The sequence below is a fragment of the Cucurbita pepo genome, chromosome 18 (assembly GCF_057944985.1).
Source record: "Cucurbita pepo subsp. pepo isolate OVF chromosome 18, ASM5794498v1, whole genome shotgun sequence".
NCBI lineage: Eukaryota > Viridiplantae > Streptophyta > Magnoliopsida > Cucurbitales > Cucurbitaceae > Cucurbita > Cucurbita pepo.
The window spans coordinates 6389470-6533648 of record NC_141815.1 but is presented as its reverse complement, the minus strand read 5'-3'; the positions used below and the strand labels follow the sequence as shown (position 1 = coordinate 6533648).

The 144179-nt window shown below is 37.7% G+C and overlaps 8 protein-coding genes, 2 long non-coding RNA genes and 1 pseudogene across 24 annotated transcripts in view; 7 read left to right on the top strand and 4 right to left on the bottom strand.

Moving 5' to 3' along the window:
* LOC147787315 (uncharacterized) overlaps positions 1 to 3554 on the top strand; it is a 6581-nt gene extending 3027 nt beyond the window's left edge. The window contains exons 4-6 of one of the 4 annotated variants that reach the window (XM_087119400.1): positions 1395 to 1479; positions 1726 to 1807; positions 3243 to 3554. In XM_087119400.1, coding sequence (XP_086975526.1) covers positions 1395 to 1479; positions 1726 to 1807; positions 3243 to 3334 — 259 coding nt within the window. In that variant the 3' untranslated portion in view covers positions 3335 to 3554. Of the gene's footprint in view, positions 1 to 1394; positions 1480 to 1711; positions 2504 to 3242 lie in introns of those variants that run through there. The other 3 variants (XM_087119398.1, XM_087119399.1, XM_087119401.1) reach the window with 3 other exon arrangements.
* A 588-nt stretch (positions 3555 to 4142) lies between these two features.
* LOC111780489 (LOW protein: ammonium transporter 1-like protein) lies at positions 4143 to 10122 on the top strand. 3 transcript variants are annotated; one of them, XM_023660909.2, is made up of 10 exons: positions 4143 to 4400; positions 4508 to 4567; positions 4693 to 4740; positions 6130 to 6262; positions 6347 to 6423; positions 6750 to 6845; positions 7458 to 7528; positions 7623 to 7713; positions 7788 to 7894; positions 9415 to 10122. In XM_023660909.2, exons 1-10 carry the CDS (start codon positions 4188 to 4190, stop codon positions 9500 to 9502), a joined length of 984 nt encoding a protein of 327 aa, XP_023516677.2. In that variant the 5' UTR covers positions 4143 to 4187; the 3' UTR covers positions 9503 to 10122. The 3 variants fall into 3 exon arrangements, with proteins under 3 accessions (XP_023516677.2, XP_086975892.1, XP_086975891.1); XM_087119766.1 differs by lacking the exon at positions 7788 to 7894; XM_087119765.1 differs by lacking the exon at positions 9415 to 10122 and having other exon boundaries at positions 4144 to 4400; positions 7788 to 8050.
* Positions 10123 to 19502: 9380 nt separating this feature from the next.
* LOC147787314 (uncharacterized) lies at positions 19503 to 20750 on the top strand (annotated as a pseudogene).
* Positions 20751 to 26233: 5483 nt separating this feature from the next.
* Positions 26234 to 31135, top strand: LOC111779897 (bifunctional TH2 protein, mitochondrial). The gene is made up of 6 exons (XM_023660088.2): positions 26234 to 26662; positions 27591 to 27699; positions 28340 to 28630; positions 28729 to 29143; positions 29242 to 29505; positions 30484 to 31135. Exons 1-6 carry the CDS (start codon positions 26331 to 26333, stop codon positions 30903 to 30905), a joined length of 1833 nt encoding a protein of 610 aa, XP_023515856.2. The 5' UTR covers positions 26234 to 26330; the 3' UTR covers positions 30906 to 31135.
* An 8802-nt stretch (positions 31136 to 39937) lies between these two features.
* On the bottom strand, positions 39938 to 50569 carry LOC111779893 (putative UDP-N-acetylglucosamine--peptide N-acetylglucosaminyltransferase SEC). 2 transcript variants are annotated; one of them, XM_023660084.2, is made up of 28 exons: positions 50177 to 50569; positions 49482 to 49627; positions 49233 to 49331; positions 49098 to 49148; positions 48442 to 48558; positions 47747 to 47803; positions 46844 to 46963; positions 46639 to 46701; positions 46437 to 46515; positions 45991 to 46100; positions 45822 to 45875; positions 45669 to 45736; positions 45468 to 45570; positions 45075 to 45277; positions 44412 to 44508; positions 43697 to 43768; positions 43503 to 43579; positions 43313 to 43429; positions 43155 to 43239; positions 42914 to 43081; positions 42385 to 42495; positions 42219 to 42305; positions 42000 to 42127; positions 41842 to 41924; positions 41608 to 41713; positions 41367 to 41513; positions 40700 to 40820; positions 39938 to 40604 (listed from the first exon to the last, which is right to left on the bottom strand). In XM_023660084.2, the coding sequence occupies exons 1-28, from the start codon at positions 50307 to 50309 to the stop codon at positions 40491 to 40493; spliced, it is 2916 nt and encodes a 971-aa protein (XP_023515852.2). In that variant the 5' UTR covers positions 50310 to 50569; the 3' UTR covers positions 39938 to 40490. The 2 variants fall into 2 exon arrangements, with proteins under 2 accessions (XP_023515852.2, XP_086975656.1); XM_087119530.1 differs by lacking the exons at positions 47747 to 47803; positions 48442 to 48558; positions 49098 to 49148; ... (1 more) ...; positions 49482 to 49627; positions 50177 to 50569 and adding an exon at positions 47029 to 47047.
* A 2865-nt stretch (positions 50570 to 53434) lies between these two features.
* PIR121 (transcription activator) lies at positions 53435 to 91926 on the bottom strand. 4 transcript variants are annotated; one of them, XM_087119573.1, is made up of 31 exons: positions 91684 to 91926; positions 91426 to 91498; positions 81404 to 81468; positions 79526 to 79603; positions 77770 to 77889; positions 77626 to 77696; positions 77415 to 77507; positions 75955 to 76024; positions 75179 to 75243; positions 74789 to 74984; positions 74532 to 74690; positions 74145 to 74231; positions 72549 to 72761; positions 70357 to 70568; positions 67733 to 67877; positions 67007 to 67175; positions 66687 to 66763; positions 63719 to 63889; positions 62709 to 62785; positions 62528 to 62630; positions 62053 to 62172; positions 61813 to 61956; positions 60911 to 61060; positions 60562 to 60705; positions 59970 to 60057; positions 59469 to 59596; positions 58111 to 58315; positions 56577 to 56749; positions 55506 to 55712; positions 54357 to 54588; positions 53435 to 53771 (listed from the first exon to the last, which is right to left on the bottom strand). In XM_087119573.1, the coding sequence occupies exons 1-30, from the start codon at positions 91735 to 91737 to the stop codon at positions 54388 to 54390; spliced, it is 3858 nt and encodes a 1285-aa protein (XP_086975699.1). In that variant the 5' UTR covers positions 91738 to 91926; the 3' UTR covers positions 53435 to 53771; positions 54357 to 54387. The 4 variants fall into 4 exon arrangements, with proteins under 4 accessions (XP_086975699.1, XP_086975698.1, XP_086975700.1 ...); XM_087119572.1 differs by lacking the exon at positions 53435 to 53771 and having other exon boundaries at positions 54040 to 54588; XM_087119574.1 differs by lacking the exons at positions 53435 to 53771; positions 77770 to 77889; positions 79526 to 79603; ... (1 more) ...; positions 91426 to 91498; positions 91684 to 91926 and having other exon boundaries at positions 54040 to 54588; positions 77609 to 77628.
* Positions 91927 to 111762: 19836 nt separating this feature from the next.
* LOC111783906 (uncharacterized) lies at positions 111763 to 113147 on the top strand. 2 transcript variants are annotated; one of them, XR_015413815.1, is made up of 3 exons: positions 111763 to 111795; positions 111906 to 112716; positions 112923 to 113147. It is a non-coding gene; the product is annotated as an uncharacterized LOC111783906 (long non-coding RNA). The 2 variants fall into 2 exon arrangements; XR_015413814.1 differs by lacking the exon at positions 111763 to 111795 and having other exon boundaries at positions 111802 to 112716.
* A 7909-nt stretch (positions 113148 to 121056) lies between these two features.
* Positions 121057 to 124529, bottom strand: LOC111779908 (putative serine/threonine-protein kinase PBL25). The gene is made up of 5 exons (XM_087119568.1): positions 123930 to 124529; positions 123441 to 123622; positions 123036 to 123225; positions 122373 to 122764; positions 121057 to 121997 (listed from the first exon to the last, which is right to left on the bottom strand). The coding sequence occupies exons 1-5, from the start codon at positions 124048 to 124050 to the stop codon at positions 121263 to 121265; spliced, it is 1620 nt and encodes a 539-aa protein (XP_086975694.1). The 5' UTR covers positions 124051 to 124529; the 3' UTR covers positions 121057 to 121262.
* On the top strand, positions 121232 to 126421 carry LOC111779909 (uncharacterized). 5 transcript variants are annotated; one of them, XR_015413686.1, is made up of 7 exons: positions 121232 to 121371; positions 121466 to 121516; positions 121655 to 122104; positions 122411 to 122684; positions 122811 to 122883; positions 124921 to 124996; positions 125864 to 126421. It is a non-coding gene; the product is annotated as an uncharacterized LOC111779909 (long non-coding RNA). The 5 variants fall into 5 exon arrangements; XR_002812759.2 differs by having other exon boundaries at positions 124889 to 124996; XR_002812760.2 differs by having other exon boundaries at positions 121466 to 121567; positions 124889 to 124996.
* A 5905-nt stretch (positions 126422 to 132326) lies between these two features.
* LOC111779903 (germin-like protein subfamily 1 member 7) lies at positions 132327 to 133935 on the bottom strand. The gene is made up of 2 exons (XM_023660099.2): positions 133809 to 133935; positions 132327 to 132915 (listed from the first exon to the last, which is right to left on the bottom strand). The coding sequence occupies exons 1-2, from the start codon at positions 133924 to 133926 to the stop codon at positions 132362 to 132364; spliced, it is 672 nt and encodes a 223-aa protein (XP_023515867.2). The 5' UTR covers positions 133927 to 133935; the 3' UTR covers positions 132327 to 132361.
* A 7835-nt stretch (positions 133936 to 141770) lies between these two features.
* Positions 141771 to 143452, top strand: LOC111779904 (germin-like protein subfamily 1 member 17). Its single transcript, XM_023660100.2, has 2 exons — positions 141771 to 141926; positions 142820 to 143452. Exons 1-2 carry the CDS (start codon positions 141800 to 141802, stop codon positions 143356 to 143358), a joined length of 666 nt encoding a protein of 221 aa, XP_023515868.1. The 5' UTR covers positions 141771 to 141799; the 3' UTR covers positions 143359 to 143452.
* Positions 143453 to 144179: the final 727 nt, after the last annotated feature.

Genomic DNA, 144179 nt, shown 5'->3' with positions numbered 1-144179 from the left:
TTAAACCATGTTCCAATTTTTTTTATTTTTTTATTTTGCATTTTCTTGACAACTTATACTCTTATCTTATTAATTTATATTGCATGGAAATCAAATAATTAAGTTCCATGTAAATTCGGTCAAAATTTATGTTGATGGAAACATTGTTTTAGCAAGCCTGGAAAATATGCACCTGTTGTGTACCTTGGCTACGTAAAGCACCTCAAGCACTTAACATTGTTGAGCATGAGCTTCTTGCGTACGATTTGTTTAATAAATTAGGAATAAATTAAGTTAAGAAAAACCTACACAAGAACATTGTTAATTTCCTTCATTTGTTCATTTGACCTCTCTTGAAGCCTAGGTGCATGTCCCATGTCTGTGGGTTGGACGTGTGTTTGGAGCATTTCCAAGACATGGCTGTGTCCAACATTGACCCTTTGTAAAAAAAAAAAAAGGTTTCCCTGCTTCCTAGGGAACAACCATTCACATATATTGAGATAAATCTTCTGCGAGCTGGAAGTAATAAATGGGTTGTGTTATAGTCATTTGTTTTAGAAGAATCTTTTTTCTTTCTTTCTTTCTTTTTTGGTATTAGTGAGGGATACCTTGCGTACATTTCAACTACTTTCATGAGATAGCTGCTTAACCCTTCCACATTTTATTATCAAGGGAACTCGTAGGACCTATCCTTTCTAAACTCTTTATCATATAATTTAGCTCTGATTGACCATTAGGCCAACTCAGAGTGGTTCGAACATCACTCCTCTTGAGCACAAGGAGACCTAAGATTTCATTTGGATAAATCAATATCCTATCTCGTGGAATTTACTAGAAGTCTTTTGTGAGATCTTCCGTCACAAATAGGTCGGGATTGTTTTGTATTGCCATGGGCTCTCTTCATCTGAATATCAATACTAGTAAGGAGATACCTTACATATTCTTTCACTTTTTCTCAACCAAAGTTTTGTAATTCATTAAAGAAAAAAAAAAAAAAAAAAGGAAAGTGGGGTGTGCCAACTGTCAAAGTGTTTGGCTTCAATTTCTGTGTGCTTGTTACAACCAATGCCAATTCCCACTAGAATTTGGGAAGACGTCCCTTTGAGTTTTTATTGAAGGCTTGCTAAATCAGACGTGTACGACTTGAACATGGTGGGGGTGGAAAGCTCATTTAGGTATGCCCATTTCATTCCGATGTGACATTCTTTTACCTTCTTAATTTTTATGGAAATTGTTTCATAATATATAATGATGGAAGTGGCAAACAAGGAATGTTTTTGTTTTTCATCTTGTTATAATGGTGTAATTAAATAATTGAGAGACTTCTATTTGAAATGTCTTTTAATCTATTCTGTTTGGGAAATATTTTACACTGGAAGATCATTCATGCTTTCTGTCTTAAATCATGTCCGTAGGCAACAAGACGTTCGAGCAACGGAGATTGATAAAGTAGATATGCATTTATCATTTCGTCCTGGTGACATTGTCAAAGCTCTTGTTGTATCCTTTCTGTCTGAATTTTAGATATGATCATTCATACTTTCATTATTTTTCCCACTCAATCTTCCTATAGGAAACAAGAATTGGCAAGAGCGAAGCGTTGTTTTCTGGATGGGGACAATTTTATTTCATCTTTTTGGTGTTGGATTTAGTTCATTGCTCGCACTAATGAAATTTTCTTGGAGGTTTTGATTCTGAGTGTATTTCTTACCTCAAATTTCCTTGACAAAAGGTTCTTTCCAAAAGCTTTCTCTTGGAGATGCAAGGGCCTATCATCTATCAACTGCAAAAAACGAACTCGGCGTTGTCTCTGCCGAAAGTACAGCAGGTATAAACAGTATGGTACTTTCATAATCGTTGTTCCTATCTTGTCGTCTTGATCATGAAAGAGCTTGAGCCATAGATGTCCAACTGGTATTTTAGTACTTTGAATGTTCTGTTATTACTTGATTAGGAATGAATATAGATCTCCATAAGCATGCCTCTTTTTCTTGTTCTTACTCACCCAAAATACGAAATTGTATTGATACTTGGTATAAAAAAAAACATCGAGTGAAAAAAAAAAAAAAAAAAAATCGAAATGGATAAAGAAATAGTAGGTTCCTTCGTTTCTATGGTTACTTCTTATGCGGTAAGGTCCTCGCTATACATCGGAGCTCCTTTTATTTCATCAATGTTATTGTTAACTTGTACAATTCACCATCTTTGGCTCTATGATATGAACCACGACCAAGAAATTTTCATACCTCAAGGTCCAATTACAAGGACGAGAGCCAAGAAGCTACAACAAACCTTATACAGTTATATTCAAGCTATAATGAGCTCATCAAAGGAAATTCTAGAAGACGTTGGAGACCTCCCTTATATGTTATGCAAAGTTGAGTTTCAAGACAGAGATGAATTAAATGCACTTTAAGTTGCATTTAATGAACTCCGCTGAATTTATCAAATAGTCCAAGGATGACTAATAAGCACATTTTATTATTTGCATTATTTAATTATAGTTTAACTATTTGTTGTCATATTTAAGCTAGTTTTAAATATAGGAGTTAAGGTTATATGGTAACCCACATAGGTTACTATATTCCACCATTAACTAGCCATTTTAATATGGAGGTTATGAGTATTTCTCATTTACTAACCCATTTAATTTTGGAGTTACCTATCACATAGGTTAAGGTTTGTAAAGGCTAAAGCCTTCTTTTCTTTGATTAGACATTAGATTTTGGAATTAAGAATAGAATTTCTATTTTAGCTTTGTTGAGAGCTAAACTTTCTTTGCAAATTCTTGTGTTTAGAACTTGCATGTAGAGTCATTCAAGTGGTATTGATCAAACCTCTTGTGGAGTGATTCGAATCACGAGTTTAGAAACGAGTTTTCTTTACTCTTAATCTTGATCATCAAGGTAATCCGTTCCATACTTTCCCTTGGGTTGATTTCCATATCACTCTACCCATGAATTAGCTAGTAATCAGTCTTTCACAATGAAATCTACCTATACAGTAATGGTATTTAATTATGAAGATTAGTTGGGTAGCTGACCCTCTTAATCCGTTCTTGGAAGAATAAGCCATAATCCTTCTTATTCAAAATGCCAATTCTTGTGTACTTGGTTCATGATTTTAAGGGCTTGATGTAGCTAATGTTTTGAAAGGCGCCATCTGTGAAGCCCACAAAAGGCTATTGCGTTTTATTGTGCTTGAGCTTTGAAAAAACACTGGTTGTATGTAACTCTTCTATTATGGATTGAATGTTATTTTAGGTGCAGTGATGGTTCCCATAAGTTGGACAGAAATGCAGTGTCCATTAACAGCCCAAATTCAGCAAAGAAAAGTTGCCAAAGTTGGAGGATGATGTCTAGGGACAAACCTATTCCTTTTTCTTGTAGTTTTTCATTTATAATGTCGGGTATCAAATATGGAAAATCCGCACGCTTCATTATGGTAATTGTATAGTTCAGGTGGGGTCCTTCATTTTGAGACGGGGATGAGAGGGAAATGATTATTATTAATTGTTACATAGAGATGTCCAAAAGATTGACATGACAAAGATAAGGAAGTCTTCTCTGTCTTCATCTCTGTCACCTATTTCATTTCTTATCTCCATGAAATTTCTATTTATTTTTACAGGCATTGGAGCGTGAATTCTCTAGAGAATTTGTGAAAATTGAGCTCGGCAAGTGAACATTATATTATTTTTTAAATGGTCATTTTAAAGAAGCTTTTTAATGTATGATTTTCATTTTTCAATATAAACTATTAATTGACGGGATTTATTCATATTATTAGAAATTAGAGATGAACCACATTTGTAATAAATTATTATTTGTTGATAAAAGAATATATAAAATTAATCTATGTCTAAATTATAATAGTAATTTATTTATTTTTATTATAATTTGTAAAACATTTATTTATTTACTTTTAAATGTTTAATTAAGATTTAACATTCAAATATATGTATATATATATATTTGAAAATTATATTTCAAATAGTTTTAAATTATTTTAAGATTGGTTGGAAAGTAAATAATAAAAAAATAATTATGAAATTAAATAAATATATTTATATTATATTTTAAGCTAATTTAAAAAAAAAAAAAAAAAAAAAAAAAAAAAAAAAAAAAAAAAAAAACAGGCTTCTTCTTAAAGTGCCAAAAATTCCAGTGGCTGACACTGAACACACCAGATTCTCTTACTCACCTCCAATGGCTTCTCTTCACCTTCTTCAACCTCTCACTTTTCTCTCTTCCCATTCTGCCCCTCTCTTTTCCCAATATTCGCATCCGATCCGCTTCAAACCCTCCTTTGCCCAAAAGCCCCTTTCACCAAAACCCCTCACTCTTCCCTTTGCTCTCGCCGAATCCGACTCCGCCAAGTCCTTAGAACCCGACCCCCAAGTTCTCCTTCAAGAACTGGCCGTAAGTATGGGCTTCATCTCAACTTTTCCCCCTCGATTTCGTTAAGTTCATATCCAATTTTCTGTTAGGGTTTTGATTGTTTGTGGCTGTTTTAATTTTATGTACAGGACAGTTTTGATCTCTCGCGAGATTACTTCGAAAAACTTCCCCGTGATCTTCGTCTTGATGTAAGAGGAAGTTGTAGATTCGATGTGTTTTGTTTTGTTGTTGTGTCATTCTGTAGCTCTGTTCTTCATGTTCTTCGGTTTTTGGGATTGAGATTAATACCGATAACGTTGCTTTGTATGTGAAGCTCAATGATGCTGCGTTTGATCTCTCTAATGGACCCGTTATTGATGAGGTACCGTTTCTGTTCTTCTGGCTTGTATCTTTGCTTGTTTAGGCGTGTTCATATCCATTTTGGTTTCGTTATCGGATTAGAAAATGATGCTTATTAGTGATTTCTTTTACCTTGTGTTTGGAATGACTTCTGGAAGGTTAACAGTGCTTTTAGTTGCACTTTTTGAAAGAAATGCCTTCATTTCAAAGCACTTTTTCAAAAGTTATCCAAAATACACTCAAGAGAGTTAGCTTTCAAAAGTGTAACAGGCCGAGTCCATCGCTAGTAGATATTGTCCTATTTGGGTTTTCCCTTCTGGGTTTTCCCTCAAGGTTTTACAACGCGTCGGTTAGGGAGAGGTTTCTACACCCTTAGAAAGAATGTTTCGTTCTCTTTTCCAACTGAGGTGGAATCTCCCAGAAAGGCTTGCGTATAGTTCATTTTACTAACTATCGTAGAAAATGTAACAAAAAAAATGGTCAACGTAAGGACAGTTCAACTGGTAAAGACAAATGTATTACTGACTATCGTAGAAGTCGAGTGTTTGAAACCCCATATCTATATTGTTGTTGAACCCAAAAAGAATGTGACAATGAAATTATCGAGAAGAAACAAGAAAATTAGAAAAAAATTGTTAGGGGAGGATGCTATCATAAGTTGGCATTTGTTGAAAAGTGTTGGGAGAGAAGTCTCACATTGGTTAACTAAGGGGTTGATCATGGGTGTAAGGAATACATTTCTATTGGTATGAGGTTTTTTGGGAAAACCAAAAGCAAAGCCACGAGAGCTTATGCTCAAAGTGGACAATACCATACCATTGTGGAGAGTCGTGATTTCTAACATGTTAACAGAGTCATGCCCTTAACTTAACCATGTCAATAGAATCCTCAAATGTCAAACAAAGAAGTTGTGAGAGTCTCAACGGTGTAGTAAAAAATGACTCAAGTGTCAAACAAAAGGTGTACTTTGTTCGAGAGCTCCAAAGGAGTCGAGCCTCAATTAAGGGGATACTATTCGAAGGTCCATAAGCCTCAAGGGAGGCTCTATGGTGTACTTTGTCCGAGAGGATTGTTGGGAGATGAGTCCCACATCAGCTAATTAAAGGGTTGATCATGAGTTTATAAGTAAAGAATACATTTCCATTGGTACGAGGCCTTTTGGGAAAACCAAAAGCAAAGCCATGAGAGCTTATGCTCAAAGTGGACAATATCATACCATTGTGGATGTCATGGTTCCTAACCGCACCCTCTCTGCTACACATGCTTTTTTTCTTATTGTATCTCATCTTTCTTATTGTAAAACCGTCATAATAGGATGAACGCATTGATTTTCGACTCTCAACTTGAAATAAATGTGGATTCTCTGCTATAAATTTGTGATGTACTGAGAATGTTAGAATCTCTGCTTCAGTGTGGTCAAGAAATGGGTGAAATATTGCTAAATCTCTCTCGAGCATGGGAAGTAGCTGACACCTCCACTTCACATACTTTAGTAAGCAAGCTCCCCTCGTTGGTGCAATCTTTGACTGAAAATTACAAGTCAGGCAAGAACAGGACTCAAGGAAATTGATACTCAAGTATTTTGTGAAGAAATAAATGTGACCTTTGTTTGGTCTCTCTCTATTTAGGACTTGGCAAGCGTTTGATATCTGCTGGAAGAAGGTTCCAATCAATGGGACAGTACGGTCAGGGCGAACTACAGAAGGTACCTCGTAAACCCGAAATTACTTTTTCATGATCAAAGCTTTTGTGTTTATCAATCATATTGTATGAATTTTTCGAGTTAATGTGCCAAAAGATTTGAGGTTGCTTAGAAATTCTGTTCACTATCTATGGTTTCCTATTCTCTACATAATTGGAAAGTTAATGACGTTATGTATTCCTTCTCGAGGTCGAGGAAATATCAACGTGTTAGGTTCTACCCTGTAATTTTGTTCATAGGAAAATGGAAAATCGAACTATAAATCTCGTCGGTACAAAATGTTATCATTCAAGTTTTTTTAAGTTTCTTGGAAGTTTTCACAATTGTAGATTGCCAAAGCAATGAACACAACTGGAAAGCTTCTGTCTGCATCATCTGCTCCGAAAGTAGCCGAACAGCCGAAGAACGAAACCAGAATGTTTAAGGTAGGTTTGAACTTTATATTCGATGCAACGTATAAATTACAGATAAACCATTATTTTGCAGATTTGAACCATCTTGAACAAGTTCAAGTAATTGTACTAGCCCAAGCTTACCGCTAGTAAATATTGTCCTCTTTGAGCTTTCCCTTTCGGGCTTTCTCTCAAGGTTTTTAAAACGCGTCTATTAGGGAGAGGTTTCCACAGTTAAAGAATGTTCCGTTCTCCTTCCCAACTGACATGGGATCTTACAATCCACTCCCTTTTGGGGCCCAGGGTCCTTGCTGTCACTATTCCCTTCTCCAATCGATGTGTGGCCCCTAATCCACCCTCGACAGGGCCTAGCGTCCTTGCTAGCACACCGCCTCATGTCCACCCCCTTTCGGGGCTCAGCTTCCTTGCTGATATATTGCCCGGTGTCTGGCTCTGATACCATTTGTAATAGCCCAAGCCCACCGCTAGCAGATACTGTTCTCTTTGGGCTTTTCTTTCGGGCTTTTCCTCAAGGTTTTTTAGAACGCGTCTACTATGAAGAGGTTTTCGCACCCTTATAAAGAACGTTTCGTTCTCCTCCTCAACTGATGTGGGATCTCACAGTAATGTTGTTCCACTCTTCAGTTCGGAGAGCTTCAAGTTGAACTGACTGCCGATAAGGCGAACATCGGTGCAGCAATTGGTGTCGTATTTGGGTAATCACCACTCGTTTTAACTCGATTCTTCAATTATTTCTTCATTTATCAGATGACAAGCATATCCCTTTCATGTCTTGAATGTTAAACGCAGAGTAATTTCATGGCAACTGGGTCAGGGCGTTCAGAGCATTCCTGAGAGTTCTCTGCAGTATGCAAATGACAATGCTTTACTTCTAGCCAAGGTACTAGAACCTTATGATTATTTTGATTCTTAAGTTCAATGCTTAATGGTAATTTGATGATTTATATATCCTAGTCGTTGAGAGGTGCTCTACTGGCGGTTTCGTACTCGTCGACGGTTTTGTCTGCTTTTACTGCTGTGGGATTAGTCTTACTTGCTAGACAACTTAAATCAAAGGAAGAGTAAGCTTGTCTTCTTTGTTTGTGAACTCTGTAAATGTGTTGTTTTCTGTCAAAGAACTAAGCTCCTTGCTGGGGCTTTTACTGAAAATGATATGAATCTATGTACATGACAATAATCCTGCTCGGTTATAGAATAAGAGTGGCTGATATTCTCTTTGTTTTTTCTTTTTTCTTTTTAGTTTTGAATGAGAAACATGGGAATAGCCTTCTAGAGCCAAAAGCTGAACAAAACAACCCAAGGAACAAAGTGATAAGACATCGTTGAACACTCTCGAGTACGCCTCCTTCCAAATAAGCGACGGGATAGCTCTTGCAAGATTCATCGGAAACACTCTTTAAGTTTGCCTTTAGAAAACCACCCTGAAAAGATTTTAAAACGTGTCTGCTAAGAAGAGGTTTTCACACTCTTATAAAGAATGTTTCGTTCTTCTCCTCAATCGATGTGGGATCTCACAATTCACCCCTTTGGAGTCCAATGTCTTCGTTGGCACTCATTCCCTTCTTGAATCGATGTGTGACCCCCCACCCCCCTTTAGGGCCCAGCCACCGCCTCGTGTCCACCTCCCTTCTGGGCTTAGTCTCCTCACTGGCACATCGCCCGATGTCTAGCGTTGATACCATTTGTAATGGCCCAAGCCCCACTACTAACAGATATTGTCTTCTTTGGACTTTCCCTCAAGGTTTTTGAAACGCGTGTGCTAGGAAGAGGTTTCCACACCCGTATAAAGAATATTTCGTTCCCCTCTCCAACTGATGTGAGATCTCTTAATTCACCCCCCTTCAGGGCCCAGCATCCTCGCTGACACTCGTTCCCCTCTCTAATCGATGTGGGATCTCGCAATCCACCTCCTTTCAGAGCCTAGCGTTCTCGTTAGCACTCGTTTCTCTATCCAATCGAATCCACCTCCCTTTAGGGCCCCATGTTCTTACTGGCACACTGTCTGGTGTTTGGGTCTGATACCAAACTTTGTTTCAAAACAATTGAGAATATTGTTTCAAAACAATTGAGAATATGTATGGTTAGATATCTCCGTACAGTTGAGAAGTTGAAGAGAATCTCCTTTCCATTTTGTTCGCACATACACATCCTATTCTCTCTGTTCTTGTAACTTTTGTCCTTTTTTTTTTTATATATATATATATATACAATAAAGGAAATAACATTCCAAAATCTATAAAGGGACTTCATACATTTTATGTTGTTTAGCTATTCAACTTCTCTCGCTATTGGTTCATAAGTAAAGTAGTACTAAACCAGCTGATAGCATATTTGAAATGACTTTCTCAACACTTAAAATACTCCGTAAGTTATCGAAGCAGACTATCCATAGCTGTCATTTACTTAATACGTTTAGAGTATAGATCATTTACTTAATAAGTTTAGAGTATAGACGACGTTGAATGAAGATGATATTTCTAGGACTAATTAGATGCAACTATGAAAGTTGAAAATGATGATTCATGTAGCAATTGTGGATGAATTTGTTAATGGATATTGACTAAGTGTTTTTTTGTGGAAGGATTTGGAACAACAATTTGATTAGCCAATCAAATTGGTTCATCTATCCTAAGTGGGATCATATTGGAGCATTTCACTTTCAAAAATAAAGTTCCATGAACGTTGTAGTCACGGTCATGCTTGTTCAAAGCATGTTGTCTCTAGCCGCATGTCGGATGTTTCGGTCATGCTTGTCTAGGACGTGCTGTCCATGATCGGATATGCATTCCAAACCCTCTTTTACTTGCTTTCATGTTAAATAAGTGTTTAATATTTCTTGTTGTGTCAATACGGAGTTGTTGTGTCAAAATGTACTAGTTGTCACCCATCAAGGCTAAAATGCTCCAAAATGTATTAGTTGTCAAATCTTTCTACTTGGTTATATGCTATCAAAGTTGTTGTTGCTACTTGTTTTTTAGCTTATAACATTACTTTCTTTAAAATTGTTTTCAATGTATTTCCTCGCTCATATTTTTCAAAATATTTCTGTCAAACTAGGCCCGAGGCTCGAGTACACACCAATATTGTCTACAAAGTCTGAATTTCACACAACTAACTTGTTCGCTGTGTTAGAACAAGTGTTGCACAATCACTGTCCTGACAAGAGTGTGATTGTGACAGGTGTGACTGTATATACGTTGCAATAAAGAGACTTTTTCCTTTTCCAAAAGAGACCGAAAAATACTTCAAAATTTATATATAAAGCAATAAAATTAATAATAATAATAAATACTGTGCAGTCATTTTCTAATTTCATCTCTTTTTTTATTATTATTAATTCAATTTACGAAAAAAAAAAAAAAACTAGAAAATATTAAAATGGGGCCAATCGACCGTCAATCTTATAATAATTGATACTTTTATCTGCTAAATTATGTTTAAATTGATGAGTAAAAATTAATAAGGGTGTTCGTTAATTGAGGTGAGACATTTTTTATACTTGATCCAATAGTTCGGGTTGTAAATTTTTAAATACAAACAATTGTTATTAAATAATAAATTCAACCTCTACTTTTAAATATTTATTTAAATTTTGCAACTCAATTTTAATGTATATTTTGAAAAAATAAAGATAAAAGTTATTTTTAAGAATTGTCAAAAATAAATAAATAAATATATGCATTTGTATCATAAGAAAAAAATATATATTTTAATATTAATAATAAAGTCGAGCTGGTTTGATTCGATAACATCTAATTAATCTATAAATTTTTATTTATTTAACAAATAATAGATAAAAAAGAATATAATTAATTTTTATAATTTTAAGATAAGAAAAAAGAATGTAATTTATTTTGAAAGTAATCAAAATTTAAATAATTAGAAAAATAAAAAAAAAAATTCTAAATTATGCAAAATATATATATATATATATATATATATATATATATATATATATATATATATATATAATTTTTTTTTATTAAGTTTGGAAATTAAAGTTTTAGATTATCTTCGAACCATTCCATTTATCTGCACTCCACAAGGGGTTGACCCATATTGCCTTGGCTCGGTCTAGGAAGGTCTACCCTTAAGAGCACATAACCTAGCCCATGTCAGACTTTTCTTGGATTGTATGGTGTCACGGTCATGATTGTCTAAAGTGTTTTGTCTGTTGCATGTCAAACTCTTCATGTTATAATGCTTTTATCGCTTTTATGATGTATAGTTTTCGTTTTGTATTTTCTAGGAGTATGATGTTTCAAAAAATTCAGGTCTATGCTTGATAGACTGAAAATACCTCAAAATGTACTATAAGAGTATGCGACTAGTCGTCAATTATTCATACATGGTGTTATATGCTATCTAAATCGTTGTTTTTCTTGCTCGTTAGTGTATAACATTGCTTTCAACATTGTCTTCTACCTTGCTTTCAAACTCTCTTTTTCAAATATTTATGCCCTCATTTTATAAAACCGTCTTCTTAAAATAAGATCAGATGCTTGGATATATGTCGTTCGACCAGAAACGACACGAATTCGAGTTGGTTGACTCACTGCATAGTGACACTGAGCCTTGACACATGATATCTCATTCACCAGGACAAGGAGAAGAAAAAGAAAAAAAGAGCCACAAAAAAGGATTAAAATAAATTTCTATTTTATAGGAAAGAAAAATTTTTATTTTTAGAAATTTAATTAAGTAGCTTCATTATAAAGAATATTTGTGTATATGTTTCTTTAAAAGTTATTTCACATACAAAATATTTGAAAAATAATTTTAAATATAGAATATTGTTTAAAAAGAACCTATAAATCATTAATTAACATTAATTAACTTAAATGATTGATTAACATTAATTATGTGATAGTCATTCAACTATAGAATGATAATTAGGGTCACGGTTATGCTTGTCCAAGGCATGTTGCCCATGGCCGCATGCTCATGACACGCCGAAACCCTTGTCTTATACTACTTTATTGCTTTCTTTTACTACTTTCATGTTGTATTATTTCTTTCTTGTTTTCTTTAAGAGTATGACGTTTCGGGGATGTCATGGCTACACCTGGGAGATATGAAATGCCTCAAAATGTACTACAGGGGATATGACTAGTTGTCAACTTCTCCCTATCCGATAGTTATATGCAGTAAGTCGTTGTTGTTTCCTTTTGCTTACATTCTCATAGAACACCGATTTCAATTTCTCTCTTGCTTTCAAAACTCATTTTCCAAAATCTCTCTCCCCTGCTTTCTAAAATCTTCTTTTGAAATTGAGACCTGAAGTTTGTATTCATGTTGCCCGGCCGCAGGCAACGTAACTCGAAGTAGGCTTAACCAACTCAGTGCTGAGAGTGGGTGCCGCACAATCGCCAAATCCGTTGCCTAGAAACTGTTAAAGACAGTCATACTAGACCTTTTCTCTAGGGTTGATGTTGTCACGACCCAATTTTCGAGGCTTCGAGCTCGGACCGTGATCCAAAAGATGAAATAAAACAAACAAAAAGAAAATAAAATAAAAAGAGAGTAAAATAAAAATATGAAAATCTAATAAAATTAAAATAGAAAAAAGCTGAGTGTAATTTTTTTAAATATTTCAAAAAAGGATTTAAATTTACAAAAAAAAGAAATACAATCCAAATATAAAAGGAATTTGCAAAAGACTCTAAAAGACCAAAGAGGACTAACGCTCCGGAACGACCCCCTCTGTGACCGCACAGCTCTCGAACGCTCCTCCTCCTCGACCGGCACCTGACAAAAAAAATAGAAATGAATGAGTATAAAAATTATACTCAGTAAGCCACCTACTTGTAGGCTCTCTTCGCATCCTAATTTAACAGGTTCCCATGGTTTCCTAATTCGGTCTTAGGACATCTGGTTCTAATCTTAGTCCCTTGGAGCTTGCCCCTTGGGTTTCACCGGTTCATCGTCCTTTCATTAGACGCCTAGAGGTTACTTACGCCAAGCTAATACGGTCGGCATCTCTCTATGAGGTGCTACCTCTACATGGCTATCTGGGACTACTTGGTATCTAGCCTAGGGGTGTGATGGATACCCCTACGCCCATATAGTTCCCCTATGGGGGGTGCGACCCAACCCGTTCCCATGCAGCTAATGGGCTGTACGACGTGGGGACACATTTCCCATGCGAAATGGCTAAGAGTAGTAAGGACTGATCAAGGACCCTTGGTCCTCCCACGAAGCTATAGATACCGTTCTCACACTAGCAATCTATGAACACTCCTGAGGTACCTTGTTACCGTGGTAAACTGCTAAGTTCCTAGGGGAAAGTTAGGTCTGGCTAGAGCGACATATCACTCCTAACAATAATCCCCTAAGCTTATCATAGAAATGGGCCCTAGCAATTAACAGAGTGTGCATGCAACCGTCTTCTAACATCATAATATATAATTCATGCAAACTAGGCATACTGGCTCAACGGTGCGATGACCTCCATCAAGCACCCAGAGCACGACGTTCGCGCTCAATGGGGCGAATTCATCCATCAAGCACTCGGAATGCGGAATACACAATTCCAACATAAATTAAATGCATGCATACATACAGCGGAAGCTTAAAGCATACAAGCAACACTTAGATAATTCACCCAATACACTCATAGCAATCAATCTGGCTAATATTTTACCTGGAGAACTAATCTGAAACAAAATTACTAGCATGCATGCAATCCAAGCGAATCCTACAAGTATTTCTTCCTAAATACCGAGTGGTGACTTACCTGGTTGACACGTGCCTTTTTGTTAGCGTTTCTTTGCCCATGAGGTGTCCAAAAATACTGATTTCTCTAGATTAGGTCCCTATTCACGTAAAAACAGTATTAAAACTGGAACCGGGACAAAAATCGGGCAAACAGAGAGCAAACAGGCCAAAACGGTCGTTTCACGCGCGCTCACGCGCCGGCAGTGCGCTGGCCACGCGTGGGGAAGTGCATTAGTCACAGGCCGCACGCGCGCCTACCACGCGCGGCAGCTTCTGCGCAGTCGCGAGTCGGTCGGTTCGGCTCGGCTCGCGTTTGCGGTTCGGTTCGGGCTTTGCAGGCAACACGTGTCATTACCTCATTGGAGCTGCATTGCTCGAGCCGACAGTCGGCGCGTGTCCAGCGCCTGTCACGCCACCCTCCGCCGCTCGCCGGCCGACTTTTTTTTTTTTTTTTTTTTTATGATCTCTGTCCTCTGCAATCCGTAACACAGTGTCCCCAGATTTTCATATCTTTTGATTCGTAGTTTGGATCGATATGATTTCTTCGGTAAAGTTCTAGATCGTGTTACGGGCTATGTCTTAGTATTTTTGTCGTAATTTTTTTTTTGCTTGACTACCGGATGAGTTAAGAGCATCGGAAGTTCGCTCACCGTTCTTGAACGATTCTCGGGTTTCTGCCTTCGGATCGAGGTTTCAGCCAAACTTCTTCAAAGATCCTGTAGAGAGTTGTTCCTAAATGAATATATCAAGATTTCAGATCTTGATTCACAAAGGAAAACCGTACATTTGAGAAAATGTTCAAGATCTTACCTCGCGGGTTTTACTGATATCTTGATGGAAAATGGGACTCCGGCCACCCACATTATCTTTTCCCTTCCAAGAAAGGCTCCTTGCATCATGATCTTGACTGCAGTAGACTCCGAAGGTAGTTTTTGGTGAGTCTTCCGGCCGTTCATTCTTCCTCCTCTCTCTAGGTTCTCTCTAACCCCTTACTCTCACTATTTTTCTTTTGCAGGACTCTTGATAGGATTTCATTTGGACCCCTTCAGTGGTTGAAGGGGCAAACTTACCTATTTGCCCCCTCTCGACTTTTCCTATTTTTTTCTTTTTCTATTTCTCTTTCTTCGGGTATTACAGATGTCCACGGTCATACTAGACCTTTTCTCTAGGGTTGATGTCCACTTCTCGTAGAACCACTAAATTAAGTAGTTGGTGGTTGTTTTTCCTATTTTTAGAGGTGACTAATTTTATGCGTTCTAACGTTGTTAGTTTGTAAGGCTATAAAAGCCAACCAAGTTGATCTATTAGTCAATGCAATTGATTTCAAAGCTTTAGTTTGTGTGTTTACAACATTTGTAATCTGAGTCACATCACAAGGCCGGATTGTGAGAAGAAGAAACTGCAGTTTTTTTCTTTAAAAAGTGAGCTGAAAGAGATTCAAAATATGGCAGCTGAAATCAATTTCGTTCAACCGGCAATTCCTAAGTTTGATGGCCATTATGATCATTGGTCTATGCTTATGGAAAAAATTTCGTTCAAAGGAATATTGGTCTTTGGCGGAGACCGGAATCCCTGCTGCAGCAGAAGGAGTAGAGATTACCGAAGCACAACAAAAAATAATTGCAGACCAGAAGCTGAAAATATGGCAGCTGAAATCAATTTCGTTCAACCGGCAATTCCTAAGTTTGATGGCCATTATGATCATTGGTCTATGCTTATGGAAAAAATTTCGTTCAAAGGAATATTGGTCTTTGGCGGAGACCGGAATCCCTGCTGCAGCAGAAGGAGTAGAGATTACCGAAGCACAACAAAAAATAATTGCAGACCAGAAGCTGAAAGACTTGAAGGTCAAGAATTATTTGTTCCAAGCTATTGATTGAACTATTATGGAAACGATCCTTAATAGAGATACTGCAAAAAAAATTTGGGACTCTATGGAGCAGAAGTACCAGGGTTCCACAAGAGTCAAAAGAGCTCAACTCCAAGCTCTTAGGAAAGAGTTTGAAGTCCTACAGATGAAAGAAGGTGAGAGTGTTGATACATAGTTTGCTCGAACTCTCACCATTGCAAACAAAATGAAAATTCATGGCGAACACATGAAACAAGTGGTGATATTGAAAAAATCTTGAGATCAATGACCTCAAGATTTGACTATGTTATATGTTCGATTGAAGAGTCTAATAACTTAGACACTTTAACAATCGATGAATTGCAAAGCAGCTTACTAGTACATGAGCAAAGACTCAATGGATGTGTAAGTGATGAACAAGCACTAAAGGTGACATATGATACCAGATTCGGTGGAAGAGGAGTTGGTCGAGCTCGTAAAGTTTTTCGAGGAAGAGGTAGAGGAAGAGGAAGAGGTAGACATCATTCAACAAAACTACTGTTGAATGTTATAAGTGTCATCAGTTAGGACACTTTAGATATGAGTGTCCTCAATGGGAAAAGGAAGCAAATTATGCTAAGCTTGAGGATGAAGAAGAAATCTTGTTGATGTCATATGTGGAGCTCAATCAATCAAGGAGGGATGATGTTTGGTTCCTTGATTCGGGGTGTAACAATCATATGTGTGCAAATAAGGAATGGTTCTTAGATTTTGACGAGGAATTCCGACAATCTGTGAAGCTTGGAAATAATTTCAAGATGGCGGTGTTGGGAAAAGGTAACATTAGATTGCAAGTTGCTGGAGTCACTCAGGTAATCACTGATGTTTTCTATATACCTGAGTTGAAAAACAATCTCCTAAGTCTTGGACAATTGCAAGAAAGAGGTGTATCTATTTTGATACAACATGTAGAATGCAAAATCTATCATCCCAAGAAAGGGCTTATTATGCAAACAACAATATCTACAAATAGGATGTTCATATTACTTGCAAGAATCATGTCACAAACCACCACTTGCTTCCAAACAATTATAGAAGACAACACTCATCTTTGGCACTGTAGATATGGACACCTAGGCTTCAAAGGTTTGAGAACATTGTAACATAAGCAAATGGTGAGAGGGTTACCCCAATTGAAAGCATCGTCTAAAATGTGCACTGATTGCATGGTGGGAAAGCAACATAGGGATGCATTTCCAAAGAGAAGTTTATGGAGAGCAACACAAAGACTGCAACTCGTACATGCAGACATTTGTGGACCCATCAAACCTCTTTCCAACAGTAAAAAGAGGTATTTTATAAGTTTTATTGATGATTACAGCTGCAAGGTGTGAAAATATTTTCTTGCTGAAAAGTCTGAAACCTTCAAGAATTTCAAAAATCTGGTTGAGAAAGAGACTGAAGATTTTATTCGTTGTCTATGCACAGACAGGGGTAGAGAGTTCACCTATCATGAGTTCAACAATTTTTGCAAAACTAATGGTATCAGTAGACAACTTACTGTAGCCTACACTCCCCAACAAAATGGTGTAGCTGAGCGCAAGAACAGAACAATTATGAACATGGTTAGAAGTATATTATCAGAGAAGCAAATTCCAAAGAATTTCTGGCCAGAAGCAGTAAACTGGACAATGCACGTGCTCAATAGAAGTCCTACAGTGGCAGTGAAAGATATAACTCCTGAGGAGGCTTGGAGTGGCGTAAAACCTAATGTTGATTATTTTCGAGTTTTTGGATGCATTGGGCATGTTCATGTATCAGACGATAAGAGAAAGAAGTTAGATGATAAAAGTTTCCAGTGTGTGCTTCTAGGGATGAGTGAAGAGTCTAAACCAAATAGACACTATGATCCAGTGTCCAAGAAGATAGTGGTAAGCAGAGATGTGATTTTTGAAGAAAATAAATGCTGTAATTGAGGGGAAAGTAATGAAGAAGCTAGACTTGATACCCTCGAATGGGAAGATAGTAATATAGAAGGAAGCAAACATGACCAAAGTGAGGAAGAATCTGAAGAGGAGACGATAGCAGAAGAAGAAGGGGAAGTTAGTATATCTTCTAGTGAATCATTTGAATAAAATTCCTCAACATCTAAAGAAAGCACTCCCGAAGTGAGGAACAGAAGAGCACCATTATGGATGGAAGATTATGTGAGCGGGAGAGAATTTTCTAAAGAAGCTGAGCATAACAATTTAGTTCTATTAACTTCAACTACAGATCCGACTACTTTTGAAGAAGCTGTTCAAAGTTCAAAATGGAGAGCTGCAATGGACTTGGAGATAGAAGCCATCGAACGAAATGAGACTTGGGAGTTGACAGATTTGCCTAAAGGAATGAAGAAGATTGGAGTAAAGTGGGTTTTCAAAACCAAACTCAACGAAAATGGTGAAGTTGACAAGTATAAGACTAGGTTGGTTGCAAAAGGTTATGCACAACAACATGGTATAGACTATACCGAGGTGTTTGCACCTGTGGCTAAGTGGGATACTATTCGAATGATAATTGATTTAGCGGCTCGGAATAGTTGGAATGTTATCAGCTTGACGTGAAAAGTGCTTTCTTATATGGAGAATTAAAAGAAGCCGTCTTTGTTGAGCAACCACAAGGTTATGAGAAAAAAGGTCAAGAATACAAGATATACAAATTGAAGAAGGCATTATATGGCCTTAAACAAGCCCCACGTGCATGGTACAATCGAATTGAAGCACATTTTGTTAAAAAAGGATTTGAGAGGTGCAACTGTGACCATACTTTATTCATATAAACAGGAGATGGAGGTAAAATTTTGATGGTTAGTCTATATGTTGACGATCTAATTTTTACTGGTAATGATGAGAGCATGTTTGTTAAGTTCAAGATTTCTATGAAACTTGAATTTGAAATTACTGATTTGGGAAAAATGAAATATTTTCTCGGTGTAGAGATTTTACAAAATTCTGAAGGCATTTATATTAGTGAGAGAAAGTATGTAAAAGAAGTTTTGGAGAAGTTTAGGATGGAAAAAAGTAATAGTGTGATAAACTCTATTGTTCCTGGGGTTAGACTAACAAAGGATGAAGAAGCAGCCAAGATCAATGCTACCATGTATAAACAATTGATTGGAAGCCTTATGTATCTAACTGCAACAAGGCCGGATTTAATGTATGTAGTGTCTCTAATGAGCAGATTTATGGCAAGTCCAACAAAGTTGCATTTGCAAGCTGCAAAAAGAGTGTTGAAATACTTAAAAGGTACTATAGATTTGGGAATCCTTTATCGGAAAAGGGGTAATGGAGAGTTGATAGCATATACTGACAGTGATTATGCAGGAGATATAGATGACAGGAAAAACACTTCTGGCTATGTGTTCTTACTTAGTGATGGAGCAGTGTCTTGGTCCTCTAAAACACAAGTTGTATTTACGTTGTCCACCACTGAAGCAGAATTTGTGGTAGCCGCGTCTTGTGCTTGTCAAGGGGTGTGGATGAGGAGAGTTTTGGAAAATCTTGGTCATGTTCAAGACAAGTGTATCACTATGTTATGTGATAACAGTTCCACTATTAAGCTATCCAAGAATCCAATCATGCATGGACGTAGCAAACACATTGATGTGAGGTTTCCTTTCTTGCATGATTTGACCAGAGATGGAGTTATTGAGCTGAAGCATTGTGTCACACAAGAACAAGTTGCAGATATTATGACAAAACCACTGAAGTTGGATGCATTCATAAAACTACGTGAGTCAATGGGTATGTGTGTAATACCACGAGTAAACTGAAAGCATCCCTGCAATCAGTTTAGGGGAGAAATTGTTAAAGATGGTCATACTAGACCTTTTCTCTAGGGTTGATGTCCACTTCTCTAGGAATGGTAGAACGACTAAATTAATTAGTAGGTGGTTGTTTTTCCTACGTTTAGAGTTGCTAATTTTATGCTTTCTAAAGTTGTTAGTATGTAAAAAAGCCAACCAAGTTGATCTGTTTGTCAATGCAATTGATTTCAAATCTTTAGTTTGTGTGTTTATAACAGAAACCACGATTGTGACAGTTGGTATCAGAGCCTAGTTGGCTTCAAAGTGACCGATAGACATGTCTTCGACTAAATAGTTGAACAAGTCTCATGTTGACAGATTAGTCGAAATAGAAGAATAGATGCAACACTTGCGGTAAGTCCCCGACAGTATTCGCTATCTAGATGAGTGAGTGAAAGAACTTGCTGACAAAACCCTCGCCGTTGACGCAATAAAGGATCGGCTGGATGGGGTACCCATTCAAGAAATAATGTATCGAATGGAAAACCTAGAAACAAAAACCACAAAGAATGGTGGTTTCGAGCGAGAAGACAGCTCGACATGCTCTGTTGGCCTGATTGAGGAGCGAATTGATGGCTTAGACAGCTCCCAAAAAGCGATGTTTCAGATGGTCAACGAACTATCTGAAGATGTGAAGGTCGCCCTAGATGTAGTCAGGGTAGAAATGGCGAACATAAGTGCCAGAATAAATGTTGTTGTAAGGGACATGGAGAACCAAACCCTACCCGGAGGACAACGCGACCCAACAAGGTCAAACTTCCTGAACCCAAGCCCTTCTTCGGGGCTCGCGATGCCAAGGCCTTAGAGAACTACATCTTTGACCTTGAGCAGTAATTTAAGGTGACTAACACTGAGATAGAGGAAGAAAAGATCACTGTGGCCACCATGTATCTAGCTGAAGATGCGAAATTGTGGTGGCGTTCGAAGTATGTGGACATCCAAGAAGGCCGATGCACAATAGACACTTGGGAGAGACCAAAACATGAGCTTCGGTCTCAATTTTTTCCAAAGAATGTTGAGATCATGGCCAGAAGGAAATTACCTGACCTTAAACACACAAGTAGCATTTGAGAATATGTCAAACAATTCTCGTTACTCATGTTGGACATCCGACAGATGTCTGAGCTAGATAAGATCTTCTAGTTCACAGAAGAACTAAAGCCATGGGCGAAGTCTAAACTATATGAACACGACATAGAAGACCTCTCCACAGCCTATGTTATGGCCGAACGGCTGTTCAATTTGAACAACGAACAGCCCCAAGAGACAAGGCAGAACCAGGCCTCCTCAAGCGGAGGTAATCGCAACCACACCTCTAATCCCTCCAGAATGGGAGGAGACAAACCGAGGATCGAAGGAGGAGAGACAAGACAACCCCAACAGGGGACTGATGTCGTAGGCAAGGGGCCTCACAATCAGAACCACTTCAATCGACCACCTCTCTCTTGTTTCCTATGTAATGGGAACCATAGGGTGTATGAATGTCCAAAGAGGGCGTCACTACAGGCTATTCAAGCCGCATTAGATGTAGACGCGGATGCAAAATCGGATGGGAGCCGTAAAGTTCCTATGTGCACTCCAAAAGAAGACCTGGGAACAAAAAGAGCCGATCAAAAAAGGTCTCATGTATGTGGAAGCGTGAGAGAATCACAAGTTGGCCAAGAGTACGATGGTCGATCCAGAAGCCACCCACAACTTCATGACCGAGACTGAAGCGAATTGGTTGAACATCAAATGGCATCGAGACTAGGGGAAGATAAAGGCCGTCAACTCTGTGGCCTTATTGATTCTCGGAATAGCGAGAAACACTACACTTAAGTTAGGGACATGGAGTAGCTTGGTGGACTTTGTAATCGTCAAAATGGATGACTTTGATGTGGTACTCGGGATGGAATTTCTATTGGAACATAAGGTGATCCCCATGCCATTGGCCAATTGCCTAGTCATAACAGGATCAACTCCAACTGTTGTTCAGACAAGCATCAAACAGCCCGATGGAATCAAGATGATTTTGGCGCTCCAACTTAAACATGGTCTTGCACGTAATGAACCAACGTTCATGGCCATTCCTGTGGTGGAAACTGAAGGAACGATTGAACTTGTTCCTGTAGAAATACAACATGTACTAGAAGAGTACCGCGAGGTAATTCTAGAGAGTCTACCAAAAACCTTACCACCATGTCAAGGCATAGACCATGAGATTGAACTGATACCAGGGTCGAAACCCCCGGCAAAAAACGCCTATAGAATGGCTTCACCTGAGTTAGCGGAGCTACGAAAGCAGCTGGATGAACTACTTACTGTCGGGTTCATCAGACCTATGAAAGCTCCCTGCAGAGCCCCATTGTTATTTCAGAAGAAGAAGGATTGGAGTCTGCGCCTATGCATAGACTACCGCGCCCTAAACAAAATCACTGTCAGGAATAAGTACCCTCTACCCATCATTACCGACTTGTTCGATCGACTACATGGCGTGAAGTACTTCTCGAAACTCGACCTTGGGGATACTATCAAGTTTGGATTGTCGAGGGAGATGTACCCAAAAAGACTTGTGTCACTAGATATGGGGCCTTTGAATTCCTAGTCATGCCTTTTGGACTGACTAATGCTCCTGCCACATTCTGCACATTGATGAACCAAGTATTCCACGAGTATCTCGATAAGTTCGTGGTAGTCTATTTGGATGACATAGTGGTCTATAGCTCCACCATGGAAGAGCATGAACACCACCTGTAGTTAGTTTTCGAAAAACTGAGAGAACGCCAACTATATGTGAAGAGGGAAAAATGTGCGTTCATGCAACATCAAATTAACTTCCTTGGACACGTAATAGAAGTAGGCAAGGTAGGTATGGAAGAGGAGAAAGTCAAAGCCATCAAGGAGTGGAAGACCCCCTCCTCGGTGACAGAAGTGCACTCCTTCCTTGGGTTGGCAAATTACTATCGACGATTCGTTAAAGGATTCTCGAAATGCGCAGAGCCCTTGACCGAACTACTAAAGAAGGGAAACAAGTGGAGTTAGACTTCATGGTATCAAGAAGCCTTTGATAACCTTAAGAATGCTAAGATGGAAGGGCCAGTTTTAGGGATTGCCGACATGACGAAACCCTTTGAAGTCGAGAGGGATGCCTCAGACTTCGACCTAGGGGGCATCCTACTGCAAGAGAGACACTCCATTGCATACGAGAGTCGGAAGCTAAACGAGGCAGAAAGAAGGTACGCAACATCTGAGAAAGAAATGCTGGCAGTTGTCCACTGTTTACGACCTTGGAGACAGTACCTCCTCGGAGCCAAGTTTGTAATCAAGACAGACAACAGTTCCATATGCCACTTCTTTGACCAACCCAAGTTATCGTTGAAACAAGCGGGCTGGCAAGAATGTGTGATTGAATTCGACTTCCAGTTAGAACACAAGCTAGGTAAAGCAAACCAAGCTGCAGACTCCCTAAGCCAGAAGAGCGAGCATGTGGCTCTGTGCATGTTAGCTCATCTACAAGCAAGTAAGCTGAGCGGAACGATACGAGAAAGTGTTGAGCAACACCTAGTCAAAGACTCGACCGCTCAGGCCATCATGCAGCTAACCAGAGAGGGGAAGACTCACCAGTTTTGAGTCGAAGACAATTTACTCTTCACTAAAGGAAATTGTCTTTACATCCCCCGTTCGGGGAACTTGGGGAAACTCCTACTAAAAGAATGTCACAACACACCGTGGGTAGGCCACAATGGGTGGCAGAGAGCCTATGCCCTCCTAAAAATGGGTACTATTGGCCGAACCTCCGTGACGATGCGACACAGTTTACAAAGACCTGTTTTATCTGCCAACAAAACAAGGTTAAACGAAACAAAATTGCGGGACTACTAGCACCTCTACCGGTCCCGTCCCGACCATGGGAAAGTGTTTCTCTAGATTTCATCACACACCTTCTCAAGGTAGGAGAAATGGAGTCCATCTTAGTCATCATTGACAGATTCTCCAAATATGTCACATTTATCGCAACCCGCAAGTCATGCTCGGCTGAAGTGACCACACAATTATTTTTTCGACACGTAGTCAAGTTGTGGGGCATTGCCACCAGCATTGTCAGCGATCGTGACCCAAGATTCACAGGGACCTTCTGGACTGAATTGTTCAAGCTATTAGGGTCGAGCCTAAACGTCTCTTCGAGTTATCACCCCCAAATTGATGGACAAACCGGAAGGCTCAACAGTATACTTGAGGAGTTTTTACGTCATTTCATCGATGCGCAACAAAAGAATTGGGTACAGATGTTCGATGTTGCTCAGTTTAGCTTCAATTGTCAACAAAGCTCGTCAGCAAGAAAAACCCCTTTTGAAATAGTATGTTGTAGACAACCAATCATGCCCCATGTTATTGACCACCCCTATGCTGGGAGAAGCCCTCAAGCGTACAACTTCACCAAAGAGTGGAAACAAACCTTTGAAATAGCACGAGCATACTTAGAGAAAGCCTCCAGAAGAATGAAGAAGTGGGCAGACCGCAAACGAAGAACATGAGAGTTTCAAGTTCGTGACCAAGTTATGATCAAGCTGAGATCAGAACAATTTAGATTCCGGGAGAATTGGGACCAGCGACTAGTGCGAAAATATGAGGGACCAATTGAAGTCATCGAGAAAGTCGAAAGGACTTCATATCATCTCCAACTACCTACATGGATGAGAATTTACCCTGTCATCCATGTAAGCAACCTCAAACCATACCATCCAGACGACGACGACCAGAAACGTAACCAAGTGACACGACCATTAGTGACGATGAAGGACTCGAGTAAGAAGGAAGTAGAAGAGATTTTGGTCGAGCGAACCCGTCGCATTGGCAAACCTAAGTGCAACTTACAAGAATTTTTAGTCAAGTGGAAAGGACTTCCAGAAGAAGAAATCAGCTGGGAACGTGCCGACGACCTGAAGACAGCCGCACCTCAGATTGTAGAGTTCGAAGAAATGAGACGGTTGACAGGGATGTCAACCAATTAAGTGGGGGAGGATGTCACGGTCATGCTTTTTCAAGGCATGTTGCCCATGGCCGCATGCCCGTGACACGCCGAAACCTTTGCCTTGTACTACTTTATTGCTTTCTTTTACCGCTTTCATGTTGTATTATTTCTTTCTTGTTTTATTTAAGAGTATGACGTTTCTGCGATGTCATGGCTACGCCTGGTAGACATGAAATGCCTTAAAATGTACTATAGGGGGATATGACTAGTTGTCAACTTCTCCCTACCCGATAGTTATATGCAGTAAGCCATTGTTGCCTTTTGTTTACATTCCCATATAACACCAATTTCAATTTTTCTTTCTTGCTTTCAAAACTCTTTTTCAAAAACCTCTCTCCCCAGCTTTCTAAAATCTTCTCTTAAAATTGAGACTCGAGGTTTGTATTCACGTTGCCCGACTGCAGGCAACGTAACTCGAAGTAGGCTTGACCCACTCAGTGTTGAGAGCGGGTGCTGCACTATCGTCAAATCTGCTACCTAAAAACTACTATTGTGACAATTAGCCTCCATTTTGATTAGTGATAGTCATTAGTATTAAATGATTTTAAGTATTCTTATTTATACTATATTAAATTGTCGTTTGTCTCTATGTTCAATTTTAGTTCTTGATTTTCAATAAATCTTAAATTTAGCCCATTTTATTATTTTATTATCGATATATATATATATATATATATAGATGTATATATGTATACATCGATGTTTGGCATTCTCGAGTCAAATGATGAATTTCTTACTCTCATTTTCTTTTACGAGGTAAATAGGCTTTGATTACCTCCTTCAAAAGGAAGTCGAGATGAAACAAAAGATTAATTATCCTGAACCTCGTAAACAATGGTTTCACTGTTCTTTCACAAGGTAAATAGGTGTTTTATTCTTTCTCTTCTCTTTCTCATCGAGCTACTTACTCATTCACTTCTCCAACTCGACTTCTCTTACCTCCTTCACCTATCATACACACACGAGTTCACTGTATTTAAGATTTAATCCGTCCTAAAGTACAAAGACAAAAATAGTGTTTTTTTTTTTTTTAACTTTTAGTATATAAAAATGATACTACCCTATATGAAACCATGTGCGAGATCGAGCTCTAACCTATATTAATTGGGTGTGTTTATGCTTCAACTTAGACTAAAAAATGTAAGATCAAACTAACGAAAAACGATTAATTGTCCTTGATAGCCTTGCATCGTACCCATGCCTAGGATTTGGACCAGGATCCAGAATCCAAATTTGGCACTTATAGTCTCAACATTCCCTTTGGATATGACAATATATGTCATTTTAGCATGTTTTGTTGTCACTCACATGTTTTTTTAAGAAAATTCTCAAGAGGTCACATAATATAGAATTTGTTTCAAGCAAAACATGTTTAATTTCAAAGATCTTATGATTCAGTCACCAAAAAGGAAGATGCATCAATAATAGATAGTAACTTTCAATTCTTTTAACCTTTTCTCAGCGACTCGAATTTAGATGTGGTCTCATTTCATTCATGTACCCCTTTTTTTCTGTCTACCAGCTTTCGCTTTGATTCATCCCTAAACCACATCTTACTGGAAAATGTACCGCTCGGATACCATTTGTAAAGCCCCATGTCGTGGGGATGCACGGAAATATCGGGGTTATTAAATTTGTGAATCTTGATTTTAAATCTTGACTCGGATCTTGAACATGAAGCGTTACATACACAATACGTGCACGATCGAGATTTGCCTAAAATATTGTTTGGGCCTAGGTTCGACAACTCTACCTAAATTAACAATGGTAGAAAACAAGATAGAATATGTAACAGCGCAAGCCCAAGCCCACCGCTAGCCGATATTGTCATTTTTTGTGTTTTCCGTTACGGGTTTCCTCTCAAAATTTTTAAAACGGGTAGGGACATATTTTCACACCTTATAAAGGGTATTTGGTTCGGAATTGGAAAGCCAAGAATTACGTCAAACATACCATAAAGAAAAAGTAAAATAAATAGAAAAAAAAAAAGGGAGAGAGTTGGTTGGTTCATCAACACAGGCTTCGACAGAGTCCCCCAAAAACCACCGCCGTCTTCGCTTTTTTCTTCTATATAATTATCCTCTTCCCTTTCCGATGCGCTCACTGTTTATCTCTAAAATCTCACCCAATTCTGCTTTTCTCCTCTCCAATTTTCGATTCCGAATCCCAATCGCCGCCCTCCGATCCCTCACTTTCAGCTCCTTTCATCGATCTCCGCCGCCAATGCCTCCCCGTATGGCTATGGTCTCTCATGTCGACTCCGAAGGCCCTCTCGCTCGGAGATTGTGGAATAAGTGTCGTAGAGAGTCGATATTCTCGATGTACACCCCATTCTGCGTTTGTCTCGCTTGTGGGACTCTCGATGTTGATACATTTCGCCACGTTGTCGATCAGGATGTTCATTTTCTCAAGGCGTTTGCTCAGGCGTGAGTTGATTTTTTTTTTTTTTTTCTTTTTAGTTATTTGATTGTGGGGGGAAATGGTGGTGCTGTTGTGGAATCCATGATCTTGAATCTTAATTGAATTTGGTTTATTTTGTCTGAATTTTTTTTTTTAGTTGGTTTCTTTTGAGTTATTATCTCGAGGGGAAATGGGGGTGGTCCTGGAATCAGTGATCTTGAATCTTAGATGAAATCAACAATATTGAATTTGTTCTGTTTCTGTTCTTAATTGAATTGATATTCCTTACCTTGTTTTTTCTCCTTCGGCCTCCGTGGGCAAAGATTCTTGAATGCGAGGCCTAGTTCATCAAATTCTAAATCTATTCTGGTTTTAATTCGTTTCTTTGGTGTATAACGTTTGCGTTTACTTGATCCTTGATTCATGGAAAAAGGGTGAAAATAAAATTTATTCATCCATAAACTCTTAGGTTTATTCCAATGTAGGCAACGCTTTTATCAGGTTTCAATGTTCTTCACCCAATGTCGTGGAGTCTTAAATGACTTGTTTTTCTGCTGACAGATATTGGGACATTCAATTTATAGGGCCTGACAGTGGTTGTTTGGTTGGCTTCAGAATTTGGACTTCTGTAATGTTAAGAAGAAAAGAAAATTGGGAAAACAAGGGAAAGAAACGCTTTAAGAACTTTGTCCCATTATGTTTTTGTTTTGCTCATACGGTTTCTTGAGTTTTTTTAATGCTTTTGATGTACTATTGCTTGAAAGATCGTTCGATTGAGAAAAGTAGATTCGATTTACTTTGGTGAAACGAAGAAGCATTGGATCACGATATCATTGTTGATGACCAATGTGTTTTGTATTAACTATTAAGGGTCCTGTCCTGGTTTTGAAGATGTTATTTGTCTGTGTTTTCTAGAAGTTTGGAATGGAAACATCCTTATTTATTCTAATCCAGGTATGAATTAGCTGCTGAATGTGCTGACGATGATGACGCAAAACATTCGATCAATGAGCTGAGGAAGGCAGTGATGGTAGATCTGAAAAGGCATGCTTCATTTGTTAAGGTAGAAGGGCATCATTATTTCTATTCATTAACATTCAATCAATGATGTGCTTTTCTTTGAGGAATGGTGTGATGTCCCACAATGGTTGGGGAGGAGAACAAAACACCATTTATAAGGGTGTGGAAACCTTCCCCTAGCAGATGCGTTTTAAAGCCTTGAGGGGAACCCGAAAGGGAAAGTCCAAAGAGCACAATATCTGCTAGCGGTGGATCTGGGGCATTACTAATGGTATCAGAGCCAGACACCGGACGATGTGCCAGCTTTCTCGCTATTCCCCGAAGGGGGGTAGGCACGAGGCGGTGTACCAGTAAGGACGCTGGGCCCCAAAGGGGGGTGGATTTGGGGGTGGTCCCACATCGATTGGAGGAAGGAAAGAGTGCCAGCGAGGACGCTGGGCTTCGAAGGGGGGTGGATTGTGATGTCCCACATTGTTTGGGGAGGAGAACAAAACACCATTTATATGGGTGTGGAAACCTTCCCCTAGCAGACACGTTTTAAAGCCTTGAGGGGAAGCCCGAAAGAGAAAGCCCAAAGAGGACAATATCTGCTAGTGGTGGATCTGGGGCGTTACTAAATGTTTGATCTTTTTATTGCCTTGGGAAGTTATATGACCCTATTGGCTTGGTGCATGGTCTTTAAGGAATGGGCTGCTGAAGGCGGAAAAGAGTCTCCTATCAACCCTGCTACAGTAAAATATACCGACTTTGTATTGGCAACGGCATTTGGCAAGATTGAAGGAGATAAAGGTCTTGGTAATCTTGCCACCCCGTTTGAGAGAACAAAGCTTGCTGCTTATACTCTTGGTGCCATCACACCTTGTATGAGGTTGTACGCCTATTTAGCTACCGAGTTTAAGGGAGCTCTTGGTGCTGACCATGGCAATCATCTCTACAAGACGTGGATCGAAAACTATGCATCTAAAGATTTTGAGGTTTGTAATTTTGAGTTGTGAAGTCTCTTGTTTTGATTTTAGTTTTGTTGTAAGAGATGGAGTGCTGAAATGGCTGGCCATTTTTATTTTTGATTCAGGAATCAGCTGCGAGAACTGAAGACATTCTCGAGAAACTCTCAGCAACTTTGACCGGTGAAGAGCTCGACACCATTGAGAAGCTTTATCACCAAGCTATGAAACTCCAGCAAGAATTTTACTGCTCTCAGCCTGTTTCCCAGAAAACAGTAGTTCCTTTGATTAAAGATCACAATCCTGCAACGGAACGATTGGTACTGTTTTCTGACTTTGATTTGACATGCACAGTCGTCGATTCGTCTGCCATTCTCGCAGAAATTGCAATGGTAAGAGCTCCGAAACCTGATCAGACTCAGCCTGACGACCAAATTACTCGGATGTCATCAGCTGACCTCAGAAACACATGGGGTGTTATTTCCAGGCAGTATACAGAAGAGTACGAGGAATGCATTGACAAAATCACGCCCCCTGCAACTGGTGATTACTTAAAACACAGATTTTCTTTTATCCCAGCGAATTATGTTTATGTTATGAAAAGAATTACTATCATTATTGTGAATCTTTGGATCTTGCAGAGGAATTTAAGTATGAAGATCTGTGTACAGCACTTGAGCAACTCTCTGATTTTGAGAAACGAGCGAATAATAGAGTCGTCGAGTCTGGAGTTCTTAAGGGCTTAAATTTTGAAGATATAAGACGGGCCGGTGAACGTCTTATTATTCAAGATGGCTGTTTTAATTTCTTCAGAACTGCTACTAAGAGTGAAAATTTGAATGTTGGTGTCCATATACTCTCATATTGCTGGTGCTCGGATCTCATAAGGTCATCTTTTAATTCAGGTACATTTCTTAACTTTCTTTTAACGGGATTTGGAGTTACCGATATGAATTCGGTTCAGAATGTTAGTTAGAGCTATCATATGCATAACGTTCTATGGCATCACAGTAGCTACCATAAGTTCAATGTCGCCACAATAGCTATCGTACGTTTTATGTTCTCACAATAGCTATCGTCGTTTTATGTTCTCACAATAGCTATCATACGTTTTATGTTCTCACAATAGCTATCATACGTTTTATGTTCTCACAATAGCTATCGTACGTTTTATGTCCACACACTAGCTATCGTACGTTATATGTCCTCACAGTAGCTATCGTACGTTATATGTCCTCACAGTAGCTATCGTACGTTATATGTCCTCACAGTAGCTATCGTACGTTATATGTCCTCACAGTAGCTATCGTACGTTATATGTCCTCACAGTAGCTATCGTACGTTATATGTCCTCACAGTAGCTATCGTACGTTATATGTCCTCACAGTAGCTATCGTACGTTATATGTCCTCACAGTAGCTATCGTACGTTATATGTCCTCACAGTAGCTATCGTACGTTATATGTCCTCACAGTAGCTATCGTACGTTATATGTCCTCACAGTAGCTATCGTACGTTATATGTCCTCACAGTAGCTACCGCACGTTCTATGTCCTCACAGTAGCTATCGTACGTTATATGTCCTCACAGTAGCTACCGCACGTTCTATGTCCTCACAGTAGCTACCGCACCTTCTATGTCCTCACAGTAGCTACCGCACGTTCTATGTCCTCACAGTAGCTACCGCACGTTCTATGTCCTCACAGTAGCTACCGCACGTTCTATGTCCTCACAATAGCTACCGCACGTTCTATGTCCTCACAGTAGCTACCGCAGGTTCTATGTCACTACAATAACTATCATACATTCTATGTCGTATCCTTCCAAATATTAGCAACCTCAACTGAAGTTAGCATCATGTTTTTGTTTTATCTTCGTGTCAGGTGGTTTACTAACTCAAGTGACTATACATGCCAATGAGTTTGCCTTTGAAGAAGCGGTTTCGACGGGTGATTTAGTTAGGAAAGTAGAATCTCCCATTGATAAAGTCAATTCGTTCCGGAAAATCTTGGAGAACTATGGCAATGATAGAAAGAACTTAACAGTATACGTCGGAGACTCCATCGGCGACTTGCTTTGCCTACTTGAAGCAGATGTAGGAATTGTTGTCGGGACAAGTTCCAGTCTAAGAAGACTGGCAACTCAATTTGGAGTCTCTTTTGTTCCGTTGTACCCGAGCGTGGTACGAAAACAGAAAAGTCTTACCGAAGATACAGAATGCAGTTGGAAGGGATTGTCTGGTGTCCTTTACACTGTCAATTCGTGGGCGGAAATCCATGCTTTCGTTCTTGGATGCGAGAACTAAACTTGCTTGCTTTTCGATATTTACCGAGTTGTGTCTGCATCATCGATTGTAAAGAAGATTCAAGTTGATGGCGAGTTTTATAGGGCCAACAACAACGTTTTGCTGTTGTCTGTCCTACATATTATTTATACTTTTGGTTATTGTGAAGGAAGGGTTTATATAAAACATTTGAAGCTTATACTGTGTATCCATTGATTAATACAGGTGGGTACTATTCTATATTTCTACCAGGATTGTCTTAAGAGTTTCCATTTTGCTCTCGAATTTGGATCAAGGTAGCTTTGACTGCCAAGTTGATAGATGAAGGACCGAAAGAATGAAACGTTCAAAGTCAATTGTATACCTGTCGTGTGATCCGACAAATCCTTGAATCTTATATGTATAAGCACAATAATGAATCTTATACTTATAAGCGTAATAATGAGGGGAATGATCTTGCCATAATTTATAGTTGTAGTGAGAAACTTGGTAGATAGTGTTGGATACATGCAGTCATTAATATTTAGTTTACATCTTCGTAGATTGTTGTATACATGCAGGAAGTGACTTTGTCATTTGTATTATAGTCATTTATGTTACGACCCTTTAGTGACCTGGACATACGAATCATATATGAAAGACACAACCTCAACAGATCCTTTATATGGAGATGACTCTGTCATATGTGTACATAACATGTAGGGTTTAATCATATAGCCATCAAATGTGACACATATCAGCTTAGATGATCTCGTCATGTGTGCTCATAATATGTAGGGTTTAATCATATAGCCATCAAATGCAACACATATCAGATTAGATAGTTTAATACTAAAGTTAGCTGGCGACTATCCAACAGTGTTCATATAGTATAATAATCATATTGAGGAGTCACCTCATACCTGATGATTGTTAATACCCATGTGAACCCTTGTCTTTATCTAGACACGTTCTCTATTGGCGAATAGGTAAATAGGTGATGACCCTTTAATAATCCTCACAAGCAATATCCTTATAAAGTGGCACAAATCTTCTTTTTAAGCCTTTCTTACTCTAAGTCTTTTAAGCCTTTCTTACTCTAAGTCTTTCACTAAACTTTCCACACATCTCTCTCCCTAATCAACCTAAATTTTTGTCGCAAAACTATTTTCTAGATTCTACTTAGGGTAAAGAATTTTATCTCGATGATTATTCGATGATTATTCAGAAGCCCTGTAGAAATTTAAGCCATATTTTTCATATTTTACATTTTCTCGAATGATATTAATTTCATCCCAATTAATTAGTTTTGAGTTAGAAATTAAATAACTAGAATTTTCTTAGTTTTGAGAAATCACTTCAAAATGGGTAGCCATTTTTAAGAAAAAATGTAAATTGGTATGGAATGAATTAGATTTGTACGAGACAATTAAATTTATATTCAAAATAGGTAAAACCTCGACATAAGTCATAAGTGAGAACGAATTTGAAGGACGAAAGGAATCAAATTTGGAGCTAGATAGAACTTTGGCTAAGGCCAACTAAATAAGTGACCTTACTATCGACTCGGTCGAAAGTCTTGTCTTATGTATGATGACACGTGTCCAGTGGCCCTTGCGTGTGTCATGTATGTTTGATATAATATGATGATGTTATGATGATGTGAATTGATATGATATGATGATGTGAATTGATATAATATGATGATGTTACGATGTTATGATAATGTGAATTGATATGATATGATGATGTATTATGATGAGGTTATGATGGTACGATGACGTGAATTGATACAATATGATATGTATTATGATGTTGCATTATGACATGATAACATAATATATAAAATGATAATGTGACATTATATGATAATATTTCCTATTACGATGTGCATGTATGAGATGTCATATTGATTATGATGAAAAAAATTTATGATACACAGCCCTTGTGATATTTTAAATGATGAATGTATGGAAGCTTATAGATGCATGTTACCAAGAGTAACATGTGAATGATATGTAGGGTTGTGTCACATGAATGATTTAAGATGAAAAAGCATAGAAACCTCATGCATATTGTTTGATGAGTATGGACGATGATGACGATGATCAAGCCTTACATGATATTCTAGGGTTTGTTGTACCTCTAAACGTCCAGCTACTGCCAACTAGCCCATTACGATGGGCCCAGGTGGTCTGCGAATCGCCTAGTGGACTCACACTCACACGTGTGGGTCGTGTATAAGGAAGTACTACACATTCAATTTGTCCGGACTGGAGACCACCTCTATAATGGTTTTAAATGATAGATCCCTAATCATGAATTGCATGTGTTTGCATTTCTTGACCCCAACAGTGGAGTCACTTATCGATATTTCTTAAAATACTCAAGTCATGTGCTACTTCTATATTTCAGGTAAAGACAGGACACCCTGTACGACTGACGATGACATCGCAAGTAAAGACCATGACACATGCATAGCATAGTCGCATTTAATTTCGTAAACTTTAGCAATTTTTGATACACATTTAATTCTATAGATATACGCTTATGTTGTTCTTATATATTGGCCACTCCACTTTATATACTCTTGTTTACAAAAAGATAAAAGAATTTGAGGTTGGCCACTAATTATTGTTTAATTAAAAGGAAGGCCTAGCAGTTGTTGAATCCACCATTTGCATTTGTTTCCATTTGATACTCCTTTTGCTATTGTTTATTAGGGTTGGGCTATCATTCAAGCTACAAAAGACTTGCTACCAATATAGTTTAATTTAGAATCTTATTTGAATTAAATTAATGTTTGCATCCATGAGAATCGTTCGAGTATCGTGTTTGAAAGCAAAGAAAAGATTATCCTCGAGCATCCACATGCTTAGCTTTTACTAAAGTGATGTTTGTCTCGATTTGACAAAAAAATATCCTCCCGTGATACTAATGCATAAGTGGGTCGTGCTTAGATAGATCAGGTTTAGTTGCTTTATTTTACCCTCGTGCTTGTTTAGGACGAACTGTCTATGGTTGCATGCCCATTTCAATTATTATAATTATATTATAAGTAAAAATTTGAGCTCAGTTAATCAATCATGTACCTCGTAAATTAGTAAAAACGTATGAGTACTCTATTTTTCTTCATGAGTATCATCACTCTTCAATCAGTAAAATCGACTAACTTTAGCTCAAATGTGTGTCGAGTGTCGCCCATATCCAACTTAATGAATTGATCAACCGCCACGTCTTTTGTGAGATCCCACAATCCCACATTGGTTGGGGAGGAGAATGAAACACTTTTTATAAATGCGTGGAAACCTTTCCCTACTAAACGCGTTTTAAAGCCTTGAGGTGAAGCCGAAAAGGAAACCGTAAAGAGAACAATATCTGCTAGCGGTGGGCCTGAGCCGTCACAAATGGTATCAGAGTCGGACACTGGGCGATGTGCCAGCGAGGAGGCTCTTCCTCGAAGGGGGTAGACACGAGACGGTGTGTCAATAAGGACAGCCGTCACAAATGGTATCAGAGCCAGACACCGGGTGATGTGCCAGCGAGGAGGCTCTTCCCGAAGGGGGTAGACACAAGACGGTGTATCAGTAAGGACGCTTTTAAAGCATGAAAGGGAAAGCCCAAAGCTGTTTCTCGAAGGGGGTAGACACGAGACGGTGTGTCAGTAAGGACGCTTTTAAAGCATAAAAGGGAAACCCAAAGAAGACAATATCTGCTGGTAGTGGACCTAGACTGTTACAAATGGTATTAGAGCCAAACACCAGGCGATGTGCCAGCGACGAGGCTGTACGAAGCTGTTCTCCGAAGGGGGTAGACATGAGACGGTGTATCAGTAAGGACGCTTTTAAAGCATGAAAGGAAAAGTCTAAAAAAGACCATATCTATTAGCAGTGAACCTGGAAATATTATTAAAAAAAAAAAAGAAAAAAAAAAGACAAAGGATAGTTGTATGGATAATAATGAGAAGAAAAAAAAAACACATTTGGTGGTGTCCCCAAATATATATGCTCCAAATGGAGTGAGCTGGTGGGCATATGAATATTGTAAATAAATATTATATTTTTTAAAACACTTTCTTTTCATTTTTTTTCTTCATTATTTAATTTCAATTCTTTTTTGTCGTTTAATATTTTAAAAGTTAGGTTATTTCTTGGAAGGTTCCCCACTTTCAATTCTTTAATATATGTTAAGATTCTTTTTCCTATTTCTTTTTAAATCATAATCCTATCTTCATTGGTTCTATCATTCGAGCAACAATGAACTACCTCTTCTTTCTCTATATAAATATTGCCAAGCAATGCCTTAACATTCAGCTCGTTGTCGTGTTTTCGATCGCTGTGTTTTTCTTCGGGGCTCGTGGAGGATGCAGTGGCCGGAAATGGCAATTGTTTCGGGCAGAAGGCGGCCGAGAAATGGAGGTTATGATCGGAGAAAGATGTTCGAGAATATTTTGATGAAATGAAGGAGACCTATCTTGTTTTGAAGAAACCCTATTACCAGCCATTATCGGCAAGTCAAGTTCTTGGCTCTTGTTATGCTCTTTCTCTTTCTCTTTCACGTCTTTTCATTTATGGATATTATGATAAACTGTAGGTGATAATTTGAATATATGACTCGTAATGGAGCGATATTGATATTGATATTGACTCTTTTGAATTATATGTTCGAGTTGGTGGATGTATTGAAAGAGTCGTGAGATTGAACTATTTTAGTGAATAAAATCTATCTTCGAGATGTGATAATCTCGGTCTATATATATATATATATATTTTCCGCTCTATTATGTGATTAAATCAAATAAATTTGCGTCAAGATTCTCTCCTTACCATTAACTAGACGATAGGGTTCGATTCATTGGCCTAGTCTCAATTTTCGTCTCTTTTAATCAAATGGTATCATGTATTTCCATCTCTTTCTTCCTCGAGTTATGCGTCGTCATGTATCGACAAGCTATTGCATTTGATTTTGAAATAAAATATTTTAACATTTCAACCCAACTAGTTCCAACCAAATTGTTGTTAAATAAGTTTCCTTTGTCACCTCCCCTCAAATTCGTCTATTAAAGTTTAAATTATGGTGGTAATTGACAATGAATTTAATTAGAGATATCAATTTAATTTATAGAATTGGGGCCCGTGAGGACCCGCCTTGAACGAGGTGAGGAATCTCCGTTTAAATGGATAATGGAGAAATATTTTTTTGTTTTTGTAAATTAAACAGGATGGGGATTATATTCCTCGTCTCCATCCCTGCCCTATCTCCTGCCCGCCCTGCCCCACTCACTTTATTTATATATACAAACGAACTTACTATATATCTCGGGTTCCTTCTCGTGGAAAATCTTTGCTCCTATCACTACAAAAATAAATTAAGAATTTTACGGAGATAAAAATTGAAATAAGAGACTAAAATACGGACTAGAAAGGCTTCTCCATTCCATTTCATCCAACCTGATATGTTACGGAACTCTTAGGATTCGATCTAACGATCGTATTGAAGAACAAGACTTTTAGATCTAAACTATCGAAGAACCCCAAAATAAATAAATAAATAAAAGTCAACCCAAGCGAAACGTTTGGAATGGATTATCTTATTGATCAAGATCAAGAAAACTCGTTTTTAAACTTGTGATTCGAATCCGTCCATAGAATAGTTTGATCAAGACTACTTGAATGATTCTAGCATGCAAATATAAACACAACAAATAAAAATAAATAAAACAAGTTCATGGCTTAAGAAGATATTTTAATATCCAAAATGTTCGTACTAAAGCAACAACCTGAACGATTATTTATAGTCTTGAAAATAAACGTTAAAGTAACGTGTGATCAAGTGAAAAGTTGTAACTCTTATGTCCATGAATAACATAATGACTATCATGTAGAACCTTAAAAATAAAACTCAAAAATCGTAAAATACAATGAAATCTTATAAAATACGAACATGTATGGTACAATCTTATCATTCACCATGAAATTTTTGTGGCATGATTAAGACACCTTATTTCGTAAGACGATAATATACCATTTTTGGAACCTCCACTATTCATAAACTTTTTTTTTTTACTGTTTTAATTACGTGGTGCTCGGGTACATCGATTTCATTTGATCGTTCTATTATGAACTTCAAGTATTATAAATTAGACGATCGATCAAACGTCTCATAGATACCCTATTTCGAGATGCCTTTTATTTCTATTATTTTATTTTATGGTCTTAAATAATAAAATTTTATTAAAATGAAAAAAACTAAAGCCTCAACGACATCACTAGAACAATCTCCAAAAAAAAGAGTAGCCTAATCCAACACTAGAGAATAAGCCACGTCATTGGTTGTATCTTCGAGCTAAGATTCGTGAGTTCGAACTAAATTTTTTAGGGTTTTGATCCGTGAACGTTGAGCAAGACTTCCCTCGAATTTGATTTGGGAGATACGAGTTCAATCGAAAAACAACATTTTTGGATAAAAGTCGAGCTTTCTTTTGCTCTCCATAGTGCACAAAATGACTCATTCTTGATTTCTCCGTGTATGGTGGAAAGAAATTATTAAAATTTGTGTCAATCTATTCAGGTCGATAAGATCTTAAAGTTCTGTGAAGGAACTACTTTCAACTGAATCCTAGAATGCACGAGCCAAGAATGAAACTAAACCACTGGAGCCAACTACACGTCACAATAGCAACCCTATACATACTCTTGCCCTCGAGTATGTTAACCAACTAAACTTAGGTGGTTGTTGCACAGATGTCGTATACTCAAGCCTTCATTCTCGCTTTTCAAATTTGTTACTTCCAACTTTATGGTGAATTGGATCGATAGTTTGTATTACCTTCAATTTTGGGATTGATCATTGTTAAGGTTGAACAACGGAAGTAGAAAGATCTTAAACTCTTTATTGGTGTAGTTTGAACTTCGTCCATGACTCAGCACCTCAACAATATAGAAGACCTTGTCTTCCTCTAACATATCATGAATATTTAGCAACTGCCCAAAAAAAAAAAAAAAAAAAAAAAAAAAAAAAAAAACTACTTCACATAGTCTTGAATATTCTCGATACGCTTCAATTCCTTCAATATTCTCCTTGCTAACGTGACACAGCCTTATTGCTTCATTATCTCAACATTCTCTAGGAAGAACGGTAGCAAAGTTCTTGCTTTAATATCTCCCAAATGTTAATGTTATATTGACCATCTTGAATGTCCATGTGACCTCTCCACCACAAGTTTGCATCATCAGCTAAATGCATTGTTGCTAACGTGATCGCTTTTTTTACCATTGTATTGGTGACTTGAAAGTATTGTTTGAGGTCAAAGATAAATTTCTCTGTATTGGGATTTGATTCTCCACGACTCACAAGGTGAGATTTAGCTTGCACGCTCCTCCATCTAGGCAACAAAATCTGTCGAGATATCATCACATTTAGAACGACCAATTCTGATGGCTTTGTCTTGTAAGCTCCAGTGACCATTTCATAAAGGTGAGGTTTTGAAATCCAGGTCATTGGAGACTTCATTTAGGTAAAGCATCTACTCTTCGATCTCAATCGACCAAATTGGGACGTGCTCAATTATTTTGCAGCGAAGATATTTGTCAACTCGTATTCTAGGAGTCAACAGGTTCTACTACCACCAATTGTTACAATCACATTATGTCGACATCTCAACGCAATTGTGCGACACCTCCTCTCGTCCTTGAGTTGGTCAGACAACTTGAGGTGTTGTTGACATAGATGTTATCTACTTTAGCCCTTGATCCCGCTCTTGAAAAACAGTTTTAGAAAACAAAGACTGAGAAAGTGTTGCAAAAATGTTCAGAAAACAATTTATTAAAAAAATCGTTACAAGCTAGCAATCAATAAACAATGATACATATAAATCGGGTAGGAAAAAATGACAACCAGTTCCAAAACCTTGTAAAACAAATGAGTTTTCGCATGTGTACGCATGATTTTAGCGAGGAGTCATACTCACATAAATTATAATAATAAAGTAATAAAATCTGATTATGAAATTTTATGAGATTTAAGCTTAAGAAAAGGGTAAAACCAGACAAACAACTTTTTGCAAACATCTACATTACCCTTTCTACCCTTTCTTTTTCTTCAAGATCACTGATAGGAATCGACTTGGACATATCTAATATATATAGCACGATGAAGATGAAATATATATCCTTAAGTTATTGAACCATGATTCATAATCTCGTGTGAGACAAATTAGGGTTCAGGGTCTAGGGTATGATTATACATGTCGTGCTATGTTTTTATCAAACCCTGATCCACCATGTATAATCATACATAATCATATTGATCTACTATCTTTGCCTAGAAAAATTGACCCCTGATCCACCATGTATAATCATACATAATCATATTGATCTACTATCTTTGCCTAGAAAAATTGACCATTATGCATGTTTCTATTAAACCAAGCTACTAAAATTGACCCACTATACATGTGATCGGTTTAACAATTTTGCATGTTTCTATTAAACCAAGCTACTAAAATTGACCCACTATACATGTGATCGGTTTAACAATTTTGCATGTTTCTATTAAACCAAGCTACTAAAATTGACTCACTATACATGTGATCGGTTTAACCCAGACTTTACTTATCAATATTGTCAAAAATAAGATACCTAGTGAACCTGTCTCTACAAGCTAAGAGTTTCCCGTAATAAACCAATCGACACGATTGTGAGGGGGCATGGGTACCCAATAGCTAGCAGGCACATGGGTCGCTTTTTTCTAATACTTGGCATGACCTTATGAACCTACTTACGAAGGGGCATGAGTACCCAATAGTTAGCAGGCACGTGTGTAATGACCTCACGAACCTACTTACGAAGTGGCAATAGGCCACCAGATTCGAATCAGAACGAGTCACACTTTATTGACTAGGACGACACAACCAATGGCAGAGGTCTAACAAGTTCACCTCCCATCCCACACCTTACATTATGTTCACTCAAAATACTAGCCACTTAGAATAGGAACAAAGCGCACGTCTAGGCGTGTAAGAATCTTCAAACCTCTAATCCAATTCATAAAAATCAAAACTCGTGCAAGAGAGATCCAAATCAAATCGCTTCCCCCTCATACATAATACATAAAAATGGCTCAAAAATCAGCCAATGTGGTTCTCAAAAAATAATAATAATACAGCCTCTTAACATTATCTCAGCAACAAATGCATGAGCTGTTTTGCTTCATTCCCCTGCATACCTTTTACAACATGTTAATCAACAACCATACACCAAAAATCTGAATCAAAGTCGGAACAATCTACGTGTCCATTCCCCTCGACAATGGCAGCAGATACTCAACTAGAGGCCAGTCCTGTCATATGTAGAAGACTAGAAACGTTGTGGGATACAATGTCCATATCGAGTCGGTACGCCACAACACGCTGCTGATTAGATAACATCAAAACTACCAGCGAGGCTTACAGATACAAACAATGAGTGGCGTGGAATGGCTGTTCTGCTGCAGCCAAATAACTTTATCTCAAATCATTTTATGACTTCTCTACAACATGCATTTTGATCCGCACACATTCTACATATAGTTTCTTTCCAACTTGATCTCTCTTTTGTTATATATACAATCCCGTGTCTTCTCTCTTACCTATCTATCGAACGGATACTCCAAGTTGTTTTCGGTCACCTTGAAATGTTGCGGACGCTGCCCTGAACAATGCAAGTTCCACATTTTGAAGTATGACCTCTCCAGGTTCCTCACCTATTACAACACGAGATTGATATCAAAACTGTGAGCACTTTTTATACGACATATGAACTTACGATGTTTCTTCACACGTAGACACATGAACATACCCATCGAGCTGTGTCAAATAGAGGGCAAGTCATCCTCACTGCCTTCAATTTGTTGGTAAGTGCTTGTAGTTTTGGCCGATTCAACGCCAACGATACTGCCTTCTCCTCGTATTCTTTCATACTGCATAACATTTCAAGCAAAATAAATAAGAGAACCACCTATAATTTTGCCACCACACGGATAAGTATGGCCGACAGATGGTGATCACGGGTATAAGAAAAGCAGCAGCCCATAAAAGGACAACATCATTCACACTTTGAAGTAAAATATCATTGCAAACATAGGAAATTTGCAGCATAAACTGCAAAGAACGCTATACTTCAGCATTAGTATGAAACGAACTCTGATTACAATCGCTACTGTCACATAGAGGGAAAAAATTTATAGCTAGATTTGAACCTGAAACATCACTTATAATTATAGTTCTTGATTTTTTAACAATCGAACTGTTCTGTAATCTAATTGTTCATCGTGCTAAGCATCGACACCCACATCATAATGATGGAGACTGAACATGAAAGAAGTGAATTAAAAGCAGCTGTACTTTTTTTTCTTTTCCGACTGACCCATTTTGGTGATATCGAATCTTCCCATTAGTAAGGGCATAGCTCCCAGAATTTTAATGATTTTCACAAGCACATAAACTGTACTATAATAAATAATCACCTGCTAACAATCATCTCGTCTCCCAGTCCAGTCGCAAGACAGAGCGACCCAGCAACCCTAGTGGCCATTTTTTCAAGGGGCAGAGTAATCATTGGTAAACCTGCCCATAAGATGTCGGTTCCTGTTGTATGTGCATTGCACAAAGGCCTGAACATGAACAACATAACGTTACAAACCGAACAAAATAAGTAGAATAGACTCGGAAGGGACCATCATAAAGATGGAGGAGAGAATGACTAACGTGTCCAGGAACAAATCTGCTAAAGCACTACGCCTGATATGTTCATTTTTCATGGCAACATCTGTGAAAATTATTTGCTCTGGTTGCACCCCTTGAGCGACAGCATCTGCGGGAGATCAAAACTCTCATTTACCAGTGGAAATTATATTTTTGCAGTGTCAATAGCAAGAATAATTTATCATATGGGAACAATATTATCACTGCCAAAAATTATATCAAATGAATTTCTCGTACATGCTCGAAGTCTCATTTCACCAGCAGCTGGGAATCTGAGAAGCCAAAGTACACTGTTTGGCACGCGTTTAAGAATATTACACCTGATACCAGCAAGTAAGCATCTGGTGAGATGAAAAACTGAAAAGAAAACAAGTCAAATATGGAGCCAACATTACCAGGTGTTAAAGATCTCTGGATCCATTTTGTACAACTGATTAAAGCAAGCAAAAATGAATTTCCCTTCAGGTAATCCATAATCTGAACGTTTGTGCTGGAAATTTGGATCCAACACATCCAGATTTTTCTGCATCATGCATCAAATAAGAGGTAAGAAAGATGCAAAACTAATAAATAAACCAACTCAACAGCACAAAATTACATTTTAAAATACTAACCTGCTTGTAATCATTAACAAAGTAACAATGTGGGAGATGGACGATCTTCTCAGAGTAAATATGCGCATAACGTAATGGTGAAACAAACTGAAAGCAGAAAAATGGGTTCAGAAGATTTAACAAGACCATAATAGTTAGAAAATTTTGAAACCTATACTAAGTTTACCTCATCAGTCACTAAATAATCTATGTAAGTGGCCCCTGTTGTTCCTGGAAACCCCATGTATGAAACCTGAATAGGTGCAGGCTGCATGGCAAATATTTCATTTCTAGCCCCCTGCAAAGTGAATCTCGATATTTATCATACTTCAATAATAATAATGAATAATGAACATCGAGAAGAAGAATTAACATAAACAAATATGTTAAACCAATAGCTTTGAACTTTTAAAAATTGATATTACATCTCTCAAAATCATTTGGCGAGATGCAAGTCCCCTGGAAACAAAATATACAAACAACACAGGTATAACATTTCTTTCTATTTTCTACATTTTCTTTACTTTTAGTATAATAACTAATCGACCCATCAGGAAAAAAACATTATTTGAACAAGTAAAACAATGAAAAGCAATCTTCAAGATAATTCTGGAAAACAATGTCCACAGAAAAATCATCATAAAAAGTAATAGAATCTTAAATTAACAGTGAATTGAGCTTCACTAAGCAACACATGATATAATGAAAAACTGTACCTTAGTATAACCATTCAAATTTATTAGTATTTGTATTTTGTCTTCATTGATCATTTTTGCAATCACATCAGACGTCATCGCAGAGACATCCACAAAGTGCTCAGCTTCAAATTGAATACGCTGCCTCCACTCTGAATTATCGTTTGAACTCAAAGCATAGCAAAAGACCTAAAAAGGAGGAGTCAGAAGAAAGACTGGAGAAACGGGCTTCTTAAGAATGCCAAAACTAAAATTCCCAGACCTCGACATGTTCTCTGTTGTGCATGCCAAAAACAGATCCCATAAGATGTGATAAGGGGTGATTACCGAAGTCACTGCTCAGATAGCTGCAGGTCAACAGCTTCAGTAAAATGAACATATTCTAAAGAACAAAAATTGCATCTTTAGGTAAATACATACCCAACCCTAAGCCTTTCAAATCCACCATTTTGCTTTACAGGAACTGGTGAAGGGTGGTTGAAACTAGGAATTGAAAATCGAGATGCAATTTTCAAACAGTGTGATGCGTAACTGCGGCTGCAATAACAGAGAGAAAACTTAAGAAAGTTGCATTCATTTTGAAGAGCGCATAAGAGGGAAATTACTGTACCTAATTTCAAGTGCAAGCAATGGATCAATCGGATAAGCTATTGCGTGAAAAGGTTGAACACTTGGTAGAACAGACATCTGAAACAAAGAGTAGCCAGGCACAAAATTACTACGCATAGAAATTGGATTAAATAAGTTGTAGAGGAAGGACCAAAACAAATAAATACTGTTAAGGAAGATAAAAGTCATACTAACATTAATTTGCCTCTTGATAATCCCCTCTACCTCGGCAAACATTTGATCACGGTCCTCCCAGTTGCAGACACACTGCAAAAGAAAAACATATATTCTTGTTTATAAAACTTCAATTCTTAACTAATTGGTGTTAACTTAGCACCAAGAACCAAGACTAAGTTCTCACACCAAAAACAAGGATAAAAATTACAACTGTAAAAATTGTATTTGGCCTCTATACACTGATGCAGAAAACTTGGTAAACTAGATACCATATGCTTCATAAAACACAGGCATTTTCTCCTAACACCTCTAGTGCAAAATGTTTCAAATAGGAGAAAATATTATGGAGAACACCATAGAAGCAGAAAATTTTATGATAGAAGCAACAAACTTGTAAAACTTATGGCTGCAACATTTTGTTGTCAAACAGTCTATAATTACAAATTAATTCATATAAACACCCAAGCATGTTATGTTTCAAAATGAGCTAAAAAGAGACGAATAAAATCTTCTTCAACATGCTTGTTGGATCATCCTTCATACAGTCCATGCTTCCAACAAAATATATATATATATATAGACACACACAGAGATATATATACATGTACTTATATACATATATATATACATATATATACATACATATATATACACACACAGACATTATATACAGTTCAAGCTCCTTTTGTTTAACTAAAAAACATGGTAAATATAAATGAAATCGTAACATTACCTGTAATGTATGCAAAAGGTTGCATGTTGCCTCAGGAAACTCAGGCCGAAGAACCAATGCTTGTTTATAGCTCTTGATAGCAGCCTCCACATGTCCACTGTATCCCAAAGAAATTAAATTAAATTAAAATCAACACAAATAGACAGTCACAATTTTTTTCCTCTTCCAATAGAGGCAAAATGAACAAAAACCAGTTGGCTTTACTTTTAGGTCCAAATCAACGAACTTGTAGTGTTAAACATTTGTATCCTTATTGTACAAGAGAGATTTCCCTAATGTTTAAAATAGGAGCGACCACTTCACATACAGAAAACACAGGTTGCCTGATCTGGAAACTAAAACTCCAGGAAAAGAAAGCATATGGACACCTTTTTTTATTTCAGAATCCTCCTAAGACCCATTGTGAACCAGATGGCGGTACATTCTCTTATATTGTTTCGGATCAAGGTATTAATAAGCCACCAGCTTCTTTTGTTGATTGAAAAAGGATAAGAAAAAATGAAACAGGCTTTTCATTGATGTGAAAAGCTACAAGGGTGTTTGAGGTTGCATTGGAAGATACATCCGATAACATGGTCAAATCATTTTGAAAACAAGACAAATTGCAGTGGAATTTTAAGGGCAGAGTTAAAACTTGCCTTAACAGGGAGAGAGAGGAAATACCTGTCCTTATAAGCTGAAGCTAAATTAGCATGGGCTTCAGCCATAGTAGGCCGGATATTAACAGCCCGTATGTAGTCCTGAATTGCTTCACTCACTCTACCAATTTCCTTGTAAGTGTTTCCCCTATTGACAAGGCCATCAGCTGCCAATGGATCAATACGAAGGACCTCATTGTAACAAGATATTGCATCAGCATAATTTCCCTGTAATAGATTGAGTTAACGGGTTAGAAACTGAAAGAAATTATGAGTGGCAAATCACTCTGTTCTAACAGTTCCCTCTAAGCTTTCTATTGTAACCTTATTCTTGGGACTTCTCTTACAAATGGTCCAATTTTCTTTGGTGTTCAAACCATTAAGTACAAGCAGACTAAAGCATCTCAGAAATCGTTACCTGTTGTTTATATATGATGGCGAGATTGTTAAAGGGGGCTGACAATCCAGTAGTTACTCTAAGCGTGGCCTTATAATAGGAAGCAGCAGCAGGCACCATGTTCCTGTAGGTACAAAATCAGCTCTTATCATCACTGAAAGAAGCTGTAAAATAAATAGTGACGTTTATAGAGCCTCATAAAGACAGTGATGAAACATGTACCACTCCATGTATATATTCCCAAGGTTGGTAAGAGCTTGTGGGTGGCTTGGTTGCAGAGCAAGGCATTGCTACATGCAGAAACATAATGTTAATCACTGGAAACAAAGACTTTAAACTAAACAAAGGGTAGAATGACAATAGACAAAAACATACATTGTAACATTGTATAGCCTCATCCACTCTGCCGAACTCCTTCAGAGCATTACCCTTAAAATTTGCAGAACAAAATAAAAAAAGTACATGTTCAGAGATAGTAGAAGATAATTTGAAGACGAGATAAAAACTCATGATCAGTTAAGATGATAAGTCACATGGAACCAACCAAATTGTTGTAGGCCTCCAAAAATCTAGGATCACATGTAATAGCTTGCTTGTAATGAAGTATTGCCAGATCAAGTTGACTTTGTTCATAATAAGTACATGCCAAATTGCCTGGAACGTTTAACACATGTCAACTACAGAGGCAGGAGGTCAAAATAAGACAGCTAATAACCAATGAAACATGGAGAACGTAAACAATAAAATTTGCATGTACAACTTAAGCTACCACTCTTGATCACAGTAGAAAACTCAGCCCCCGATATTTTCACATGAATAAAACACTTCAATTGAGAGAAGCCAAACTAAACCCATTGTTGAAGTATTATCTCATAGAATACCAAGACATGCCCCAATCCCACAACAAAAGTTATTAGCTCAAGAAAGATCCGTACATACACAACATAACAATCTTACTCCAAAACTACATCATTAAGCATCAACATTTACCATATGCTATTGCGTAGTTTGGTCGAATCTGAATGGAACGTTGGTAGCATACAATTGCCTCCTGAGGCATTCCCAAAGCCTGGAAAAAATCAAAAGAAACCTTTTGTTCGTTTCTCTAATACCAGGGTAGAGACACACTCCAATGCAAGGACAAATACTTGCAGCCCTTGGACCTGCTCATACAAGGCATGTGATACCTTACCTTGTAAACATTCCCCAGGTTCAAGTAGGCATCTGGAAATTGGGGTTTGAGTTTTACGGCCTCCTAAAAGATTAACAAGTACAAGAACAGTTCAGTAAGGCATATAAGAAGTGATTTAGGTAACCAAAAAAGCTTCATGCACGGGTTAATGGATACTAATCACTTACATTGTGAAATGTAGTGATTTAATTAAGAACGAGAATACCTTGTAGTATTGAAGTGCTCTGTTATAGTCACCAGATTCCATGAAAAGACCAGCAAGATTTGACCATGCAATAGCAAATGTAGGCTGTATACGTAAAGCTTCAAGGTAGCAGCTGTACGCCTGCACAAAATGTTAGTTTCCTTCACAATTTGCAGACTTGGCATGGAAGTAACAACAAGACCAACCATCATCTGTTCCCTGGCCTGAAGATAACAAATTGAGATATATATCGAACTGTGGATTTCAACACAGTTCCACCAATGAATTGTTTCAATCAGTAACTTTACTGGAGGAAGAGAGACATTAAGTATGAAAAACTAAATAATAGATGGCACTCTTCCTCCCAACAGAACAAAAACAAACGAGAAGTCATTTGATTCTTTTTGTAACATCTCTGTTCTCCTTCGTGGCCTTTTTTTTTTTTTTTTTCCATCTACTCTAAATTAAGCTTGGGGATTTCTCATCCCTAATGCCTTTAGGTTGTTAGTCTTTTGGCTCTTTTGACTATTAATACAATATCTCAATTTCTCATTAAAATTTTTTAAAAAAAGAATAAAAATAAAGAGGCCATTGTGTGAAGAAAATAAAGGCATGTGATGCTCAAATGAGTTCAGATCTCTCTCGTCATATTTTCTTCTCATCAGTAAAATTACTTTGGCTTATGGGAAATTATTTTGTTAGGTGAGTTTAAAGGGGATCTGAACTATAGATGCTCTAGTTCAAGGGCACCTTGGAGAGCGGTATACAGAGTGAAAAGTTCGTAGTTAAACGTCAATTTCAATAGCATATTGGAAATGGGTATGACTCAAGATCCTAGATTCCAACTATGCAAAGTTCAGCTACCCATCACACACACTCAGAAATTAAAGAGGAACAGTTCAGAAAATATTTGAAGGTACTTACTTCTTGAACCAGCCCTTGGGCTTTCATGAGATTCCCAAGGTTGCTATGAGCATCAACCTATTTTCCAAAGAACACAGAAGGAAAGTATCACAATCCTTGTTACTTCGAACAAGCATAATTTTGCATGACAGAACCCAAACATCACTTGATAGAGAGGAAGATAACACATTGGAAACTTAAAAAAGAAGTCCAAAAAGAGGACGGTCTACTACCCATAGAACATGCACAATCCCACATATGGAAATACCATAAAGTCAGTGCCATCTTGCTTCAGATCTTAACCGGAATCTTTGAAGAAAAATTAGTTGCCAAGGAACTAATATAACAAACGTTAGTGCATATTACGTCATTGATCCAACTTGTCACCTTGGGGTCACTTGCACTTTAGAACACTACATAAAATATGATTATTATACATTTCAACTTCCAAAATCTATCGGTAAAAAAAAATCGTAATGATTTCACTTCATGATTAAACTATCCAAACTGAACCAAGAATATTACAAGCAACACTGCAGTATGGAAGACTAACAAATACATGGGGATGAAAGGTCACAAACTTTTATTTTGAAAAATGAAAAATGAACGAACGCATGGGGAAAATGAAAAAAACACCCAAAGAAAGCCCACAACTCTAAAAAGAGCTCCGGTTAAACAAAATGGGACAAAAAGGGAGCGTAGGGGTGAGAAATTACCAGAAGAGGATTCAATGCAAGTGCCTGTCGACAACATTGTGCAGCCTCAGCAAGCCTGCCTTTCCGCATGTATGAACTAGCCAAGTTTGACCATGCATCACAAAAACTGGGTCGAAGCTGCAGCATCAGAAAGATAGGTTGAGAACCACACTTGCGCAGAGTTAAAAGGAGAATTGAGAACCACAGAGGGAAATAGTTCTAGTATAATAAGAGCCCTTAAACTCTCTACACAAACCACATAAAAAAATCATAGAAATTAGAAAGATTGGAAGAAATCTCCAAAATTATTTTTAAGCAAGCCCACCAAATAATGTTAAGGATAAACACAATAAAAGCAAGTTAGCACTTCCAGACAGAAAGAAAAACATAGATCCCAACAAGTTTTTTTAATTTATTTTTATTTAAAATGAAGAACATAGAGCCTAAAATGATATTGAGACAAAATCTTTCAAGTCTCATACAAAGACAGTCTCAAGACAACGATTTGTGCAGTTGATGAGAGTTTATCAAATAAAATGATTGCATGGTCAATCTACATCGGATACTGCTATGGGCACAAATATAAGAGAAGTAATTACAAGTTAAAATGATCATTGTTAATACCAATTAAATTAACATCACTTTCACATAAAAAGGGTTCAGAAATCTTAACAAACCTCAATGGCGAGAAGATAGTAACGAATTGCAAGATCTATATTTCCTTTTTCCTGTATTGTGCAGAAAGGCAGTAGCATCAGCACCCAATACGGATAAAGAACAGTTACAATGCCAAGCAAAATCACAAGGATTACCTTCCACGCATTAGCCATGTTTCCATAACACTCAGCAAAACGTGGCTCTATGCGGACAGCTTCTTCATTTTTTGAAATACACATATCAAAATCGTTCAACTGTAAGGAAAAAGCCAAGCATACACTTTTGTTAGACTTGGAAGCGAGCATAAGGAAAACTAAGAAAACAGGTAAATTCAAGAGAAAAATAGAAAATAAAAATTGGTATAAGACGTAGTCAATAACCAAATCAGTAGCCGCGCAAAATACCTGATAGTATATGGCACCCATCAGAAGAAGATTATCTGTGCGAAGTGAATTCCTCTCATAAACTTTAGTACAATGCTCCAGTGCCCGCTTATAGTCACCATTCTTGTACTTCTGATGCGCAAGAGCCAGATAGGTTTCTTCATCAACTACAACACAAACGTGTTATAAGAACAAGTATTTAAAAGAATGAAAGATAAAAACACTTTTTTCCATTTAATTTGAGATGTGTCAAGTAGACAAGCATAACAAAGACCCGGTGCGGGGAAGTGAAACCACATGACTTTTCGCTCTTCTCCTCGAGTTCTTGTTTTTCCTTTTCTTTGATGTTTGTTAAGATGTAATGTGTGCAAACTCTAGTTCGAAATGTATTTTAAATAACAGCAAAAAGGCACACACAGAAAATTCCTTCCAAAACACTTTTATTTAGGGAAACAAATGATGTGAACAGAATACAAAACATATGTAGATAAATTTGTCGCCCAATCTAGCGATGAAAATGATAACATACGATCTTGACATCCCCAATACATCAACGAGTTAAAGCACACAAAGAAATCCGCTCCATTAAAAACCGATTTAGAATCATCATCAACTAACCACCGCATTAACCACCTCCAAGAGCTAGGTACTTCAACTAAATAACAAAAATTTCTTCACAAATCCCCAAATCCCAATTCACAAACAAAATCACAAACCTTCATGAGAATCAGGATTCTCGAACGTAACCAGGCTAAGCGAGGGGGACTCCGTCTTCACCGCAAACGATTCGCTGCCGCGATCAGAGCCAAAAACAGCTCGAGAAACCTCGCCCTGTTGTACAGACATCATCACGGCGATCCCTTCAAAGGATCAAATCAATTGGGCACTGCCAACACCCAGATCAAAGGTCGAGGAACAAAACCCCAGAAAAGAACACAGTAACAGCAAATCAAATCGACGAACAAAAAAAAAAAAAAGAAAAAGCTCGGAAAAACCAAACCAAACCCTACGTCAGTTTGGAATTTTCGAGTACTTCTTCGATTAGAACGAGGCAGAGAAGAACAATTGCTCCCAAAAAAAGAAAAAGAAATGTTTTTTTCTGGAAGGTGAAATCAGAGAGTCATGCCGCGTAAATAGGGGGAAGAAAGAAAAAGGTCAAAATAGAGGAGAGATCTCAACCGTCAACGTGGACGGCTGAGATTGAGCCATTGTAGGTGGTAAGAAATTAGATTCGGCTGCTCCTGCTATTGACACGTGTATTGCAAAAGTGGAAGGTGTGTGAAGAAATTTTGGCATGAAATCCCATATTCTCTTCTAAAGTTCTATGGAATTTTCTCCTTTAGAATCTTCTTTTTCGAGTTATACTATGTGCACATTCTTTCTCAAAATTCGAGCTCGATCCAGATAACAACAGCTATATACCATTCACAAATTTTAAATCCCGAGCACCAGAGATGAGAACTGCAAACTGGGTTAGTTGGAGTAAGAATCTGCCCTTATGGAAACAACTTTACCAGTGATATGACTCGTCCACTGTTTACAAGAGTACAAATCAAAACCCAACGAGAACGACACGTTCCTAGTGTTAGATGAACACGACTCTCCACAATGGTATGATATTGTCTACTTTGAGCATAAGCTCTCATGGCTTTGCTTTAGGCTTCCCCGAAAGCCCTCGTACCAATGAAGATAGAATTCTTTGACTATAAACTCATGATCATTCTCTAAATTAGCCGATATGGGACTTTCATCTAACACCCAGTTCTGGTTCTGAAAATATGATAGTTTTACAGTAACAAATGTTATGAACTTCTCGGGTTTCAGATAAGGATCTGTCATTAACAAGTGTGTTTCTTGTGTCAACTTGTTATTGCCTTCTAGAATGAGGAAAGTAAAATGAAAAAGGTCGGTTGCATCTCGATCTAATGATAGGTCATTATAACTTAATTAATATTGCAAAGAACCATTATACGTTAAGACCGAATATCGCTTTAAAAAGAAATTGTGATTGCAAATATAAGCAAATCTTCGATTAGCCTATTAACTTTTTCTTCCCTAGTATTCTCTTATGACAGGAAGATTCCTTTCCATGCATATTTTAAATATGTCTAAAAGAAGAGAATGTATTTCTAATTAAGAATCATCTTTTGTATATAAATTTTAATATAAACACTTTAATTTGTAAAAACATAATTTTTGTACTTTTAATCATTTAATAACTATTTGATTTTTTTAAAAAAAAAAAAAAAAAATTCAAGCAGTATCAAATTGGACATTCAAATTTGAGCTTATGCTTATGTACCATTTTAGTTCTCATTGAACGATGACGAATCATAATTATCGGAACCTATTATAGATTAATATCCTAAAATTAAATAATAATTTTGTTGAAATCCTAAATTAGTATAAGAAAATCCAAACATACTAAGATAATTGGGCCTAAAATCTTAAATTAGCATAGTATGCTAGCGGTGGACTTGGGCCGTTACAAATGGTATTAGAGTCAAACATCGGACGATGTGCTAGCGAGAAGACTAAGCTCCGAAGGGGGTGGACACGAGGTAGTGTGCCAACAAGGACACTGGACCCCAGAAGGGGGTGGATTGTGAGATCCCACATCGATTGGTGAGAAGAACGAAACATTATTTATAAGGGTGTAGAAATCTCTCCATAGTAAATGAGTTTTAAAAACTTTTAAGGAAACTCGAAAGAAAAAACTCAAAGAAGACAACATTCACTAGCGGTGGACTTGAGCTACTGAACGAATAATGAGTCTCTTATCCAAGCTACCGGGTGAATAATGTGTCTCTTGTCAGGGCTCAAACCCATCGCAGCAGCAGCCAATGGAGCAGCTGGTGGGCGTTGTCACAGGCCACAGCAGCAGCCAATGGATTAGGTGGTGGTGTCAAAATTTACAGTTACCAACAAGAAATCACTATGATAACTTGGAATCCAACCCACATTAGACAATTTAGCCCAAACTCTCTGCCAATGGGAATTGACTTTGTTCTTACATTGAGAACCCCACCAGAATAGAGCAATTATTGTGAATGATTTGAGCATAGAAAGTTTAGATAAGAACCTCCTCAAACTAAATGTGTAACGACCCAGATCCACCGCTAGTAGATATTGTCCTCTTTGGGCTTTCCCTTTCGGGCTTCCCCTCAAGGCTTTAAAACGCGTCTGCTAGGGGAAGGTTTCCACACCCTTATAAAGGGTGATTTGTTCTGCTCCCCAACTAATGTGGGACATCACAAAATGACCATTTCAAAGTTTTTTTTTTTTTTTGGATCAATTAAAACTTTTGGCTTCCAAGCTTTATTTGATTGAAATATTTTGATTTGTAAGCAATGACGGTCTTTGACGGATTTTTTGACAATTGTATTAAAAGTTTGCAAGGATTTGAAGTTTGCTTACTAATATTTTGAATTTTTTTTCTTAAAAACTTGATAGGAGAATCGTTCATTCTTTATTCTGCTTTGAGATGAAAGACCGAACAATAATTCTGCCGAAACGTGAAATTTAACGTTACAACACATGATATTGAAAGTTATAGTCAAGATCTGATAGACTATTTTAGAAAATGTCTAAAAAATTTGTTACCAAGCTGTTTAAGCATCTTTTTTTTATATGTTGAAGAATACGAATAAACATGTGAATTAAGATCAAATAGCTCATAAAAAACATAAAAAACATAAAAAAAATACATCAAATCCATATGAGAACACTGATTTTTATACTAAATGAAGAGAGGTGAGAATCATGCCTCAAATAATGTGGCAAACAAATGGGAATTATTTGGGTTGAATTTAAAAAATAATAATAATACTAAAACAGTATAATATTGTAATAATTATTCAGTGATGTTTCAAAATTTAGATAAACTTTCAAGCATAGAAAACAAAACAGCTATTTTTTAAAATTGTTATTTATTAAAAAAGTTATTTAGAACTACAGGAAACAAAGAACACAAATGGTGCATACCTTAACAGCTCGATAGGCGCAATTTAGGGTTGGCCAACAAATTGACATCGGCCAAACTAAGAGTTTCTATTTTTTCTTTAACGAAAGCAGATCTAACAGTTTCGATAAAATCAACCTCTTGTAAAGGAGTCGCTCTACCTTGATCACCGTGGACATATCAAACAACTTGTTCTTCCTCGTGCTTTGCACATTTATATATTACAAAAGTCCTTAGTTCGCACATAACAACACAATTTTACCTCCCATATTTTCAAGCATGCAATATAGAAGAGCTTCTCCACGTTAAATTTGGATATGCTTTATGAACCTCTTGATATAAAATCCACCCTTCCAAATGGATGAAATACACAATTACAGTCACTTCGATGAACACTACAAGATCGCTAAATTCAAAATTTTCCAACGAAGTACAAATGATCATACACTTCAACTTTCCTCTTCATAATATAAACCCAAACCCAAACGTCAAAGAGATTCGAAGTAATCAACACAAAATGACTCTTTACTGTTTAACGATGATAAAAAAATAGATCATATCTGATACGTTTAAGTTAACTTGTACATACCTCTCAACTAATATTATAGGCAAATAATCTTGAGACACTAATAATGTAACTCAAGATGGATATATCATTTTTCGTTTACAAGAGGGCCATTTCAAAAAAATTGCTTTCACCAAGGCAAGTTAAGAAATATCATGTATGAAAAACAATCAACTTACAAATCCCTATAACATATAAAAAAAAAGTAAGGCTAAAGATGAAAAGGTTTAAAACATCAGAATCAGCTATGGCTCACAATCATTCTCATTGATATACAGCTACTACTATCACAAATATGAAACAATTAGCATCAATATCAAAGTAGGTAATTCTGGAGGCAGACAAAAAAATGAGTTGAAGTTTCTCTTACAGTGGAAGAAGCACAGCTGCATAGAGTGGGATTAGTTGACAGCACCTTTCTGGGGCAGTGTTTCAAAAGCAGAGACAGTGTTCTCAAATTTAACACGATGAAGAGGAGCTCCACTCTGTTTGATGGCACATGCCGTCTTGTCTTCAAGAGGACAACGTGCCTTCAGCATTGAGAATACATGGTTGTTCAATCTTCTGGCCTTCTTCATGGCTTCTATTAAGGATTCCCAGCCCTGTATATAGAAGAAGGGGTTTGTGAAGCCGGAAAATGCAACTAACTGATGAGAAAACATTGCACAGATTATGAAAATTACAATCGTCACAGTGTAACAGCAGCTGAAACACAACTTTTTGAATATGTACGTATTTTCTTGTATAGTTTTGGACCAAATTTGTATAACTTTGGGAGATTCGAATTTATGTTTAAATTTTAATAAGTTTAAGCAGGGGACCTTCTTCATTAGCTTTTAAGTGAGTTTGCATAAAATACTGTGAACAAGGTATACAGTAACAAAGTCCTGTTTGAAGTCCAAGCCCACCGCTAGCAGATATTGTCTTCTTTGGGCTTTCCCTTTCGGGTTTTCCCTCAAGGTTTTTAAAACACGTATGTTAGGGAGAGGTTTCCACACCCTTATAAAGAATACTTCGTTCTCCCCAATCAATGTGGGATCTCACAATTCATCCCCCTTCAGTGCCCAGCATCTTCGCTGGCACTCGTTCCCTTCTCCAATCGATGTGGGACTCCCAATCCATCCCCCTTTGGGGCCTAGCGTCCTTGCTAGCTCACCGCCTTGTGCCCACCCCCTTCGGAGCTCAGCCTCCTTGCTGGCACATCGCCCGGTGTCTGGCTTTGATACCATGTGTAATAGCCTAAGCCCACCGCTAGCAGATATTATCCTCTTTAGGTTGTCCCTTTCGGGCTTCTCCTCAAGGTTTTTACACTATATGTGGGTACCAAAATTAACATTGATTAGAATAATGATCTTGCTTGTTTAATATTAGCCATTTGAGATTCAAGACAAAATGACCAAAAAGTACGTAAATCTGGCTGAGTTCTCATTACTATTCAGAACCTAGAATACTAATTTTCAGACAGTAGATGCATCTTCTTGAAAAGAAATTTCTGGATGAGAATATTAAAATGTCAAACCTGCATATAATGGGAATTTTTATGAGTTTGCACAAATGTTCCATCCTCTGCCTCAGCAATATTCAGAACCTGGTACGAAAAATCAAACAGCTCAAATTGTAGCTGTTGCCCGAGCAGGTAGACTATTGTGCAACCACCCCAAGCTACAGAATCACCAAGCAGTTCATGGTTGTTTGAAGGTGATTGAGCAGACTCTTCCAGGTAGCCCTTGAATACGTAGAAATATAATATCAGCAAGAAAGACTTAATTTACTGTAAATTCACAAAGAAGATGAGTGTAAAAAGAAAACTGAGGTTTTAAGTAAGCTTAGCTTCATTTATTTCTACAAAAAAAAGGGGGGAAATATGATAATTTCAACTGATTAGCAGCTCTGACCATTGAAAATTTCTACATTAAAATCTCTCAATCGGCGTGTTAGTACCCCACATATCACAAAGAGTCCAAATACTTGGTGTATTTAGTTCGAAATTTGTTCTAGTTACAATATGAAATCTGATGAAACATACAATTCAGTTAACAAAGTTGAGGAAACCATGGATGAACTAAAGCCACAAATCACTAGTCAGGTAATTAACAACTGTCTTCATTTTAATATCATTCAGATATGGAAGACAATGGAATTAAATTCCTTCTGTAACTGTAGGGCATGAGTCAATGGAGAATTACCATTCATAGGTATATAATCTACATGAAATAAATTTCAATCTATCTACAGAAAATGAACTAAACCATACACATTTATCACTTGCGTAGCATAGATTCCATTACTAGTGACATTATTAAAGAGGCATATTACATAAAATAACGACAAAGGAATTAAAGCAATAATAGGATTTAAAACATGATCGGATCCAATTAGAGTCTAAACTTCTGTTTTGCTGCTGCACCAATAATTGATTAGCATAAATCGACCATGGATAAAAAATAACTAACAATTGAGAACACATAGACATAGGTGAAAATGATTGAAAGAAGATATCCAATGATCATGAGTTAAAACAAAGAAATTATCTATACGGCAAAAAATAGCAAAGAAACAAACAATAGATAAAAAGGGCCGTCAGACTCACTATTTGGAGTCCACTATATATCCTATAGAAATCTTTTGAAGTAGTGATGTCAACGAATCCAGTCTTGGGAGCAGCACTCCATTTGCTACAGTATTTATCCAGAGCAGCACTTGTAAAAGCAAGTGCATATTCTAGAAGGCTTCCAGTATTCAAGTTAGATCTGTACAGAAGATCTGCAAAAACAGGAAGATTCAAGATCTTTACAAGTCAGATCACTAAAACTGGAAGGAGGGGAAAGAAAGAACAGTGGAGGAAAAAGGTTGGCTGTCAAATATAACTGCTAAAATTGTTCATATTCCTCCACTTGCACAACCCACAATAGCCAAAGCCTCGATTGGACTTGCAAAACCAATCAGTTCGAAAGTGGTGGTTGCTGTGATACTCAATTGGACATGTGGTAATGCACAGAGAGGTCGACAACTATGAAAGTTCCGAATGAAACTTGATCATGACAGATGATTGACAGCTATAAAGGTTTCACTGATTGAGTTAGAGTTTGGTTTTAAGTTTTGATACCATGTTGCAACTATCTTTTGTTAGATACATATTCCTTTTATAATAGAGAAAGGTTAGAATAAAAATTTCTAGATACTAGGTAAAACTAAATCTAGCTAGATCACTAGATATTAGGTAACAATATATAAATAAATCCCTAGGGAGGTCAACTATTTACTTTATTAAAAGGAATTACAAAACACACAAATATTCTTTAAATCAAGTTCATTCTTTCAAGACCCTCATATTTATTTTTTCGAGTAAACATGAGGAGGCCAAAAAAGGAGAAGGAAAAGGAAATAGAGGAAGAGAAAAAGAAAGAAGAAGAAAGGAAAGAGAGGAATGAAGAAGAAGAAGGAAAAAAAAAAAAGATAGAGACAACAACCGTGAATGGAAAGAGGGAGAAACAATTTTTTTTTTTTAATTTTAAAAAATAAAAAAAAAATGATTTTTTTTAGTTTAAGATATTTTAAAATAAAAAAAACTTTGTCGTGTCATCTTCTGTTAGCTACAGTAACAACAAACTGGAGGCAGGGACCAAATTCTCCCAATAATTAAAAAGTTTTTAAGGGCCAAAAGCATACAAAAAACAGAAAAAAAAAAAAAAAAAGGTCTAATCCACAAGGACAATGCCTACGGGATCATTTAAAATACTTAGTAACAGACACCCAAAGGGACATATTAAGTCTAATAAGGGAACACATCTCACAAGATCTCTCAAACCCTTAAAACCTCTCTTATTTCTCTCAAGTGAAACCCATCACACAATAACAACAAGAAAGCACAACGCCAGAGGATGTTATCACGAAAGGGAGGATGGACAACCACCTCCTCCTTCCCATAATCGCTTCAAGTTATTTAACAATAGCCCAATGTCACATGCACACATGACAGAAATCTAGACTTGTATGATAAAAAGACTTAAAACTGCAAAATATTATCGGTTAGCAGAACTGGAATGATTCAGCCTTTGTGAAATAGTAGAAACTGTTAAATGAACAGCAAAATAAATTGTTAAGGGTGTGAAATAGTAGAAAACCTGCTGCTTCAGCCTGTTTTGACATGGTATAATATGACATTCCATTAGGGTTTCCAGGATTTGAAACAGCTGCACTGGTTGCCGACTTGAATAGGCTAACAATAGGGCTCTCTCCATCTTGAGAATGAAATATTTGCCCATCAACACCTGGAATTATCCCTAACCAAGGTGCTGTCTGCATGAAATGCGTGATGTCTAATTCTCTCTGTGTTTTGGGGCAAGAAGAGAAACTTTCAGTTCATTCATATTTCATAGTCATTAAGAGATTAATAACAAGATTCAAATGTTTGACAATTAAATAGAAAATTATAATCATGGGCAACAATTTAAGCCTATTCGGTCTCTTAATATTATTAGTCAATGGGCATATCCAAAAGTTGGCTTGCTTTCGTCATGAGAGTGCTAAATATCACAAACAGGCACATAACGGAACTCTAACCTACTGAAGTACAAGTTTTTAATAAAGGGAAAACATTAATAAACTCGTATGTCTAATACATTTGTATCATGTTGCCCAGTATTACATTTCATAAAATGTTATTTACAATTTAGATTTTAGATTAAATTTTTGTAGAAAATAATAAAATACAATTTTTTTCTTCATGCCACATTTATATAATTTAACAAAAGCCTAAATAATGAAAAAAATAGAAGGAACATACAAAAAGGAGAGATTGGGAAAGGTCAAAAAGGGAGAAGGAAATTTCTGGGCATGCACAAGGTATGAGGGAGAATATAATGGGTTACCTCCAAGTAGAGAAAAATAAAACAGAATTAGTTGGCCTATGAATAGAGAGAAATACACATGATAAGGAGAGTCAATAGGCCCCACTACATCACATGCAAGGCTGATAATACCTTGAGTTTCTTAGAAAAAAAAAAGGCTTCAACCTTCCATTTTTAATCACAGTTGGAACTTCATTGGTGTACTAGTTATCCTCATGTTTTGCAAATGATCCATGCCCCAAATTAGTCTAAGACTTTTGGTTAGCAACATATTGGCCTACCAGCAACATGTCAATGTCAGTGACAAGTCAAATTTTAGAAAGATGTCCTTCTCCTAGTAAGTCAATATCAGTGGTCTGAATTTGTAGAATCATTGCCTACAATGTCATGTTTAATTAACTCAAACACCCTCCTAGGACCTATTAATCAATTCAAGGTATAAAACAGTCCATAGCCTTCGAATTTACCATAGTTTCAAGATAGGACTCTGAATTTGAAACAGTAATTAATGAAGGCTGAAAATAAATCTTAATTCAGAAGTAGAAATTGCAGAAGTACAGATACTTTTGAATAATTTCAAGAAGAAAACAGTGAAAAATATTTACTGCAATATGTATAATTCAAATACTGACCAGCACAATATCAAGAAGGCTAATTAAATATAACACACTTCCAATCTCCTTTATTCCATGCAGGACCTCCAACCTGAGCTCTGACTTTGCTTCCCAGTTTAGATTTTCATTGATCGATCTCATGCAACCTGAACTCGGTACAAATAATTATGTAAATATGGCTTCAAGTTTGTTAACGGTTTTTTAGGTTATTAAATTAGTTTGTTTTGCTGATTTGTTTAAGTTGTTACTTGGGTACTTGAAATTATCTTTAATAAAAATTCTTCCCTATTTACTTCTAGTTTGCTTTATTTTTCTGCACTTATTCCTGGTACTTCTACAATCACAATGTAATCCATTTCTTCTTCTTCACTTATGTGCAATGAAGTAAATTGTGAATGTCTAATAGTGATAAAACATAATGTAATAAAAAATATTCTAAAAGTTAGGGGGAGATGGAATAAAAAATTCAAAGGTAGACCATAAACTTCGACATTTATAACGTTAATGGAAAAGATATACCTGCTACACCTCCATCAAATGGTAGTAATCCTATAGATCTTGGCAACGCTTCTTGCAATCCTGATATCATTGGTTCAAGTACAGCAATCTGAAAAATGGTAAAACGAAATATTAGGCTTGTCCAAGATGGGGATCTTTTGTAATCTTTTTTGTTATGTTGGATTGGGAGTCTTTCTCCATACTATTGTAGAAGTTTAAATATTTAAACACCGGTAACTTTTCAACTCTCAACGAAAATGTAGTTACTCGCAATGACAAGGATGCTCTCTCCTAAAATGAGATGTAAGATGACTTCTTGGCGTGCTTTAAAACTTATGCGTCTTCATTTAACTATGACCATTCATTAGTTACTCAATGACAAGGATTCAAAAACCAAATGAAAAGGAAAACTGTAAACTGTGGCTAGTTATTTTAGAACAATCATTTAGAGACATTTTTCAACACACAATATGTAAACTGTGTGCGCATGTGTATGTGTATGCATATATCTCTATCTATCTATCCATATGTATATATATAATAACGCTTTCTCACAGTGCAAGAACTTTAAAAGGTGTATTTCATGGAAGGATATATCCAACTCATACTGTACCTTATTTGATATATGATCCAGAAGTGCTCGAATAAGCCATGGTAAGGATCTAGATCCAAGAAGTCTCGCAATGGAAAACATGTGAGTCAACCCAAAGAATCCACTATGCAACCGTGCAAAACTTTGATGAGCAGAATTCAAGTCCTATCATGATGGGAACAAAATTAACAGCATTTAACTATAAATCCTCTCACGAGTACTAAAATGTAAAACGATATAAAACAGCCAAATCCAACTAATAAATACTATATTGATGATTGAATTAGATAATATAGGTTATACTTCAAATAAACTACCAAAAGGGTCTTATAAGTGATGTGCAATGTATCGACTATAATAATTAACGTACTTGAGTACCAAAGTAGAAGTTAGGCTTGGCATGAGGAACTGATGGTTTTTGAACCGGAACAGATGGAACTTTGGATAATCTTACAAATCGCTGAGTAGTATTGCATAGGATAAAGTTCGGTAAGAAGTCATTTTGCATCTCTGACCAAATCTGACAAGAAAAATTATGTGAAAATTAAAAAAGATGAAAAACACGTGAAAACTTCAATATCATATCAAATTCATGTTGCATAACTGAAATTATTGCTCAGGCAAAAGGCTAGCGTTCACTATTTTTTATTTATTTATTTTTTATCATCATTGAAGCTTATAAAGTAAACGTCCTTCTGCTACAAGTTTAAAATTTTAGTACAAGCATGTTATCCATCAAAATAAGAAATAAAAAAGGGCAAAGGACCAAGGAGTAAAGGGTATAAAGAACCAAAGGCATTTAAAATATAATTAAGGAAAGAAGTAAAGGGTACAGAAGCTTCAGATACAAGTAGTCAACAATGAACAAAACTTACCCTCTTTGAAAATCCAGTAACGCCAACTAACAAAAGGCTTTATAAGAATACACTTCGTTGAAATTATTGCCAAAAGGGTAAAAAAGAAAAAGGACGATACATTCAAGAGAGCAGTGGAAGTTAAATCAAAGATCAACGGGAGAAGGAACTGTTACAGTAGACACAGAAAGCAGGAACAAACTCAAACTGAAATTATCAAGGATAAACAAAATTGAAGGTCCTAAATAGGATGCCTAATTAAATTTCAGTAAGATTTATCATTGATAGTAAACTATCAGTGATAAAGATCACTGTAGATAGAAAATCATCAAACGAATGTACTTGATCATTGATCCCTGCTTTCCTACTCCACATTAAGTAGTTATTCCCTTCAAGAAAGGTAAGAAATGTTTTTAACCTGAGAAGCCAATCGGCTAGAGAATGATACAAGAGATAGATTTTCTTGCATCTCATTTAGCATGAGACTAAATGAGTCTATCAAAAGATCTTTGGATAGCAATTCGTGGGTCACTTTCAGGACATCCATCAGCTTTTCCAATTCCTGAAACATATTGATATACGTTCATTTTGTTAACAAATAGAGAGCATAGAAAGAACATGCATAATTGAATCACAACTGAGAAAAGAAACTACTTACCAAAATGGCACAAAGATCTTGAGACTCAAACCGATCAAATAAGAATTCAAGGTTCTCTCGAAAAATTTTGTTCATTCGTTGGGCAACCAAGCTTCTTAAATCAATAGTCCTTCCAAGTAACTGTTTAACATAAAAATTTGAACATAGGAAACAACAGATAAATATAAATTTCTCTAATAGGTTTAATGAGCTCAATAAATGTACACTCTTACACGCATACATGATAAACCAACTATTAGTTGAGAAATAAATATGAAAGATCATATCTGATCATGGCTCTGTACAAGGATTCCTTAAAATGGATAGCTTTGTTAACCAATGATGATGCATATACGTAATACTTTGATATCAACCAAGAGAAAGCAAAGAAAATTTCCCACATGATAGTCTCCATCATAGGGCAGTAAGAAGTGAAGGGAAAAAATGCATCCTAAATTCAGATAGATTAGTAAGCTATAAACAGAAAACGTTTTACCTTTACTCTAGTGATCTTTAGAAGGGCGTTAAACCTTATAGGCTGGACAGAATATTTTTCTCCATTGTCTATGGCAAATAAGAAAGATGAATCGAGCATCTCTCTGCAATAATTGGTGATAGCACCAAGTTATTATTCATTCATAGAGTAGCATGTGTCTAATCCAAAGAGCAGAACATACCTCGCGGCCCAACTCTTGTAATGTGTAAAGATTGAATCGCATAGCTTTGTGACAAATATATCAAAACAATGATCGACCTATAATAGAAAACAGAAGGTGGCATCAGGTAGTAAAAGTAATAAAATGACAGATAGCTCGAAAGCAAAAAGAATAGACAACGCACAGTACAAGCGACTATGCAAATATGGTGTCTCAGATGCTCAAATTGTCTTTATACCAATGCAAAGAAAAATACTATTGAACTTTATATGTCATTACATATTCCAAATGCGTTCTTTGAGAATAATTGTTCAAAAATAAATCATCAATCAGTCCATATTCTGCTTACACAATATACACCTACTAAGTAGCACAGGCTGTGGACAGAAAGATGACTTCAGGTATGTGGCATGGCATAGAACCCTATCAGGAAAATATGGACTAGATGAGTTAGGGTAGTTTCCAAGTCTAAAAAGCCCTTGGACAAAAATTGCCAAGAAAGTGAAGTAATATCCACACTTGCTCTTCATTTCAGCTGGGAAGAATTCTCTGATTTTTGAGAAGATATATGGTATTCTAACATCTCCTTTTTGAATTCTAATCAGTAATTAGTTTGCATACATACACCATACATATTTCCAACAAAATATGCGAATGCATAGTTCAGCCAAAGTACGTTCTACAACATAAACCAGAAAAAGGTTTGAATACGACGCAATGCAAGACATCAGTGCCTATCTGTTGATAAGGCCCATCCACGAAGCCCATCATTTTGGATCCATGTCCTCAATTCTAGTGGACTTATCTCTCTTCCCTATGTAAGTCTTTCTATTTACTTTTCTTTCCATATTTATCAGATTTCCTTTCTCGAATTTCTTTTTACCGTTGCCCTAGTTTCCATACTCATACAATCTCTTCATTTTAAACCCAGGTCTGTAACATAGGAATGGACATGATATATGAAAAATAATTCCTCTGGGATAAATCATTACTGTCAAAACTCAAATATTGAATTATAAGAGAGAGAGAACCTCAGCTTCAATTTCGTCATAGAGAAAACGTTGTTTCAAAGTAACCAAGGCATGTTGAGCTGAATCATTGTAAATGTCAAGTGGAAATAAAGCACTCTCAATAAGGCCTGCATTCTGAGACTCGAGGACATAATCCACCAGCATCCAGGGAAGGGAGCATTCAATAGGAAACTGCAAGCAGAAAAGAAAAGAAAAATGAATGTTGCACACTTCTAAGAACACTTGAAGCAGCAAAAAATTAAAACAATTCAATGGGTTAATATAGAATTGGAGGGGGAAAATGATAAAAAGAAGAACAATAAATTATTATACCCTCCAGTGCAAGGAATTCACAGTTTTAAGAGGATAATCGAACATAATGAAGATAGAAAATAAAAAATAAAATAAAAAACTAATAGGTATCTGAAAAGCATGAACACATCACAGAAAAGAATGAGACAAAAATTACAAAAGTAGGAAAGGGGCACTTGAAGATGCTTTATATATATATACACACAATTGAATACTTCAAAATAGATATAGCAATGGGCTAGGGTTAAATTTTAGGGCTTGGATTTTTGTGTTGGTCACAATGAGATAAGTAACAGTCGAGGCAGTAGATAAAGCAATGGGCTAGGCTAAATTTCAACGTCTTTACAAGTCGATGTGGTTTTGTGTTCCCCACATGACCAGACATGTCACATCTGTGTCTTGATGTGTAAAATAAAATAAAATAAAGATTTAAAAAAAAAGGTATCTTTTTTATGACAAACGTGAAAGTCAGTCTGGACATATTCGTGTTCGACATGGACACAGAGAGAATATCCTCGCTTCCAAGAGTAGTATGTATCATAAGAAGATTTAAAATATCATGAAAATTGGAGGTGTCAGAACACATTTCTTTAATACAAATCGCATAAATATATACATACAACCAACTGAGATCTTTTCACTGATTCATCGTAAAACTTTCTCATGAAGTTTAGTATTATTATATTTGAATAAGAAACTGGGCTTTCATTCAGGGAAATAAAAAAATGTACACCGGCATACCAAAAAAAGAAAAAAAAAATAATAAATAAATAAATAAATAAATAAAAATTCTCAGAAAAAAGGAGTCCCAAAAGCTACAAGAAAGGACTCCAATCTAAAAGAACAAAACATAGTTTCTCATGAAGCTAGTTTTGACATCAGTACAGTAGAGTATTGTTATTAAATCATTACTTTGGTATCGTAAAATGTATACAAAAAGTCCCATCATGAAGTAATTACAAGAAACAATTCCAATGAGTAAGGAGAGTAGATAAGCTGTAGTTACAAAAAGGTTTGTTTAACTTGCTCCATGACAGAGCTAGGTAAGTTATGGATTCAATAAACTTAGGAGTGTCTCGTTTCTTGTCTGTGAAGATGCAGCCGAGTTTAACCAAAAAATCTTTTTCCATCTTTGAATGGGTGCCCGAGCACAACACAAGATAGAAGGGAAAAGATGTCAACTGAGTGAGCCATGGTCCATCCAAAGGCAGATTGTATGAAGATCCAGACTCCATAAGCAAATGAACATCAGCTGAAAACGGAAGTTTGGGGTTCAAGGAGCCTCATGCATAAGGGACAGAAAAAAATGGAAAAATGCGCATCCGAAGGGATCTTTCTGAAGGACACCTAGTGTGTTGAGGCTCAAATAGCTAAGCTGACAAATGAATATTTTTTAATTTTTTTATCCCCTTTGCCCACTGTCATACTCGTGTATTTGTAGATGAGATTCTTCAGCTTATCAATATATTTCCACGGAAGTTAGAGGAATGTAGGAAATTTGTACCGGGTTTCAAATCATGGCGCATAGAACCATACTTAGCAATAATCACCTTTCTCCATAGGGCTTTTTTTCCTTTAATTTTTAACAGGAAAAAGAAAAAATTCATTGTTTATATGAAACTACAAAAGAGGGAAAATCCCCATCCAAAGAAGTTAAATAAAACCTCTCCAGTTGGAAAGGAGAGAATTATAGCTATAGCGATGAAAGAGTAGAGAACATTTACACCAAGAACCAAAGAATTATAGCAACAAAAATTACGAAACAAAAGCTTCTTATCTAGAAAGATCTGGCAATTCCTTTCCTGCCAAACAGTCCGACAGACAGCTCTAATGAAGTTCATCCAAAGAAGCTTTTTTTTTCCCCACAGGACTTCTTTTTTTCAATATTACAATGTCAATCCCATTTGGATAATAAGCTTGGTTATTCTCTTAGATGTCATATATCCCTAAGCCCCCATTTTCTATGGGGCGCTTGACAGTTTCCCATTTAACAATTGGTAACCCTTCCTTTCACCTTTCTTTGCTACCTTTCAAAGGAGGTTCTGAAACATTGCTCAATGGTTATGCCACCTTTGTAGGAGTGTGGAAGATAGATAAATAATAAAAAGAAAGGTTGGTCAAAGGAGCTTGCATAGGTTTGTGCCATGAGAAAAGCCTATTTTCCACCTTTTCAACAACAGGAGCCCAAAAAGAAACCAGTTTCAGCTTTTCATTGAAAGGAATGCTCAAGTATGTGTGCGGCCAACACCCCACTTCACAACCATATACTGCAGCCAATTTGGTAACTTGTTCTGGCTCAGTATTGAAGCCCAAAAATTCAGATTTGTGACAATTAATGTTGAGGCCAGATGCCACTTAAATATCTTTGATGGTACTGAAGAGGTTTTTAAGATGAATTTCGTTGTGGGAAAAAAATGAGGATCTTAATCAATGGTATGACATTTTCTTTATAATATAAATAATTAAAGAAAAAGAAAGCGGAATAAAAGTAACAGTCATCACCTAGCTAAATTTAATCATAGAAGTTAAAAGAAACAAGAAGCAAGAGAATTGAATATTTCCATCTGATTTGAAATTCTCCCTCAACTCATACTCACCACATATCATCATGTAAACAAGCTGAATGTGCTAATTTCTGCCAATAATATAGCTAATTGCGTATCCATGAACCTCATACCTGAATAACCCGTGAAGTCTCTAAATAAAACTCTCTAAACCATAAGAATCCAAGATCAGTTAATGTTGCAACAGTCGCTGCAAAAAAAAAAAATAATAATAATAATAAACAATAAATAATAATAATTGTCCACGTGGATCATAGGAAATAGCTCATCAATAATTAAATTACAAAAAAAAAAAAAAAACCATTTGAAGTGAGTAATAGGAACTTGAACGTGATAACACTACCATGGCTTTTGGTTAGAGCAATATAAAAATTAGTTAGCAAAGCATTGGATCTATATGCTTATGAAATATGTGCCAATAGAGAAAGAGTACCGGTATAATCAAATATGTGCAGAAAGAAGCTGAGCTTGTAGAAAAAGGTCTCCAACTGCTTCAAATCATTAATGGGAATCTCAGACGCACTATTCCCAAAAAGCCCTCCTGGCTTCCTAAGGTTTCCACCAGACACCACCTCATAAATCAGAAATTGCAAGCAATGAACCTGGAACAAACAAGAGATTACAAAGTGATCAAACTTATGTTCAAGCTTGTTATTAGTTTTGTAATTCAGAAATTTAAGTTCATTAAAAGCAGGGAAATTTCTCTAACTTATAGTATAAAATATCCTTCTATCAATGATGGTCAATCTGAGGGCAATCTAAGCCTAACTCAATTGGTTAAGACATTATAACTTCGACCAAGAGGTCAAAATTTCACATCTCCACTCTCACGTATTGTTAAACTCAACAGAAAAAAGAAGGGGTCCAATGCAAGGTTGCAGCTATTAGCTATATAATTAAGTATAATGAAACACATTTAAAAGAAGGTATGCAGATAACCTCATAGCAAGAGGCCCAAGTAAGAGATGGGAAAAAACATAACCATGTGCCCCAAATAGAGGCAAAATCCTAAGACATGAGAAGGTAAGCTATTTTATGACCTAACAACGCAAGCTATCTGAGTTTTTCTTCATTGGTCATATGGGGTAGTATGCTCAAACCTTTTTTTTTTCTTTTCATTTCAAAAAGCACAACAAGAAAAAAGGTAAATCAAAGAGACCTGAGTAGCTGTAGGTGCAACTGGCCGTGGAAAAAAGAAGTTCACTTTACTTTCTTCACCTCTTTGCATAGACTGTGCTTCAGATTCAGATTTGCTTCTATTTGCCATCCAATCAGCTGACAGGGTTCGCATATCAGAAAGAATCCTGAAAGGTAGTAAATCACAGAAGTTATGAAGAACTGAAAACGTCAACTAAAATTTACCAAAAAAAAAGCTGTACACGGGTTACTAAGTTTCGAAGGGTTACTTGTGCCCTTACAAAGGGGAGAAAGGCTAACTAAACACTAGATACTAGCAACAACAAATCTAAATAAATCTCAAATACTAGGTAACAATAAATCTAATAAAACCAAGATACTAGATAAAAATAAGGGACTACATAAATATGTCCTAACTTAAGGCTATTCTCTCAACACTCCCCCCCCCCCCCCCCCCCCCCCTTCAAGCTGAGTAATAGATATCATTCTCAGCTTGGATACTAACTCATGAAGCAGTAAGTTGTGGAGTCGTTTTGTTAGCATTTTTGTCCGTTCAAGTCGTGGAGCACATAACTCATGCATTACTATTTCCTTGGAGCATTTCCACAGGCGTTTCTTACTCTCTCATGCTCACTCCTCTTGGGGCACTTCCACGAGCATTACTTGTTCTCTCATGTAGACTACTATTGGAGCACTTCTATGGGCATTGCTGTCTTTCTCATGCTCACTCCTCTTGGAGCAATTTCACCGGCGTTACTTGCCTCTCTCATACTCAATCCTCTTAGAACACTTCCATGGGTGTCATTTTCCTCTCTCATGCTCATTTCTTCCAGAACACTTCTATCGATTGATGTTCTAAAGAACTCCATCAATTGCAATGGTGACTCTTTGAAGCAATTTTTCGAGCTGCTCATCATTCCTCACAACTAGAAGAACATGTCTAGGGTTTAATTCTTCTTATTGTCACGCACTACATTACTGGCCAATTCCAAAACCTTAGTGACAAGGTATTTGAGGACGACAACTAGGTAGATCATAGCATCTACGGCAATGCACTTTACGTAGTGGCCTTTCTTATAGTACCGTCCGATTCTTCCATCACGAATTGGAGGCCAACCTTGACAAATTTGTAGATCTTAATTTGGTCACTTCCTTTTCTTCCTCCAATCCTCTTGGTTCCCTCCATTATTGACTATTTCAAATATGAATCTCGGAATTTGATGTTTTGTGATAAAGATTAGAAGAATGACTTGAGATTTTTCTATAACATGATGGTGAAATAATCAAGAAGGAAGGAAACAAATCATATTTTGTATTTGAAGTAAGGTACATTAGATTTTGGGCCTTCCTTAAAAATTCTGGATTATCAAAAATTGATGGAACATGTGGGACTACAATAATGATCCTTTAAAAAGAGAAAACGTTGAGGTTTCAAACCCATTAGGCACATGCCTCTTTATGCCAATGGGCCAATTCGTTGCTATTGTTGAATGGACTTTGTCCAAATGAACTTTGTCTGATGTTGCAAATGTTATGATGTTGCAACGGAAATTGCAAGGGGGCCTGACGCAAGAATTCAAGGCATCAAGTGGGAACGCAAATGGAAATAGCAAGTGATCCCAACGCAAGAGTCCACTCCAATGGGCTTTTGATGCTGAAAACTTATATTCTGACGCAAATGGAAGTTCAAGGATTCAAGAGTCAGAAGGGAAATCACAAGTGGGAACGCAAACGAGCCACTAATTTCATCCCTTAATGTCGTTGCTGTTCTGAAGGGTTACACTTCGATTTTCAACCAGTTTAGTGCTAAAATTGCCGCTCAAGCTTCGGGGGCAAATGAACTCAACACATGAAACTGCAACATCTACGACTTCAAGCTTCTGCTTCAGTTATGAATATCATAACTAAACGTTGACGATCACAATATCATTCTTGTGAGTGATTGTTGGGATGAGGTTGTTCTTCCTCTATTACAAGATTTGAAAGGTCCTTGGTCACAGTAAAAGATCGACAGCTATGAAGGCTCCGAATGACACTTAATCAAGGTGAGTGATCGGGAGCTATGAAGGCTTCACCAATTAATTAGACTTTTTAGACTAGAAAGGATTTGATATTATGTTGTAACTCTTAAGTTATCTTGCAATTTTTCATATTTATTTGGAAAGAGGTACATGTACCTAAATTCCTAGGTACTAGTAACAATAAATCTAAATAGATCTCTAGGTACTAGGTAATAATAAATCTAAATAAATCCTCACATACTAGGTAACAATAAATCTAAATAAATCTCTAGATACTAGGTAACAATATAGATAAAATAAGGAGGTCAATTAATTCTCTTATTTAATGAAATTACACAAATATCTCCGAACTTAAGGCTAATCCTTTGCTCTCATATCGTGATTCATAATTCTACCAAATTGATAAAGAGAATATTTATGACCCACTTTCCTTCCACATAAACCCAACTAAAGGGAAGATCTTTTTTATTCCTACCCACAAATATTTTTTCTCGTGAAGATTCTATTTTAATTTATAAGCATAATAGACAATTTTCAGTAACTCCAGACCAACCAAAAATACTACTAAAATACATAATGGAACGAAAGTTTGTTTAAAACCAAGGAAATCAGAAATACTATGCACCTTGAAATTTCTTTCTTCTTCCGGAATGTAGTTCGCAACATGGTTGCCAATGTGTTTTGAACAAAATCTTGAACCTCAGCATGTATTGTTTCCCACAAAGCATCAGCTACCAGAGTATCACACTGCTGCATCATTGACCCAATGCTCTTTATATAGCTAACCAGCTCAACAAGAGCTTTCCTTTCCTCCGCACTATAATTATGTCTCACCACCTAGAAAAACATCAAAATACAATAAAGTCATCAAGCCAAAAGACAATCAGAGAACATAGACCAGGCTTTGTCATTTTTTCTTGACAGGAAACAAGGGAAACAAAAATAGGAAACAGAAATAAAAATATGATACTAAATAGTAAGAGAAAGATAAAAGCAGTCCAATTAAGATAATGGTACTTGATAGAGTAATCAGCGAAGTGTTTTGAAACAGTGCACTAGGAAGAAGCCTTAAGACAAGCAGAACCAAAACGATCATTCCATGGAAGTAGCGTGTTTTGAAAGGTCCTCTGGTTCCTTTCAAACCAAATTTCTGCTAAAATGGTTTTCACTACATTAGACAACAAAATCTTTGGTTTCAACTCCAAAGAAAAACCAACAAACCGGAGAATTTTTCCTTGAAGGATTTGGAGAATACCCACTGGACATTAAATATCGAAAAGAATTTCCACCAACAATGCTTAGAATAAAGACAATCAAGGAAAATGTTATCTCTGAGATTATTTCTAAAACACTGTAATTATTTCTGAGATTATTTCTAAAACACTGTTATCCCCTACTTCGGATAGAAAACTAAACGATGCTATTATTTCTCCTTAAAATGTCTGAAATAACAACTTCAAAAACTAACAAGCCACATTGATGGATGACCAACATTTTCAAAGAAGTTGATTGGTCTCCAAATTTTCAGACCAGCTTTGAGATTTAACTAACTCTCAGTTTGCTAACTAACAAGTCACACTGTAGGAATTTTCATTGCTAGTGTTGAGATTCTCGATCCTTCTGAAATGATGAACAGGTGAGTCTTAGTCAGGAGGGAAAATTAGTCTGAAAGAAAATTTATTCAAACCACGTAAGCGAAAATCCTTTCTTGCTCAAAAGTGGTGGGCTTGCGGAATAGTGATGAACTAGTAGATTGCTGGAGGATTGTGGAATAGTAATGAACCAGGGAATGGATGAAAGCAAGATAGTGATTGGGCTTAGTGGTGGATTTGATGAAGTTTTGATTCAGCCAGTGATAGAGATTCAGCTAGAATCACAGCTAGAACTACGGCTAGTGTTGATGGGTTTGTGAAGTTGGTTGCCATGGAACAATCGACGTGGGAAATTCGGCTAGAATTATGGCCACCGTCTTTACAGCTAGAATTGTGTTGAAGGAATGAATTACCGCTACTGTATTTACGGCTAATGTTGAAAAAATGAATGGATAAAGGCTAATGTATTCCTCTTACGGACGCACTTTGGATGAATGTTGTTTTGTGTGATCACGGATTGTTGTACAAGGTTAATGCAATATTGGATCAATGTTGTTTTAATGGTGGACAGTAGTAACTATGAAGGCTCCAAATAAAACTTGATCACGAGAGATGATCAGCAACTATGAAAGTTTCACTGATTGAGTTAGGATATGGTTATAATTATATTTCCCATAGTAGAAAAAACTTTGATACCAAAGTGTAAAATGATAATATAGAAAAGCTAACTAAATTTCTAAACACTAGGTAACAGTAAGTCTAACTAAATCCCTAGATACCAGGTACCAGATAAATTAGGAGGTCAACTACTACTATTATTTAGTAGGATTACACAAATATCTCAAGCTAGGAATAACACAAATACTCCTTAAATCAAAGTCATTCCTTTAACAATAACTTCAAACAAATGTTCAAAACACAATAAGATTAGGATGGCTAGAGACTACGTATCGGAAGGATTTTAGCAACATTGGAGGCCAAGAATGGCAATCTTGCATACACTACTGATATTATGAGGAAATATTTAGACCAATCAGACTCTAATTCAAAATACAAGTGAAACAGAATAATAAAAAGGTAGAAAACGGAAAATAAGGATTCAAGAAATATGAACAATCTAGGCCAAAATAAAATAAAATAATCTAAGAACTAAGGTCTACAGACATGCCAAATAATAAAGAGTGACATCTGGGTAACTGTTACTGCTAAAATGAAAATTTAGAACCTTTTCATAGTCTGAGAATGACGAGGTTTCATGAGATTCCAAAGAAATAACGTCTTTGCATGGGCGAGAGAATTTCCATGCACATTGTTCCCAAATACGTGCAGTCCATCTGCTCAAGAGTTGAAAACCTTCAACAACCATGTCATACATGTTTCCTTTAACATCTTTGCACCACTCAATATCTGGATTCTCTGTTGATTTCAACAGCAGCAGCTGCATGTTCAAGGTCAAGAAAAGTTTCAGTACAACCAAAAGCATTATTTGTAGATGGGGAACCTTTAGCCCTTTCTCATCATTTGTGACATACTGTAAACAGAATGTCACTTAATTATCCTCACTACTCCCGGATTGAGAATGAGAACCTATCTCAAGTGATCAATGGATCCTTTTGTTTCCTTTTTGCGGCTTTAAACAAACTATGGTTTAAATTATCATTTTGAGTTATTTTTAGGAATTCTATGCCTTCAAATTCTCATATTTTATGGATTCATATGATTAAAGCTCATCTTTCAAAATTCTGGATGGACAGGAACTCGATAATTTTTTTAAACAAGCAACTTTCTTGGATCAACCGTTTTGAATCAGCCCAGTTGAAAGCTTCTTCTTCGTGTGCTCTTTACAAGTCCTTTGCTGATTTTTATCTACATAATATATATTTACACTGGGATGTATTTATTTTCAATGGTAGTTTTTAGTTTTTCTTTCTTTCACTCCCTTGTGGAGTTTATATCCTTTGAGCACTGGTCATTTTTTATTCTCAATAAAAAAATTTGTTCCTCATTCAAAAAAAATATGCATTTTTGACAAATATCTAGTCATCTAGGAGTTGGGACATTCCAGGTCGGCGGTACCTGAAAATTTTGAATTTGATAGACATGTTAGAAATATCATTAGAATCAATATTGGACATACCATCAGGATAATGGGGGCATTCGATCACTAGACAACCAGTTGGCTAAGGAGCTGGTTATAAATAGGGTGGGATAGGGGGAGTTGGTAGACGATTTTATGGAAATGGAATGTAGGATAGTCGAGGTCTTCCAGAGTGCTTGGGATATATTTATTTTACTATGATATGAATTTGTAATTGCTATAATGAAATGATACTAAAAGGATGAGGATATTGTAACGTGGGAGTAGATATTTAAACCATCTCAAAAGAGAGAGAAGATTCCTTAACCACCGAACTGCGCGCATGTTGGCTATATTATTACAAGGTTCTATTAATTTCTATTTCGACTAATAGTTTCCTATAACAAGTTCAAAAGTTCCAATCATCGCAGTTAATACTTGGAACCAGATAGTGTTAGAAAAAAATGTTTGTCCATTGGCTCCCTTGGTTAAGCAAGTTTCCATTCAGAATTGAAGTAGACAAAAATTATCTTCAGAGATCCTAGTTTTGTATTCACTTAAGGAGTCACTCATTCGTCAAAGGACCTTATACTTTTCATTCTTTTTCATGTTATGTTGATGATTTTGGTAATGCTTTGAAGTTAGTTTGAGTGGTGTGAAATATGACCTACAGCCATTGATGTTGGTAACGATGAATTATTGTATTTAGGAAAGGGAGAGGTCAGAAGTAAGATAAAGAAAAACCTGATTCATTGATGACGCAAATCGAATGGTGAAATCATCGTGCTCTGCACGGATTGCTCCAATGTGGTTGATGATAAGGTAATGTCTCTGATATGTAGATTATTGTCAAGGCTTTTACTAAAATGTGTACTGAAATCTCAACCATATGGTTGGGGGGGGGGATGGATACAAATGAAATACCAGTAACACAACACATGATGTAACGTGATTCTAAAATGAAAGGTGCCAAATTATTTTAATCATTTTATCACATCGTAAAAAATGAGTATGCATATTTTTTATGTACTACAGGATTTTGATAAAGTTTTAAGATACTTTTCTTTAAACCAAAGTTTCAGATTTTTCATGCACAGTAGAGAGAGTAAACACTAAGTGCAAAAAAACAACAGGATATTCTTGTGCTTCACGTGGTGGAAGCTCATGTGGAGCTGGAAGAGTAAGAAGACGAGCTTGGGCAGCAAATTTTTGGAAGTATATCGACAATTCTTTCAAGATTGCTGCAGGAGAAAGATGAAGATCTGGAAATGCTGGAATCACAGGATCATTCTGGAAAGATATAAAAAAGATATGAAGGCCAAAATCTAATCTGTCTTATAAGTAATAAAAAATCAGTGGTTTGGTTATCATTCTAAAGCCTGCAATACCTTAAAGATGTTAATGAGTCTGTTGATCTTCACCCTCTTATAAAGTGATTCGCTGTCCTTCTCTGATGATGTTGCTAATACGACAAGAACAGGCAGAATACGTAAAAGCACATGCCTCTCTGGATATAGAAGTGCAAAATCCAACTCCAAGGACTCCACAGCAAAGACAATGAGGATCTGAAGAATGTCTTCTACACTATTTCATGTCAAGGAAGTCTAAAAAGATGAAAGGTTTCTTTTCTTTCTTTTTTTTTTTTTTTTTTTTTTTTTTTTTTTTTTTTTTTTGTACCAACATAACTTTTGTAGAACTTCAAAACAAATCAAGTAATATAATTTAGAGTCCCTAAATTCAATCCTCTTCATTTGGAAGACGTCTAAAAGTAAGGATACTTGTTTACACGAAACATCTCAACATGCAGATTCAATAAAATGGCCCATCGTGTGCTTAAGAAAATCTGTTGCGAAATAGATAGCAAAAAATAGAAGGAAAGAGAAAACAAAGAAAGTTAGAAGTTAAAAGTTAAAAGGATAAATGATATTATAGTGCCAAGCCAACAAAGCATTATTTCATAATTAACTACCCTCCATTCGGAATCAAGAAAATTCAAGAAATTATTTTTTAAATCATGTGACTTGAAATCCAAGATATGATTTTTAAATTATATATATATATATATATATATATATATATATAGATAGATAGATAGATAGATAGATAGATAGATAGATAGATCGATAGATAGATAGATAGATCGATCGATCTTGTTTGGAACAAGAAATACTAGAAATGAATATAATTTTTTCTTTTCTTTTTTTTTTTTTTTGGATGTTTCCAAGCAAGGAAAAGAAAGTGAAAAAGTTTACTTATAGGCTTTTAATCTTGATTTATTAATAAGGGATGGTAATTTAACTCAAAATAATATGAAATTTTGCAAAATACTATCATTTGAAATCAGTTAAGGCTAAATAAGTAATTTAACTTAAAATTTCAAATCCTTCTATTTTATGGGCTAACAAATAAATAATAATAATTCATTTGAAATCAGTTAGGATTTGAAACCACTTGAAATCCTAAGCAACCAAATAGACTATATATGGCTCATATCCTGACTCTACAGCCTTTGATCACATATACAACATAACATTTTAGGGGTAGTACCAAAAACCTGTAAGTCATCTAATTCTTCTCTCATTGAATCAGAATCTTGCCACTGAATACTGACTTGCGTGAAGGTCCTGAAGAAAGGAAGAAAAGTACTTTTTATATCTAGCCAGAAACTTCTATCAATACCAGACCCTTCATATTATTTACATTCACATGCATAAATAGATGATAAAATAATTCCACAATAAAATTAAAGTCAATAATTCGGAAATTATGTGACACTTGAAAGATATTTGGCCAACATAAAACTCTTGCAGTTGATTGGTGATGTAGTAGGATTAGGCAAAATTGGGGAAATTCATATTAATCTTGGTTTAATCCTTGAATAATCCTCTTTAGTTTCCTATTTGGATTTTAGTTTTCCTGTTTAATTTCTTTTCTGTACTTCAAATCCTATTTTTTTCCTAGAGAATTGCCCTCGTGTATCCAATAACTTTTAATGAATAATAAAGACTTCGATTTGATTCTTGGAGAATTTTCTCCTTTAATCCATTAGGCTACACCAACTGGCCTCCAAGAATAAGAATGGGAAGCCAAACTTTGCAGATGTGATTTTCACACATTCAAATTTCTTTTCTCTAAATAAGATATGAACTTCTCGTTGATATAATAAATATTTTCAAAGGAAACAACTTATGGAGCATTTCAACCTTGAGGTAAGAACAAGCACTCTTTTTCTCTTTTTCGTTGACCATATCCTAATGTGAAACTAGTTTCATTTCAATTGATCTAGGTTTGATTTGCATAAAACCAAACAAGGGACCAAACGTCACTATAACTCCTTTCTTTCCTTTTTTTTTTTTTCAAAAAAAAAATAGGAACCACTCGGATCTCTTTCAACTCCTCTAAAGGTTCCATTGTTTCTCCCTCTCAGAAGATCCCACAATAAAGCACAAACCCCTGGTAACCACAAGAACCTCTCCTCCGTATGCGGCAAATAAAGAAAGAACTCCTCAATCATCTCCCTTTAATTTTTGTGTCTGGCTAGCTAGAAGCCAAACACGTAAAAGAATAACTCCAAACAGACAGAGTAAAAGGACAACAACCCAAACGTTTCATATGGAAACCAATCCCAGTATCTCTCTTTTCAAATAACTTTATTCTTTACTGGCCCCTGATGTAGAAGAGTTTGTCCCAAAACGGAGAAATATATATATATATATATATATATATATATATATATATATATAATGTCGTTCTTTACAGTAAACAATGCATACATATGTTAGCCTACAGTCGGGGAGGTCTCTTTTTTTTCTCTATTTTGTTCGTACGTAACTTTTCCAACTTTTTATATCTTGATGAAAATTTTCAGTTTCTTTACAAAGAACAAAAAGAAAGAACTAGACAAACAGCTTGCGAAAGAGGACTAAATTGTGGATGAACTCAAACATAATCAAAATTTCTCTTTCACATCCACTAAATCATAAATCATAAAGACAAAAAAAGATGTTCTCCTACCTTTTATACCAAGAGAAGTCGTTGGGTATGCTTGCCTTAGCATTTTTAAGATGATCAAGTTGAACTAAAACATCAAGCAATTTCAGCATTGACCTAAGGTGTAAAAAGTTTAATTAGAAATATTGAAATTGACATAAAATTAAAATTTCCCAACGATGGGGGATAACTGAAATTAACACCGAAATATGATCTACCACATATCATAACAGACCAGAGATGAGTAACTGATGGGCCATTAATGCGCCTCTCAGGCCTCGAGAAACGTTGCATATCAGCAGCAAGCTGCATAAAAGACAACCTACATAAATCAATAATTTAGATTAACAATAATGGAACAATTCACTAAAAGCAATACCTTCGATGCAGCTGATGCTTGCCATCTCTGAATCTCACGTAGACGACTCATTTCCAAGTCCAAAACTTGATACGTTTCCAAATATAGGTCAGCTTGACTTTGCTTCATAGACTCCGGTAACTGTCAAAGTTTTATAAACCAATAAGCAGAGTTTTGGGAGAAATTAATTTCTTATTCAACATAGGAAACAAATACAAGAAAATTTTGCATGACAAGAATTTAAGAAAAAGAAATATAACTATAATTTAGGAAAAAGGTACGATTAACTAAATAAAAAAATTATACCCTCTCAAGTGGAATTGTATACAGAATACAAGTCAGGCCTGAAGTTAGTTCATCAAAGCTTGTCCTTGGGATTGTTTTGATGGTGAGATGACACGTAGTTCAATTTCACTATGTTTTTTTTTAACAATGAACAACACTTTTATTGATGTGTAAAGAAAGAAAAAGGTTCAAGATTAGAAGTTTTAAATGGAGACAAAAAATGTTCTCATATTTGCAGCCTTTCCCTGAAAAACTAAAGCCATGAATAGAGACTTTCCGATGCTGCACTTCCTGCTACATACATGGAAACCAAGGACTACTTTTACGATCCAAATACTTGCACCAATTAGTGTAGTTCTTGACACAATTCTTCATTACAACAGACACAACAAAATCGATCAGCTTGAGCTGTTAATTAGAGAAAAAAAATACAAGCTAGTCTTCCATTACTTAGAAACAAAGAACCGGTCAAATAATGAGTGAGAAGTTTCATCCCACGTCCTTGACCATGTGAACAGAGCATTTGACAGAGGTAGTTCCAGCATACCAAGATCTTCAATAAGTTTATTAAACTTTCTCCCGCCCTTCATTTGCCTTCCAACTGGGGATCTCTCATGAATGCAATAAGTGATATTAAAATCTCTACCAAAAAGTTATTTACTTGGCAGGTTCTACACAGATGAGTTAACATTTTGGATTGGCTTTCAAGGAAGTTTCCCTTATTAGCTGGCTCGTTTTGTTGCATTCTCCATCGGAAGGCAAAGGAAGACCTGGATCATATTCTTTAGAGATGCGAGTTTGTGAAATTTATTTTGAGTTATTTAATACAGACATTCAAATTCTTGCTAGCCCGCCATAGGGATACCAGTGATATAATCAAGACGATCCTCCTCCATCCGCCTTTTCATGAAAATGGCCAATTTTTACAGCTTGCCAAGGTATGGGTTCTATTATGGGATCTTTAGAGGTTTAGAGAGGGAACCTTTGGATGTTTAATTCCTCATTAAATTTCATATTTCTCTTTGGGCTTCGACTTCGAAGAGCTTTTGCAATTATTCTATTGGCTCTGTTTTGCACAATGGGAGTCCTTTCCTATAAGGGGCTTCCGTTTTAGGGGTTTATATATATATATATATTTTGTATGCCCTTGTATTCTTTCATTCATTATCAATGAAAGTTGTTGTTTCATCTAAAAAACAAAAGTATGATTGACATCAAAAGTTGTTGCACCATGTCAAAAAGAAGAAAAAAATTATTGCCACCTTGCCTAAAGTTTTTCCGCAATTACAAGTTACCAATGCATTACAAATATTAACTTGACACATTTGGACCTGTGAGCTCAACACATCTTCACATAATATGATCCAATTTTTATTTCATGATGCTTACAAACAAAACTGTTTTCTATCAAGAAAATCACATTCATGAATGGTAGAAATAAATATTACATGTGCAGCTCTTAATATTAAATACTTTCATACAGCATTTTAACCTGTGGAAGTGCTTTAACACAGCTTCTATATGTATAAAGCACCGATGCCATCTCCTTCCCCTCATGGATAAGAGCATTCTGCAAATGAGTAATATCAGCAAACAGCGAGATTGAAAACATATTAACATTACAGAGAAATTGCAGCAAAAAAGTGAACTTAAATGGTTTAAGACGAATTATCGACAAGAAATTACTCATTCCAATGTAAAGATTGCTCCAATATTATAGATTGTTCCAATATTATAGAAACTGTGTTTCAATAAAATTATAGAAATGTTTTTCCCTTGAGCATTTCTCGATTTCCCAAAACTTACAGTCTATAAACTTTTTCACTTTCGACAAAGCCTTATCAGCCATATACAGATTAACTGTAAAGGAGACTGGAAACTGTTCTAATAAATTTTTAATGTCGTTCCAACTATTGTGAGCAAACAACCAGGAAACCACAAATAAACTGCTAAAATTTGTAGAAACTTTTTTTTCCTCTCTTACCCAGACTCTAGGAGCTTTAGGATTAGACATAAAAGAACTCTCTCCATTCTGATTGTCAATCATGAAATTACTGAAGTTAATTTAACATGGTTCATGATAAGAAAAACCTAGCCAATTAGATCAAAAAAACCTAAATGATATAAAACTCCGGGGAATTCGATCCAACAACCTTATTAAAAAAAGACCTTTAGATCTAAAATATCCAAAAACCCTAAAATGATAAGAAATCAACCCAAGAAATAGTAAGCATTGAAAAAAAGGCTCGAATGGTACGACCCCTCCGTCACCCCAGAATGAAAGGGGGGATCTCGTAGTTCTTGGTTTGTGAAGATACGTTGTCAGGTGCCCCGTTTTATTTTTCCATTAAGGCCGAACCTAAACCTCTGCTTGAGAGATAGTTGTCCATATATTGATAAGAGATGTATGAATTCTCGAGAAGAGAGGAGTCGAGGTGGTCCCCCAGTTTTGGATTGCCTTATTGATCAAATAACTCAAGACAATAAAACTTGTTTGAGATTTGAATCAATCCACAAATAAGATTGATCAAATTAAGCTTAAATAATTCTAAGCATGCAACCTAAGTTATATAGAATTGCAAAGAAACGTCGCTCTAAGCTAAAAGAAAGCACAAATGCTCTTTTTACCACATTTTTCAAGTCTCTCTTTACAAAGACAACGTACGTAGCTTTATATAGCCTCAAAATGATATCATTCACCTTTATATGAGGTATTGCAAGAGTTGTATCCTTCGTACTTTACGACCATAATTAGCCATTATGAAAATGTAACATAAAAAGTAAATAAAAAATCTTAAAACTAAAAATATATTAATGAAACACCATAAATATGAAAATAGTAGGTTTCAATCCGCCATCCAAGAATTTGTAACCATCCAAGAATGATGAAACCTCACTTGAAGTAGCTTGAATCCATTGCTGCATAAATGAAGCTTGATTCTTCTTTAACGTGGCATTAATTGCAACTTGAGTCCAACTTTAATAAAACTTGACTTCACTTAATGTGATTAGAGTTTATCGTGTAGTAATTTGAACAACATTTTTCAACCAATATCTTTCAAACCAATGCAAATAATTCAGAACAAGGGAGATAAGAACAGATTATTCTCACAACTTTGCACTTTCATAGCTAAAAACTTATTTGAATGAACTAATATGACGAAGCCACTAAGCTTGAGACCAAACTGCGATGAGGAAGCTAGAGGTTGGAGGTGGTGGAGGAAGCGGTAAAAGAACGGGATGAGAGAGGAAAGAACATCTGGGGGTTGGAAAACTCATTGCCACGTTTCTTTATGAATGAAAAGTTAGTTAATGTTCACAGATAAAAGAATAGACTTAAATATTTGACATGAAAAGTAAAACAGCATACCAACTGATTGAGAGCTTTGGTGTCTTCTGCTAGAGATAAACGATATGCGGAAACATCACTGTACTCTGCAACAGAAATTCTATATCAGTTACGTAATAATGAATCATCTTATATTGAAGGATGCCGTTATACAGAAAAACAAAATATATTATAACAAAATGAATATTTAGAACATAAGGAGGATGAGAGATCTTCAAACTATAAACTCAAATAAAAAAATTACAAGAATCGAAAATAACTAAGTGTCAGTCGTGGATCATTACACGTAGCAATAATATAAATTTAACACTAATTATCTGAGAACATCAACTACAAGCGAGAGAATTTTACTAATATAAAATACTTGGAAAAAAACAGGCGCACCACGTTCAGCAACAATTCAAACAATTGAAACACATCAAAAATATAAAGATATATAGTTAAATGCTTCAGCTGAATTCTACTACCACCTCCTTGAATGTATGGAATCGTAACAGGAACTCAATATACTGCTTCACTTAAAACTTCAATCAGAAAAGATTCGAGGATAAAGCACTTTCATTTGGTCTTATAACATTTGACCTTTTTTTTAAAAAAACAAGAAACAAAGTTTTTCATTGATATAATGAAAAGAGGCTAATGTTCTATAGATACAAAAGAAAGCAATAAAACAGTAAAGTAAAATAACGGAATTACAAGGGAATATAAATGCTTGCTAATTTAAACAGAAATCTTGAATAAAGTATCCAGCAAAAGGAATAATGGAATTAGGGAAAAATGAGATTTGACGTATTGTAACTGAATTTGTTACCAAAGTATATAGGGTTTGACTTCGAGTCCACCTCACCACTGTCAAACACCCATTTTTAACAAAAGATAATGCCATTGATTAAAGTCAAAGCCACCCTTTTGTTTTTTTTCCTGTATGCATCGAGATTATGGAACCAAATGCTTTCAGCTTTTGGTTGGTTGATGGTTCTACCACATGAACCATATTTTCTCCTCACCCTTGTGTTATTGGGTCGTCACTTAAGCAAGGAAAAGAAGTTGTTGTGGATACACTTTGTTAGGGCTTTCTTTTAGATTACTTGGCAAGAAAGGAATAAAAGAACTTACAAAAACAATGAACTTACTTTTGAAAGGTTTTTTTTGTACAAACAATCTTCTAAGATAAAGAAGTTGTGCTGCAGCACAACAGCAACCTTCAGACACGTCCAATATCAGAATATTCTAAGACATCCAATACAGGACTAAGTGATGAGTTTCGTATTTTCCATCGTAAAAGGTAAGCACACATGTACATTAGCCTATTTCTTCGCTATCCCTATTTATCTCATCTTGGATGGAGTTGTGAGTACGATGGGTATTCTTTAAATACTGAGTACAAAACACATGGTATACAAGTCTATTTTTTACTAAATTCCTTGATTTTAACAAGGGTTTCCTAGGCACGCTTAAGCCCAGAATGCAGCCTCTGCACATTGCTTCATGAAGAAGGTTCCCTTAATGAAAAGCCCAATTGAGGTGCGCGCCTCAATGCTTGTGGTGTGCACCTCAACACCTTAAGCCTCATTTCCTATTTTCATTTTTTAACTTTTTCAATTTGAAGGAAGAAATGCATGAATATTCTTACAATCTCAATTAAAAGCTCTATTTTCTTAACTTTTGCATCATCTTAATATTCATCATACTATTTGTCTCCATGTATTAAAATTAACTTATATTTTTCTATCGTGCACCTCACAAAACAAAGTTGTGCCTCGCTCTTAAGCTTCAAAAGGCTATTACACCTCAAGCTTTAGAAAACACAAGAGCTCCCACAGGTGGGAAGAATAGAAGTCACCGAATGATATTTCATAGTAGACAAGTTGTATAATCAAGGAAACAGCAGGGTCTATCCACCAACTACTTAGGCTCCCAAAAGAATATCCATCCCATAGCCCACTGTGCCATGAACAGGGTGAGGGAAGAAAGGAAGCCGATTAGAGATGGCTTTCTAGCGATTTTAGATAGTACCTCTCTAGACCTCGCCAAATAATCAATTATAAGGATGGGTGCACACTTACCATAACCTTATGTCATAAGATACCAAACTCTGAGGAAAGTACCACAACCACTTAGCCAACAAAGTCTCATTCCACGCCTTTAAATTCTCAATACCTCTTAAATCTACCGATTTGGCCTATATATAAATGTGAATATTGGAGCTTATTAATCTTTTGTCCTTTATTGTAATTTTATTATTCTTAGTCAAGGCTTCCATGCTTGCCTACTAGGAAGCACAAACATATTTTTTACAAAATGTTTGTGTTAGATGTCACAGCAATGTTTGTCCAAAGATGCATTGACTGTAGTCGCATGACGGATGTCTTGGTCATAATTGTCCAGGACATGTTGTCCATGGCCGCACGCCCGTTCCAAACCTCTTTTTGTTTGTTTTCATATTAGATAGGTATTTACTATTATTGTTGTCTCAATATGGGGGTGTATGATCATTCACCAAAAACCATGGCTATATCCGTCAAGGTTAAAATGCCCCAAAACGTACTATATGGGGATATGACTAGTTGTCACTTCTTCCTACCCAGGTTATATGCTATCAAAGCCGTTGTTATTGCCTTTTCGCTTTTAGCTTATAACATTGTTTTCTTTCAAATTGTTTTCAACGTATTTCCTCGCTCACGTTTTCTAAAACATTTCTCGCAAATGTGACTCGAGGCTGGAGCATACACCAACATTATCCGCGAAGTCTGGATTTCTCAGGGCTGACTTGTTCGCTGGATTAGAACAAGTGCTGCACAATCGCTGTCCCGTTGCTGCAAGAGTGCGATTGAGACATTAGACACGTGTCCAACACTAATACGTCTACGCACACTGCAAATAGTGTCGGACACATTAAAATTTGTGTCCTTTTTTTATAATTACAAATATGTGATGGGCATGTACAGACGCCTAGGACACGCACAAACACAAAAAAAAATCCAAATCTTTGTGATCAGCAGCGACGTTGGAGAGTGCCGATCGGCGACGACATTGGTCAAAAACGGCAGTGTTGGTCAGAAGCATGGTGGCTGCAAAGAGGCGGTGAAGGGAGGAAGATCAAACGAACGACTAGAGAGGGAGGAAAGCACGATAGGGGTGAAGGGAGAAGGGAAGAGACTTTGAAGGGGAATAGAAAGAAGCCTGGGAGGGGGAAGGGAAACATATTTTAGTGGTTCTTTCTCTTAAATGGGCTAATTTTAATGTCGTTTTTAATATTGAGCTTGATTTCGTGGGCAATAACTTATTGGGTTTTATGCACCATTTAAATTTTAAACTACATTTAATTGTCATTTAAGTCTTCATTCACAATTTTTTATTGTAACGATTTTTGGTTTGATCTTTTAATAACTGAGTTAGGGATAGAAGTAGAATCAAGTGATGTAATAAAAGAATTCGGGCGATGACAATTGGTTATAAGAACAAATGAAGAAGTAGGCTAAGTACACGTGTTTAAACTTCACAACAGGCAATGGGAAGCTCAATGTCAAAGAAACTACTGGCATAGGACACGTGCCTGAAGGTTGTTGTGGTGGCCGCCTAGAATACACTCGAGTAATGGGTGGGCAAGGAGGAATAGAAATTAAAGAACATGGAGTAGGGGAATAGGCTAGAGAGATAATCTAATTGACATCCTCCACATAGTGATGAAGTAAAAAGACATATCTTCCAAAAATGTAACACCAGGAGAAATCATTGTTAAGACTAGGATAATAACAACGATATCCTTTTTTAACGAGAACAGCTAAGAAATATGCATTTCAAGGATTTGGGGTCTAACTTGGTACGATGAGACAAACATCTCGAGCCAAACAAGTGCAACCAAATAGTTTTTGTGCAACCAGGAACAAAGATTTTGTTGGAAAAAGAACACAACGAGGTATCTCACCAATAAAAAAAGATAAAGGCGTTCTATAATCAAGAAGCAAGTTATGGAAATTGTGTTGGCCCAAAAATGCTTTGTAACATGCATTTGAAAGGATAATCAAGTACGTGCCTATTTTTTCATTCAGCAGCTTCATTTTGGGATGGAGTATCAATAGATGAAGATTAATGAATAACACCATTTTTACGTAAGATCAAGCATATGAGAAAAATAGTCACCAACATTATCAGTGCGCAAAGCTTAAAGAGAGACATTAAACTAAGCTTCAATTTCAGCATGGAAAGCACAAAAGTAAGAAAGTAACTCAAAAGGATTTTTTATTAAATATAACCAAGTCAAACGAGAATAATCGTCAATCAAAGTAACAAAATATCCAAATCCTATTTGAAACACGATTGGACATGAACCCCGAATGTCTAAATGAACTAATTCGAAGGAGCATTAGCTTGTTTATTGACTCTAGGATTGGAACTAAGACGATGAAATTTGGCAAATTTGAATCACATGGGGTCCAACTCCATAGCAGACCACAACTTTTGATATTTGGTGATAAAAAATGTAAAGATCCCCGATTTAATATTCTTTACCAATAATCTTCTTCGTCGTACGATTTTGAGACAAGCAATAGCCAGGAAAAAAAGAAAACAAAATAGTTGTAACAAGTGAGTTTACTAACAAAAATCAAGTTAAAAGAAAGTTGAAGCAAAGGTAAAAGAGAAGACAAAGAGAGATGGTGTTAATTTATGGGTGATAGATCCAGAAGATGTTGATATGCCTGCCAAGCGAAAACTACCTTGTTATATGGGTTGTAGCACAAAGTCTATGATCCATTTGGAAGAGGATGTAGGTATGGTATCTGGTCTCATGGTCATGCTTGTCCAGAACCTGTTGCCCATGGTCGCATGCCCACGACACGTCAAACCTCTTTTACTTGTTTTTGGGTTGTATTACTTTCTTAATTCATTTCTGGTGTATGGCTATTCGACGAGATCATGTCAAGCCCTGCCAGACCTAAATTGCCTCAAAATGTACTACAGGGAGACCAAGTAGTCATTAAACCTCCCCCGAACAAGTATTGTAATCTCCCCTGCCCAAATATTGACTTTCACAATGCTCAATTTCAACTTGTTTGCAACAATTTTCCTCGCCCATGTTTTCTAGAACATTTTCTCTCAAAACATGGCTTGAGGCTCGACTATACACTAGAATTGTCCGCAAAGTCCGACTTTCCTCGCACAATCGCTAGTCTGTTGTCTAGAAAGTGTGATTGTGACAAGTGGTATTAAAGCTTCGTTAGCTTCTAGTGGCATCAAAGACCAAAACGATGTTGGCACTAAAGAAGTTGGCTAAGTCGCAAGTTGAGAAACTCACTGAGATCGAATATGACATGTCCTTCTTAAAAGAAATCTTCAACACTGTCTGCTTTTTGAAAGGTCGAGTGACAGGATTGAGTGGAAAAGTCAATAAAATCGACGCAATGGGCACCTGCCGGGATGGGTTGTCAATCAAAGAACTGATATTCAGAATTGACTCCCTAGAAGAAAGAGATACACGATTGAACAGTTTAGAACGCGAAGGTAGCACTAAGAGTTCTATCGCACACATGGAAGGACGTGTCGAAGAGCTAGACATTACACAAAGGACCATGCTGAAACATTTCAGCAAATTGACAACAATAGAAGCCATCAAGGGAGAGATGGCTGAAATGAATACCCAATTGAACTTGATCATGCTGGCCGTAGAGAATCAAACCCGAAGTCAAGCTTAAGTTAGCCTCAACAAACTAAAGATCCCAGAACTCAAGGGAAACGGGATGCAAAGGAACTCGAAAATTCCGTCTTCAACTACTCAAAAGAACTCAAAGTTACCTTGGTCACAATGTATCTTGTAGGTGATGCAAAACTATGGTGGCATTCGAATGTAAACAACATTCAAAGCGGGTTATACACCATAAAATTGGTGGGAAGACCTCAAGAAAGAGTTGAGGAGGACTCAGTTCTTCCCCGAAAATGTAGAGTTCATAGCAAGGTGAAAACTGCGAGAATTGAAACACACAGGAGGAATCAAAGATTATGTAAAGCAATTCTCGACCTTGATGTTGGACATTAAAGATATATCCAAGGACAAAGTATTCTACTTTGTCGAAGTGCAACATTGGGTGAGAACAAAATTATATGAACAAAAGGTGCAAGGTCTTGCAGTTGCATTTGCTACCGCAGAAAGACTCATGAACTTTAGGAGTGACACCAGTTTCCAAAGAAGAAACACGCCTCCCACCCCCAAACTCTAGGGGCAAACCATATAAGCTAACAGGTCAAAAGACTGAACGGCCCAACAGATCGAATGGAGGGAATAGATAGGCCTCCTTAAAATACCAATACTGGTCCATCTCGAGGGTCTTACCCCCAAAGGAACTACAATGCATGTTGTGTAAAAGCCCCAACTAACTTTCCTATTACCCTCACCGAGCATCCCTCAGAACACTCCAACTATTGGTACAAGAGAGCAATGACCCAGGAGCCGAACCAACAGTAGAAAAAGAGGAAGACCACGACACTCCTAAAATGTGGTCGTTGAAATTTTTATTGGTCATTCAAAGGAAGATGAGTAATGACCCAGGAGCCGAACCGGCAGCAGAAAAAGAGGAAGACCATCACACTCCTAGAATAAGAGTGTTGAATTTTTATCGGTCATTCAAAGGAAGATCAATCCGAAAGAAGTGAGAGAGAAGTGGCTAATGTTTGTCAACGCATTGATAAATATGTGACCCAGCAGAAGCACCTTGGTAGACTTGGGCGCGGCCCATAATTTCATCTAAGACCAAGAAGCCCGAAGATTGGGCTTCGAATAGAGAAAGACTAGAAAAATGAAAGCGATTAATTCAGAGGCCCTACCTATTATTGGGGTCTTCAAGAGAGTCTTTGAAATTGGGGGCTTGGTCTGGAGAAATGGATCTAGTCGTGGTTCGCATGAATGACTTCGACGTGGCACTTGGGATGGACTTCCTTCTTGAACACAAAGTTATCCCAATACCATTGGCGAAGTGCATAGTAATTACTGATTGTAATCCTACCATAATACTCGCAAGCATCAAATAGTCGTGCAACTTGATAATTTCACCCTGCAACTCAAGAGAGGACTCACTCAAGAGAAGCCCACATTTATGACCATACCTTTGGTGGAATAGGTAACCACCACCAATCCGGCCCCGAAGGAAGTTCAAGACGTCCTACATGATTATGCACCTCGTCGGGGCATTGATCATGAAATCAAACTCCTAACAGGGGTCAAACCCCCGACGAAGAATGCATATCGGATGGCTCCACCAAAGCCAGTCGAGTTGAGGAAGAAATTAGATGAGTCATTGGTTGTAGGGTTCATCCGTCCAACATAAGCACCAAAGGGGTCCCTTGTGTTGTTTCAAAAAAAGAAAGATGGAACAGTACGTTTGTGTGACTACAAGGCCCTAACAAAATGACAGTACGCAATGAATACCCATTATCGATTATTACCGACCTATTTGACCAGCTGCATGGGGCCAAATATTTCATGAAGTTGGACTGAGATACTACCAAATGCATATTGCTTAGGGAGATGAACCTAAAACCACTTGCGTGACAAGATATGGTGATGTCCTTTGGCTTGACAAACGCTCTAGCTACGTTCTATACCTTGATGAACCAAATCTTTCACGAGTACTTGGACCAATTCTTCGTGGTGTATCTCAACGATATTGTTGTATACAGTGCCACATTGGAGGAACACAAGATACATATGCACTTAGTCTTTAAAAAGTTGAGGCAAAACCAACTATACGTGAAAAGAGAGATATGTACCTTTGCACAAAAATGTATTAACTTCCTAGGGAAAACCAGCCTGGATAGCGATAAGGTAAAACCTATCCAAGAGTGGAAGATCCCCTGCTTCAATAACCAAAGTACAATCCTTAATGGGATTGACAAACTATTACAGGCAGGTCGTTGAAGGGTTTTCAAGGCAAGTCGCCCTGTTAACAGAACTACTGAAGCAAGACCACTCCTGGTCGTGGTCAGATGAATGTTAAAAGGCCTTCGAAGATCTGAAGGCAACCATGACGAGGGGCCCTCTCCTCAACTTGGTAGATGTCTCTAAGCCTTTTGAAATAAAGACGGATGCATCCGACGTTGCCTTTGGGAGTGTCCTTGTCTAGGAAGGTCACCTCATTGCCTATGAAAGTCGAAAACTCAACAATACAGAAAGGAGATACACATTATCAAAAAAAGAAATGCTAGCTCCCATCCTTTGTCTTAGAGTCTGGAGGCAATATTTGCTAGGATCTCACTTCGTGGTGAGGACAGACAAAAGTGTCATTTGCCACTTCTTTGACCAACCAAAATTGACGTCAAAGCAAGCCTAGTGGCAAGAAAAATTAGTTGAGTTCGACTTCAGGTTCGAACATAAAGCAGGAAAGAGTAATCAAGTTGTCAATGCACTGAGTCGAAAGGGCAAACCTGCGGCCCTATGCATGTTAGTTCACATTCATTCCAGTAAGAACAACGGGTCGATGCGAGATATCATACAGGAACACCTACAAAGAGACCCTTCAGCCAAACCCATTGTCGAGTTAACTAAAGCCAGAAAGACAAGACAGTTTTGGATCGAAGGGGACCTTCTGCTGACGAAAGGTAATTGGTTCTATGTCCCAAAAGCAGGAGATCTCAAAAAGAAACTCATCCAAGAATGTCACAACACTTTATGGGTCAGTCACTCTGGGCAGCAACCTAAGTATGCCTTAGTGAAAAAGGGAAACTTTTGGCCGAACATGCGATACGACATAATGCAGTACATCAAGAAGTGTCTTGTCTGCCAACAAGACAAGGTTGAAAGAGCAAAGGTCTCAAGTCTCCTCGAAGAGGCCAATACCAACAAGACCTTGGGAGAGTGTGTCCTTGGAGTTCATAGTAATTTGAACCATTTAACATATGTTATGTGATCTTGGAAGTAAAGGGAGCTACATTAGTTACCACCATCTGTTTCATCTCAGTCATTAGTGACAGACTGAAGATAAAGCTCAACAAAGAGAAAACCAAACTAAACTGCAAATATTTACAAAACCACAATGCAAACAACACAACCCAAGACAAACTCAAGAGATTTTGTCGAATCCAATCACACGAACAAGTTGAAAAACACAACTCGAAACAAACTCAGTTGATTGAAGTTGATTCAAACAACCTATGCGCCTTCACACATCAGCTCGTGGTAGTGGAGATAGATCTGTTGGGTAGCGCATGTAACTCACACGCGGGTGTTTCTAACAAATGATGGCTCTCCTCTTAGGGTGGGCGGTGTTGAGGAATGGTCACTCTAATGTGATGATCCAAGCTTCATATACTAGCCCTATGTCTAGGAAAAGGAACCTTAACCGCCAAAAGAAAAAAAAATATTCTAAAACTCTAGATATTGCTCTCATACCATGTACACAGTATTGGAAAAATACTTGGTTGTATGTTATATTAGTGGGTCACATATATGTGTATGTATATAGGTATACATGAGAGCCCTAAACTAAGAGGACGACTATACATAATAACATATATTATAACAATAAATTCTTTTCACACTCTAAATCACTTTTTGAATCATCTGAGTCCCATTTCTTATATTGATTTCTTGCGTACTTGTTTCTTTTTCATTAAATCAATCAGAAGTTGTTTCTCATCGAAATGTGTGTGTGAGCTTTGCAACAATGAGCAAAAGAATGAACATGCTAATTCGCTCAGGTAACTGATACTAGGTTAACGGAGATGATGGCCTCGTATGAGGGCAGCTCTCAACATAGTTCCTTGACAACAGAAGCTTGCCTCAATAAAGTCAGCCCTAATTTGAGGACATAAAGGACTTCAATAGCCAATAATATTCCAACTCTATTCTCAGTCCATCCTTAGCAATTGTCATTGAAAATACAATCACCACAACTCCTCTGTTCCGTTCCAGTAAAAAGTTTCTATTACGATCGCCCACATTTGAAGAATAGAAAAGGTATCATTCAATAGCAGGCATTCTTTTCAACTCCAAAATCATAGCCGTACTAAATCTAGATGCTCGATATCCATACACAACTCCAAAAAATACATACCTATCGGACTCTCAGTTGCGCCTCTCTCAGTTGACACCCAAACGCCAGGTCCTTGCAACTCTGGCTGGTCATCCTACATGAATTGAAGTCGAAATGTAAGAAATGCAAGCATTCAAATTGCAGCAGAATTCTGACCAAAACATATTAAAGCTGAACAATTGAAACAAGTCTCACGAAATCGATTAGTAAAGCATCGAAAATCAAATAACCATTAATAAAACAAGCAAATGATAATTTCTGAAACTGGTCAAGCATTACCTCAAGGGAGAATGTGGACAACGCAGCAATGGCTTCTTCGACGGGGACAGCCATGGAGGACTCAAGCAAAGAGAGATCTAGAAAGCAGTCTCGTTTAAGATCATAAGTAGCTAAGGATCTGAGTTGAAATCGTTCTGGTTCGGTAAACTCTTTCTTCGTTGATTTCTTTGTTTTTACTCCAAATTTCAGTTGAGTTGAGGTAGTGTTCTTCAAGAAATTATTTGGGTCCGGAAAATGTATCGTTGCCCTTTCTCAAAATAAATCGATAAACTAAAATTATATATATATACATAAAAATATTTAAATTCATAAATCATTTCAAAAACATTTTTTAAACAAATATTTTAAATAATAATTTTCAACTAAAAAAATATTTAAAATATTATTAAACTTTAAAAAAAAAAATATGTGTTTTAAAGGTGGAAGCTAAGACGAAAAAAAGGAATCGACCAGGGACGGAGGAGGCTAGCCGAAAGATGGTTATTTGTTCGTAAGGTGCCCCTGTTTTTTCAAGGTAAGAAAGGTAGAGAAAATACCTCGAGCCAATGTTCGAGTACCAGGCGCTATGGCGCTGAAGTAATCCATGTCATACTCGCAGACGTCAATTAATTAGAGTTACATCCACCCCGGTAAAAAAAGGGATCCTATCAACTTATGGCTCGAGTACCAGGCGCTACGGCACTGAAGTAACCCATGTCATACTCGCAGGCGTCAATTAATTAGAGTTACACCCCGGTAAAAAAAAGGATCCTATCAACTTATTCCGACCTAGGATAATAATTTCTGCCCTTAGATAAATGAATCAATACTTTCTACTCGAGCTCATTTTTTAAACAAATATTTTAAATAATAATTTTCAACTACAAAATATTTAAAATATTATTAAAGTTAAAAATAAATAGGTAGATATCATGAAACATTAATACTTTGTTTTAAAAATATTTTTAAAATTTTAAAATTTTAAAATAATTTAAAAATACTCTTAAACTTTATGGATGATGATTTATGGACTTCGTAAAAAAATTTGTGCGCAAAATTTTTTATAGTGAGAGGAACAATTTCTCGACACGTTACATTTTCATCTTCGTTTTAATAGATAACTTTTAATGTCGTTTAATTTTCGTGTGTATCTACACGTGCACGTGTGCAAGCATATTCAAAATGACATAATATAATTTAGAAATTTGGATAAATAAAAATTAAGAGTGAACGGACAAACTACAAATACTGAATAAAATTTAAAGTCCGTATCTATCTCGATTAACATAAGTTAGTGTTAGAGCGCATGCACATTAGTTTTTTTTTTTTTTTTAATTTGATAATTTATTGAATGAAAAATTTAAAATTTATTAAACATTTTTAAAAAACTTATCGAACACAAAATTTAAAATTTTAGTATCTCGCAGGGGAATAGAACCAATCGTTGTCTCGGCTGTGCTACTAGAGGCTCTGAAGAAGTCGGGATAGGAGAGCACTCATCTTGGGGTGAGCTTACTACTTAGATGCTTTCAGCAGTTATCGACTCTGTACTTGGCTACCCAGTGTTTACCGTGGGCACGATAACTAGTACACCGGAGGTGCGTCCTTCCCGATCTTCTCATACTAGGAAAAGGTCCGAATTTAAATTTACCGTACCAAATGATATGATGATATGGTGCAAAGCTAAGTGAGAATTGAGTGAATTTGCAGCAAACCAACTTTAATTTGTTGGTTGGTTTTATTTTTGTCTAATGGATTGCTGCAACTTTACTCCACTAATTATGTTCTTGATTTTTCTTGCTAATTACTTCCATTAATCATCAGGCTTCTCTACTTTGGGTACCTTTTACTTCTACATTTTTTTTTTCTCTTTTTAAATTATATTAAGTTCATATGATAATTAGACTAATAATTACATTTTTGTTTTTCAATTTGGGTCGAGTTAAATTTTTAAAAAATAGAAAATTCACTTCTGTTCGTGGGATATTTTTAGGTCGGGTCAAATCAATTGATCGGAAAAAATGGTAGCAAACCAACTCAACCATACTTTAAAGATTATTATAAAAGTTAAGAATATTTGACGTTTGTAGCTGATGTTAGTGGTGTGAACGATTGATATTTGAGTTTTATGACATTTTAATTATTATTGTAACCTGAGTTAGGATGAGTAGAATTTTTTAAAAATAAATTTAAAAAGACAATTGGGTAACCGAACCCAACCCAACCTGAAAATAGATGGTTAGGTTGGGTTGAACAATGAACTCTATTTAGATTATTCGGGTCACCAATCCAACCAACCGAAATTTTTTAATACATTTTTATCTAATACATCTTTTAATTTTAAAAAATATTAATAAAAATTCAAAATTCAATCGCTAATTTTAAAAAATAAAACATTGGATAAGTTCAAGTTAGCTACAAGTATTAGCAAATTTGGAAAAGTAGCCCTTAAAGGGTAAAATTGAAATTAACCACATGAAGTCCAACGTGCAAAGACAACACTCACTATAGACTAAATTTACAAAAGTAACCTTAAAAAGAGGTAAATTACAAAAATAGCCCTAAATTGAGTAAATTTTGAAAAAGATATTTGGCAAATTTAGGCAAATTTAATGGAATCTAACCTGTGAAGAGAACGAAGGTTAAAAATGTGTGGAACACAATTTACTCTTCGAGCTCTTCGATAAGGATTTTCAAATTTTGGTGTTTTTTTTTTTTTATTCGACTAAAATTAAGACTTCTAACCTATCTCAAAAGAATTTAAAGCTAAGATAGAATGTTTTTATTTTATGAACCGCTCGAAGAGACATGACCAAAGAAAAGCCCACAATTTTCATGGAAAGTTTCGGGTTAGAATTTTGAAAATCACAATTTCGTGGTAAGGAGAAGAACAACTTCGGTGGAGAAACCAAAAGCTAAAAGTTGTTAAAATTCAAGAAGCTTGAAGATTAGAAAATTCCAAATTTTGATTCCAAAATTCATTCCGATTCATATGATGGGTTTTATAATATTAAATTTAGGGCAAGATAAGGAGCAAGCTTGGTGAAGAACTCGAGAGGTTGTAACCTCTCGAGCGCCTTGACCAAGAGTAAAGAAGAAATCCAAAATTTTGATTAAGTCATGTTCGAGCAGCCTACTTTTACGTCAAGAAATCGAGTGAAAATAGCTACTAAATCATTGAGAAAAGCTCGAGTTTTAGAACACAAAAACTAGCTCAAAGTGCAAGTTCTTCAAACAACTGGAGATTGGAGGCTATGCTAACATGGTGGTTCATTTAAACGGCTCACTTCGCCTAGTTGACCTTTACTTATTAAATTAACTCACCTGTTTTTAGACGAGTTCTCATAAAAGTTTTTTAGTATTTTTGAAATTAGACTCAATTTGGCACCTATTAAAAAAGTTGAAGGAAACGGGCTTCAAGAAGGCCGTGAAAAGGATCTTGAAGACATCTGAGCTTGTAAGTTTCACCTGTTTTTAAGTTTCAAAACTCGGACGGTGACCAAAAAGACGAAAGCGAGAATGATTAAAAATAAAATAAGTGAAAAGTAGAATAAATAGTAAAAATTCAATAAAATTTAAAATAATAGAAAAAGAGGTTTTGTTTCAAATATTGCAAAGGGATTACGAAGGTAAAAGGAAATTTAAAAAACTTCGAAATGACTGAAAACTGACTTACGCTCCAGAACGACTCCCTCTATGACTGTATAGCTCTCGAATGCTCCTCCACCTCGACCCATAGCCTGCAAACACTTGAAAAAGATAGGAAAAGAGGGATGGGTATAAAAATTATACAGTAAGCCACCTCATCACATTCTAGGCTTAACAAATTCTCATGGACTTTTCTTTAGCTTTAGGCGTTCGGTTATGGTATAATCTCCTTGGGGCTATTTTGGTTCTTCGTCCTTTCATTTATACCCTAAGAGTTTCTTAAGTCGAGCTGTGAATGACCGGTGACCTACGAGGAGCTACCTCAAACATGACTTATGAGACTACTTGGTATCTTACATAGGAGGTGAGCTGCAACCACGTAGGTCCATAATAGTCCCCCTCATCATGAAGGGGCTACCCCTCCCTTATCCCATCTAGCTAAATAGTCTATACGACGTAGGCTCACGTTTCCCATACAAAATGGCTAGGAGCAATGGATTCTAATCAAGAACCCTTGGTCCCCTACGAAGCTATGACACCGTTCATACACTTGCAGCCTAAGGGTACACCTAAGGTGGCTCGCATGTCGTGGTGGTTTGTTAGGCTTCTAAGGGAAATGTTAGGTTATACTTGTCACTCTAACCAAAAATCCATAGACTTAGTTATAATAATGGGTCATAGAAATTAACCGAGTATGTACATAACAATTTTCTAGAATCAACGTATTTAATTCATGAAAAAATAAACCTATATGCTCAACGAGGCGATAACATTCATCAACATCTGGAGCACAAAGCTCATAATTTCCAACCTGCTTCGCATTATGCATATATATATACTTGATAGACATACATCCTAAATTCTTTTCATACAAAATCTATTCAATATACTAGCATGCAATCAAGCAAATTCTACAAGCATTTTTTTTAATTCTGTATGGTGACATACGTGATTGACGCGCGCCCTTTGTTTAGCGTTTTTACACAAATAGGGTGTCCAAAATACTGATTTTCCTCAATTAGGTTCTAATTCACATAAAATTTTTGTTAGAATGGGAATTAGAATAAACATCGGGCAAACACAAGTCGAATGGACCGAAAAGAAGTTTACACGCGCTAGAGATGGACTCCACACGCGCACAGACACGCCTGAGGGAGGAGCACGCGCATTCTGATGCTGCCATGTGGCGTGTTCGGGTTGGTCAACCGTTGATGAGTGTGTGGGTTCAAATCTGGAGGCGCACGATGGGTAGCCAAATTTCTTTACGTTATTTGGTTCGAATCCTAGTCATTAATTCGATAAGCCTCATCGTAGTGGGAGAATTATGAACCGATTCAATCCTACTAAAATTCAAATTGTCATATTAGATGACCAATTTGAAGGCTTATTCCCCTCAAAATAGTTACGAGGGATGATGACAAAGGATAAATATTTTGAAGTCATAAAATCCAAGCGATGGTCGATGTTCTTGATGAGGTTAAACTCATAGGATATGAATGGATCTACAAAAAATTTGGAGTTAAATTCATTTTTGAAATGAATTTAACCTATAGATTTTTGAATAGGATGTTTGGTAACCTATGACTTTGATAAATTGTAATGAGCGAAAACAAGAAAATTACTGATTGATTAGCAGATTTTCTCAATATTTTTTTTTTATTTTTTTTAAATGTTGAGGACATTACTCATTATGAACAATGAATCTTTCAATCTAATATAAATAGATGAGTACCTAACCAATTCCAAATAAATGATTTGGAATAATTTTAAAGCAACAAAATGACTTGTATGACTATAATAATTTTTTAAACATTTGTAAGGTGTTTCAGATGTGATTTAGGTGGTCACTTTCATTGTGATGATAGTGATACAAAGACTAATATTAAGAAAATTATAAAAGATCAAGCTATAAAGAATGATATTGAGAGAGAAAGCATCGTGGTAGTGACTAAGATGACTTTTAATGATAATTATTTTGATTTATATAAAATGACTCTTTAGGCTAAAGTGTTTTTTTCCTTCTTGAACAAGGTCTGTTCTATTTGCTCCTTCCCCTGAACCTGATTGAACTGTAAAAGAAGATGAGAGTTAGTCAAGTCAGAATGTATTTGTCTCGAGCTTCAAACACATGGTAAAGCAGCTTCGATTACCTCGTTAGAAGTTCGTGAGGTGCCGCTGCAGCTTATTACCTCTTGATTCACCCTCCCCCCCCCCCCAAAAAAGGAGAGAGATGTCCCGTCCCTTCTTTATGCACATCCATGAGGGTCATCTAGAATGTCTAGGATTACGAGACATGTCTCATCTTCTCTAGGGCAAGTAGGAGAACATGTTGGGTATAGAGTACGCCCTAAGACACATGTCTCATCAGCTTAGTGGAAGTGGGAGATTGTTGGAATTTTTTTTTATTTAATCTAAGGTCATTACTATACCTTGAAATGCGGAATATACATTAAATGGGGTCTGACTTACACTCGCCTTTTATTACCTTGTGAAAGAGAAAATGATTACAAAGGAAAGAAAGGAAAAGAACATTATTGAAATAAAGGAGAAGGAACAAAACCGAAATGAATGTCTTATACTACCCTATGGTTTATTATGCAAATACAATTCAACCTATACTAATGTTGCAAACTGAATTCAACATGTGCCACAGTCCCGGGGTGTACGATGCCGCCGTCGATGTCACATGGGTGTCTTGCCCTTATCTGAAAAGGTAAAGTAGCACGAGGCTTGAGCATTCTAGAATACTCAGTAAGTGACCCCCTATCGGGGTTATGCAACAATCACACGCAATGAAATGATGGGACCTATCGTTTCGTTTCGTTTCGTTTTTCCTACGGTGCAGTCCTAATGGGTAATCGTGGACGTGTACCATATACTCTACACACAGCCCATACGTGCGAGTATGTGCTCACCAACTAGTTCGCACACCGCTGGGCCACTTTCCTTATCCGGTGGGCATACTCTGGGAGCCCCTTATGCCGGGACCCGTTAAAACTAGTAACTGTCACGGCAGTGCTATGCAAAGCATAACGATCGTTGGCCTACCATTGGATGTACGCGTTCGTACCCTCGTGATGGGACAGGGGTATCCCCCAGATGCACGAACACACAATATGCATGAGGTCCCCACTAGTCCTACATTTAACATTAATGAACATAACCCCTCGTCACGTTTCATGTTTACATGTAATTCTCATTTTCATTTCTGTACATATCATACATATTCCTATCAGGGTTATGTTTCCATGCAGTTTACCGTATTTCATGTCATACAATTCATGTTGTTTACATTCAAATATTCTGTACAATCATGCATAATCATTCAGGAACCACATATCTTCACATGCATATTATATCACATCAAACAAAGGAGCATACATAGCATACATTCACGTTCACATGAGTTCGTACTTAAGCACATTAAACTGGCATACGATGCCATGACACGTGCAAATCCACGGGCACGTGCCAACATACAACAATTAACGCGTAACCTACGATGGGTGAGCCACTTACTTGGTACGCCTTAGCTGAAGTACTCCCTAGAATATAACGTAAGCTCCTAGCTCCTCATGAATGTTCTACGCTTCCGTTGGTGGTTGGTTCCTATTGGTTCATTCATCACTTTCGTTAGTATTTCACAAACATAATTCCCAACTTGAATTTGTGAAATACGACCTTAAAATTGTCTATTTTACCTTAAACAAGGCCGAAATTAAGTCCGGGAGGGTCGAAATGGTGACAAACAGGCTGGAATTAGGTTTTCCGAGCCGAATAAGCCGCCGCCGAGCGGATTGAGCCGCGGGAGCCGAAGGGAGCCGCGCTGTAGATGTGCCACGTGGCACAATCAGAAAGTGATGCGTGTGCAGGGGTCTCGGGTTGAGGCGCAGGTTATCGAATCGCTTGCGGGTCTCGGGTCGTACGCGGGTGACGGGCCGTTCACGAGTGACAGGCCGTTCGACTGAAGCGCCTGGGCCGCGGGAACCGTCGGGTACTGGGCTGACCTAAGGGGACTGGGTTTGGTTCGGGTTGCGGGATACGGCCCTCGGGTCGAACTTTGTCCTCTTTGCCTGATTTCCTGCACATTTGTCCGGCGACCTTTTTCTCTCCTCATTAACGTCATCTCGACGTCCTTTTTTCCTTCTTTTTTCTCTGTTCCCGAGTCTCTTCTTTCCCCTAACCCCGTTTTTGGTATAGATTTGGTTTGTAAGGGCCTCACACTCCCGGATCTGGAGAAGTTCAGAAATCCAACGTTTCGTCTTCCTTGCCGACAGTGTTCAACGTAAAGGATTCGTCTAAATCTACTCCTGATGTGTGTAAAAGGTTCTAGGATTACTTTTATGGAGTAAAATGGAGGTTTTGACGTCGATTTTGTATGGTTCGGCTTCGCCGGAGTTTCGTCAGATTTTTCTGTTCCTTCTCATTTTTTTTCTCTATTTTCGTTATTTGGAGGTCGTTTTGGGGTGGCTGAAGGTTGGGGTCGAGTTCTGTGGCATCCCAGCCTTCGGCCACCCTTTGTGGGTCATGTGTGAGCGAAAACTCCGGCGTCGCCGGTGTTTTCGGTTCTGCCGACGCCCGCATTTTTTTTTCCAGTTTCGTTACATTACCTACCCCTAAAAAGAACTTTCGTCCTTGAAAGTCTCGAGCTCATGGATCAACTCAGGATATTTTTCCTTTATTTCCTCCTCTCGTTCCCACGTAGCTTCCTCGATTTGGTGGTTACGCCACAATAACTTAACGAAACCTATATTTCTGTTACGTAAGGCTTTCACTTTTCGGGCTAGGATTCTAATCGGTTTCCCCTGATAACTTAAATCTTCATCGATTTTGAGAGGTTTGTAGTCTATACGTGCGTAGGGTCTGCAATATATTTCCTTAACATGGACACATGAAATACATCGTGTACGCTTGAAAGTGAAGGTGGTAAAGCTAGTTTGTAAGCTAACGAACCTACTCTTTCTAAAATTTTAAACGGTTCAATAAATCGGGGGCTTAGCTTCCCCTTTTGTCCGAATCTTAGAATGCTTTTCATAGGAGCTACTTTTAGGAACATTGGGTCCCCCTCTTTGAAGTCTAAATTCCTACGCCTAACGTCGGCGTAGCTCTTTTGCCTACTCTATGTGGTACGCATCCTTACTCTAATTTTCTGTACCGCCTCGTCGGTGATGCGGACCAGCTCGGGTCCTACAAGTTTTCGTTCTCCTACTTCATCCCAGCACAATGAGGATCTACATCGTTTTCCATACAACACTTCAAAGGGTGCCATCTCGATGGTTGCTTGAAAGCTGTTGTTGTAAGAGAATTCCATTAAGTGTAGTTTAGTGTTCCAACTCCCTGTGAAATCCATAACGCATGCTCGAAGCATGTCTTCCAGGATTTGGTTTAATCATGCTGTTTTGGCCATCCGTTTGTGGGTGGAAGGCGGTGCTAAAGTTGAGGCGGGTACCCATCGCTTTTTGGAGTCCGCACCAAAAGGCCGACGTAAAACGCAGGTCCCAATCCGACACAATTGACACCGGTACTCCATGCAACCTCACAATTTCTTTCACATACAGTTGGGCCCAATTGTCTACTGTATATGTTGCCATACCCGGTAGGAAGTGGGCCGACTTTGTCAGACGATCCACTACCGCCAGATTACCGTATAACCCTTTAATGTTTTGGGTAGGCCTACTATGAAATCCATGGCAATGTTTTCCCATTTCCATTCCGGTATACTTAGAGGTTGTAGTAGCCCGACGGTTTTCTGCCTAGGAACTTTTACTTATTGACACACCAGACATTTACTTGTTAGGATCGCACAACAACACACACTCGATCTAGATGAACACAAAGAACAGGATAGAGAAAAAGCAAGGAGAACTCTAGCTAAAGGATTTGTATTGATGACTCCAAGTATGTACAGTAAGAGAGAATACAGAGAATAGAAAAAGTACATTTTCAAAGCTCTACGGGATATATATATAGTTCAGTTTATTATATATAGCTTTACCAGATTTAACCATCTATTATATCTTTACCAGATTTAACCATCTACTATATATAGCTATTTACCATATATAGTTTTACCGGATATAGCTTTACCAAATATAGCTTTACCGGATATAACCGTTGACCAAGATATAACTAAGCAGCAGGCTCCGTAACTTAACAATTCTCCCACTTGGAGACTGATCTAGTCAACCAAGAATTTCATTCTCAAACGACCATGAGCATCTTCATGGCACCATATCAATTGAGGCTTTGCACAACCTCAATATTCCAACATCAACACATTTTGTCAACATGTTTGCTGGATTCTTTGCGCCCTCTATCTTCTCCAAATACATCACCATCTTTGCAAGTGAAATGGTATCGTCTTCTGTGTTTTCTCTTCAAATGATAGACCGGGTTCCTTCGCCAACTGTATGACACTCTGACTATCTCTATAAAGAATATCTTTGTGCTACTTCTTGCCCATTCTTCCAAATAGCCAGTCATCCATGTCGTCTTCTTTCCAGCTTCAGCTATTTCCACGTACTCAGCCTCAGTACAACGCATTTTTGAAGCCTAGACGTCCCATCATCCATGGCTTGCTCCCACTTGGTTGTATCATCCAACTATAGGGCCTCCTCAAAGGGTTGTGGTTCCCTTTCATCGGCAACAGATAGTGTGATGAAGGTACATACATATCTGGTACTCTGATCGTACTGGATGATCTTCTCAACACCGGTTCAGGTGTCACTTGCTCCACTACTGATTCTCTCGCAACATCCTCAGGAGTTTGTTGAGTATCTGCTACAAGACCACTAGGTGATTTTCTCCGCAACTCAACCTCAACTCCCACTTGCTTTGGGTCTTTTCGCCATACAGGTAGTGTAGCCAAATTTTTAACGCGAACACCACCACTGTCAGCTCCAAATCATGTGTAGGATAGTTTTTTTCGTAATCTTTTAGTTCGTGTAACGCATACGCAACAACCTTGCCGTATTGCATCAATACACAACCTAACCCCTTTTTGGATGCATCACTGTAAATCACGTATCCCACAAAACTCTCTGGAACTGTGAGCACTGGGGCGGATACTAGTCTTAGTTTTAGCTCTTGAAAGCTGGCCTCACAAGTATCGTCCCAAACGAAAGGTACACCTTTTTTTTTCAATTGGGTGAGAGGCGTGGCTATTCTAGCGAAGTCTTGGACAAACCTTCGATAGTAACCTGCCAATCCCAAGAAAGTTCGTATCTCGATGACCGTTGTTGGGCGTTTCCACTTCGTGATAGCTTCTATCTTATTAGGATCTATGAAGATTTCGTCTTTAGACACTACATGCCCTAGAAACGAAACCTGTCGTAGCAAAAATTCGCGTTTGGAAAATTTGGCATACAACTTGTTCTCCCTTAGGATAGTTAAGGCTTTGTGAAGGTGCTCTTGGTGTTCTTGGTCCGTTTTCGAGTATATCAAGATGTCGTGTATGAACACAATCACAAATGAGTCTAAGCACTCCTTAAATACTCGGTTCATTAATTCCATAAATATCGCTGGGGCATTGGTGAGACCAAAAGACATCACCACAAGCTCGTAGTGGCCATATCTAGTTCGAAAGGCTGTTTTCGGTATGTCTTCATTTTTAATCTTAATTTGATGATATCCTGATCGAAGATCTATTTTAGAAAACACTGTCGCCCCTCGCAGTTGGTCAAATAGGTCCTCGATATGGGGTAACGGGTATTTGTTCTTTACCATCCTCTTGTTTAATTCCCTATAATCAATGCATAAATGCATTGAGCAATCTTTCTTTTTGACAAACAACACTGGGGCACCCCAAGGGGACACACTAGGTCGAATGAAGCCTTTATCTAACAGGTCTTGCAGTTGTGATTTAAGTTCTTTTAGTTCTGCTGGTGCCATGCGGTACGGGGCCTTAGAGATGGGTCCCGTTCCTGGTTCCAGTTATATTCCAAAGTCTACCTCTCGCGATGGAGGGATTCCCGAGAGGTCCTCCGGGAAGACATCCATAAATTCGTTTATTATGGATACTGTATCTATTGGTTTTTCCATTTCTTTTGTGTTTACTGCATAGGCTAGAAACGCCCACCCACCTTGTTGTACCAGGTGTCTTGCTTTCATCATCGATATTATTTTTGGGGTGATACCTGTAAGGTTCCTTTAAACTTAAAGGTGAGTCCGTTTGGAGGTGTGAATATCACCTCTTTCTTATGGCAGTCTATGTTACCAAAGTTTTCGGCTAACCAGTCCATTCCTAGTATGACGTCAAAATCCGTCATATCCACTACTTTTAAGTCTACGTGGATAGTTTGTCCAGCTATTACCACTTGTCCGTCTTTTACTCTATTTTTCGTAACTAAGTCTACCCCTGCTGGGGTACCGACCGACAACACATGCATTAAGGGTTCTACTACGAACCCTGCTTGTTTAACAAATGGTAAAGAAACAAAGGAATGGGTAGAACCAGAATCAAACAATGTCAACGCAAAGTGTCCTAGTATAGAAAGCGTACCTGTCACCACGGTGCCAGACGTTCCCGCCTCTTTACTGGTCTTGCATATGCCATGGTTTGTGGGCGGGTTTGTATGGTGGGCTCTCAAATGACCGATCTTCTAAGGAGTTCCCTTGGATTTCCCGAGCTCCTTGTATGGCAAGTTCTGGCCACATGACCTGCATGACCATAGATATAGCACATACCTGAGCCCGCCAAACATCTCCCAACATGTTATTTTCCACAGTTACGGCACAGGGGCTTCTCTAGTGTTCGGTATCGGGCTATTGGGGGTGGAGTAGGTGGCCTACTCTGATATCGAGGTCTATAGAGCGGTGGTTGGAATTATGTGGTTACGACCTCAACAGGGCGTTTCCTCCCTGTGACAACCGTTGGCTCTGTTTTTTTCTCCTCTGGGGGTTCCTCTAGGGCCTTGGCCGTCCTTAGGACCTCTTCATAGGTTTTTGGGTTAAAGGCCTCTAACATGCGGCGGGTCTTCGGGTTCAATCCCAACATAAATTTTTCTGTCTGTTTCTCTTCAGTGTCAGCTAATGACAGTACAAACCTTCTCAATCTCATGAATTCCTGATCATACTGATCCATCGTGCGATCACCTTGGGTTAAGTGGTTAAACTCTTGTTGTTTCTTTATACGGATTTTCTTTGGATAATAATATTTCAGAAAGGCTTCCTAAAGGTTTCCCACGTTGTAATCCCCTCACCTAGGTTGATGCTCTATTTATTATCCGACCACCACACTTCTACATCTTTTTGTAATACATACGTCGCACACGCCACCTTATGTTCATCAGGGCATCTCATTGACTCAAAGGTCGTTTCCATGTTTGCGATCCACATCTGAGCCGCTGTGGGATCTTCCTTTGAACCGACAAAAGGACGGGGGTTATACCATCTAAAATCCTTTAACCAACTCGTACCATATCTGGATGCGGGTTGTTGGTAGGTTATATAGCTACCGCATCTACCGGTTGCATGGCCACCGCGTTGGCTGGTTGCGTGGCCATTGTCGCGACTTGTTGCGTTGCTAACAACGTGGCCTGTTGTGTGGCTAGCATGGTTTGCATTGTCGTTTGGAGGGATTCCAACATTAACCTTGTGGCGGGGTCTAACCCGGCCTGTGGTGTAGCTTGAGGGGGCGATGCGTATTGAGGAGGGGGTACAGCTTGTGGGGGAGGTGCATATTCAGGAGGTGGTACGGTTTGTGGGGGAAGTGCGTTTTCGGGTGGTGGTACAGTTTGTGGGGGAGGTGCGTATTCAGGAGGTGGTACAAACGCATATGGTTCGGTAGTCAACCCTCTTGGGAAGAGCTTCTATCGGCTTCTCCTCTTCCCCCTCTCCTAATGGGAGGTCGTCCTTTCCCTCTCCTACCTCTTCTACGTCCTCTGTGCGGCATGGTTCTAGAAACCACGAAAATGATTCTAGCTAAGTTTATGATTTACTTATAACATACCCTACATCCTATCTTATAATTCATATAAAAAAAAACATAAATATCATAACGTAAAGACAAACATTACATCAGATCACATCAACACCTTTTCATACAGTATCATGTCATGCATCATTTAAAGGCAACCACATTAAATATATCACAAAGATCATACATCCCTCATACTACATAAGGTATACCTAGCAACGACGGGGCATCGGTAATTGGACTGTGGAACATGCCAAGCCTACTCTGTAGGATAGTCTACAAGTTCTATAACCTGGCTTTGATACCAACTCTAACGACCCTAAATTTTTACCTATTTAATCTAAGATCATTACTATGCCTTGAAATGCGGAATATACATTAAATGGGCCCTCTTCATAAATGCGACTTACACTCGCCTTTTATTAAAGAGAAAATGATTACAAGGGAAAGAAAGGAAAAGAACATTATTGAAATAAAGAAAAAGGAACAAAATCGAAATGAATGTCTTATACTACCCTATGGTTTATTATGCAAATACAATTCAACCTATACTAACCTATACTAACCTATACTAATGATGCAAACTGAATTCAACCTAGACTATGAAATGGAAATACAACTACCCTATGCATGTGCCACAGTCCCAAGGTGAACGATGCCGCCGTCGATGTCACATGGGTGCCTTGCCCTTATTTGAAAAAGTAAAGTAGCACAAGACTTGAGTATTTCTAGAATACTCAGTAAGTGACACCCTATCGGGGTTATGCAACAATCACATGCAATGAAATGATGGGACATATCATTTCGTTTCGTTTTCCCTACGGTGCAGTCCTAACGGGTAATCGTGGACGTGTACCATATACTCTACACACAGCCCATACGTGCGAGTATGGGCTCACCAGTAGTTCGCACACCGCTGGGCCACTTTCCTTATCCGATGGGCATACTCTTGGAGCCCCTTATGCCGGGACCTGTTAAAACTAGTAACTGTCACGGCAGCGCTATGCAAAGCATAACGATCGTTGCCCTACCATTGGATGTACGCGTCCGTACCCTCGTGATGGGACAGGGGTATCCCCCCAGATGAACGAACACACAATATGCATGAGGTCCCCACTAGTCCTACATTTAACATTAATGAACATAACCCCACGTCACGTTTCATGCTTACATGTAATTCTCATTTTCATTTATGTACGTATCATACATATTCCTATCAGGGTTATGTTTCCATGCAGTTTACCGTATTTCATGTCATACAATTCATGTTGTTTACATTCAAATATTCCGTACAATCATGCCATAATCATTCAGGAACCACATATCTTCACATGCATATCATATCACATCAAACAAAGCAACATACATAGCATACATTCACGTTCACATGAGTTCATACTTAAGCACATTAAACTGGCATACAATGCCATGACACGTGCAAATCCACGGGCACGTGCCAACATACAATAATTAACGCGTAACCTACAACGGGTGAGCCACTTACTTGGTACGCCTTAGCCGAAGTACTTCCTAGAATATAACGTAAGCTCCTAGTGTAACGACCCGGGAAAGAACGAAAAAAAAATAATAAATAAAAATTAATAAAAAAAAAAGGAACACGAGAACACGAGAAAAAAAAAATTCAGTCGCCGGAAAACCCGCGAGTTTTCTGGCAACCACCGAATTTCGCGGAACCCATGCGAAACGACGCCCACAACACGCCCAACCCTCAGCCCACGACACCCAGCACCATCACGATACCTAGAAAGAGAGAAAAGACAAAAACTATGAGAGAGAGAGAGAGAGATTTCGGAAAAAAAAATCGGCGAGTGTCCAGTTTCACCGACGAACCCTCAAACCACCCTTAAACCGACACCAAACGACCTGTTACCACCACGAGAAGGGTCCCTAACAAAAGCACGATAACTCAAGGTGCTTTCTGTGCTTCTTCGTAAACGCCGTCGTCAGTAACCGAGGTCAGAAAATTGGATTTTTCCTAATCGTTCATAGATCCATGGTTTTAGGAACCTTTAAGCCGCAAGACTTCCAGAAAAGAAAGAAGGACGACAAATAAAGAGGAAGAGGAAGAGAGAGGACTGAAATCGGCAACGAAAACGCCGCGGGAAGGAGAGAGAGAAAGCTTGCCGAAAAATCGACCGAAGTCGGGTAAGGAAGACGAGACCCACGGATCCGGGTCAACCCGTACCCAGAACCCGAGAGGGTCAGCCCAGTCTTTCCTCGGCCTCTGCCTTCGGCCCAGCCCAACTACAGCGGCCCAAACCTCAGACCAGCCCAGAAGTTAAGGTTCAATTGAACCAACCCGAGACCAGACCCGCGGTCCAATCGAGCCGGCCTGCAACCCAAAAAAAAACTTTCGGCCCAGCCCAATGTGCTGAGGCCCAACTGTAGTCTTGGCCCAGTAGCCTCCGCAGCCCGCGACCCGGACCACGACCGAACCGGACTGCGACCCGCGCTTCGACCCAACGCTACCGCGCGACGTGGAGCGCTCTACTGCTGCCACATGTCACACAGCGGCGCAGGCGGTCCCTCGGCTCGGCTCGACGCAAATGGCTCGGGCTCCCTCCGGCGGCTCCTCCGACGGCTTCCAGCGGCTGTTCGGCTCGGCTCACCTGTTTTCAGCCCGGTTTCCACTGTTCCGACCCTCATGGATCTGTTTTCGGCCCCGATTAAGGTATCAGAGGCCATTTTAGAGCCGTATTTCACATTTATTAAATTATAGGTAAATTAATTGTGAAATACTAATGGAAAGTGGTGAAGGGTGTGATAGGAAACAAACCCCGGCGACGTAGGAAGCAGCTCTCACGGAACGGGAGCTTACGTTTAGCTATTTAGGGAGTACTTCGGCCAAGGCCAACCAAGTAAGTGGCCTTACTATAGGATAGGCTAAATAAATTGTATGAGTTATGATGATGTGTGGATTATGATGCTTGATGATATGTGCAGTATATACATATTTTGTTGAGTGATGCTTGATATGTTTGACGCACGTTGTGGCTTTATGATGAGCATGATGATTGCATGATTTTTACCTTAATATGATGATGTTTTCCATATTGAGCATGCTAGATGATGATGAGTGTCATATTGCATCATGTCGTTAGATCGACATAGGACACAACCCTAAGAGCATGAAAATGATATTAATATAAATATCCACGAGTATGCGTTATCTAGAGTAACATAGAGATGAGACTAGAGGGTTGTGTCAGAAGAGACATTACGATGGATTTAGAGGGACCTCATGCATATTGTATGTTCATAAGCATAGGGCTACTTCCCCTAGAGATGATGAGTGCGGACGCGCACCTTATGATAAGCGCAAATGCGCACAGGTGCGAAAGCACACAGATGAGGGTGTTCATGAGGCGCATGACACTATGGGGTTCCGCTGACCTCCAGACGTCGCTACAGATTAGCTTGACCAGAGGGTCTAGGGGGTGTGCGAGCGCCCTGGGACTCACACTCGCACGTGTGAGTCGTGTGTAGGGAAGTACTACACATCCAATTTGTCCGAGACTGGAGGCCACCCCCTAAGATGATTAGAGATAGGTCCCTATTCATGATTGCATGTGTTTACATTAGCATGGCCCCTATAGTGGGGTCACTTACTGAGTATTTCTTCGAAATACTCAGGCCGTGTGCCATATTGTTTTTCAGGTAAAGGCAAGGCTCCATGTACGGTTGACGGTGGCATCGTGATCAAAGACTGTGGCGCGTGCATAGGATAGTTGCATATTTAATTCCTAGTCTTGGTTAGGATAGGGCGTTTGCATTTCATTCATTTATATTAATTAATTTGTAATCGTTTTATTTTATCTTTTTGAACTCCAGCACGATGTTTGAAACACGTAAGTCCGGCAGTGTTTTCAAATGTTTAAATGTATTCTGAAGTTTTAAATTTTTCCGCTAATAAATTTGAGCATTCCTAGATTTTTATTCTGCATTAGAGATGAGCATTAGACGTTAGTGGCGACTCTAGATATGTGGAAATTTAGGTTCGTTATACCTAGCTCCTCGTGAACGTTCTACGCTTCCGTTTGTGGTTGGTTTCTATTGGTTCATTCGTCACTTTCGTTAGTATTTCACAAACATAATTAATTCCCAACTTGAATTTGTGAAATACGACCTTAAAATGGTCTATCTTACCTTAAACAGGGCCTAAACTAAGTCCGGGAGGGTCGAAATGGTGACAAACGGGCTGAAATTGGGCTGACCTAAGGGGACTGGGTTCAGTTCGGGTTGCGGGATCCGGCCCTCAGGTCGGACTTCGTCCTCTTCGCCCGATTGCCTGCACGTTTTTTTGGCGACCTTTCTCTCTCCTCATTAACGTCGTCTCGACGTCCTTTCTCCCTCCTTTGTTCTCCGTTCCCGAGTCTCTTCTTCCCCCTAACTCCGTTTTTGGTATAGATTTTGTTTGTAAGGGCCTCACACTCCCGGATCTGGAGAAGTTCGGAAATCCGACGTTTCGTCTTCCTTGCTGACGGTGTTCAACGTAAAGGATTCGTCTAAATCTACTCCTGATGTGTGTAGAAGGTTCTAGGATTACTTTTGGGAGTAAAATGGAGGTTTTGACGTCGATTTCGTACGGTTTGGCTTCGCTAGAGTTTTTCTATTCCTTCTCGTGTTTTCTCTGTTTTCGTTCTTTGGAGGTCGTTTTGGGGTGGCTGAAGGTCGGGGTCGAGTTCGCTGGCATCCCACCCTTCGGCCGCCCTTTGTGGGTCGTGTGCGAGCGAAAACTCTGGCGTTCGCCGGAGTTTTCGGTTCTGCCGACGACCCTTTTTTTTTTTTTTTTTAGTTCCGTTACAGCCAGGATCAAAGAAGTATCTTGGAGGTGGAACGTAATGTACGGGCAACTAAACTTTACTACCCTAAAAAAATTACACAAGGAGGAGATGGTGCACAGTTTACCGGCAATCAAAGGCGTGAACAGGCTGTGCGACGAGTGTCTCATCGACAAGCAGAGGTGCACCCCCTTTCCATCTCAGGCATCCTACCACGCCAGTGAGCCGTTGGAGCTCGTGCACGGCGATATCTGCGGGCTCATCAAGCCGGAGACCCCAGGCGGGAAGACCCTCTTCCTCCTACTGGTCGATGACAAAACTCGCTTATGTTGTTGATACTGTTGCAAGTGAAAAGTAAGGTGGTAGAGGCAATTAAGCGCATTAAAGCGCGAGCAGAGGCCGAATGCGAGAAGAAGATGCGAGTGTTGCACACGGATCGAGGCGAAGAATTCACCTCAGCGAGCTTCGGTAAGTACTGCGACGAGCTTGGCATACAGCAGCACCTAACGGCGCCCTACTCCCCCAGCAATACGGGGTGGTGCAGCGCCAAAATCAAACCATCATCGGGACAACAAGATCATTACTGATGACGGTTGGGATGCCCGAGAGGTTCTGGGGAGAGGCGATAATGACGATCATCTACCTCATCAATTGGTCGCCAACGCGAAGCCTCGACAGGAAGATGCCACACGAGGGTTGGTACAACAAGAAGCCAGCGGTACGTCATCTCCGAGTGTCAGCTGCGTCGCATACATGAAGCACGTGCGTCCCTACCTCGCCAAGCTCGATCCCAAAGGGCTGAAGGTCGTCTTCATCGGCTACGAACCCGGGAGCAAGGTGTACAGGTTTTATAATCTTGCAGAGAGGCAAGCTCACGTGTTGCGCGACGTCATCTTTAATGAGACCACCTTCTGGCAGTGGAATGACGTGACCGAGGTAGACCAAAACCCAAATCAATTCACGGTGGAGTACCTTGTCACCGAGCTGAGAAAAGGATGAGAGCAACATCAGGAACTACGACCGCTACTGTAATGGTAGGGGTTTCAAAAAGGCAAAAAAAAAAAAAAAAAAAACAAACTCCTTAAATCTCGCCGGAAATCATGGGCTTTCCAGTGAGGCATGCCTTGCTAGCCAAGGCGTATTAATGCGTATTAAACCCTAGGTACCTGAGTAGCCGCCTTTTCCTTTTTGAGTGACTGTCATACCTGTGAAGGAGCAGCCGAAGGGTTTAGGTGAGGGATCGAAAACGTCGCGAGACTTCAGATCGGGTTCAATAACGCCGCGAGCTTTAGGTAGGAGCAGGCGCTAGTGTACGTCGGGCAGGGAGGGACAGACGCGCCACCGGAGATGGATGAACGACGACGCTTCCACAAGTGACAGCAGCCAAGCCCACGATTAGGGCTATTGAGGCGTTCGGGCGAGGAAGACGAAGCGGCGGGCGCGGGTCGACCCTCGGCATTCTGCGATTCGTCTCGACTGGCGTGCAGCCCACACCTCGCAGGCCGCACTCAGGCCCACCATTGGGCCTCGTTCCTTTTCGGCCCAAACCAGAGGTGCGCCCAAAAATCCTGCGCCATTAGGGTTCTTCGAAGCCCATCGATTTCGGCTCCACCAGCGACTCGGCCAGGTCGACTCGGCTGTGCGGCTTGGCGACACGGCTCGACAGCTTGGCGGCGCGACTCGGCGACTCGACATCCGAATAGCATACCGGTTTCTAGGTTTTTGATCCTTCTGGAGTCATTCCTACCCTTGTTTCAGCCATCTGAGGTCAGTATAACTCCATTGCGATAAAATAGATTGTGATAGGGACGTACCTTGGTAGCTAGGCATAAGAGCTAGTTGGGAAATGGCTCTAAGTGTATCATGTTATCTTATAGGAGGTAGTTAGGCGCTGGAGTTAGCATTGTGGGTGACTTCGGCCAAGGCCAAGGAGGTAAGTAACCTTACTGTTGGCGTTAGTTTTGTATGTATGTTGGTGCGTGCCCTGTGGCCCTTGCATGCACCATATGTTGTTGCTGTATGCTAGGTTAGATGTTTCTTGCCGTGAAATGCTATGCATGCTTTGTTTATGTATGTGATTCTTGCAGTGAATTGCTATGTATGCCATGTTTATGAATATGATGTTGTGACGCGTTTTGTCGCCCTGTATGTATGATGAGCTTGATTGACATGTTATGATCGTAATGAGAACCCCACATGCCATGAATAAGATGACTAGTATGCTAGGACATGCTTGCTCAATGTGGACCCGGTTATGCTATGTTATGCTTGCCTAATGTGGACCCGGTTATGCTACGTAATGCGGCGAGGGGATGGAGCGTCGTATGTGTAATGCCATGGAGGTAAACCTTAAGAACCTCATGCACGCTATGGTTGGGGCACTCCCCCGTTATGCTACTGATGGTATGGATGCGTATATTCGATATTGTGTTCGCCACGATATCATGCAGGCCCTCCTTTGTCCGTGGCGTCCGGTATTGTATGTCATACATACCCGACCAAGCCAGGCCCAGGGAGTTTGCTTGCGAGCTCGCCTGGTGGGCCCACAGTCACACACGTGGGCCATGTGTGGGAAATTACCATGCATCCACCCCCGCCCGGACAAGGCAAGGGCCTAAGGCCATGGGAAGGAATGGAAGACAAACCTCTCTCTCAGCTGCGTTCTTCTAACATTGTGCGGCATGTATGGTAATGATGTGCGACATGTATGGGATTCTCTGTGACATGTATGTGTGTTGCGTGCGTCATGTACGTGTATTGTGTGCGACTGCTTGCATGTATTGTGTGCGACTGCTTGTATCCGAATGTATGAATATATGCTTAACCCCAATAGTGGGGTGACTTACTGGGTATTTTATATAATACTCAAGCCACGTGCTACCAATATTTTTCAGGAAAGGGCAAGGCTCCCATGTACGGATGACGGTGGATGAGGCGAAGGGCCATGGAAATCTTGAGGAGGGTTTGTTGTGTCGTAGCGCCTGTTGGATTCTCTTGGGTTCTTAGTTTTGCGAATTGTTTTCTCTAGTCTCTGTTGATTACTTCTAGGCTAGGTTGTCGCAATTGTTTTCCTAGGTATGAACTGCTTAAATTGATGAATGCATTTTCGTTATCGAGGCTGTTCCATGTGAACTCTTGTCCTGTTGTTTTGACGAGTATAAGGTAACGTCGCTAATTAGGGTGGAGAAAATTAGGGGCGTTACAGCTACCGCCACCAGCAGCTGCATTGGGCACGCCTACGCCAACCCCAACCACAACTCCAGCTGCACCCCCTAATCTAGGGGAGTTCGCAACACCTCGTATTGCGGATTCGACGCTGGATGTTGATCACGATGATGATCTGGTGGCTAGGTACCGGAGGATGGAAGACCTACTTGGAGGAGGTGTACCACCTAAACTAGAGATGCGCGAACTCGAAGAATGGAGTTAGTAAGGTAGATATACGATAGGGCTTTTGGAGGAGATTGTTGTTAGAGTGATCCCTATTTCTTTTTTAGAGATAGTGTACCTCCTTTCTACATCGTTGAGCTTTTGACTTTCATAAGCGATCGGGTGACCTTCTTGGATAAGGACACCGCCTAAGGCAAAGTTGAAAGCATCTGTCTCTATTTCAAATGGTTTAGAAACATCCACCAATTCGAGGACAGGACCCCTCGTCATGGTTTCCTTCAGATCTTCGAAGGTCATTTGGCATTCACTTGACCACGATCAAGGGTGGTCTTTCTTTAGAAGTTTTGTTAATGGGGCGGCTCGTCGTGAAAACCCTTCGACGAACCACCTATAATAGTTTGCCAATCCCAGGAAGGATCGTACATCGGATACGAAGTAGGAATTTTCCACTCTTGGATAGCTTTTATCTTGTCATTCTCCATATCAATCTGTCCACAACTGATGACATGTCCAAAAAGTTGATGCATGTTTGTGCGAAGGCGCATTTTTCTTTCTTGACATACAACTGATTCTGCTGCAGCTTGTCGAACACTAACTTCAAGGGCATCTTGTGTTCCTCTAGGGTTGCGCTGTACACAATTATGTCGTCGAGGTATACCACGACGAATTGATCCAAGTAATCATGAAAAACCTAGTTCATTAATATGCAAAACATAGCTGAGCGTTTGTCAGGCCAAAGGGCATTACCAGGAACTCAAAAGCCCCGTATTTTGTTACGCACGTCGTCTTTTGTTAGTCCTCTTCAGCGATATGTACTTGGTAGTACCCTGATCGTAAGTCCAGTTTCGTGAAGTATTTGGCCCCATGAAGTTGGTCAAAGAAGTCGGATATTATCGGCAACGGGTATTTGTTGCGTACAGTCACCTTGTTTAAGGTTCTATATCTATGCACAGACGCAACGTCCCATCCTTCTTTTTCTAAAACAGTACGGGGCTCCATAAGGTGCCTTTGTAGGGCGGATGAATCTTGCCGCCAACAACTCATCTAGTTGTTTTCTCAATTCGGCTAGCTCAGGGGGAGCCATCCGATATGCGTTCTTCGCTGGGGGTTAACCCCAAGGAGGAATTCAATTTCGTGATCGATAGGTGGTAATGTTTGTGGTAAGCTCTCTGGCATTATGTCGGCATAACTGTCTAGTACATCCTTGATTTCGCTGGAAATAGTTTCCTCAGTAGTCACTTCTTCCATCAGGGGTATAGCCATAAATGTGGATTTCTATCGTGCGAGTCCTCTTTTCAATTGTATGGCAGAGATCATTCTAAGATTACCTGGTTGTTTGATGCTTGCAAGTATTACTGTGAGGTTGTGATCGGTAATCACCAAGCATTTCGCTAGTGGTATTGAGATAACTTCGTGTTCTAAGAGAAAGTCCATCCCAAGTACCACATTGAAGTCGTCCTTTCGAACCATGACAAGGTCCGTTTCAAGGGGACTCTTTTGGAGACTCCCATGATAGGCAAGGCCTCGGAGTTGACAACTTTCATTTTTTTGGGGTCCTTTTCTACGGTGAGTCCCAATCTTCGGGCTTCTTAGTCGGCGATGAAGTTGTGGGTCGCACCTGAGTCTATCAAGGTGCTCTTGCTCGGTCGTGAGTTTATTTTTGCGTCTATGAACATAAGCCCTTTCTCTATTATCTCCTTTGGTTCGACCTTCCGTTGGAGGGCTGACAACACTTTAAGCACACCCATTCGGGGGTTGTCTTGATCTTCCTTCTTGTCTTGCATAGTCTCGATTCCTGTGTCGTTGCTCTCTTGAATGGACACTTGGAGTGCACTGAGAGAGGCCCGGTGAGGATAGTAGGACAGTTTGTGGGGGCCTTTACACAACAGGCATTGTAAAGGTGTCGTCGGGTAGTTCTTTTGTGGGTAAGGTCCTCGAGATGTTCCCGCTTGGTTATTCTGAGGAGGTCTATCTACCCATCCATTTGGTCTGTCATTACTTCCGTTTGTCCTATTGGGGCCTTCGTTTCGATGACACGGCAACTTATATCCTTTGCCCCTAGTGTTTGGAGTTTGTGTTGTTTTCTTTGGAAACTCGCTTCGTTTTCAAAGTCTAGGAGTCTTTCAGTGCTGGCGATTGCAGTGGCTAGGTCTTGAACCTTTTTATCGTATATTTTTGTTTTGGCCCACAGTTGCAACTCATTTATAAAGAGGAATACCTTGTCTTTCTCTAACGTGCCCATGATATCCAGCATCAAGGTCGAGAACTTTTTGACATATTCCCTTATGCTTCCAATTTGTTTTAAAGCTATTAATTTTTCTCTTGCTATATATTCTATATTTTCGGGGAAGAATTGGTTCCTCAACGCTCTCGAGGTCTTCCCACAAGTCGAGGGTGCATAATCCATTTTCATGTCTTGCACCTTCGAATGCCACCAGAGCTTTGCATCGTCCATGAGATGCATCGTGGCTACTTTAACTTTTATGTCATCGGTACAGGCTGGTGTGGCTTGAAGTACTGTTCGACATCAAAGATAAAGTTCTCAAACTCTTTGGCGTCTCGATTCCCTTTGAAGGGTTTGGGGTCTGGAAACTTCAGTTTGTTGGATCTTGTATGAGTTTGTACTGCCGTGACGTTCTCTACGGCTTTCATGGTCACCCCTATTTAGGTGTTCATCTCGACCATCTTTTCTTGGATGGCATCGACCGTTGTTCTAAATTCGTCAACTAATCCATTAAACAACTTCATCATGACATTTTGTAGCTCGTTGAACTCTTCGCCACGTCCCTCCTTGTGCGCAACAGAGTTATCAGGGTTACCAACAGGTCTTGAGCTGCTCGTTGGAGCAACTCTTTCTTCGAGCAAGTCTACTTGAAACATTAGTTCTTTGATTAGCAACCCATCTAGGCGGTTGCCCATTGCATCGATTTCTCTGACTTTTCCATTCAATTATGTCACTCGTGCTTCCAGGAAGCGAACGGTGTCAAGGACTTCCTTGAGGCACAACATTTCCTCCTCTATTAGAGTAAGTCGGTCGGCTTGTGATTTGGGTGTCGACTTTGTCATCGACATGGTTTCGGTCTTACTATATCGCAGAGCTAACAAAGCTCTGATACCACTTGTCACAATCGCACTTTGATGGCAGCGAACTTGTGATTGTGCGGCACTCACTTCTCAACAACAAGTGAGTTAAGCCTATTCATTCTCGCGTCGCCTACGGCCAAGCGACGTATGCTCGAGCCTCTGGCCCCAGTTCAAGAAGAAGGTTTTAGAAAACGGGGGCAGAGAGATTTCGAAAGAGAGTTTTAAAAGCAAGATTTGAGAAATTGAAATTGGTGTTATATGGGAATGTAAACAAAAAGACAACAACAACGGCTTACTGCATATAACTATCGGGTATGGAGAAGTTGACAACTAGTTATATCCCCCTATAGTACATTTTGAGGCATTTCATGTCTGGCAGGCCTAGACATGATTTTCCCGAAACGTCATACTTCCTAGAGATACAAAAGTAAAATACTACAACATGGAAAGACATAAAGGGTTTGGCTTGTCTCATGGGCATGCGGCCATGGGCAACACACCTTGGACGAGCATGACTGTGACACGTGGCACATGCGGATCGGGTCGAATGTCTTTTGTGTCGAATCGGGTTGGGAAGTGTGATGTCCCACATTGGTTGGGGAGGAGAACAAACCACCATTTATAAGGGTGTGGAAACCTTCCCTTAGCAGACACGTTTAAAGCCTTGAGGGGAAGCACGAAAGGGAAAGCCCAAAGAAGACAATATCTGCTAGCGGTGGATCTGGGCTGTTACAAATGGTATCAGAGCCAGACACCGAACGATGTGCCAGCCTCCTTACTATTCTCCGAAGGGGGGTAGACACGAGGCGGTGTGTCAGTAAGGACGCTGGGCCCCAAGGGGGGTGGATTTGGGGGTTGTCCCACATCAATTGGAGGAAGGAAAGAGTGCTAGCGAGGATGCTGGGCCCCGAAGGGGGGTGGATTGTGACGTCTCACATTGGTTGGGGAGGAGAACAAACCATCATTTATAAGGGTGTGAAAACCTTCCCCTAGTAGACATGTTTTAAAGCCTTGAGAGGAAGTCCGAAAGGGAAAGCCCAAAGAGGACAATATCTGCTAGCGGTGGCAACCCTAGAGGGGATGAATAGGGTTTCAACAATATAATGATTAAATTTATTAATAACAATAAAACTTAAGTTTCAACAATATAATGATTAAATTTATTAATAACAATAAAACTTAAGTTTCAACAATATAATGATTTCTAATAACAATAAAACTTAATACCATGCAATAAACTTAATAGTAAATTTAGAATTTAAATACAAAAAAGGTTAGAAAATATAACACCATAGTTTTATAGTGGTTCGGTCAAACTCGACCTACTCCATTCCCCAAGCGCCTCTTGGGAATTTGAATAAACTTTCTTGACTCTTTCCTCGGATCAGAGCCCAACCGCTACACCGCTCCTTTTACGAGTTCAAGAGCAAACTCAATCCTTTCCACGACTCAGGATCAAACCGTTTCCTCATATCAGAGCCCAACCGCTACACCGCTCCTTTTACGAGTTCAAGAGCAAACTCAATCCTTTCCACGACTCAGGATCAAACCGGTACACCGCTCTTTTTACGAGTTCAAGAGCAAACCTAATCCTTTTCACGACTCAGGATCAAACCGGTACACCGCTCTATTTACGAGTTTAAGAGCAAACTCAATTCTTTTCACGGCTCAAGATCAAACCAGTGCAATTGTCTGAAATCTTATGTAAACACACCACAACTCTCTAAAGTAATAGATTTACAATTTTCTCACAATACAATAGACATCTCTCAAGATAAACAAGAAATTGGAAGCGGCTAGAAAATATAACACCGTAGTTTTATAGTGGTTCGGTCAAACTCATCCTACTCCATTCCCCAAGCGCCTCTTGGGAATTTGAATAAACTTTTCTTGACTCTTTCCTCGGATCAGAGCCCAACCGCTACACCGCTCCTTTTATGAGTTCAAGAGCAAACTCAATCCTTTCCACAACTCAAGATAAAACCGGTACACCGCTCTTTTTACGAGTTCAAGAGCAAACTCAATTCTTTCCACGGCTCAAGATCAAACCGGTACAATTGTCTGAAATCTTATAGAAACACACCACAACTTTCTAAAGTAATAGATTTACAATTTTCTCACAATACAATAGACATCTCTCCCAAGAATACGATAAACAAGAAATAAAATTGGATGCGGCTAGAAAATATAACACCGTAGTTTTACAGTGGTTCGGTCAAACTTGTCCTACCCCATTCCCCAAGTGCCTCTTGGGAATTTGAATAAACCTTTCTTGACTCTTTCCTCGAATCAGGTTAAAAACTCCTTTTACGAGTTCAAGAGCAAACTCAATCATTTCCACGGCTCAGGATCAAACCGGTACACCGCTCTTTTTACGAGTTTAAGAGCAAACTGAATCCTTTCCACGACTCAAGAGCAAACTCAATCCTTTCCACGACTCAAGATCAAACCGGTACAATTGTCTGAAATCTTATAGAAACACACCACAACTATATGAAGTAATAGATTAACAATTTTCTCCCAAGACAATAGACATTCCTCTCAAGAATAAGATAAACAAGAAATAAAATTGGAAGTTTTGGAGAGAGCAACAGTGGAGGCTTTTAAAAAAAAGTTTTAAATCGAGGAAATTATGGAAGTTGTGTATTGTGTTCGTGCTTTGAAATATGAAGATGCTTATACAAGAAATAAAATTGGAAGTTTTGGAGAGAGCAATGGAGACTTTTAAAAAAAAAGTTTTAGATCGAGGAAATTATGGAAATTGTGTATTGTGTTCGTGTTTTGAAATATGAAGATGGGATGAGTTTAAATAGTGATGAAGTTGTAAAAATAGAAATTGATACGTACTACTAAAACATAAACGAAAACGTGGATCACGAAAAATAATATTTATTTATTTTTAAATTTATTGTGAAAAACGGTAGACCACATGTTTCATTAATATATATATATATATATATATTAGATAAATGTAATAATATAATTAAAAAATGTTAAAGTAATTGAAAAGTTTTATAAATCTAATTGAAATCATTATAAACGTAATTGAAATGATTTTATAATTCAAATATTCTCTTCTAAAAAGCAATTGAAAATTCTACTATTTATACTCTACTAAAGTTATAAATGTCATACTTCGATAGGTCTTTGATGTCAATTTTATCGCTCGTCTATGATGTCAATTTTTTCACCACATCATCAATTTTGTCACCACATCATTATGTCGGGTATCTTGTTTTGAATTCGATTGGTCCATGATGTCAATTTTGCCGCCACATCATGACGTCGGGTATTTTGTTTTGACTGAAACTTTTTCGTTTTAGCTCTAATTTGAGTGAACAAAAAAGACGTTGAAATCCTTATTCCTTTTTTTTAATCAAATTTTCTCATTTTCATAACATTTAATTTATATTTCAAATCGATTCGGTTTCTTCAGCAAAGTTGTAGATACTAATAACAACTACTGTTACGATATTTTTTTTCTTGAATACTTCATCACACATTAAGTTATAGACGTCAGAAGTAGGTACGTTTTCTTCCTTACCGTTCTTGGATAAACTCTCCGAAGTTCCACTCTCAGTCTTAGATTCCATCCAAGCTCCTTCATAGAATCGGTAGAGCATCCTCCCTAGATAAACATATCTAAATATTAGATCTCGATTTGCAGGAAATGCACGAAGCCTTGGATACAAGTTCAGACTATGTCACTTGGAACGCATGAAATCTTGGACATAGATTGTCAGGTTCATGTCTTGTATTGAAAATTCTAAGGGGAGTGTCTTAGGGAACAAAGCTAGAACAAGAACTAAGGATAAGGACAATCCAAGTTCTTTGAACCCCATAAATAAGGTTTTTAGATCAGAACCAAGGTTAAGAACTCAGATCATGGAACCAAGGTCCTTAAGCTAGATCACGACAAGATTCAGAATTCAAGAATATAATTTAAGAAAGAGTGTGGTACTCTAGCAACACAAGGACACGCTTAAAAGCCTACAAGTAGACTACTTACTGAGTTTTTGTACCCATTTCTCTCCTTTTATGTTTTTCAGGTGTGACAAGAAGGAGGAGTGTCGTACAAAAACCATACCATGTTTCATTTGTTTAACTGTTTTAAGTTATTTTGTCTCCCGAGCCCAATATATTCAAACTTTACTTTCGATTTGTATATAAAATGTAATATTTTGCTCAGCCGGTTTTTGTAGCAAATTCTATTTGTTTAATGAATTAAATCCTCTTCGTTCGAGTCTCACTGAATCTAATTCAATTTCAAATAAATATCCCGCCTAACTCTAACTTTATCAGCAAAGGGTCGCAGGAATGATTTCAGGCTGAAGCAAATGATTCAGGTTCATGAGAAGATTGAACTGACATGAGGCGTCTCCCTACACACTGAACCGAAAAGACTCTATTTATTGGATCAAGTCATAACCTACAGCGCGGTGGGGTTCTGGAACATTTTATAGGGATAAGATAGCACAGACCTCAGACCAATCGATTAAACTACTCATCAAATTGGGTCGTGACGTTGATATAGAAAAATGTGAACTAAGAGTATATAATAAATTAACTCATTTTTTGTTATTTGATTGGGATTTTAAACAATTAATTATGCGATATAAATAGGAAAAAATAATGAAATGAAGAGTGAAATCTATAAAAACACTCCCAAGTACTACTTAAAATAGCATTTTCCCCGTTACGAGAAAAGAAAATTGGAACATTTTCCCTCTTGGTGTTCTTCAATTTTCCCTGCAAATTTCTCAATCTTTGCCGTCATGTTCAGAGCCGCCGTCGGAATCGCTTCTGTAGTTGTTTTGACCTTCGCCAGATTTCGATTCCCTACTGCTCTTATGCTCTAATGTAGAATCGGTACTATTTACAATATCCGAAGCTTCTTTTTGCATTTTGAAAGATGAATCTCTGCTGTCGATTCTTCTATTTTCTGATGCGTTGCTGCTTCTAGGTGAGCCTCCATCGCTCGATGAGGAGCTGTTTTTTCTGCTGTGATTTGGCTGTACGTCGTCTTTGAATACCACTCGTTTCTGTTCAGAGTCTTTGTTTTTAGGTTTCTTCTTGCTCGAATTGTTTTTTTGTTCATCTTCATCATCTGAGGTATCTGAGTCGTGGTTTCTTGCGCTTGTGAAATTTGCAGATGCGCCGTCTTTGTCTCCTTTTCCTATTTTTCGAGATTCGGTATCGGAATCCGAAGATTCTGAAGAGTAATCGTCGCCTGCATCCTCCTCATCCTCCTCCTCATCCTCAGGCTCGGGTTCCGGTGGATAAGGGAGTGGAGTGAGATTCTCGTCTGGAACTGTGGAAAGAAAACTGAGAGCCGTCATGACGTCGGCGATCAGAGGACGGACTTCTGCTTCCTCTTGCAGACACATGGCGGTGACGGCAACGGCCTGATTCAGATCTTTCTCCGGGAACAATCGCCCGAGGAGTGGATCGGCCAGGTCTGGAAATCTCTTTGGATCTCGGAAAAATGGTTGTGCCTGTTACACAGCCATGGCTTCAAAGCTCACATAATTTAAAGGAGTACTGAAATCATTGTCCAATTGATAAATTCTTGGGCAAAGCAGAAGGAAAAGGCCTCTATATTGTGAGTTCATTTTTTTAGCTGTTTATTTCTGCATGTGAATCTCACTAGAAATTTCAAACTGTTCATATAACCCATATAGTTTTCAATGATCCTTCATCTGAAAGTTAGAAACTCAACTAAGTTTCCTAAATTTGGGTTTATTTGTTAATGATTGAATTTTTAGTTTTATAGTTTCAAACATTATGCCTGATTCTTTGCATTAAACATGTTTTTATAAGTTGGATCCACCAAATTTAAATCTGAACACAAATTAAAAAGAAAAACATACCCAAGTAACAAGATTCTGCTCGTTATGTGGCTTTGTAGTGTCAACGGCTTTTCTTCCGGTAATGAGTTCAAGCATCACAACTCCAAAGCTGTAAATATCAGACTTGGAAGTGAGTTGTCCACCACTTGTGTATTCAGGAGCAGAGTAGCCATAGGTGCCCATGACCCTCGATGGCAACGGTGACTTATCACCGCCAGAGCCGAGCTTTGCGAGCCCGAAATCAGAAAGCTTTGGATTGAAATCCTCATCTAGCAAGATGTTTGATGACTTCAAATCACGAAATATTATGGGAGGATCTGCTTGATCATGCAGGTATTCCAATCCTTTTGCAACTCCTGATGCTATCTTTATACGAACAAACCAATCCAATGGCTTTTGATCCTCTTTTATGTCTGCCAATATTGAAACATAGTTTAATGAAACATGTTTGTTTAATAGGTAGCTGATTGGATATTATTTGGCAAACAAATTACTGGAGCTTGAGGTCGACGATGCAGCCAGATAAAAAATGGTATGCATTTTGCATGAACTACATTATTTTACACATCATGATGCTAAATCAATCCATCAACATTTACCTTATAATCAAACCACATGATATCTCAATAATGTAACAAGTTCCTGAGTTTAGAGAATTGAATTTATAGTACTCGGAGTACATACCAAAGAGACGATCTCCCAAAGAACCTCCTGGCATATATTCATAGACCAAAATCCTTTGATCTCCATCTGCACAATATCCATTGAACTTCACAAGATTTGGATGGCTTAGAAGGCTCAATTCGTTGACCTCACCAAGAAAATCCTTGTTTCCTTGTAGCCCATTTCTATCCAGCTGCTTCACAGCCACCACCTTAAATAAAAACACACAACCCAAACAAACAATCTCTATGAACATTCCTTTTTAGAATATTACGAACGAGGAGAGTTAATATCCCGGACTTGTTTGGATCGACTTTCTAATTGCTTAAAGCCATATTTTTCCCCACTTAGACACACTTCTTTAAGCACGTAGAAAGGCAATCTAAACGTCCCCTTAATCTATGCTCGGAAATTTTGGTTAGTTACCTGGCCGCTTTGTAGGGTAGCCTTAAAGACTTTCCCAAATCCACCTTCGCCCAAAAGACATTCCTGACGGAAATTCTTTGTAGCAGTGGCTAGCTCCCGGAAAGTGAAGCTTTGGGCATCTATTTTTTCACCTTCTTGTGGTTTGTCCTTGACTTCCTCAGGAGGCTTCGGTGTGGTAGTCTCTGTTTAATTTAAGTCCCATTCTTCAAAATTTAACCCATACTCTCTTCATTCATACTAAAAGATATTATTTAATTTCATGCTCTTAAATTATTCTTTTTTCGATATTGCTGGCATTTCATTTTTCAGTTTTGTATTTGGCTAAATAAATATTACCCTTAGGTTATTTTTTTTAAATCTCATACTTCAAAAATATTAAGATATCAAAATGATGATATAAGCTTATAACATCAAAATACATTATATTAATTATCAATATGATATGACTTAGTAGGGGGGGGGGGGGGGGATGAATGGAGAAGAACAGACCAGGGGACTTGGGGGGCGGAGGAGTGCGGTGGCCGGAGGAGGATGAGGAAGCATTGTCATTGCCGTTCTTATCGATTCCTTTCTTGCTCTTCTGAGACGAGAAACACGGAAAGCAGCTCATCGTTCCCGACTTTTCAGACTCCTTTCTTCAAATCTGGAAACAAACAAAAAATAATACAAAAAAAAAACAAAACAAAAACAGAGCCCAAAAAAAGAAGAAGAATCAAGGAGCAGGGGATTCGAAGAAGAAGAAGAAGAAGAGATGCAGTTTGATGGAAATGGCCGGGTGGGGGGGAAGGAAGGAAGGAAGGAGGACACGGGGTCCTCCAAGGTTATTGAAGGACCCGGCCAGAGGCGATGGGGGGGAGGGAGTTTGGGGAAGGAGACACCAACAAAACTAGGATTAAAGAAGAGGCCATGGGATTGTGGAACATACAATACAACAATTTTGGGGGGGAAAGAGAAAGAGAAAGAGAAAGAATTGGGGTTTTGAGGATCGAGAAATTTGGGGAGATTTGAATGGAATTCTTTACCCATTTTTTTCATTGGAACCACAGAAAAATGCGGCATTTTCATTTCTGTTTCCCTTCCTTTTTTTACATGAATCTTTGAATCATTGGACACGCCCCCGAAACAATCTCTCTTCTAAACAGCCTAACCTTGAACCATGCTTTTACATTATAACTAATCTATGCTTATGTTTATTTGCATCGGAGACATAGAATAGATGACGGTGTTCCTGTTCCAATTCTATGTCAACATTATTTTAGGTCATAATTTTCGATGCTGTTCATGTTCTAATTCACTCTAACTTTGTTATAGTTCTGAATTGTGTTTATTTTAGGTCTTAATTTTTGTCCTACATTCTCGATAATTTTGAATTGACCTGAAATAAAATTAGGAGTTGAATGCTGTCACATTATTTCGTGACCTTACTTTTTTGATAATTACGATATTAGAATCAATCCCAAACCCAACTTCACCATTTTAGTTGGACCAAAGAAAATAGGCTGGAGTGAACTGATCAGTATCATCATCTCGCCTTACAAGCTCAAATGCTAGCCAAGGTACGCCTAAATCTAGAGCCTCTCGTGTTTGCGTCATTTAGTCTTAATATTTCTTGGGATGTATGTTATAGTTTATGTTTCTAATAATTATACTTTGATTTGATTTGTAATTTTCATAATCCATGGTCTGAAAATTCTAGTTGATTAGTGTAATTTGGAACAAGATAGAGTTGTAAGTTGAAATACAAGAGGATTATGTTCAAGATAGTAACCTAAAAAGTCTATGTGGATAAAGTTGGATACATTATCTTAATAACACTACTTAAATATGACCTACTTTATATTATTCGGTACAAATCAAAATTATTTATGTGACGATGTAAGTGGAAGTATTATATGCAATAAATTTGTATAAGACTAAACTATAAAATTTTTCATCCCGTTGTCAATGAAGAGATTTAAATATTGGACAAAATGATTATATACCACTTAACTCTGATTAAATTATGAACTCGTGACTTCAGAGCATGTCTTTTGATTTTTATAGTCAATGTAATAAGGTTTCCATTTTGGAGACTGGATCAATTAGGGATTTAGGATTTGTTATATATATATATATATAAATAACATATTTTATTACATATATTAAATCTTACTGGGGAGTTCAACTAACATGTTATGAAATCATCAAATTAACATTTATTTTATCTCATCCGGCCTATTGAGTAGAAATTACATATAAATATAATATATATCTTTATATTTATTGTATTTTATATATTAATTATTAATATATTGTGTATTATATATATTAAAGGTTTGTATGAATTTTAAATGAGATTCCAATTGATTAAATACATATCTTATGACATTTGAACCATGAGCCTCGTTGAGAATGAAATGTTGCGACGTTGCTTCCTAACTTAGGTTGGCTTTATGATGGTTGATGGTTTGTACAATGACGTAACATGCAAGGTGGGGTGGAGCTGGATGCCTTCGGGCATGCAACATGAACCTTGTTGAGTTCGGGATGTCGTGGTGATGCCTCTCAGCCTAAACCCTATGGTGACGGCGGTGCGGTGGCGGTACATGCACGGTGGAGCAGAGTCGGGTGCCTTTAGGCGTGTGATATGAGCCTCGTTGGGCATCAGATGTTTTTGCGTTGTCTCCCAACCTTTGTCAAATGTGTAGTGTTCCCAATCCCCCCCACACCCACACACACTTTCCTTCACCCTTTGTACATGACATTGGAGTGCAACATGCGAATATTATCACTAAGGTCCTAGCAAGTGTTGGTAGGGATGTGGGAATTGCTCGGAGCGAAGAATCTTGAGTGAAGTCAAGCTTACAGGGATATTGTGAGTCAATAGGCTCGACTTATATTGATTTTGTTTTTAGAATTGTTTTTGTGGTGCAAGGGTAGGAAATTTAACGTGTGGAATATATTTAAGGAATAATAATTTGTGAAGCAAATTTGGGTGATAATATCTTGTGGGGAGACATGTAACCTCTAGATTTTTAAGAAAATAAATAAAAGAAAATTTCGATATATAATTAAAAAAAAAAAAAAAAAGAAAGAAAGAAGAAGAAGAAGAAGAAGAAAGGAAATGCACACGTTGGAGAGATGACAATATAGTTGAAGGCAAGTTTTGCGACTTAATAGTTTACGGTTTAGTATGATACATAGTTTTATAATTTTCTCAGTGCTTAATCGTGAAATATGATAGAGTTAATATGTTTATAAGTTTTGCAGCATACCATGGTTGATTTACGACTTGTTTAAGCATGTTGAAATTGATGTATGTTTGTATATGTTTATAAATATATGACATGAGTTTGGGAACTCGTGTATGCTTAGTTATGCTATTGGATAATGATATGTGCTCTAGAAAACATGTTATGTGTATGTTAGACCATGCACTGTTATTCTATGTTCTTATGGTGCTCGAATCTAGTTTTAGATTCCACATAACATTGAGTTGACTAGGTATCTCGTAGGGACGATTAGGACGCAACTTCTTTTTGTGAACTAGCCAATAAGGGTTATGGACTACTTGATACACAAAGTTCAGTTGTCACCCATAGAGAATTCCAAGAGTTATGGAGGATAAACCACTAAGGTAGCTACAATTATGTCTAGTGGGGAGCCATGACCTTATACTGTTCTAACTTGGGAGGGTGTGTGAACAGACATATTAATGTTTCTGCGTGAAAAGGCAATCCAACATATAGTTTACTATTTTCGCCTGGAAAGCAATGCAATAGGTAGTTTATTGTCTTGGCCTAAAAAGGCGATATGATAGTAATTTATTGTTCTTAAGATAAGTAGTTTACGAACAAGCAACTTATGGTTTTTGCATGAAAAAGGCGATGTAGTTGGTAGTTTATTGATCTTAGGAATAAATAGTTGTTGCCCAACACCATTAATATGACCTATTTTGCAATTGTTACAAATGATTTGGTTTAAATCGTTCGTATGGAAAAAAAAAAAAGAGTGGGATTATCATATACAATCAGTTTATATAAGCTTAGATCATAAAATATTCAATCTCTCTATAAATCTTTTAATTGAGAAGATTAATATTTTATATAATGATTATATGTGATTAATCTTAATACCGAGTGAGTAATGAACTCTTTCCTACGAGAGTTTTTCCTTTGATTTGCTTGGATGAGAATAACTTTTGTAGTCAATTCAATACGTTTACCATTTTAAAGACTTGGCGAAATAGAGTGCCAAGAACATAATTTCACAAGATGAAATTCACTCCTTCATAAGTAGATGAGTAGTTTTCTTACATGTTTTTTGAGACTTGAACAATGGACCCCACCTCTCATTCGACTAAGAGGGACGGGTTCTAATTGGATTATAAACAAATTGTTCATTAGAAAATTCGGGTTAATTATAGGGGTAAAATAGACTTTTAACCCAACTTTTTTAACCCAACTTTAATTACAAGTAACTCGTGAAGGATCGATGTAACCACTCAAAAAAATAAAATAAATAAAATAAAATTTTCCTCCTTACTTTAAGAGAGTACTTCCATCAAAAGTTTGGTGGAACAATGAAAGACTACAGATTCATAAAAATTAAGTCAAATCTTAAACTTCGGTGTTTTCCATCTCCGCCTCCACTGTCCATCGCACCACAACGCCTTCATAAGTTGGTTTGGAACTAAATAAAAAATTTCGTCTAAGGCCAACCAAGTGAGTGGCTTTACTGTTGGCATCGTTAGAACTGACGTTGTGTATTGATACGTGCCACGTGGTTCTGCATGTGTCATATATATTTGATATATGTGAATTGTTTATGAAATGATACGACTATAATATGATATGCATATGTTACGATATGTGATTACAAAGCGTTGTAGGTAATAGAGAGGGAGCAATGTGATTACAAAGACTATTATGCATATGGAACGATATGATTACAAAGCGCTTACAAAATGATATAGGAACAAAGTATATATTTATATATATTATAATATGATATGAGAATGATACGATATATGTTATGGTACGATATGTTTGTTGAATTAATGTATCTATGATATGGTATGTTGAAGGCATGCTCGAGATATGCTACATGATTATTATGATATATGAAATGATATGATATATGCATGTTGAGAATTGTTATGTTTTAAAGCATGAAAATGTTATGACATGACATATGTGTAATATAAATGATATGATATAATTGATATGCAAAACGACGAACTAGCATAAAATACAATTTCGGCACACGCGTGAAGGCTATGATAAAATGATATGAAGGAAAACGCTAGTGGGGTTATATTAAATGATAAAGAAAATGGAAAAATGTTGGGACCTAACTCTACAAAAGTAGAGTTACATCAAATCTTGTTGTGATTAATTATGCACCGATACAAACCATTTTATTGTGGTTCAACATGAAAAGAATATCAATTTGAATGAATCGAACCTAATTGTACATTTAATTGAGTTATTTGACAAAATGTCAGAACATTTATTCTTAACCATGATGTTGTAGCAAATCTGAGAACAACACTGCTGGAAAATTTGGAACAAATGATGCTGAAACAATTCGAAAAGCAAATTTTCGGGGATGACATGGAAATTTTAATGCACATTAGCAATCCAAGTGGGTCATTGACTACCTAATTAGGAACATCCTAGGTGGACAATTTATTTCTTTTCGGCCCTAAATGGGAAGCAATATTGTGTGTTCATGAATCGGGGGATACCCCTTATCGTTCACAATAGTATGGATGCGTACACTATGAGGCAGGAGAACGATCATTATATTTAACATAACGCTGTCGTGATGATTGTCATTTCTAACGGGTGTCTGACATCAACAGCTACCAGAGGATGCTCGTCTGACTAGAAATGGGCTCAGGAGGTGTGCGAACTGACTGGTGGGTCTATACTTGCACGTGTGGACCGTGTGTAGAGAAATTAAATACACATCTAATTGCCCGTTAGGATAGCCGTCGTAGGAAAATAGACTGATATGATAGGTCCCATTCATGAAATTGTATATGTTTGCATCTAATCCCAATAGTGGGGTAACTCATCCTGTATGGTAGAAAACATTTTCGAACACGTAAGTCTATGGTAGTGTTTTAAGGTGAAGTTTATGTTTTATGAAGTTTAAATGCTTATTTCCACATAGAAGTTTAAGGTTGTTGCAATCGACTTGCTTGTAATGACTATATTGATGATATGTCTATAGAATGACCAAAGAAATAAAAATTTATTAATTAAAAATTTTAATTAATTAATTAATTTTATCTATTATAACTTATATTCTAAATTCCCTAGAATAATATTAAAAGATTTAATTTAGTTAAAAAGAAAAATTTGAAGCGTAAATTAGTAAAATATAGAGTAAAAAAAATATATTTAATTTGAAGCGTTAAAATTAATATTTAATATATTAAAAAGAAAAAAAATTAAAACAATTTATATTTATTTTTAATATAAATGCTATATTTGTAAATTTTAGATTAGGTTGTTTTCTAATACATAATTTTCTAATTAGCTAATATTTTTCATATATATTTGGGTGGTACTTTCCTATAAGAAGCGCACGTGGACTTACTAAAAGCAAGCTCGTATATGTACCTTCTATGCCTAACTCATTAGACTAGTGTATGCTTGCCCTATCGTACACCATAGAGGGAAGGGTTCAAATAATATCATGACGAACATAAATATCGTAAAATACGCGTCTGTACTAATCGTAACAAGGAAGTATCTTAATGCACGTCACATATAAATACATGAGGTTCCCATATCTTAAAATCATAACATGTTTAAGAGACAAACTGTGCCTTTTTTTCATTCGTGACATAACGTGCATAATACATAACACTTATCACATCTTTCATAATTAGCATACATCTCTTCAAGGGTTATACATCATATGTCACCGATAACTTTATAACATGACATATACATAAACATAAAATACGATACATGCACGTCATCCAGCCAAGCTAGCAATAAGGCCACTTACCCAGTTGGCCTAACCTAAAAGTCGTTACGAGGCAATATTAACATTCAATCTAGAGCCCTTTGACAAATCCTCTCCATTAGAACGATCTTTTTTCATGTGTCATCCCGACCATGATTTCCCTTAACAATGATTGCTTCGACGAGCGTTGAAACCTTAAAATTAAATCTCCACTAAACATAGTGCTAAAAAAGCACTACCAAAACGTCTCATTATTTTGAAGTAATGGAGGATTTATTTTTAATAAAGCATGATTGTGAATTTTTGTGCGCATGGTTTGAATTTTTTGAATGGAACATTCTTAGTGATGTTTTAATGCAATCACTTTTCACCAACTCTTCACTTCATAGCCTTAGTTGCAACATTTAATGAGAAGAACATAGAAATATCCACAAAAATATTATACTAATTTTTTGAACCTCAAATCATCCGAGTCAAAGATTGTGATATCCTACGTTGGCTGGGGACGAGAACGAAACACCCTTTATAAGAGTGTGGAAACCTTTCCCTAACCGACACTTTTTAAAGCCTTGAGGGGAAGTCCAAAAGGGAAAGCCCAAAAAGAACAATATCAACTAGTAGTGTGCTCGACAGTTACCAAGATAATTTTTTCAAGATATTCGAACTTTTCACTCTATGTTAATGTTGAACAACAAAATCTGATAGAACAATTCATAGTCGAATTATAATTAGGTGAGATATGCAAGTATGTTGAAAAGGAATTAAAAAAATTGATAGTTCTTACTAATACTAATAATAAGAATTTTACGGTTAGTTGTCAACTTCTCCCTACCCAATGTTATATACTGTAAACCGTTGTTATTTCTCCCTTGCTTGCTTATATAAGTCTCTTTCAAAAATCTCTCTCTGCCCTCGTTTTCTAAAACCTTCTCTTAAAACCGAGGCCAGAGGCTCGAGCATATGTCGCTTGGCCGTAGGCAACGCAAGAACGAATTGGCTTAGCTCACTTGTCGTTGTTAAGTGAGTGCCACACAATCTGAAGTCCGCTGCCATCAAGAGTGCGATTGTGACAACTGGTATCAGAGCTAAGCCAATTTGTTCTTGCGTGGTGGAATTTGGTTTAAGGTGGAAGTTGGTGGACATGTTACACTAAGCAGAAGAGTGATACATAAATGATCTGATACCATATAAGTAATTAGTTGTATGATTTAGTAGTTAGTAGATATTGTTTGCTTTTCCCTCTCTAACCGAGGTAGAATCTCAAAATCCACCCTCTCGAGGGCACAGCATCCTCGCTGGCACATTGCCCGATGTCTGGCTCTTACACTATTTATAATGGCTATCTACTTTCCTCACTCTAACCGATGTGGGATCCCACAATCCGCCCCTCTTGGAGGCCAACCGATGTGGCTATCTACTTTCCCGTTTAGGTTGGGTTAAATTTTTTAACAATAGAAAATTTGAGTCGGGTTGACATTTTTTAGCACCGTATCCAAAAAAATATAGTTACAACCAAATCAAACTCTACTCTACTAAGATTATGATGAATATTAAGAATATTTGACGTTTGTTATCCATACTAGTGATGCATCGTGACTAGTGAATGCTTTCTACGTGAGTTTTATGAGATTTTAGTTATTAATCTAATATGTACGGTGGATAAATATAATTTACTTAAATAATTAAAAAAAACAACTCCGACCTCCCAACCCAAACTGATCCAGAAATAGAGGATTGACTTGAGCTGTGACCTCTGTTCGGGTTCTAATCAATCCAAAATTATGGGTTAATCTAAAAAAAAATTCCAACCCAACCCAATCCGACCCGTCCTCATGTTACTACGTAATATTGTTCTAAATATGATTATGATTATACAAGATGAACATAATTCAAAGTTAGAAGTTCTTTTATTCATAGCTGAAGATCAAAGGCAATACATATCATGATAACCATGATATCTAGTAATTAGAGGGCTCCCCAAACCGGCGCTGGAGATAGGCAACAACATCAGCATCCAATTGGAAAGCCTTCTCAAGAACATCAACAGGAATCAAAGGCTTGGATCCAAACACAGCGTTGGCAATGGTGATAACGCCAGGGTTTTGGCTGCCAAGACCAGCAAAGGCAAGCGCGGGCGCACGCCCGACATTGAACTGAAAGTGAATGAGCCCGACAGGGAACACGAACACGTCTCCTTTGTACAAAAGCTTGGAGAACAGCTTGTTGTCCGGGTTGGAGGTCACGAAGCCAACCAGGAGTGTGCCTTCCATGACCACGAGGATTTCGGTGGCGCGTGGGTGGGTGTGCGGTGGGTTTAGGCCGTATGGAGCGTAATCGATCCGAGCCAAGGAGACACCGAGAGTGTTGAGGCCGGGGAGCTTGTCTACGTTTACGAGTGTCACGTTTGAGCCGTTTGGATTCTCTGTGTTCCCCGCAATGTTTAGCCCTTGGAATAGGAAATCATTCGCCACGGCGTATTTCGGGTCTTTGCACAACTTCCCATTCACAAATACTACAAAAATAAACGAACAAAAAAAACCCATAAATTTTTACATTCATCTAACCAAGTAACGTTGAGGTTGGGAGGGAGTCTCACATTGGCTAATTCATACATCTACATTGGTACGAGGCCTCATGAGAGCTTATACTCAAAATTAACATCATCATATATCATGGTGGAGAGTCGTGATTTTTAACACATAAATATTAAACTTTTTGATTTGTTGTAGCATTTTTATGATATATAGATTAAGAAATATAAAGTAAAAATAAAAACCCGAGCTACATTAATACAAATATATCTCAATTTTATACTTTATTTAAAAAAAATACTTTTGAATTTTATTAATAACCTTATAAAAAAAAATGTTTTTTTTTTTTCAAAACTACACTAGTGACGTTAATATTTTTAATACTCTTAAAAAATATATTTAAATAAAATTGAAAAGAAGACGATTGATGAGGTGTAGATAGACGGTTTCTATTAAAAAAAATTTAAAACATTTTTTTTTATAAACGTCTTTTAAAAGTTGATGGGTATTTTTTAGATACAGTAAGGGTATTTTTGAAATTTAAAAAAAAATAAAAGTTCAAGAATATTTCTGAAATAAAAATATTGTCGATTTTAAATATACGTTTTAAAATAAAGTGTACGCATAGGACACTAGACTATCGAACCATGAACGAAGAAAGACATGAGAGAAAAGCATATTGGCTCGTAATTGTGAGGAGGGGACACCAAAGTCCTCTGCCCTTCCATCTCTTAGATAGACAGGGAGGGAAGACAAAGTTTTTTTTTTTTATTGTTTCGTGTTGTCAAAGAGTTGAACAATGAAAATAGATGGAATTCACGGATATTTTATTTATTTAACGTAAAAAATAATAATTCGAAAGAAAGTAACGTACCGGGAGATCTAGCATCATTAATTGCAACACAAAAATCTTGTAAAGGACTAGGATCAAAGGAAGAGGCCATAAAAGATTGGAAAGCCAAAGCAATTACTACAATTCCAAAACCCTTCATTCTCTTAAATTGCTCTATTAATATCCTAAATATCTCAATTTTTGTTCTTCTATTTATACCCAACAAATACCCTTTTTTCAAATATTATTAAATTTTTATATAATTATTTTTTGGATTTATGTTCATGGATATCATCTACTCATTATGTTCCACTAGTGTAATCACTACAAATATCTTACATAATTTATTTCCTTAATTATTTAACATATTTGTCGTACCTAAGACTCGTGTCAATTCATCAAATAGTGATAGAACAATATTAAATTTTTTGAAATGCCAACTTGTCGTCTATCCAGATGAATTTTTGGTCCTTAATCTCAAATTAATTAACTACTGACTCTTTATTATTAATAATTTTAGTATTTTGAATTATTCTGATGGTAGAGCTTGGAATAATGATTTCAACGCCTCTTAAATCACTAAAATCAAACATAAAATAAAACAGTCGTAGACGGAAGAAAATGAAATAGAAAATACTTAATGTGATTAATGTGATAATGTGATAGTTGAATTAATACCAAAGTTTAATAAAATCGTGATATATATTTTATTTGTTTTAAAATAAATGAAAAATAGTATATATATATATATATATGAATGTTTGCTGGATCCCCGCTTAAGATGTGAAGTTATCTTATTTATAATAAAATAAATTACTAAGAAAACAGTAATAAATGGGAAGAGACAATAAAGCAAATATCTAGATATTTACTTTATTATAATATCAAATACTATATACATGATAAACTATAATTTATTAGTAGATATCCTTAAAAAAAAAAAAATATATATATATATATATATATATAATATACACGTATGTATATGTATGTGTATATGTATGTTTACATTACTCCCCTGCAATATATTGTTTTTTTTATAAATTATTATGTTATAGTATTATTATTTAAAATTGAAATATATATATATATATATATATATATATATATATATATATATATATATATATATGTTGGAATGTAAATATTTTAAAATATATTGAGATTGAGTCTCAAGTTTTACCTCAAAGTTAAAATAAATAAATAAATATATATTTAAAATATTTACATTTTATTTTTATTAAAAACATAAAAGTGAATAAATAATTTTAGCGGCTCATACTAATTCAACCTAATATTTTATAGATGAATTTACTATTTAACTAGAGTTGTTTCGATTGAAAAAAATTTACCATATAAACAATTTAATTAATCCAACGTAACTTTGAATGACTTCGTGTTCATGCATTTAGGTGATTTAGTTCTCACGGTTTTTTTAAGTATTGAAGTTTAAAGTTTTGAGGTCATTTAGATTCAAATTTAATTATTATTTTTAAATAATCTAATTTAATAAAATTTTAATAGTAAGTAATTTGTATAATTATTAGAAAGAAGTTAGATTTTTTACAATAATTCAAAATCAAATATTAATCAAACCTTGCTTTATATTATGAAATTTGATTTAATATATAAGGTTTGTTGGGGAATATATTTTTATATAGCTATAAGGGTAGGATGAAATTTGAAAGGAAGCCCAAAAGAGAAAGCCCAAAAGAGAAAGCCCAAAGAAGACAATATCTGTTAGCGGTGAATCTGAATCGTTACAAATGGTATCATAACTAGACACCGATGTGCCAGCCGCCAGCCTTCTCGCTGTTCCCCGAAGGGGGTAGACACGAGGCGATGTGCCACTAAGAATGCTGGGCCCCAAAGGGGAGTGGATTTGGGACGGTCCCACATCGATTGGAGGAAGGAAAGAGTGCCGACGAGGGCGCTGGGCCTCGAAGGGATCCTTAATATGGTATCAGATCAGTAGTAGAGAAAAAACAAAAGAACAGAGACGACAAATGAATTGGGATCACTTCCCACAAAATATATCATCCTTTCAAGCCCACATCTCAAAAGTTTTAATTTCTGATGTCTCAATTGTCGAGCACATCAAATCATCAATGTTTTTCCTCTCAATAATAAAATCAAGAACATATTCATTATCGACTACGTTATAAGCATCTTCAAATTTCTCAAGAAACATCAAAGGTGACATGCTCAAGATAAGAACCCGTCGACCTATTTTTCCTTCCAACTGCTTCTAATTGACTGTAAACAAGAATTCACGTAGTCGACATAAGACCATTGGCCAAATTGATGAGATATCCTTGTTAGGGTTATCCTCTTAAACTTATTTAAAGGAATCAAGCTCTCATAGGAATTTGGAAAATTTTGCACAGGCTATAGCAACCGATGAGACACGCATCGCATGGTGGATCTGGAGGAGGCCAACAACACGTGTCATCTTGCGACTGAATCAATGGGTATGACCGTCAGTGGAGACATGTCACCTTGAACCAACCCGGTTTAGTCCAAGGATAAGTCAATACAAACACTTTGTGACAAGGAATCACTTCAATAGAAAGTAAGATTTAGATTATCTTATTAATCGAATATCTCAAGGCAAGAACACTTGTTTGAGATTCGAATCACTCCATAAGTAAGATCGATCTATTCAGAACCCTCGATAATATCGCATATTAAGAACACATCCCAACTGTCCAACACGAGTAAATAATTAACTTAAGTTGAGCATAGTTATAAGGTTAATGGAAACTCATGTCAATATGAAATGATTAATTTGGGGACATTATCCATTGGAGAGATGAGCATGAGCTTTGAAAATTTAATATCATAAATTGAAGAAGATATAAAATTTAATATCTACTAAGTGGGTTGCTGCTGGTGGGGGAAATGATTATGACTTCAATTTCAAATCCATAAAATTCTATCTTCATTGGGTACCTACCACTAATTTACAAAGTAACTTATCTAATTTGGGATGAATTTAGGGTTTGCTCCAAACAAATTTGAAATAGATGATAGTCATATGATCGTGGTCTCGTGGTTAGAGATTGCCATTTTATGATCGTAACTTATTTCTATATAACACCTCATGTCTATGATTTGAATTAGGATTTGGAATTCGAATTCGGCACGTGTGATCTGACATTCTCAAAGTTTGGATCAAGATTCGGAATCTGGATTCGCCACTTGTGTGCTCTGACATTCTCCTGCATCCCCAGCGACATGGTCGTGTTATTTACTTCTCGCTTCTAAATGTGAAGACTATTCCCCATATCAACCACTCATATGTATCCTAGCTAGGAAAATTTCAAGGACGTTAGCTAACATAAAATTGCTCCAAGCAAAGCAAGTTTAACTTTGGAGTTCCTATGATTGAGTCACTGAAAAAGAAGGTGCACCTTATTGATATAGATAGTAACTTCCAATTCTTATAAGTTTTTCTTAGTTATCCTATTAAGGATATTTAGTAATAAATTATAGTTTACCATATATATCATATTTGATATTTTATTATAAGGGAAATATCTTCTTACAATAGGTATTTTTCCATTTATTGATATTTCCATTTATTACTATTTTCATATCCTTGTAATTTATTTGATTATAAATAAGATAACTTTCACACCATCTAGGTGTGGTGGATTAATCAAACATTCTCATGGTATCAGAGCTCTTTCGGTTTAACAACCCCGATCCTTTCTTTTCAATGGCTTTTGAATCCTCTAATCGTCTTCTCCACCACCCCTGCTGGTTTTGACACTGCAGGGGCAGTCTTCATGGCTGCCGCAGGCGGAGCCGATTGATTACTCTTCGGCTCACCCTATTGACCTCCAAATCACCTTTCGCCATACTCTTTACATACAACCTCACCTTTTCCGAGCCAATCGGTTTTCCCCTTAGCTGATATAGACTCTCTCATTTTCTTCCCAATCAACCTTCATCCTTCACAGAAACCCTAATCTTAGGATCTTCATCAGCGTTTTCTTCGGAAATATACAGAATCTCGATAAGCCCATCGACCTTATGCAGAGATTTACCTTTGGAATCTGGGCGCCGCACTGGCCTCTTCGCCAACCAAATTGTCGCCGCCCTTCTCGCCAAAATTGGCTCCTTCGCCCAATGTGGCGACTCTTCCGGGTTCAACATTGTGTTTGTCCCTTTCTCTAGGTTTCCCCTTCTACTTCTTAGGGTTAGACATATTCTCACTAGAGCCAAGGCAGCATCGTCGCTAAGCGACAATCCCTCTTCATGGGTTAGACATATTCTCGCCGAAGCCAAGGCAGCATAGTCGCTAAGCGGCGATCCCTCTGCAATTTTCGATGGCCAAGAAAATGTTTCTCTACGCCTCCTCTGAATCAGGTTGTTGATATCTTCACGAAAAGTGTTTCTCAACCTCTTTGAATTTTTCAGATTCAAGCTTCACGTTCGTTTAAATCCGACGCTTAGCTTGTGGTGGGGTGTTAAGGATATTTAATAATAAATTCTAGTTTACAATATATATCATATTTGATATTTTATTATAAGACAAATATCTAGATGTGGTGGATTAATCAAACATTCTTCCATCCTATCCTCGAGATCGTTGTCATTCGAATATGGTCTTGGTTCATTCATGTACCCTTCTTTTACTCGAATGTCAGAATAGACACTACAATTTAACGATAATAGCCTATTCTAAAGTGGTTTGTCCATGACCCACGTGGGCATGGGGAAGGAAAGTGGACCCAAACTCACAAGGTGAAGTCAAGCATAGCATATCACTAATCAATTTTTATTGTACTTCAATTGTATAAAGAATGAAGGTAAATGAGAGTATGGGTCGTTTGAATGAGCTATCTCGAATCATATGAAAAAGGCCATGTTTAAGTTTGAAATGGTTGGCATTTATGGAGATGTAAGCTATTCATAAATAAACCCTACTAGGCCTCTAAACACCCTTGGTTACTTGAATTGGTGGTGCAAATGAAATTTGAGGTGCAAGTGGTAATTAAGGAATGTGTAGATTTTGGTGGGGTTGTTGACAAATTTAATGTGTATTTTGGGGTAGGTGAGTTGGTCCTAGGTGAGTTGAAAATTTTAATAAGTGTTTTCGCCATCTTGAAAGGTCGTAGTCAGATTGAGCAACAAAGGTTTACGACTCTCTATCTTAAATGTCTACAGAACCTAAAACCCGATTGCTCTAATACTAATATGTTACAACCTGAATTTTGGGTCACCTAAAAGTAGGATATGACCGACCGACCGACCGACCGACCGACCGACCGACCATGCAATGCAACATGGGTGTATGAGAAGAACAATAGAAAAACTACTATAAAATTTCGAGTGAGTTTAAACCATACAACAACTTTTTCAATTAATGTAATAATGTATAGATGTACAAATATTCAGTTAGTTTGTAAAAGAGGGAACTAGATCGAGATACAAATGATGTACATGATATGACAGACTACAACAAATATGTGGAAAAGACAAACGCTCTAGATCGACACTACTATGTGGCTATTGAGCTCTCGAGCACCCACTCGCCTAAACCAATAGCTTCATGCACTTGAAAAAAATGTAGAAAGGGTTAAGTATATAAATATACCAAATAAAAAACCTACGGTTCTCATCGCTTCCTTGACCTAGCAGGTGACCACGAGCTTTACTTTAGGCTTTAGGTGGAGGATTCTTGGAGTTCACGGACTTGGATAGCTAGCATAGCCTACGTAGTGGTAGCTAGTATAATCAAGTAGGGACAACATGATGAATGTTAGCCCGCTCGTCATCCATGAGAAGTTAGCATGCGAACCCATCCCACAGGCCATGTAGTCGCCCCAGTGTGGTGGAGTGACCCCCTTGTACGTTGCAGCTCTGTTGTTACCCGCATAATCAAAGCCCACCACTAGGATGAATACATCGTGCAAGGTAATCCAAGTGAACTATCAAGTCATACGTCCCTAACTAGCCTCATGTCTAGCTCAACAATATCGTACCTGAGTGGAAAGGAAAGTGGACGCTCTGCAGACATTGTATCGGCTGCTATTGACCTAGATGGCTACCTTTGTCTACCAAGGTTGTCGAGGTGCTCTTCTAAGTCCCTAAATCAGTTTGGTGCCCTTGTCATGGATTCACAACTCGAAGTTTCTCGATTTTGACTCCCCATGTCTTGTTTGTGGAAAACTAGGGCTACACCTTTTTATCATCTCTCACAGTTCTAATACACTCAGACTACCAAAGGCATTCCATCCGAGATCATTGTCTTGTCAAACCGGCGTTCACACCCTATTCTTATTTTGTTTCTACTACTTACACTCTACCGGAAAAATTACACATTCAACCATCTGGAGTTATTGTACAGTAAATCAAGCATATAGTCACAAATGCTCTTCGGGGCGATAACATCCATCAAACACCTGGAACACAGATACACAAATTTTCATCCTCTATTTTAGCACGATTATGTACCAGTAGTAGAAAAACAATCCATTACATCATGCAAGGAGTAATTCAGTTATGCTCGTAATAAGATTGACAAATCTCATGCATATCTAATCGTCCTAAGTTCAGGTCAAACCGAATCTAGCCACCTAGATTTTGATTTTATAGCATGCATGCATTACCAAGCGATCGTCATACGTATTACTTCCTAGAATCCGATTGTTGCGTGTCTTCTCGAGTTCGATTTGAAGTTAGAAAAGTGTCCAAAAATTTTAAAACTCTCATAGACGAACCTAATTCACACAAAAATAGGATCAGTATCAAAATCGAACGGAAAAACTTGCTAACGAACATCAAACGGGTCAAAAATGGAGCTCCCAACATGGCCACACACACAATCCACGTGCAGGAAGCCATGTGCGAGAGTAAAAGGTGGTGCACGCGAGATGGGCGAGCGGCGGTTTGGATCAAGCATGGTTGTAACGGCCTACATTTGTCAATAGTTACTAAAGAGGTCAATCGCTTTTCAAAAGGATATCAACTTGCTAATCTTTAACATGATTTTAAGGTCTAACCCGAATTGGATAGCATCGAGATATTGTCCTATTGATACCCTAATACACTGGTACACCTTCTCATATGGCCAAAATCTTGTGGATAATACCGTGATCAAAGAGCGCATTAGGTATTTACCTAAACCGATAGGTTCTACCACGACATGACCCAATTACACTCAAAAGAAGAGTTCGATGTTAGCTCAGACGAATCAACAATGCTAACAGAGCTAGTTTCTACTCCTTTATCGTCATTAGTCTTCTCAACACAACGTTTTCAAATTCCTCCGATTCGTTAGGAAATCAATCTATAGCCAATGACTAGTTCCATTATGGCACTACATGTTCGATTATCTTCTTCTAAGCATATCAACCCTCCCTTTCAAAAGTGAGATTTCCACTAACTTGACTTGACGAAACGGGAAAGATCACTCCTAAATGCATCTTATTATATTATAGCATTTATTATAGCTACAAAAAAAACCCAGACTTCTAATAACATGGGCAGTCACCACGTACGAAAAACGTTATAAAATCATTGTTTCTTGTAGTGAACCTAGTCATTCTCGCTTGTTGCTTTAAGGGGTCTCCCCACTTTATGTGGGTATATATATATGGGCTTCGTCGAGAATACCAAGTAGATTAGTAGCTACAGGTTTCCCTCATCCTGTGAGGGAGGAAGGGTTCCGAGATACCTCAAGGCCCTTTTTCGTATATTTCGTCATTAGCAACCTCCTCTTGTATCGATCGTCAAAAACATATGCTTGATCAGCATATGATCCCTAATTTAGGGATAATCATATTTATGATTCGACATAGTAGATGGATAGCAATAGCGTTGCGTTGGTTCATACGAAGATTTTAAATGGGTATTAGGTAGAAATTAATTAGTACTAATTTTTCAATTAAATGAAGTAGGTGAAGAAAGGTTTCAGGGTTGGAAAACATTATTGAATTGAATTGAATTAGTGTTCTTAGCTTTTGATTTACTTCCTATAAATTAAACTCTTTCCATTACAAATTCTCTCATCAAATTGAAACATGACAAGTTTTGGTCTCTTTTCAGCTGCTTTACTTCTGGTTTTGCAAGCAACAATGCTTGTCTTTGCTTATGATCCAAGCCCTCTTCAAGACTTCTGTGTTGCAGTGAAAGACCCCAAATTTGCTGGTACTTTAATTCTCTTTTATAGACGGATGTCTGTTTGATGACGATTTTGTTTCGGGTTTGTCGCTCATACGTTTGATTATGATTTATGCTTCTTGTTTCTTGTAAAACGAAACCGAAACCGAAATGTATTTGAGAACGGGTTTTCAAATTTTTTTTAAAATTTTATAATAATACAATTATCACGAGTTAATGGTATGTAACACAATTCAAGTTCCAACCAAAAATTGAAAATGGTAAGCTAAATTAATAAAAATATCCCTAAAATTTGTAAATTCTTTTAAAAAAAGTTTTAAAATATCCACAGCTAGTAAATATTGTCCACATCGGCCCGTTACATATCGCCGTCAAGTTCAAATGTGTCCGTTGGATGATGGAAGTCCTACATGGGCTAATTTAGAGAATGATCATGGGTTTATAAACAAAGAATATTCTCTCCATTGGTATAAAGTCTTTTGGGGAAGCCCAAAGCAAAACCACGAGAGCTTATGCTCAAAGTAGACAATATCATATCATTGTGGAGAGTCGTGTTCGTCTAACATGGTATCAAAGTCATGCCCTAAACTTAGTTGTGTCAATAGACATCGTGTTTGTCTAACATGGTATCAGAGTCATGCCCTAAACTTAGTCGTGTCAATACGCTTATTTAAGGAATGATAGAATATTCTCTCCATTGGTATGAGGCCTTATCATACTATTATCGAGAGTTGTGTTCATCTAACAGTGTCTACTAAGGAGAGGTTTCCACACCCAAAGGGTCGATCACTGAAGGTTTGTTGTTGAAGGAAGGTTTGTCTTTTCTTTGTTTGAATCACGGAGACACCCAAAGGGTCAGTCCGACCAGACGCACCTCGACTATATTGAATAACGGATTTTATTTTTTTGTTGGAATGTAGTATTTGTGAATGGAAAATTGTGCAAGGATCCAAACCTTGTGAAAGCTGAAGACTTCATGTTCCAAGGACTCAACATAGGTGGAACCACAGCCAACAAACAAGGCTCAAACGTGACATTAGTAAACGTGGAGAGACTTGGTGGACTCAACACCCTTGGCATCTCCTTGGCTCGACTTGACTACGCACCAAATGGGCTAAACCCACCGCACATCCACCCACGAGCCACTGAAATTCTCGTGGTTTTGGAAGGCACTCTCCTCGTTGGCTTTGTCACCTCCAACCCCAACAAGCTCTTCACCAAAGTCTTGAACAAAGGAGACGTGTTTGTGTTCCCCATTGGCCTCATTCACTTTCAGCTTAATGTTGGACATGGCCCTGCTCTTGCTTTCGCTGGCCTTAGCAGCCAAAACCCTGGTGTTATTACCATTGCTAATGCTGTTTTTGGGTCTGTTCCTCCCATCTCCAACGCTGTTCTCACTAAGGCCTTCCAAGTTGATGAGAGTGTCATTCGTGCTCTCCAACAACAATTTAGAGATTAAGAACATGGTTATAAATGCATGGTTTTTGAATAATCATCCATCTCTAAGATATGAAATTCAGAGATGAAATCAGAATAAAGATGGGTTACAAGCACTCGTATGACTCGATCATCACTAACCAACCCAACCAATCTAGGTTCGGTTCGATTTGCAGATTGACATTGTTTTTTGTTGGACCCACTCGACCAACCTTACTCTCTATTCTAACCCAAGTCTAAGAAATTAAAATACTACTATTCTATATGAACATGTCATGGTCTCTAATTGCGATGTCATCGTCAGTCGTACATAAGTGTCTTGCATTTACCTAAAATAGAAGTAACACATGACTTGAGTATTTGTAACTGACCCCGTTATTGGAGTCAGGAAATGCAAACACATGCAACTCATGATCTAGAGACCTATTGTGTAGTACTTCACTATATACTACCCACACGTGCAAGCATGGATCTCTATGTTATTTGCACCTCCAGACCCATCATAGTCGAGCTACTTGTCTATAGCAACATTTGGAGGTCAACAGACCCCGAAGTCCGTACTCAACTTAGATTCGAATCCGACAGATCCTTTCTTCTTCACCCAAATTGTGGGAGCAAGTTTATTGATTTATTTAGGAGAATTGTGAGTGGTTTTAACTTGGTTAGAAAATTTATGACATTGTTTTTTGTTGGACAAACTCATGTAACGACCCGAAAAAAAAAAAAAAAAAAAAAAAAAAAAAAAAAAAAAAAAAAAAAAAAAAAAAAAAAAAAAAAAAAGAATAAAAAAAAGTAAATGATCACTCTCTCTCTCCCCACCTTCCCCAAATATCTCCCCGACAC

Excerpts from the sequence above, each read along its gene's own strand:
- LOC111780489 (XM_023660909.2), top strand. The coding sequence starts at position 4,188 with ATGGCTTCTCTTCACCTTCTTCAACCTCTCACTTTTCTCTCTTCCCAT. Across the intron at positions 6,846-7,457 it reads ACGAAACCAGAATGTTTAAG|TTCGGAGAGCTTCAAGTTGA; the intron begins GTAGGTTTGAAC and ends TCCACTCTTCAG. Across the intron at positions 7,714-7,787 it reads ATGCTTTACTTCTAGCCAAG|TCGTTGAGAGGTGCTCTACT; the intron begins GTACTAGAACCT and ends TATATATCCTAG.
- LOC111779897 (XM_023660088.2), top strand. The coding sequence starts at position 26,331 with ATGCGCTCACTGTTTATCTCTAAAATCTCACCCAATTCTGCTTTTCTC. Across the intron at positions 26,663-27,590 it reads CTCAAGGCGTTTGCTCAGGC|GTATGAATTAGCTGCTGAAT; the intron begins GTGAGTTGATTT and ends ATTCTAATCCAG. Across the intron at positions 29,506-30,483 it reads AAGGTCATCTTTTAATTCAG|GTGGTTTACTAACTCAAGTG; the intron begins GTACATTTCTTA and ends TCTTCGTGTCAG.
- LOC111779893 (XM_023660084.2), bottom strand. The coding sequence starts at position 50,309 with ATGATGTCTGTACAACAGGGCGAGGTTTCTCGAGCTGTTTTTGGCTCT. Across the intron at positions 47,804-48,441 it reads TTGCATTGAATCCTCTTCTG|GTTGATGCTCATAGCAACCT; the intron begins GTAATTTCTCAC and ends TTTGGAAAATAG. Across the intron at positions 44,509-45,074 it reads GCTTCAGCTTATAAGGACAG|TGGACATGTGGAGGCTGCTA; the intron begins GTATTTCCTCTC and ends TTTGGGATACAG.
- PIR121 (XM_087119573.1), bottom strand. The coding sequence starts at position 91,737 with ATGGCTGTCCCCGTCGAAGAAGCCATTGCTGCGTTGTCCACATTCTCC. Across the intron at positions 91,499-91,683 it reads TGTCCACATTCTCCCTTGAG|GATGACCAGCCAGAGTTGCA; the intron begins GTAATGCTTGAC and ends CAATTCATGTAG. Across the intron at positions 72,762-74,144 it reads TTGCGTCATCAATGAATCAG|CTGCTGCTGTTGAAATCAAC; the intron begins GTTTTTCTTTAT and ends TTGAACATGCAG.
- LOC111779908 (XM_087119568.1), bottom strand. The coding sequence starts at position 124,050 with ATGAGCTGCTTTCCGTGTTTCTCGTCTCAGAAGAGCAAGAAAGGAATC. Across the intron at positions 123,623-123,929 it reads TCCGCCCCCCAAGTCCCCTG|AGACTACCACACCGAAGCCT; the intron begins GTCTGTTCTTCT and ends TAAATTAAACAG. Across the intron at positions 121,998-122,372 it reads AGCAGAATCTTGTTACTTGG|GCACAACCATTTTTCCGAGA; the intron begins GTATGTTTTTCT and ends GCTGTGTAACAG.
- LOC111779903 (XM_023660099.2), bottom strand. The coding sequence starts at position 133,926 with ATGAAGGGTTTTGGAATTGTAGTAATTGCTTTGGCTTTCCAATCTTTT. Across the intron at positions 132,916-133,808 it reads TAATGATGCTAGATCTCCCG|TATTTGTGAATGGGAAGTTG; the intron begins GTACGTTACTTT and ends TTATTTTTGTAG.
- LOC111779904 (XM_023660100.2), top strand. The coding sequence starts at position 141,800 with ATGACAAGTTTTGGTCTCTTTTCAGCTGCTTTACTTCTGGTTTTGCAA. Across the intron at positions 141,927-142,819 it reads GAAAGACCCCAAATTTGCTG|TATTTGTGAATGGAAAATTG; the intron begins GTACTTTAATTC and ends GTTGGAATGTAG.